The sequence below is a fragment of the Chiloscyllium punctatum genome, chromosome 15 (genome assembly GCF_047496795.1).
Source record: "Chiloscyllium punctatum isolate Juve2018m chromosome 15, sChiPun1.3, whole genome shotgun sequence".
Lineage (NCBI taxonomy): Eukaryota > Metazoa > Chordata > Chondrichthyes > Orectolobiformes > Hemiscylliidae > Chiloscyllium > Chiloscyllium punctatum.
In genome coordinates, this window is record NC_092753.1 from 22807666 (window position 1) to 22951844 (window position 144179).

Here is a 144179-nt window from a genome sequence, read left to right on the forward strand (position 1 = left end):
GGTAAAGCTGTATGAAGAGAAATCAGAGTTCACATTTCGGTCCGGTGAACCTTTCTGAGAACTTGACAAGTTTTAATTATGTGATCGTTCCAGGGTTGCCCTGGGATTTTCGTGCTATTTCTGTTATTGATTGATTTCAGATGATGAGAAATCCGAAATGCTGCTTTGTGTGTATTAAAAATTGAGGCGGGGCATCAGGAGACCGATCCACTCAGTAAAATTCGGTCTTTGATGACTTCTCAATTCTAATATTTCACTGCAAAATTTCCAACAAAACAACAACGAAATTTCGAGTCAAGAACTATTATGGCACATCAGCTGATTTCTAGATAGCTTCTGGCTGTAGCGTTGGTGGTGTAGTGGTGAGCATAGCTGCCTTCCAAGAAGTTGACCCGGGTTCGATTCCCCGCCGTCGCAAGCAGTGCATTTTAACACCACTCCACAACCAAAAGAGCCGATCGATTCAGTGGGAATGAAACACCTCCGTCTGCACATCACATTGAGTCTGCCAGACCTCTGGAGTGCAGACACAACTTTGAAGTTGAGGATGTCCCCAGGAGGATGAAGGAGTCAAGTCGAGCACGGTTCAAAGAAACACGAGTCATGGCAGAATTCCTTGGTTTTCCATCTTATTACGAAAGAAATGTTTTCGGATTTCACTCATTTCAACATTACTCTCATTTTGTTTTTTGTGAACTACAGCCGAATATCAAGTGAAATGTGGGTGGACAGTTCACAAATATCCAAACAACGTTATTTCTCATATCGAATCGGTAATGTTATTGTTTTAGGTGCAGGTCAGAAATAGGAGGAGTGGACACCAGCTGCTTTTATATTTCCAGTATGAGAAAATGATTCGATAAAACTCTGAGAGATGATAGAAATGACCACAGAGTGAGTGAAAGTTTAATCCAGGATAAAGTTAAAAATCACACAACACCAGATTACAGTCCAACAGCTTTACTTGGAAGCACTAGTTTTAGGAGTGCTCCGAAAGCTACTTGGACGATAACCTGGTATTGTGTGATTTTGAACTTTGTCCTCCCCAGTCCACCACAGGCTCCTCCACGTCATCATCCGATATAGTCATCATGGATTTGTTAAGGGAAGGTAGTGTCTGATGAAGGTGACTGATTTTCTTTGAAGGATAAAGAATGGATGGAGTGTATCCGATGTAGATCAACCTGATGATAAGAAGGACCATAAGACGCAGTATTTATAGCAAAAGGATTACAGTTTAATGCAGCTGAAATGATATATTAAACACATTTAGGTTAAGCCTTTCATCTTTTATAATGGGTTTACTAGTTTCCGTTCTTTAATATAAGAACCTCATAACCTTTTCTAAGTTACTTTGTCGAGATAACTTCAGGTTGTCTAACAAGAGATGCCATCTCAGCTCAGACAATGCATTAAAGGTGTGAGGTTAAAGTCTGTCTGTGTCCCAATCTTGAGTCAGACTGGTTCTAGCCTCCCAGTCGGAGAGCACGTCAGCGCTCTCTGCCTTTCGGTCTCGGACCCCTGGGTGACAATCCTCCAAGGCAGACTATGGGACAGCCAACAATGCAAAGTGGCCAAGCAGAGGCTGACAGTCAAGTTCGGTACCCATGCGGATGACTTTAACTGGGCACTTTGGTTCATGTCACACGACACGTGACAACACTGCACTATATACTATTTCACAGACACTCACAAGTACACGCACACACACAAAAGCACACTCCTACCGACCCACACACACATGCATACCCTCTCTCAAACACAAGCTCTCTCTCATAAACTCACTCAAACACTTCCACATTCACAGCAACTCACGCACCTTCTCACAAATTGATACCCCAGTACACTCACACACATGCACCTACACACACTCTCACAGACACGCATATCCCTACATGCACACACACACAGACACACACACACAGCCACACACACCCACACATGCACCCACACACACACACATGCATGCACCCACACATGCAGACACACACACACACAGGACACCCACCCACACATGCACCCACACACACACACATGCAGCCACACACACACGCATGCACCCACACACGCAGATACACACACACACACACACACACACACACACAGTCCCCCCCCCCCCACACACACACTGATTCCGGGTTCTCACGACTCTCAGCTGGAGACTATCATTGCCTGCAGACCCGACCTTCATCCCCCCACGACACCATGAAGGGTAACACTTGTTCATGCCCTTACACAGCCGTCTGTGCCCTCCCTTGTCCCCGTCCTTTCCATCTTGACCACCGCCCCTCCATGACGCTCTACCTCCTTCCTGCGCAGGGTTGCTCTGACAATGTCAATTTCACGTCCTTTGTCAATTTCACTTCCTATGTCAATTTCACCGCACTACGTTTTCTTTTTCCCCTCACGAACCGGGATCACGCTACGCTCTGCTTGCTGACCCCACCCCCTACGTTTGCCTTCCCGGATAGCGCTTTGTGTTTCGTTGGACCCGCGGGCGTAGCTGCGGACGTTCTGCTTAAACCTGAGCGGATAACACTGTTCTGCTCGGAGACAGGGAGATCTGCAGATGCTGCAGCCCGAAACATCGATTTCCCTGCTGTGCGTTTCCAGCAACACACTCTCGACACTGTTCTGCCACGACCCTGTCTCGGTTCCACACAATCCCATTCATCATTAAGGCGCCACGGCATCCCAAGGACTTGGGACCCTTGGGAACTAAATTATGACAGCGGCCTCAGCACTCTGCACCCCCTGACCTTGGAAAGCCCATCTTGGTTCAGGTTACCTATCTAGGGCAGGGAGGGTTTTGCGTGCACTGCCTTCCCACATCAGTGGAAGCGACCTTCACTAAACAGCTGCCCATGACTACCCCTTGCTGTGAAGTTAAACATCACACAACACCAGGTTATAGTCCAACAGATTTAATTGGAAGCTCTAGATTTCGGACAACCACCTGATGAAGGAGCAGCGCTCCGAAAGCTAGTGCTTCCAATTAAACCTGTTGGTCTATAACCTGGTGTTGTGTGATTTTTAACTTTCTATACCCCAGTCCAACACTGGCATCTCCAAATCATGCCCTCCTGTGAAAACCCCTTAATGCTGACTGACACCTCCCCCTCTTCTACAAAGTAAAAGAGAAACCTGCAAATCTATCAACGGGATCGAACTTCAAATTAATACATATTCCTCGAGAGGGTTCTGCTTCCCGAACTGTTACCCGGAATTCCCTCCTCTCCACAATTACTGCAGCGTGGCCTCAGTCTAATGGTTCCTCTGTTTTTGCCGTTTTTGTTTTCTAAGAAAACTCTTGAGAAGTTTTAGAAACTGAAAGAACTGCAGAATTATGTAGGGCATGGATAGGATAAATAGACAAAGTCTTTTCCCTGGGGTCGGGGGAGTCCAGAACCAGAGGGCATAGGTTTAGTGTGAGAGGCGAAAGATATAAAAGCGACCAAAGGGTCAACGCTTTCATCCAGAGGGTGGGATGTGTGTGGAATGAGCTGCCAGAGGAAGTGACGGAGGCTGGTACAATTGCAACATTTTCGAGGCATTTGGATGGGTATATGAATAGGAAGGGTTTGGAAGGATATGGGCCGGGTGCTGGCAGGTGGGAGTAGATTGGGTTGGGATATCTGGTCGGCATGGGCAGGTTGGACCGAAGGGTCTGTTTCCGAGCTGTACATCTCTATCTCGATGACTATGTCTACGCTGTAAATCAGAAACCAAACCCGAAGTCGGTGGTAAAGCTGTATGAAGAGAAATCAGAGTTCACGTTTCGGTCCGGTGAACCTTTCTGAGAACTTGACAAGTTTTAATTATGTGATCGTTCCAGGGTTGCCCTGGGATTTTCGTGCTATTTCTGTTATTGATTGATTTCAGATGATGAGAAATCCGAAATGCTGCTTTGTGTGTATTAAAAATTGAGGCGGGGCATCAGGAGACCGATCCACTCAGTAAAATTCGGTCTTTGATGACTTCTCAATTCTAATATTTCACTGCAAAATTTCCAACAAAACAACAACGAAATTTCGAGTCAAGAACTATTATGGCACATCAGCTGATTTCTAGATAGCTTCTGGCTGTAGCGTTGGTGGTGTAGTGGTGAGCATAGCTGCCTTCCAAGAAGTTGACCCGGGTTCGATTCCCCGCCGTCGCAAGCAGTGCATTTTAACACCACTCCACAACCAAAAGAGCCGATCGATTCAGTGGGAATGAAACACCTCCGTCTGCACATCACATTGAGTCTGCCAGACCTCTGGAGTGCAGACACAACTTTGAAGTTGAGGATGTCCCCAGGAGGATGAAGGAGTCAAGTCGAGCACGGTTCAAAGAAACACGAGTCATGGCAGAATTCCTTGGTTTTCCATCTTATTACGAAAGAAATGTTTTCGGATTTCACTCATTTCAACATTACTCTCATTTTGTTTTTTGTGAACTACAGCCGAATATCAAGTGAAATGTGGGTGGACAGTTCACAAATATCCAAACAACGTTATTTCTCATATCGAATCGGTAATGTTATTGTTTTAGGTGCAGGTCAGAAATAGGAGGAGTGGACACCAGCTGCTTTTATATTTCCAGTATGAGAAAATGATTCGATAAAACTCTGAGAGATGACAGAAATGACCACAGAGTGAGTGAAAGTTTAATCCAGGATAAAGTTAAAAATCACACAACACCAGATTACAGTCCAACAGCTTTACTTGGAAGCACTAGTTTTAGGAGTGCTCCGAAAGCTACTTGGACGATAACCTGGTATTGTGTGATTTTGAACTTTGTCCTCCCCAGTCCACCACAGGCTCCTCCACGTCATCATCCGATATAGTCATCATGGATTTGTTAAGGGAAGGTAGTGTCTGATGAAGGTGACTGATTTTCTTTGAAGGATAAAGAATGGATGGAGTGTATCCGATGTAGATCAACCTGATGATAAGAAGGACCATAAGACGCAGTATTTATAGCAAAAGGATTACAGTTTAATGCAGCTGAAATGATATATTAAACACATTTAGGTTAAGCCTTTCATCTTTTATAATGGGTTTACTAGTTTCCGTTCTTTAATATAAGAACCTCAGAACCTTTTCAAAGTTACGTTGTCGAGATAACTTCAGGTTGTCTAACAAGAGATGCCATCTCAGCTCAGACAATGCATTAAAGGTGTGAGGTTAAAGTCTGTCTGTGTCCCAATCTTGAGTCAGACTGGTTCTAGCCTCCCAGTCGGAGAGCACGTCAGCGCTCTCTGCCTTTCGGTCTCGGACCCCTGGGTGACAATCCTCCAAGGCAGACTATGGGACAGCCAACAATGCAAAGTGGCCAAGCAGAGGCTGACAGTCAAGTTCGGTACCCATGCGGATGACTTTAACTGGGCACTTTGGTTCATGTCACACGACACGTGACAACACTGCACTATATACTATTTCACAGACACTCACAAGTACACGCACACACACAAAAGCACACTCCTACCGACCCACACACACATGCATACCCTCTCTCAAACACAAGCTCTCTCTCATAAACTCACTCAAACACTTCCACATTCACAGCAACTCACGCACCTTCTCACAAATTGATACCCCAGTACACTCACACACATGCACCTACACACACTCTCACAGACACGCATATCCCTACATGCACACACACACAGACACACACACACAGCCACACACACCCACACATGCACCCACACACACACACATGCATGCACCCACACATGCAGACACACACACACACAGGACACCCACCCACACATGCACCCACACACACACACATGCAGCCACACACACACGCATGCACCCACACACGCAGATACACACACACACACACACACACACACACACACAGTCCCCCCCCCCCCCCCACACACACACTGATTCCGGGTTCTCACGACTCTCAGCTGGAGACTATCATTGCCTGCAGACCCGACCTTCATCCCCCCACGACACCATGAAGGGTAACACTTGTTCATGCCCTTACACAGCCGTCTGTGCCCTCCCTTGACCCCGTCCTTTCCATCTTGACCACCGCCCCTCCATGACGCTCTACCTCCTTCCTGCGCAGGGTTGCTCTGACAATGTCAATTTCACGTCCTTTGTCAATTTCACTTCCTATGTCAATTTCACCGCACTACGTTTTCTTTTTCCCCTCACGAACCGGGATCACGCTACGCTCTGCTTGCTGACCCCACCCCCTACGTTTGCCTTCCCAGATAGCGCTTTGTGTTTCGTTGGACCCGCGGGCGTAGCTGCGGACGTTCTGCTTAAACCTGAGCGGATAACACTGTTCTGCTCGGAGACAGGGAGATCTGCAGATGCTGCAGCCCGAAACATCGATTTCCCTGCTGTGCGTTTCCAGCAACACACTCTCGACACTGTTCTGCCACGACCCTGTCTCGGTTCCACACAATCCCATTCATTATTAAGGCGCCACGGCATCCCAAGGACTTGGGACCCTTGGGAACTAAATTATGACAGCGGCCTCAGCACTCTGCACCCCCTGACCTTGGAAAGCCCATCTTGGTTCAGGTTACCTATCTACGGCAGGGAGAGTTTTGCGTGCACTGCCTTCCCACATCAGTGGAAGCGACCTTCACTAAACAGCTGCCCATGACTACCCCTTGCTGTGAAGTTAAACATCACACAACACCAGGTTATAGTCCAACAGATTTAATTGGAAGCTCTAGATTTCGGACAACTACCTGATGAAGGAGCAGCGCTCCGAAAGCTAGTGCTTCCAATTAAACCTGTTGGTCTATAACCTGGTGTTGTGTGATTTTTAACTTTCTATACCCCAGTCCAACACTGGCATCTCCAAATCATGCCCTCCTGTGAAAACCCCTTACTGCTGACTGACACCTCCCCCTCTTCTACAAAGTCAAAGAGAAACCTGCAAATCTATCAACGGGATCGAACTTCAAATTAATACATATTCCTCGAGAGGGTTCTGCTTCCCGAACTGTTACCCGGAATTCCCTCCTCTCCACAATTACTGCAGCGTGGCCTCAGTCTAATGGTTCCTCTGTTTTTGCCGTTTTTGTTTTCTAAGAAAACTCTTGAGAAGTTTTAGAAACTGAAAGAACTGCAGAATTATGTAGGGCATGGATAGGATAAATAGACAAAGTCTTTTCCCTGGGGTCGGGGAGTCCAGAACCAGAGGGCATATGTTTAGTGTGAGAGGCGAAAGATATAAAAGCGACCAAAGGGTCAACGCTTTCATCCAGAGGGTGGGATGTGTGTGGAATGAGCTGCCAGAGGAAGTGACGGAGGCTGGTACAATTGCAACATTTTCGAGGCATTTGGATGGGTATATGAATAGGAAGGGTTTGGAAGGATATGGGCCGGGTGCTGGCAGGTGGGAGTAGATTGGGTTGGGATATCTGGTCGGCATGGGCAGGTTGGACCGAAGGGTCTGTTTCCGAGCTGTACATCTCTATCTCGATGACTATGTCTACGCTGTAAATCAGAAACCAAACCCGAAGTCGGTGGTAAAGCTGTATGAAGAGAAATCAGAGTTCACGTTTCGGTCCGGTGAACCTTTCTGAGAACTTGACAAGTTTTAATTATGTGATCGTTCCAGGGTTGCCCTGGGATTTTCGTGCTATTTCTGTTATTGATTGATTTCAGATGATGAGAAATCCGAAATGCTGCTTTGTGTGTATTAAAAAGTGAGGCGGGGCATCAGGAGACCGATCCACTCAGTAAAATTCGGTCTTTGATGACTTCTCAATTCTAATATTTCACTGCAAAATTTCCAACAAAACAACAACGAAATTTCGAGTCAAGAACTATTATGGCACATCAGCTGAATTCTAGAGCGCTGCTGGCTGTAGCGATGGTGGTATAGTGGTGGGCATAGCTGCCTTCCAAGACGTTGACCCCGGTTCGATTCCCGGCCATCACAAGCAGTGCATTTTAACACCACTCCACAACCAAAAGAGCCGATCGATTCAGTGGGAATGAAACACCTCCGTCTGCACATCACATTGAGTCTGCCAGACCTCTGGAGTGCAGACACAACTTTGAAGTTGAGGATGTCCCCAGGAGGATTTAGGAGTCAAGTCGAGCACGGTTCCAAGAAACACGAGTCATGGCAGAATTCCTTGGTTTTCCATCTTATTTCGAAAGAAATGTTTGCGGATTTCACTCATTTCAACATTACTCTCATTTTGTTTTTTGTGAACTACAGCCTAATATCAAGTGAAATGTGGGTGGACAGTTCACAAATATCCAAACAACGTTATTTCTCATATCGAATCGGTAATGTTATTGTTTTAGGTGCAGGTCAGAAATAGGAGGAGTGGACACCAGCTGCTTTTATATTTCCAGTTTGAGAAAATGATTCGATAAAACTCTGAGAGATGATAGAAGTGACCACACAGTGAGTGAAAGTTTAATCCAGGATAAAGTTAAAAATCACACAACACCAGATTACAGTCCAACGGCTTTACTTGGAAGCACTAGTTTTAGGAGTGCTCCGAAAGCTACTTGGACGATAACCTGGTATTGTGTGATTTTGAACTTTGTCCTCCCCAGTCCACCACAGGCTCCTCCACGTCATCATCCGATATAGTCATCATGGATTTGTTAAGGGAAGGTAGTGTCTGATGAAGGTGACTGATTTTCTTTGAAGGATAAAGAATGGATGGAGTGTATCCGATGTTGATCAACCTGATGATAAGAAGGACCATAAGACGCAGTATTTATAGCAAAAGGATTACAGTTTAATGCAGCTGAAAGGATATATTAAACACATTTAGGTTAAGCCTTTCATCTTTTATAATGGATTTACTAGTTTCCGTTCTTTAATATAAGAACCTCAGAACCTTTTCAAAGTTACGTTGTCGAGATAACTTCAGGTTGTCTAACAAGAGATGCCATCTCAGCTCAGACAATGCATTAAAGGTGTGAGGTTAAAGTCTGTCTGTGTCCCAATCTTGAGTCAGACTGGTTCTAGCCTCCCAGTCGGAGAGCACTTCAGCACACTGTGCCTTTCGGTCTCGGACCCCTGGGTGACAATCCTCCAAGGCAGACTATGGGACAGCCAACAATGCAAAGTGGCCAAGCAGAGGCTGATAGTCAAGTTCGGTACCCATGGGGATGACTTTAACTGGGCACTTTGGTTCACGTCACACGATACGTGACAACACTGCACTGTATACTATTTCACGGACACTCACAAGTACACGCACACACACAAAAGCACACTCCTACCGACCCACACACACATGCATACCCTCTCTCAAACACAAGCTCACTCTCATAAACTCACTCAAACACTTCCACATTCACAGCCACTCACGCACCTTCTCACAAACTGATACCCCAGTACACTCACACACATGCACCGACACACATTCTCACAGACCCTCATATCCCTACATGCACACACATACAGACACACACACAGACACACACACCCACACATGCACGCACACACACACACACACACGCGCCGCCACACACACACGCATGCACGCACACACTCACACACGCAGCCACACACACACGCATGCACCCACTCACACAGGACACACACCACACATGCACCTATGCACACACATGCAGCAACACACTCACACACGGCCACACACACCCAAACATGCACCCACACTCACACACAGTGATTCTGGGTTCTCATGACTCTCAGCTGGAGACTATCATTGCCTGCAGACCCGACCTTCATCCCCCCACCACACCATGAAGGTAAACTCTTGGTCATGCCCTTACACAGCCGTCTGTGCCCTCCCTTGACCCCGTCCTTTCCATCTTGTCCACCGCCCCTCCATACCCCTCTACCTCCTTCCTGCGCTGTGTTTCTCTGACAATGTCAATTTAACTTCCGATGTCAATTTCAATTCCTATGTCAATTTCACCGCACTGCGTTTTCTTTTTCCCCTCACGATCCGGGATCACCCTACTCTGTGCTTGCTGACCCCTTGTGTCGCACAGAATTCTCCGCTCAGACTAGTGGGGTCATTACACAAGTGAAAATGTACAAACTGATAGTGAGAATGCTACTGTTCTACATTGGTGAATGGTTTATCAACAAGTCACAAACATTCTGCGTTTCTGTTATCAACAGGAGGAGATAAACTGTTGTTATAATGGAAATTAAAGTCTATGTACTTGTTACAGATTTGAGCATTAAATAAAATCACTTCTGTGACCTCTAAATAGGAGTTAAAAATCACACAACATTAGGTTATAGTCCAACAGGTTTATTTAGAAGCACTAGGTTTCAGAACGCTGCATGTTCATCAGATGGTTGTGGAGAATAAGGTTGTAAGACACAGTTTAGAGCAAAAGTTTACAGTGTGATGTAACTGAAATTATATATTGAAAAAGACCCAGATGTTTGTTAAGTCTGTCATCTGTTAGAATGACCATGTTAGTTTCACTTATTTCATATGTAAATTGCAAAACCTGGTATGACATCCAGCTTTCTGATTCTTGTTGGAGGAGGATTCATCTGATGTAAGTGAAGTATTCCATCACTGTGTTGACTTACACCTTGTAGATGTGGGAAAGAGTTTGTGGATTTAAGAGGCAAATACTTACTCACACACAAATATCTGAAGGATTCTATCAAAAATAAGAAATCTACATACTAAAAATTAAAATTAAAAGCCTTATAATAAGATATTGAATCACAGATAAAAAGTAATGTCCCAGAATCCAGCATTTCTATTCTTGAGCATGTTGTTTCACAACAGCAGTGCGGGCAGTATTGTTCAATATGGAGATGTGAGGAAATGATGGTATATTGATATTCTCACCACATCAATACTCTCGAACCCTACATTAATGCTTTGGGGACATGGGTTCAAATCCCACCATGGTAGATGGCATAATATAAATTCAGTAAAAATCTGGAATAAAAAGCAAGTCCAAAATCAACCATGTAAATAATGCTGATTGTCATATAAATCAAACACGTCTGGTTCACTAATGTTTATTTAGTAATGATTTGGAAATGCCGGTGTTGGACTGGGGTGTATAAAGTTAAAAATCACACAACACCAGGTTATAGTCCAACAGGTTTAACTGGAAGCACTAGCTTTCGGAGCACTGCTCCTTCATCAGGTTTATTTCATAGTCATCCTTATCTAGCCTGGCCTACAAGTCACTAAAGACCCACTGCAACGTAGCTGACTCATAACTACTCTGTGGACCTAGTAAGTAACATTTACACTCCCTGTAAAGGAATATAAATCTTATACCTCCGAGCTTATGGAGTAGAGTCAATGAGGGGCCACTTGTATTTACGCCCTCACTACTCCAGAGCTATGTCATAACATTACATTACCTACAGGGTGGAAACTGGCTATTTGGCCCAACAAGTCCACACCGACCCTCTGAAGAGCAACCCACCCTGACTACTGCACCTAACCGATGGGTAATTAAGCATGACCAATTCACCTGACCTGCACATCTTTGGACTTTGGGAAGAAATCGGAGCCCCCAGAGGAAACCCACGCAGACATGGGGAGAAGGCACAAGCTCCACACAGTCACCCAAAGCAAGAATCAAATCCAGGTCTCTGGCACTGTGAGGCTAACCACTGAGCCACCGTGCCGCAACATCTCTGAAGAGGATGGTTAAGAAATATCTAATATTGATAAACTCCAGTCCCAAACAGAGATTTAGACTCATAGACATTTGCAGCCCATTATTTCTGTGATGTGACTCTTAATACCATTTTCCAATAGTTGCCCTGTATCTAAATATGACTTCATGATAAGGTAATGTCTCACTCAACCACCCTTTGAAGCAGAGCCAAAATGTGTGGTGCTGGAAAAGCACAGCAGGTCAGGCAGCATCCGAGAAGTAGGAGAGTCAAAATTACAGACATAGGCATTCAATCAGGACATTCCTGATGAAGAGCTTATGCCCAAAATGTCGACTCTCCTGCTCCTCGGATGCTGCCTGACCTGCTGTGCTTTTCCAGCATCATGGTTTTTGACTTTGACCTCTAGCATCTGCAGTCCTCACTTTCTCCCACCTTTTGAAGCAGTGACTCTTTAGACTCTCTCTGCTCTGAGTGAAAATAATTCTCATTCACTCTCCTCTCGGTCTTCGATCTTAAATCAATGCTCCCTGGTTATTGACCTATCTAGTAATGGGAAACATTCCCTCCCATCCTTATCTATGTCTCACACAACCTTGCATGTTTCTATAAGATCCTCTCCCAATCTTTACTGCTCCAAGAAAATCAACCACTGTCTCTCCAAACTTTTCTCATTGCTCAGACCCTGAGTCCAGGTGATATCCTGGTAAATTTCCCAATGCTGTCACATCCTTCTTATAATATCGTGACCAGACTGCAAAAAACATAAAGCTAGCACATAAAACATAAATTTAGGGGAGAGTGGGCTAGGTTTATTGGGCATATGGACAAAAAGCTATGGTGACAAATAGATGGTAAATATTCAGCATGGAGTCCAGTTACAAGTGGAGTTCCGCAGGGATCAGTTCTGGGCCCTCTGCTGTTTGTAATTTTTATTAATGACTTAGATGAGGGAGTCGAAGGGTGGGTCAGTAAATTTGCAGATGATACAAAGATAGGTGGAGTTGTGGACAGTGAGGAGGGCTGTTGTCGGCTGCAGAGGGACTTAGATATGATGCAGAGCTGGGCTGAGGAGTGGCAGATGGAGTTCAACCCTGCCAAGTGTGAAGTTGTCCATTTTGGAAGAACAAATAAGAATGCGGAATACAGGGTTAATGGTAGGGTTCTTGGTCAGGTGGAGGAACAGAGGGATCTTGGGGTCTATGTACATAGATCTTTGAAGGTTGCCACTCAGGTGGATAGAGTTTGTAAGAAGGCCTATGGAGTATTATCGTTCATTAGCAGAGGGATTGAATTCAAGAGTCGTGAGGTGATGTTGCAGCTGTACAGGACTTTGGTTAGGCCACATTTGGAGTACTGTGTGCAGTTCTGGTCGCCTCACTTTAGGAAAGATGTGGAAGCTTTGGAGAGGGTGCAGAGAAGATTTACCAGGATGTTGCCTGGAATGGAGAGTAGGTCATACGAGGATAGGTTGAGAGTTCTCGGCCTTTTCTCGTTGGAACGGCGAAGGATGAGGGGTGACTTGATCGAGGTTTATAAGATGATCAGAGGAATAGATAGAGTAGACAGTCAGAAACTTTTTCCCCGGGTACAACAGAGTGTTACAAGGGGACATAAATTTAAGGTGAAGGGTGGAAGGTATAGGGGAGATGTCAGGGGTGGGTTCTTCACCCAGAGAGTGGTGGGGGCATGGAATGCGCTGCCCGTGGGAGTGGTAGAGTCAGATTCATTGGCGACCTTTAAGCGGCATTTGGATAGGTACATGGATGGGTGCTTAATCTAGGATAGAAGTTCGGCACAACATCGTGGGCCGAAGGGCCTGTTCTGTGCTGTATTGTTCTATGTTCTATGTTCTATGTTCTAAAGCTGGAAACATTGAAAGCAACAATTGAAAAATATTCAACAACAAAAAAAAATCAATTTAAAAACAAAACCCCACTAGGAAAGGTCCACCATGGCCTTCTAAGGAAGACAAAGATAATATTTGAAAGAATGTGCAAAGAAATGTGGCCATAGAATCATACAGCACAGAAACTGACCCTTTGGTCCAACTCATCCAAGCTGACCAGGTTTCTTAAAGTGAACTCGTCCCATTTGCCTGCATTTGGCCCATTTCCCTCTGAACCTTTCCTAATCATGTACTGTCCAATGTCTTTGAAATGTTGTGAACTATACCTGCATCCACCACTTCCTATGGCAGTTTGTTCCACACATGGACCACCTTCTGTGTGAATAAGTTGTCATTCAGTTCCTTGTTAAATCTTTCTCTTCTCACCTTTAAAATATGCCCCAAGTTTTGAAGTCCCCCAACTGAGGAAAGAAGTTTTCTATTCACCTTTTCTATGCCCCTTTATAAGGTCATCCCTCAACCTCCTACATGCCAGCGAAAACCATTCCAGTCACCCCTTATAACTCAAATCCTTCAGTCACAACAACATCATGATAAATCTTTTCTAAACCCTCTCCAATTTAATAATATCCTTCCTATATCAGCGTGACCAGAAATGTGCACTGTCCTCCCAAGAGGACTTACCAATGTCTTGTACAAAATGATGTCCCAACTCCTATATTCAATGGTCTGAGCAATGATGGCAAGCAAGCCTTCTTAAACCTCTTGTCTACCTGTTACACAACTTTCAAAGAACTATGTACCTGAACCCCTAGGTCTCTCTGTTCTACAACAGTACTCGGGGTGCTACCATTAGTTATAAATCCTGTCCTGGTTCACTTTATCAAAATGCATTTATTCAAATTAAATTCCAACTGCCACTCAGCCTGTTGACCCAACCGATCAAAATTCTACTGTACTCTTGGCGAATTTCCACTATCGACTACACCACCAGTTTTGGTGTCATCCTACTAATCCTTCCTCCTAAACTCTCATCCAACTCGAAGTTCCTGAGAAGATTTGTAGCTCAGGTTGTAGACTTGTTCGCTGAACTGGTAGGTTTGATTGCAGGCATTTCGTCATGGGTAGCATCATCAGGGCGCCTCTAGTGAAGCATTGGTAGATTAGATTAGATTACTTACAGTGTGGTAACAGGCCCTTTGGCCCAACAAGTCCACACCGACCCGCCGAAGCGCAACCCACCCAGACCCATTCCCCTACATTTAACACTACGGGCAATTTAGCATGGCCAATTCACCGAACTGCACATTTTTGGATTGCGGGAAGAAACTGGAGCATCCGGAGGAAACCCACGCAGACACGGGGAGAATGTGCAAACTCCACACAGAGAGTCACCTGAGACGGGAATCGAACCCAGTTCTGCTGGCGCTGTGAGGCAGCAGTGCTCACCACTGTGCCACCCATTTCCTGTGTTCTTCCCACTTGATTTTGTGTGTTTGCTGAGGTAGGTGGTAACATTTCTAGTAATGTTTCTTAGTGGTTGGAATATGGGATCTGACTCAAAATGTTTGTTAATGGAATGCCAGGTTGAGTGCCAGACCTCCAGGAATTTCTGTGCATTTCTTTGCCATATGTCAAGGACATTTCTGAAACAAACACCAGACTACTCTGACCCCTAGGTATTATGGTAGCCCACAAATCAGCAATTACGCTACAACAGCTACTGATGAGCATAAAGGATCCCATACCTGCAACTAACAGAATCAACATTATATACAAAATACAATGGAAAGATTGCCACAAAAGGCACACTGGAAAAAAAACTAGCCAGCAGGATACATGAAAACCAACTAGCCACCAAGATATATGATCAACTATCACTTGTGTCCATACACATGGACAAAGAAGGAGACCAATTTGACTGGGACACACGTACCTATCCACGGACAAGCCAAAGACATGCATGGGAATCCCTGAAGGCCTGCCACTCAACCTTGAACTCCATTAACAAACATGTAGAATTATACCCCATACACTAACAACTAAGAAACAAAACCAGATATGAAACAACCCACCTCAGCAAACCGGAAGACATAAATAACAACCAGGACAGAACACCAACGCTTCACGGGAGATGGACTGATTATGTTACCTGATACGGTGTTGAAAAGTCTGCAAACAAACTTTCCAACAAGCAAGTCAACAACCTCTGATCCAAATCGTTTTGATGAACAGCAGTGGACCCAGCACCGAAACTTGCTGAACACCACTGGTTACCGGCCTCGAGTCTAAAAACAACTCTACAATCTTCCTCTGTTTTCTATTGTCAAGCTAATTTTGTATCCAATTGTATCCCATGTGATCTAACTATACTAATTAGTCTACCATGTAGAACATTATCAAAGATTTTACTAAAGTCTATGTCAACAACATCTAATGCTCTACTTTTATTAATCCTTTTAATTACGTCCTCAAAAACCTCAATCAATTTGATGGGACACAATTTCCTAATCACAAAGCTATGCTGACTAACCTTAATCTGTCTTTACCTCTCCAAATGCAATGTATTTTATAATTTTATTTTTATAAATATGATATTTTATAATCTCTTCAACAACTGGCTCGAGGGTAGAAGACAGTGTGCTGACGCATGATTGCCTTCAGATTGGGGGCGTGTGACCAGCAGTGTGCCACAAGGATCGGTGCTGGGTTCATTGCTTTGTGTCATTTATATAAATAATATGGATGTGAAGTGTTGTTCGTCAGTTTGCAGTTGACCGCAGAATTGGAGGTGTAGTGGACAGCGAAGAAGGTTACCTCAGATTACAACAGGATCTTGACTAGATGGGCCAATGGGCTTAGGAGTGGCAGATGGAGTTTAATTTAGATAAATATGAGGTGCAGCATTTAGGAAAGGCAAATCAGGGCAGGACTTGGAAACTTAACACTAAGGTCCTGGGGAGTGCTGCTGAACAAACAGACCTTGGAGTGCAGGTTCATAGTTCTTTGAAAGTGGAGTCACAGGTAGATAGGATAGGGAAGGTGGTGTTTGGTCAGAGCATTGAGTAAAGGAGTTGGGAGATCATGTTGCGGCTGTACAGGACCTTGGTTAGGCCACTTTTGGGATACGGTGTGCAATTTTGCTCTTCCTGCTATAAGATGGATGTTGTGAAACTTGAAAGGGTTCTGAAAAGACTTACAACGATTTTGCTAGGGTTAGAGAGTTTGAGCAAAAGGGAAAGGCTGAATGGGTGCGGCAATTTTCATTGGAGTATCTGAGGCTGAGGGGTGACGTTATAGAGGTTTATAAAATCATGCAGGGGCATGGATAGGACAAATAGACAATGTCTTTTCCCTGAGATGGGGGAACTCCAGAATTAGAGGGCATAGGTTGAGGGTGAGAGGGGAGATATTTAAAAGGGACCTAAGAGGCAACTTTTCCACATAGAGGGTGGTGCATGTATGGAAGACGCTGCCAGAGGAAGTGGTGGAAGCTGGTACAATTACGACATTAAAAGGCATCTGGATGAGCACATGAATTGGAGGCATTCAGATGGATCTGGGCCAAGTGCTGGCAAATAGAACTAGATTAGTTTAGGATATCTGGTCAGCATGGATGAGTTGGACTGGAAGGGTCTGTTTCTGTGCTGTACATCTCTATGACTCTATAACTCCATGTGGCACCGATGACAGATTCACTGGTCTATAGTTCCCTGGCTTCTCCTCAGAGCCTTTCTTTCAATAAAGGCACATCAGTCGACCTGCAGTCCTCTAGTGCCCCATAGATATCTATGGTAGGGGGCCCACAATTTCTTCTCTGTCTATCCACAACGTCCTGGGATACACTTGATCAGGTCCCAGAGATTTATCCACCTTTATGTGTTTTTAAGATCTCCAGTACCTCCTCTTCTGTAATGTGGATTGTTTTCAAAACATCAATATTTATTCTCAGTTCTCTCGCCTTCATGTTTCTCCACAGTAAAAACTGGCACAAAATTTAGTAAGCCTGCCATCATCTGTGGTTCCACACAAAGATAACCTCATCCATCTTTAAGGTGCCTTATTTTTTCCTTAGCTGCTCTTAACATATGTGTTGAATCTCTGGATTATTGTTAACCTTATCTGCCATGGCTATCTCATCTCCTTTTGTCCCCTGATTTCCCTCTTAATAATGGACCTATCTATCTCTCTTGAAATACTCTTCAAAGGATTCACTTGATCCCAGTTGTCTATACCTAACATATGCCTCCTTATACTTGTTCAAACAGAGCCTCAATGAAGGCGGCATTTGGTATACATGCCGTTATTGCATAGTGCATTGAGTATAGACTTTGGGAGGTCATGTTGCAGCTGTACAGGACATTTATTAGGCCATTATTAAAATACTGTGTGCAATTCTGGCCTCCCTGCTATGAGAAGGATGTTGTGAAATTTGTAAGGGTTTCGGAAAGTTTTACAAGGATGTTGCCAGGATTGGAGGATTTGAGCGAAAAGGAGAGGCGGAATACACTGGGGCAATTTTCCCTGGAGGCTGAGGGGTGACCTTACAGAGGTTTATAAAATCATGAGGGGCATGAATAGGGTAAATACACAAGGTACTTTCCTCGGGTTTGGCGAGTCAAAAGCTTGAGGCCACAGGTTTAGCATGAGAGGGGAAAGATTTAAAACGGGCAGTTTTTTCACGCAGAGGGTGGTGCATGTATGGAATGAGCTGCCTGAGAAATTGTTGGAGACTAGTACAATTACAACACTTAAAAGGCCTCTGGATGGGTATATGAATAAGAAGGGTTTAGAGGGATATGGGCCAAGTGCTGGTGAATGGGACTAGATTAATTTAGGATATCTGGTTGGCATAGACGAGTTGGATCGAAGTCTGTGCTGTATGTCTCTGCGACTTTATGTCTTCATCCACTGTACCTGCATTTACCAGCTTTACTCTAACAGGAACATAATGGTGTCCAGAAAGAAAAGCACTGCCAACATGCTGCAGGGATGAAAATCCCAAATTTGTGATGATTTTTGCATCCCCAGGATTAAGAGGCGATTGGTGAAATCTCTCATTTTCTGGAACAGTCTCAGTGGAATGGAATTATTTTTAGTCACTTGTGGGACATGAGCATCACTAGCTGGCCAGCATTTATCACCAGTGCCCAGTGGCTCTTGAGAAGTTGGTGATGAGCTGCCTTCCTGAATTGCTGCAGACCATGAGATATAGGTAGACCCCTCAGGGAGGGAATTCCATGATTTTGACCCAGCGACAGTGTAGGAATGGCAATATATTTCCAAGTCAGGATGGTGAGTGTCTTGGAGTGGAACTTGAGGGGTTGGGGTTCCATGTAACTGCTGCCCTTGTCCTTGTAAATGGAAATGGTCATGGATGCTTAGATATCTACTGATCTGTCTCTTCACCTTCAGGGATCTGTGGGCAAGACCCCTGTTCCTCTGAGTTTCCTAGTGTCCTATCATTCACTGAGTACTCCCCTTGTCTTGTCACACAAGAACAGGAGATCATTCAGTTCCTCAATCCTGTTACACCGGAATAGGAAGGAGACCAGTCAGTCCCCCAGCAGATAAGATCAGTGAGCTCAGAATAAACCTTGGCTGATGGTAGGGAGATGGAGCAATCTGGGGTCATCTTGCTGTGTGTGAAGCCTGCACCCTCACCCCGCATCCCTTATGACGACCCGTGAAATGAATGAGTTCTGAAGTCAGACAGAATCTTTTGCTTTATTTAGGAATCGAAAGGAACTTGTTGCAATGCCTTTGCCCCATCTCACCTTCGTTCCCAAATTCCCATGCGTCGACTGGTACACTCTCCGTGGTTCGCTGAGGATCAGCCAACTGTCTTTTAGCGCAGAGCGGAATCGCTGGACCTACAGAGCACAGAGAGATGGAGATGAGGTGAGTTTATTCGCTGATAGCCCCTTGCTGCCCTCCCTCTCTCTACCCCACAGGGTAGCTGTCCCTTCTCTGCCCAATCCTGAGGCAGTGATTCTTCTCCTCCAATCAAATCTACCCTCTTCTTCTTTTATACCTCTCCCAGACAACTATCCGTATGGGATTGTGATTCCTCCCTCAATCGATGAGCCTAAGAAAATTCTGATTGTTTCCTCCTCCCCCACAACATTTCTTTCATTATTCCAGGGTTTTGTGATTGCTATTTGAACTGACAAACTCCCATTTTTATCCCAGGTTAAAACTCAGTTTAGAAGATTGCGATACTGCAGACTTGAACTGTTTCCTGAGATGTAAGGGACAAGGAGAAATTGTTATGAAGGAATTAAAGGCAACATGCCAATTAACCATACCTGGGAGAAAAAGGAGTCAAAGCAACATAAATAACCCGTTTCCAGGGTTAGCAAAGTTAATTGTTTGACAACCAGCTGTCTTGTGACTAATAGGTAATTAATATTCCCTGCATGAGGGATATGCTGAAGTGAAGGGGTTACTGGCACAACATGCAATGTTTTGAATAGAAAGTTGGCATCAAGTGTAACAAGGAACAGAGAAGCTACTCCCAACAAGAAGGCAATCCAAAGACTTGAATACTCCAGAATCAATATTGTGGATGAACAAATCTAAAGGAGCATCAATCATGTCACATCACAAGGCAGAAAATTCTAGAAGATTTCAGATTCAGGATTCCTCAGCAGCAGAACTCTGAAGAACGGTATTGTACAAGGATGATACCCTGGACATCCAAAGCCAGACATCCTAGGTCGGAATCGTAGCTAAATTCCACCATGAATCAGGTAATACCCAAGCTGAGTTGTGAGGCCGAACTCGCTGACCTGAGGTCCTTATTTTGGCTGCCACGTGCAATAAAGATTAAGTACAGACTAACCTCAATTATCCGTATTTCGGATTATCCGAACAAGGTCTCAAGGTCTAATAAAAACATTACATCAAAGAGGTAGGTGAATTTGGATTGCCTGTACTGAAGAACATGTGAAAACACTGGCAAAATCAAAGAAACACAATCACCTCAAGCAACAATGAGTGGAGTTTTTTGTTTCACGTAAGGGTTGTTACACAGTCCTTTTCAAACGTAAGTGCTTTATTTCCGTCACTTTACTGGGCAGTTCTTGAAATAAATTGCCGAGAAAGTAAACACGTGCAAGGCAGTGCTTCTGATTTCTTACTGTGACACTGAGTTCACAGAAACTTGACAAATGCTCTTGTGATTGTAGAAGCTGTTCAGGACCTTGCTTAATGCAGGGATTTCATATATTTATGTGATGTTAAGGGTTTAAGTCCTTCTCAGTTTAACCTGCAATTTGCAGAATGCAAAGATTAGTTTGTTCAAATAGCAGACTCATCAAAATTATTGATTGAAACAAACTGTCTGGTAAAGCACTGCGATCCGAACAAGAAGGTGCTCGCCCAACTCATTCAGATAATAGAGGTTCCTCTGTTTTAACACTTGATTGTCTTGGAGATTCCTTAGTAAGTAGCCAAATTAAAGGTAGCTTGTGGTAATTCACCCACAAGATCTAATTGAAGTTTGTAAGATGCTAAAGGAGATTAACAAAGTAGACGCAGAGAAGATGTTTCCCCTTGTGGGGCAATGTAGGTTAAGAGGCTGAAAGATTTGGGAGGATGTACTGCAACATTGAGTCAAAGTTAAAATCAGATCGGCCATGATCTTATTGAACGGCAGAGTAAGCTGGAGGAGCTGAGTGGCTTCCTTACAGTCCTCGTTCATATGAGAGGTCATCGTTTTAGGCTTAACATGTGGCACGTTTAATAACAGACATGACGAGGGTTGGTACCTGGGACTTCGATGATGTGGCCATTACAGAGACGTGGGTAGAACAGGGACAGGAATGGCTGTTGCAGGTTCCAGGGTTTAAATGTTTGAGTAGGGTCAGAGATGGGGGTAAAAGAGGGGGAGGTGTGGCATTGCTTGCCAAGGATAGTATTACAGCAGTAGAAAGGGTGATGGAGGAAGACTTGCCATCTGAGGTAGTGTGCGCGGAGGTTAGAAATAGGAAAGGTGAGGTCACCCTGTTAGGAGTTTTCTCCAGGCCTCCTAATAGTCCGAGAGAAGTAGAGGAAAGTATTGCCAGGATGATTCAGGAGAAGAGTGAAAGTAGCAGGGTGGTTGTTATGGGGGACTTTAACTTCCCAGATATTGACTGGGAAAGCTATAGCTCGAGTTCGTTAGGTGGGTCGGTGTTTGTCCAATGTGTGCAGGAGGGTTTCCTGACACAATATGTAGACAGGCCAACAAGAGGTGAGGCTATACTGGATTTGGTTCAAGGTAATGAACCAGGCCAGGTGTTAGACTTGGAGGTCGGTGAGCACTTCGGCGGCAGTGACCACAACTCGGTGACTTTTGCTCTAGTGATGGAGAGGGATAAGTGTGCACTGCAGGCCAACAGTTATAGCTGGGGGCAGGGAAATTATGATGCGGTGAGGCATGACTTAGGATGCGTGGATTGGAAAAATAGGCTTCAAGGGAAGAACACAAATGATATGTGGAGATTGTTCAAGGAAGAGCTAATGGGTGTCCTTGATAAGTATGTACCAGTCAGGCAGGGAGTAAAGGGTCTTGTGAGGGAGCCGTGGTTTAATAAGGAATTGGAATCCCTTGTGAAAGGGAAGAGGGTGGCCTATGTAAAGATGAGGCGTGAAGGTTCAGTTGGGGCGATTTAGAGTTATAAGGTAGCCAGGAAGGATCTAAAGAGAGAGCTAAGAGCAGCGAGAAGGGGACATGAAATGTCCTTCGTTGGTAGGATTAGGGAAAACCCAAAGGCTTTCTATAGGTATGTCAGGAATAAAAGGATGACTAGGGTAGGTATTGGTCCAGTCAAGGATAGTAGTGGGAAATTGTGTGTGGCGGCGGAGGAGATTGGTGAGACACTAAATCAATACTTTTCGTCAGTATTCACTCAGGAACAGGACACTGTTGCTGATGTGAATATTGAGTCACAAGTGATTAGAATGGATGGCATTGAGGTACGTAGGGAAGAGGTCTGGGGAATACTGGAAAGGATGAAAATAGATAAGTCCCCTGGGCCTGATGGCATTTATCTTAGGATCCTCTGGGAAGCTAGGGAGGAGATAGCGGAGCCATTGGCCTTGATTTTTATGTCGTCGTTGTCTACGGGAATAGTGCCAGAAGACTGGAGGATAGCGAATGTGGTCCCCTTGTTCAAGAAGGGGAGCAGGGATAGCCCGAGTGACTATAGGCCAGTGAGTCTCACTTTTGTTGTGGGCAAAGTCTGAGAGAGAATTGTAAGGGATAGGATTTAATGAACATCTGGATAGGAATAATGTGATCAAGGATAGTCAGCAAGGTTTTGTGAAGGGCAGGTCGTGCCTCACAAACCTTACTGAATTCTTTGAGAAGGTGACCAAGGAAGTGGATGAGGGTAAAGCAGTAGATGTGGTGTATATGGATTTTAGCAAGGCGTTCGATAAGGTATCCCATGGCAGGCTAATGCAAAAACTACGGAGGTATGGCATTGAGGGTGCATTAGAGGTTTGGATTAGGAATTAGCTGGCTGGAAGGAGACAGAGGGTAGTAGTTGATGGTATAGTTCATCTTGGAGCGCAGTTACTCGCGGTGTTCCAGAAAGATCTGTTTTGGGACCATTGCTGTTTGTCATTTTTATAAATGACCTGGAGGAGGGGCTTGAAGGCTGCGTGAGCAAGTTTGCGGATGACACGAAAGTCTGTGGAGTTGTGGACAGCGAAGGCTGATGTGGCACTTTGGTAGGAGTAACAAGATGATGGATTACTGGGCTAATGGTAGACTACTTGGTAGTGTGGATAAGCAGAGGGATCTTGGCGTCCATGTACACAGATCTTTGAAAGTTGCCACCCAGGTAAATAGTGCAGTGAAGAAGGCATATGGTGCACTGGGCTTTGTTGGTAGAGGAATTGAGTTCCGGAGTCCTGAGGTCATGTTGCAGTGGTATAAGACTCTGGTGTGGCCTCATCTGGAGTATTGTGTGCAGTTTTGGTCGCCATACTATAGGAAGGATGTGGAGGCATTGGAAAGAGTGCAGAGGAGGTTTACCAGGATGTTGCCTGGCATGGTAGGAAGATCATATGAGGAAAGGCTGAGGCACTTGGGACTTTTCTCACTGGAGAAAAGAAGGTTTGGGGAGATTTGATAGAGGTGTACAAGATGATTAGGGGTTTAGATAGGGTTGACAGTGAGAACCTTTTTCCACGTATGGAGTCAGCTGTTACTAGGGGACACAGCTTTCAATTAAGGGGTGGTAGGTATAGGACAGATGTTAGGGGTAGATTTTTTATGCAGCGGGTTGTGAATTCATGAAATGCCCTGCCAGTAGCAGTGGTGGACTCTCCCTCTTTATGGTCATTTAAGCAGGCACTGGACAAGCATATGGAGGTTATTGGGCTAGTGTAGGTTAGGTAGGCTTCGGTCGGCGCAACATCGAGGGCCGAAGGGCCTGGACTGCGCTGTATTTTTCTATGTTCTATGTTCTCATAAGGGTATTTGCTTCTCCAGAGTGTGACAGTCACTGAATAAATTTGAGGTGGTAGACAATTTTTTAGTCAGTAATGGTTTCAAGACAGTGGGCAGGACTGTGGAGTTGAGGCCGGATGCAATCAGCCACAATCCTGTTTAAGTGAATCACCCATCTTTCCTCCTAAACTAATCAGGACCCTCATTCTCTTAAAGTTCTCGGGACTTTCCGACTCTGCCCGGTATTCCCAAGGGATAGCCCGGAATTGGAGGTAGCCGATCCCGGCCTCAAGGCAGCGTTGAGCTAGCACACGGCCCACAGTCTCGGCTGCAGTGACGTCCCGGGTGCTGTATAGGTGCTTCTTGATGGACCACTCTTGGGTCGAAGCTGAGATGACCACCTCGCCCTGACTGCTTTCTATCTCCACACAGGCTGTGACGTGCCTCTGGCTCTTCCTGAAACGCAACCTGGCATCAAGCAGTAGAGAGACAGAAAAATCAATGACAAAGGAAATGAGAGATATCAGCAGCAAATCATTCTGTGAGGCACCACTTACCACAACTGCACTCCCCTACTCCAGCTCCAACACACTGGTATGCTTCCAAAAAAAATGTGGAAAACTTGCCCGAACGTGTCGAAATCAAATCAATGGTACAATCAAGACAAGTTCAGCGAATGGGCAAATGCAATTTGGTTTAATATATTTCAACGAGAGGTCCGGTAGCAAAAACAGGAAAAAAAATGAATGTTGATCAACTGAGAAAGGAGACGTTACAAGAGCAGGGTGTCCCTCATACACGCAAGTCTTTGAAAGTCAGCGTTGCCGGAGCAGCAGGCAGTGAAGGTACGTTGGCTTTGATGGTGAGAGGATTGGATTACAGGAGCAGAGATGCCTTTCTACAATTGTACAGTGTGAGTCCATACCGTGGTGAATTGCGTGCAGTTTTGGGTTTCTTATCTGAGGAAGTACACAGGGTAGGACTAAGGAGGAATGCCTCCATCTACAGAGTGGAGAGCTTGTGGAAGTCTCTGCAGCAAAAAAAAACATTACATGAGGCTAAAACATCACATAGACAGAGTCAAAGGCATATACAGCACGGAAATAGACCCTTCGGTCCAACTCATCCAAGCCTATCAGATTAATCTAATCCCATTTGCCAGTCTTTAGCCCATATGCCTCTAACTCCTTCCTATTCATATACCTATCCAAATGCATTTTAAATGTTGTAATTGTACCAGCCTCCACCACTTCCTCTGGCAGCTCATTCGATACACATACCACCCTCTGCATGAAAAAAGTTGCCCCTTAGGTTCCTTTTAAATCTTTTCCCTTTCCTCTAGTTTTGGACTTCCCTACCCTGAGAAAACACCCAGGCTATTCACCCTATCCATACCCCTCTTGATTTTAGAAACCTCCATATGTGTCAACCCTCCGCTCCAGGGAAAAAACATTCCTAACTCTTGTAAATCTTTTCTGCACCCTTCAACTTGAACAGCATCTTCCCGACTGCAGGGGGACCAGAATTGAACGCAGTATTCCAGAACTGGCCGAACCAATATCCTGTCCAGTCACAGCATGACATCCCAATACTCAATGCACTGACCAATAAAGGCAAGTGTATTAAATGCCTTCTTCACTACTTTATCTACTTGTGACTCCACTTTCAAGGAACTGAGTGAATCTGCACCCCCAGAACTTTGTTCAGCAACACTGCAAAGACTCTATCCTTAAGTGTCCAAGTCCTGTCCTAATTTGCCTGACCAAAAATGTAGTACCTCACATTTATCTAAACTAAATTCCATCTACCACTATTCAGTTCATTTGCCCAACTGATCAAGGTCCTGTTGTACTCTGGAGAAAGTGAGGACGGCAGATGCTGGAGATCAGAGTCAAGAGTGTGGTGCTGGAAAAGCACAGCAGGTCAGGCAGCATCCGCGGAGCAGGAGAATCAACTTTTTGAGCATAAGCTCTTCATCAGGAATGAGGCTTGTGGGTCGGGGCTGAGAGATAAATGGGAGAGGGGCTGGGGTTGGGAGGAGGTAGCTGGAAAAACGATAGGTGGATGAAGTTGAGGGAGGTGATAGGTTAGAGGGGGCAGTGATGGACGGTCCGGAGGGTGGTGCTGAGTTAGAGCCTTGGGACTGGGACTGGGACTGGGACTGGGTTGGGCGTGGGGGGGTGGGGAGGGAGGCACGGATGAGGAAACTGTTGAAATCCATGTTTATCCCGTGTGGTTGCAGGGTCCCAAGGCAGAATGAGGCATTCCTCCTCTAGGCTCTTGAGTCGTGTTTGGACAAATAAGCAGAAAAATAGCCACTAGGATACATGAACAACTAGCCACAAAAAGACACGACTCATTCTCACTAGTATCCTTACATACAGATGAGGAAGGACACCACTTCGACTGGGACAACACATCCATCCTAGGACAAGCCAAACAGAGACACGCATGAGAATTCCTAGAAGCATGGCATTCCAACCGGAACTCTATCAACACACACATTGACTTGGACCCCATTTACCATCCCCTGAGGAAAAAAACAGGAAATTACATCACCACCCCAAGGAAACTTGAAGACATAAATAGAAAGCGGGACGTAACACCAGCACTTCACCAGACGCTCATTGATGATGTTACCCAGTATGGTGTCAGAATATCTGAAAACAAACCTTCCAGCTCAGCGAGCAAACTTACATCCAGAACCTCAACCTGAGCTACAAATATTCTCAAACTCACCTACTGACCATTCCTCCCCTACTTCCATCCAAATCATTTATATAAATGACAAAAAGCAATGGAGCCAGCTGATTCTTGCAGTACACTTCGGATCACAGGCCTCCAATCTGAATAACAACCCTCCAGCACCATCCTCTGTGTCTTCAAGCCAATTTTGTATCCAATTGGCTAGCTTTTCCTGGCTTCCATGTGATCTAACCATGCGAACCTGTCTACCATGCAGAACCTTGGCGAATGCCTTGCTTAAATCTGTATAGATAACATCTGCCTTCTTCAATCGTCTTTGTCACTTCATCAAAAACTCAATTAAGTTGGTGAGATACCATTTCTCATGCACAAAACCATGTTGACTATCCCTAATAAGTCCTTGGCTTTCCAAATGCACATAGATCCTATCCCTCACAATCCCCTCCAACAACTTACCCACCACTGACATCAGTTCCCTTGCTTTTGCTTACCACCTTTCTTAAATAAAGACACCACATTAGCCACCCTCCAATCTACTGGCACTTCATTCGTGGCTATCGATGATACAAATATATCAGCAAGGGACCCAAAAATCACTTCCCATACTTCTGAGGCGTTAGATAAAGTCCTTGGGATTACAGGAATGAAATGGGATCAGGGAACCGGGTTGGCTGATCAGCCATGATCACATGGATTGTTAAAAGGGGTAAACAGCCTCCTCCTTTGCTTATACTGTATGTTTCTATGAACCCTGTGTGACCTTATTTCTAAGTCAATGAATGTGAACATGGCGCGACAGCTAGCAATTTGGAAAACAAGTAGTCCTTTGACCTTTTTATGAGTAGTAGTGAGTCCAGCCGATAAACTGTCGTCCATTTTCTTCCACGCAATTTTGGTGAGATGGAATATTCCATCTAGTTTTGACATTCCTGATAAAGGGCTTACCCCCGGAACGTCGACTCTCCTGCTCCTCGGATGCTGCATGACCTGCCATGTTTTTCCAGCGCCACACTTTTCGACTCTAGTTTTGAGGCACAGTCTCAGAATAATAGGGAAGCATGAGGAGGAATTTCTTCTCTCAGAGGGGAGTGAATCTGCGGAACTCTTGACCACAGAGGGCGGTCGAGGCTGAGTCATTAATTATATTGAAGGCTGCGATGAGATTTTTAATCTGGAAGGGATCAAAGATTATAAAGAAAGACAGGAGAGTGGAGTTGATAATTGCCAAATCAGCCATGACCCCATCGGACAAAAGAGTACATTCAATTGGCTGACCTCTGTTCCAACATCATATGGACTGTCAGGTAGATACTGCGGTTACTCAGGGAACACAGCAACTAACGTGCAGACAGCAAGAACTGACTAACAGCACTGTGATATCGGGCTGATTGCCTGTTTTCACCAACTGGACACAAGTTTTAAAGATTCAGATTGGCATTCACAGTGCTTCTTCCAAGGACGTCACGAAATCTTTAATATGGACTTCAGACAGCAATCAGCCAGTTAGATGTCACAGAGGGACACAGTCTGGCACTCCCTCAGCACTGACCCTCCAACAGTGTGCTACTCCAGTACAACAGTTCTCACATCAGCCCAGATACCAGTGGTTAGATTTCTGCTCTCCCATCTAACCCAGAATCTCGGAAGTCTGAGACAAGAGGACTATTCACTGAAGAATTTTCACATTCACTCGGTCAGAGGCAGAACTCAGTGACAAAGAGCTGACAGCCACTGGCAATGGAAACGGGAAATTGGCAGAAACTGACACAGCAGTGAACCTGCACAGTTACTGCCTTTGCTGTTTGAATTCGTGAATCACTGGACATTGGAATACATCTGGGAAAACAAACAAGTGAAATTCACAACTAATCTTGGAGGAACCTGTTTGGGAGAGGGGACAGCACAGAAACAGGTACGTGGATATTTTAAGCATGGCCTTACAGTAAATCTGCAGTTGTGAGTAGAGTTGGTGTTTTATTATGTTTTTTTGAGATATGTCTCTTGATTAAACTTAAAATATAAGCCATAAGTATTAATTTAACCTGGTGCAGTGTTTTGTAGAGGAATAAGACAGTGCTATTTTCTGTGTCTGTCGACTAAAAGCAAAAATGGCCTTTAGTAGAGTGATATGCTCTTCTTGTCGGATGTAGGAGTTCAGGGAGAGTTTAAGGGTTACTGAGGACTATATCTGCAATATATGCCGTTGATTACGAATCCTTTCAAATTGAATGGATCGGTTGGAGAGACAGTTCGAGGCAATGAGGAATTTACAAGAGCAGGGAGACATGATGGATGGCAGTTATAGGAAGAGGGAAAAGATGCAGATACAGTCACATAGATTGGTTAACTCCAGGAAAGGTAAGAGAGGTAGACAGTTAGTGCAGGAGTCTTCTGTGGCTATCCCCATTTCAAATAAGTATGCTGTTTTGGAACATGTGGGGTTGATGGATTCTCAGGGAAACGTATCAAACAGCCAAGATTCTGGTATTGAGACCAGTTCTAATGCAATCACAGGTACATCAGGTTCCAAGAGATCGATTGAATTTGAGGACTGTCTAGAATTTGAGGACAGATGGTCCTGTGGCCAGCAGCATAAAATCAGAATGGTGTGTTGCATTCCTGGTGCCAGAGTCAAGGATGTCTCAGAGGGGATGCAGAATGTTCTCAAGTGGAAGAGGGGCCAGCAGGAGGTCATTGGAACCAATGACATAGGAAGGGAAAAGGTTGAGATTCTGAAAGGAGATTACAGGGAGTTAGGCAGGAATTTAAAAAGGAGGCCCATGAGAGTACTAATATCTGGATTACTCCTGGTGCTATGAGCTAGTGAGGGCAGGAATAGGAGGACAGAACAGATGAATGCATGGCTGAGGAGCAGGTGCACGGGAGAAGGATTCAAAATTTTGGATCATTGGAAGCTCTTTTGGGGTAGAGGTGACCTGCACAAGAAGGATGGATTGTACCTAAATTGGAAGAGGACTAATATACTGGCAGGGAGATTTGTTAGAGCTGCTTGGGAGGATTTAAACTAGTATGTTGGGGGTGTGGGACCCAGGGAGATAGTGAGGAAAGAGATCAATCTGAGACTGGTACAGTTGAGAACAAAGGTGAGTCAAACAGTAAGGGCAGGCAGGAACAAAGCAGAGAACAGAGTAGGACTGATAAATTAAACTGCATTTATTTCAATGCAAGAGGCCTAACAGGGAAGGCAGATGAACTGAGGGCATGGTTAGGAACGTGGGACTGGGATAAATTAACAATTAGATACACATAGCTCAGGGATGGACAGAACTGGCAGCTTAATGTTCCAGGATACAAATGCTAGGAAGGATAGAAAGGGAGGCAACAGAGGAGGGGGAGTGGCGTTTTTGATAAGGGATAGCATTACTGCTGTACTGAGGGAGGATATTCCCGAAAATACATCCAGGGAAGTTATTTGGGTGGAACTAAAATAAGAAAGGGCTTGTTGTGCTTGTATTAGAGACTCCCTCATAGCCAGAGGGAAATTGAGAAACAAATTTGTAAGGAGATCTCAGAACTAGAGCATCTAAGCTTAGGGTGAGAGGGGAAGACATAAAAGAGACCTAAGTGGCAACTTTTTCACACAGAGGGTGGTGCATGTATGAAATGAGCTGCCAGAGGAAGTGGTGGAGGCTGGTACAATTCCAACGCCTGTCCCGGATACCACACCCCGCCCGGAGACCGAGCCCCGTCGTCCCGTGACACCTTGAACTGGTCACTAGCCCCGCCCCTGACCGCTAAGCCGGAAGCTGGCCTTCACGGCAATGACGGAACCGTCGCAGTGGGCGGGGCTTCCATTCGTATCCTTCATTTGATTGGCGTTTGGATGAAGTCCCATCTCCAATCCACACACCATCCCCTTCCCTCACAACTATCCTCCAATCTGTCCCCATTCCACACATCATCCTCAATCTCTCATAACTGGCCTCATCCCCTGCTGTTATTAGACTGCTGCAAGGACCCCTCTCAGTTAAAATAATGTTGATATTGCTGTTGTTGAAACTGCTTTGTGCACCTTCTGTGCAGTGTAACGTGTATGCCTGGCTCTGCCCAGACACCCTCTGATCTATATGTCCTTGCTTGTTATGATCTGCTTGTTCTGCTCACAAAACAAAGCTGCACTTAGATTACGACAAAAAATACTGCAGGAGGCTGGAGGACACAGCAAGCAAGGCAGCATCAGGAGGTCTTGAAGAAGAGTTATACCCGAAACATCGACATCTCCACCTCCTGATGCTGCCTGGCTTGCTGTGTTCTTCGAGCCTCCTGCTTGTTTATTTCACTCTACTTGGGTACACGTGACTACAATAAATCAAGATGTGGAGGCACATTCTCTCCCAGTCAGGGAACACTTCAGCAGTCAGGGACATCCGGCCTCAGATCTTCAGGGGACTGTCCTCCAAGGCCGACTTCGGGATACACAACATTGCACTGTGGCCGGTCAGAGGCTCATATAAGTTTGGTACCCATGAAGATAGCTTCAACCAGGATTTTGGGTTCATGCCACACTACAGGGGACCGCACTACACAATACCCACACACTGTTACATACTCACATGGACCCTATCATACACACACATACACCACCCACACTCACACCCATGTACACACTCTCTCACAGGCTTATTCTCCGTCATACTCATGCACACACTCTACCAAGAATGCACACACGCAAACACACCTTCTCACAAGCATTAACACTTACATGCACACACTCACAGTCTTTACCCATATAAAATCATTCAGAGTCTCTGAGACTTACATGCACGCACACACTCATATAAGTCTATGGGGTGATTTTGCGTTTACAGTATTGTAATTGCAGATAGATTCTATTTTGTTCAAAAAGCACACAATTTGCAAGCAGTCAATGCAAGCAGTCAATCCATGTAACATTTTACAAATTGCTACTTTGGAAATAGAACCAGTCTGGCTCAAGATTAAGATACAGACAGGCTCTAACTTCACACAGTTAATGCATTGTCTGAGCTGAAATGTCATCTCTTTTCTAATAAAGCCTGAAGTTATCTCAAGCATGTGACTTGAAAGAAGTTCTGGGATTTATATATTAATGAACTGAAACCTGCAGCCCATTCTAAAAGATGAAAGACTTAACAGCAATCTAGGTTTGTTCAACATATCATTTCAGTTGCATGACACTGTGATCTTTTTCTATAAAGTCTGTGTCTTATAGTCCTGCTCCACAGCTCCCTCATGAAGGAGCAGTGCTGTGAATGCTGGTACTTCCAAATAAACCTGTTGGACTACGACCTGGTGCCGTGTGATTTTTAACAATCTCCATCCCCTGTCTTCATCCTCCACACTATCACATATTTCATATCGACCCCATCCCTACACTGTTCCAAACCTCCAACACCATCCTCATTCCACACACCATGTCCATCATTACTCTCACTTTCCCACACCATTTCTCTCATCCCATTGGACAATCTCCACGTCAAGCAACACATTCATCCCAACTATTAGCCCCCATCGAATTGGCCATTCCCCTCATCCAAGGTAACTGTCTATAATTTTCAGTGAGGCCCCACATCATCTATCTACTCAGCATTGTGTTCTGGCTCAGATTCCTCAACTTCTCCTCATATGACAACCCAGAACCATTCTTGTAGACCTTCTCTGGCACTTCCTTGGGTAACACATCCCTCCTTTGACACAGGGCTCATAGCTGCTCAGAATGTAGAAAATGCCGTCTGACCAGAACTTTGTACAGCCTCAACAGTTCACTTCTGCTCTTGTATTCTAGTCCATTCAAAACAAATGCAAACATTGCATTTGCCTTCCTAACTGTTCACTGAATCCACTTGATACCTCAAAAGATTTCTGAATTAAAACTCTGAAATACAGTATCCACATCCTTCATCCTGTGTCCTACTGCCCACCTCACCATCACTGCTATGTTATTGGCGAGTTTCCATGATCATCACCAAACCTCCTCTGCACTATCTCCCACATCCTATTGGCCATTCCCAGAATCCAACATTACTGGCATCCCAATGGTCAGTTACCATGGCCATCATAGCACTCCATACCTAACCCACCATCACTCTATTATTACTCTGACAGCTCACCATTGTTGCAAGCCCAGTCACTCATCTCCGGAGGCAGCATCATTCTGTCTTCTGTGATGATACTATGGCTTTATGCATTGTATTATGACATGGTGGTGAACTCCTCTGTTAATTAAACGAAACACCCAAAAAAGTTCACCTCACCTCATAATCTGTTAAAATATGAGTAATAGAGAACATCCAAATTCCACTATTTAGAGAAAATAACATTAATTTATTCCTTATCTCTAAAGGTGAACATTAAACAACAATTCACAACTCTAAGCTCCTTCCTCCCTCTCTTAACTGCTTATTGTCTGCCTACAATTCTGTAACAATGAACTCTTCCAATAAAAAAAATATTAATATTACATCAATTTAGTTTCAAAACCATATAGTGGCAGTCGTCTCCGGTGTCTGTTTTCTTTTGGCTGAAGATCTCTCTGGGTTGCTTTCTGCCTTTTAATGTGAAGATATTTCATGTGAAGAAGATACCTCTGACAGAGAGTGTTTTTGAATGGCAGTCTTTCTTGATAGCAGTTACTCTCTCAATAACAGTTGCTCTGTCAGACTTTCTAAAAGCCGGCTTTTTTTTAATACCCCAACATCAGATCGTCTCACTGGTTGTATGTTTGCAAAAACAATAAATACAAACGCGATTGGTTTTTAGTATCCTGGGGCATAATTCAAAATGATTGGTTAAGTTTGAATTCTTGTCAAAGCAGCAACCAACTCATGTATCCATTTCACAGCCAAATTATACATATTTTGAAATTTCCAATACTCTCTGAAACTGTCATCTAGTCACCACTGGTGCGTGTCAGCTCTCAGTTCAGAACAGCATTTACTCTGTCTTAAACTTCAACTTCATAACACCTCCCCCCCCGTTAAGAAAAAGATGGACCATCATAATGAAACAACTGCTTCATCTTTTTTCTAATTCTTAAATCCTATTACAATAAAATACATAAGACATTAATTTAAGATCATATTAAATTTCTGCACACATATACATAACATAAGGTATCTGTCCAATCTTAGTTGTAATTTATCTGTTGAATTCACAATAACACGTGCTGTCAGATGAAATTCCTTGATGGCCTTTGTCTTTGCGATCCTTGAGGTCAACCTTCCATGACAGATTTTATGCCCCAAAAGCATCACCTCGGTTTTCGCAAATACTGTTTTCTTAACATTTATTACGGTTTTATTTCTCTTAATTGTTCAAAGAGCTCTGCCAACTGTACCATGTGATCTTTCCATGACTCACTAAACATCAATATATCATCCAGATAAACTGCACAGTTTGTTAACTCAGCCACGACTCTGTTCATAAATCTTTGGGATGTGGCTGGTGTGTTCTTCATTCCACTTTGAATTGATATAGCCCATTTGGAATGACAAACGCAGAAACCTCTTTCACTTTCTCTGATAAAGGTACCTGTCAATAACCACACAGTAAGTCCAACTTTCTGATGTAACTAGTTTATCCAACCTTCACCCTACAGTCCTCCAATCTTGTATGATTGTTGTCTGATTTTGTTCCGGCATTGATCTTCCAATAGTCCACACAAAACCATTGAGTCTTGTCAGGTTTGGGAACTATCACGATCGGCGAACTCCACTTGCTCTGACTCAGTTCGAAGATATCTCCGTTAAGCATCACATCCACTTCCTTCTGGACCTGTGTGGCTTTGAAATGAAGAAGTCTGCAGGGGTGTTATTTTATGCATCAGCATTCCCGACTTCCAGCTCATGCACAACAGTATTAGTCCTCCTCATCTTATTCCTGTATATGTTGTCATGCTGCTGCACCAATCATTTCAACTGGATTCTTTGCTCCTGAGACAGAGAGTTCATTAACCTATCCCACTCCTCAAGGACTTCCTCACTGAGACAATGAAATGTCCCCCCTACCTCCACGTGGATTGGATTCCCAGAGGCGGAGTGTGAGGAGCGTTTAGAGACAGCCTGCAAAACCTCGCTCCTGTAGGAGCCCAAGGGTCTCGCGTGTTGGGGAAATGGCTCAATCATAATATAGGAGGCCTGCGGAGGCTCTCTCTGTGGATAGGCACCGTTTCGCTGAGTACCTGAGGGTAGTGCATGGGTGGACTGCTACAAGAGGGGCTGTGATCCAATAATCCCTTGTCCAATGTCCCTGCTCTCTGTGTCCCCTGCATTGATCGGTATTCCTGCCCCGACATTACTGTGCCTGGCTACGACTTCCTCCCAGTCTAATGGTTCCTCTGTTTTTGCCGTTTTTGTTTTCTAAGAAAACTCTTGAGGAGTTTTATAAACTGAAAGAACTGCAGAATTATGTGGGGTATGGATAGGATAAATAGACAAAGTCTTTTCCCTGGGGTCGGGGAGTCCAGAACTCGAGGGCATAGGTTTAGTGTGAGAGGCGAAAAATATAAAAGCGACCAAAGGGTCAACGCTTTCATCCAGAGGGTGGTACGTGTGTGGAATGAGCTGCCAGAGGAAGTGGCGGAGGCTGGTACAATTGCAACATTTTCGAGGCATTTGGATGGGTATATGAATAGGAAGGGTTTGGAAGGATATGGGCCGGGTGCTGGCAGGTGGGACTAGATTGGGTTGGGATATCAGGTCGGCATGGGCAGGTTGGACCGAAGGGTCAGTTTCCGAGCTGTACATCTCTATCTCGATGACTATGACAACGCTGTAAATCAGAAACCAAACCCAAAGTCGGTGGTAAAGCTGTATGAAGAGAAATCAGAGTTGACGTTTCGGTCCGGTGAACCTTTCTGAGAACTTCACAAGTTTTAATTGTGTGATCGTTCCAGGGTTGCCCAGGGATTTTCGTGCTATTTTTGTTATTGATTGATTTCAGATGATGACAAATCCGAAATGCTGCTTTGTGTGTATTAAAAAGTGAGGCGGGGCATCAGGAGACCGATCCACTCAGTAAAACTCGGTCTTTGATGACTTCTCAATTCTAATATTTCACTGCAAAATTTCCAACAAAACAACAACGAAATTTAGAGTCAAGAACTATTATGGCACTTCAGCTGATTTCTAGAACGCCTGTGGTTGTATCGGTGGTGCTATAGTGGTGAGCATAGCTGCCTTCCACGCAGTTAACTCGGGTGCGATTCCCGGCCGTCGCAAGCTGTGCATTTTAACACCACTCCACAACCAAAAGAGCCGATCGATTCAGTGGTAATGAAACACCTCCGTCTGCACATCACATTGAGTCTGCCAGACCTCTGGAGTGCAGACACAACTTTGAAGTTGAGGATGTCCCCAGGAGGATTAAGGAGTCAAGTCGATCACGGTTCAAAGACATTGGAGTCATGGCAGAATTCCTTCGTTATCCATCTTATTTCGAAAGAAATGTTTGCGGATTTCACTCATTTCAACATTACTCTCATTTTGTTTTTTGTCAACTACAGCATAATATCAAGTGAAATGTGGGTGGACAGTTCACAAATATCCAAACAACGTTATTTCTCATATCGAATCGGTAATGTTATTGTTTTAGGTGCAGGTCAGAAATAGGAGGAGTGGACACCAGCTGCTTTTATATTTCCAGTATGAGAAAATGATTCGATAAAACTCTGAGAGATGATAGAAGTGACCACACAGTGAGTGAAAGTTTAATCCAGGATAAAGATAAAAATCACACAACACCAGATTACAGTCCAACAGCTTTATTTGGAAGCACTAGTTTTAGGAGTGCTCCGAAAGCGACTTGGACGATAACCTGGTATTGTGTGATTTTGAACTTTGTCCTCCCCAGTCCACCACAGGCCTCTCCACGTCATCATCCGAGATAGTCATCATGGATTTGTTAAGGGAAGGTAGTGTCTGATGAAGGTGACTGATTTTCTTTGAAGGATAAAGAATGGATGGAGTGTTTCCGATGTAGATCAACCTGATGATAAGAAGGACCATAAGACGCAGTATTTATAGCAAAAGGATTACAGTTTCATGCAGCTGAAATGATATATTAAACACATTTAGGTTCAGCCTTTCATCTTTTATAATGGGTTTACTAGTTTCCGTTCTTTCATATAAGAACCTCAGAACCTTTTTAAAGTTACGTTGTCGAGATAACATCAGTTTTTCTAACAAGAGATGTCATCTCAGCTCAGCTGGGGTATCAGTTTGTGAGAAGGTGCGTGAGTGGTTGTGAATGTGGAAGTGTGTGAGTGAGTTTATGAGAGAGAGCTTGTGTTTGAGAGAGGTTATATACATGAGTGTGTGGGTTGGCAGGAGTGTGCTTTTGTGTGTGTGCGTGTACTTGTGAGTGTCGGTGAAATAGTATACAGTGCAGTGTTGTCACGTGTCGTGTGACATGAACCAAAGTGCCCAGTTAAGGTTATCCCCATGGGTACCGAACTTGACTATCAGCCTCTGCTTGGCTACTTTGCATTGTTGCCTGTCCCATAGTCTGCCTTGGAGGATGGTCACCCAGGGGTCCGAGACGGAAAGGCACAAAGCGCTGAAGTGCTCTCCGACTGGGAGGCTAGAACCAGTCTGACTCAAGATTGGGACACAGACAGACTTTAACCTCACACCTTTAATGCATTGTCTGAGCTGAGATGGCATCTCTTGTTGGACAACCTGAAGTGATCTCGACAATGTAACTTTAAAAAGGTTCTGAGGTTCTCATATTAAAGCACGGAAACTGGCAAACCCATTATCAAAGATGAAAGGCTTAAACTAAGTGTGTTTAATATATCATTTCAGCTGCATGAAACTGTAATCCTTTTGCGATAAATACTGTGTCTTATGCTCCTTATCATCAGGTTGATCTACATCGGAAAAACTCCATCCATTCTTTATCCTTCAAAGAAAATCAGTCACCTTCATTAGACACTACCTTCCCTTAACAAATCCATGATGACTATCTCGGATGATGACGTGGAGGAGCCTGTGGTGGACTGGGGAGGACAAAGTTCAAAATCACACAATACCAGGTTATCTTCCAAGTAGCTTTCGGAGCACTCCTAAAACTAGTGCTTCCAAATAAAGCTGTTGTACTGTAATCTAGTGTTGTGTGATTTTTAACTTTATCCTGGATTAAACGTTCACTCACTGTGTGGTCATTTCTATCATCTCTCAGAGTTTTATCGAGTCATTTACTCATACTGGAAATATGAAGCAGCTAGTCTCCACTCCTCCTATTTCTGACCTGCACCTAAAACAATAACATTACCGATTCGATATGATAAATAACGTTGTTTGGATATTTGTGAACTGTCCACCCACATTTCACTTGATATTATGCTGTAGTTGACAAAAATCAAAACGAGAGTAATGTTGAAATGAGTGAAATCCGGAAACATTTCTTTCGAAGTAAGATGGAAAACCAAGGAATTCTGCCATGCCTCGAGTTTATTTGAACCGTGATCGAATTGACTCCTTTATCCTCCTGGCAAATCCTCAACTTCAAAGTTGTGTCTGCACTCCAGAGGTCTGGCAGACTCAATGTGATGTGCAGACGGAGGTGTTTCATTCCCACTGAAATGATCGGCTCTTTTGGTTGTGGAGTGGTGTTAAAATGCACAGATTGCGATGTCGTGGAATTGAACCCGTGTCAACAGCTTGGAAGGAAGCTATGCTCACCACGACACTACCATCCCCACATCCAAGGGTGCCCTGGAAATCAGCTGATGTGCAATAATAGTTCTTGACTCTAAATTTCGTTGTTGTTTTGTTGGAAATTTTGCAGTGAAATATTAGAATTGAGAATTCATAAAAGACCGAGTTTTACTGAGTGGATCGGTCTCCTGATGCCCCGCCTCACTTTTTAATACACACAAAGGAGCATTTCGGATTTCTCATCATCTGAAATCAATCAATAACAAAAAGAGCACGAAAATCCCAGGGCAACCCTGGAACGATCACACAAATAAAACTTGTGAAGTTCTCACAAATGTTCACCGGACTGAAACGTGAACTCTGATTTCTCTTCATACAGCTTTACCACCGACTTCGGGTTTGGTTTCTGACTTACAGCGTCCGTAGTTCTTTCGGGTGTTAAAACTTGTGAAGGGTGTTTGGAAGACAAAAGGATCTGTCAGACTGAGGCCACGCTGCAGTAATTGTGGAGAGTAGGGGATTCCGGGTAACAGTTCCGGAAACAGAACCCTCTCGAGGAATATGTCTTAATTTGAAGTTCGATCCCGTTGATAGATTTGCAGGTTTCTCTTTTACTTTGTAGAAGAGGGGGAGGTGTCAGTCAGCAGTAAGGGGTTTTCACGGGAGGTGCATGATTTGGAGATTCCAGTGTTGGACTGGGGTATACAAAGTTAAAAATCACACAACACCAGGTTATAGTCCAATAGGTTTAATTGGAAGCACTAGCTTTCGGAGCGCTGCTCCTTCATCAGGTGGTTGTCCAAAATCTAGAGCTTCCAATTAAATCTGTTGGACGATAACCTGGTGTTGTGTGATGTTTAAGTTAGAGTCATAGAGTCGTAGAGATGTATTGAATGGAAACAGACCGTTTGGTCCAACATGTCCATGCCGACCAGATATCCCAACCCAATCTCGTCCCACTTGCCAGCACCCGGCCCATATCCCACCAAACCCTTCCTATTCATATACCCACCAAAATGCCTCTTAAATTTTGCAATTGTACTAGTGTCCACCACATCCTCTGGCAGTTCATTCCATACACGTACCACCCTCTGTGTAAAATGTTGCCCCTTCAGTCTCTTTTATATGTTTCCCCTGTCACCCTAAACCTATGCCTTCTACTTCTGGTCTCCTCGACCCCAGGGAGCAGACTTTGTCTATTTATCCTATCCATGCCCCTCATAATTTTATACACGTCAATAAGGTCACCCCTCAGCCTCCGATGCTCCAGGGAAAACAGCCCCAGCCTGTTCAGCCTTTCCCTGTAGCTCTGATCTTCCAACCCTGGCAACATCCTTGTAAATCTTTTCTGAACCCTTTCAAGTTTCACAAAATCTTTCTGAAAGGAAGGAGACCAGAATTGCACGCAATATTCCAACAGCCGCAACATGACCTCCCAACTCCTGTACTCAATACTCTGACCAATAAAGGAAAGCATACAAAACGCCTTTTTTGCTATCCTGTCTCCCTGCGACTCCACTTTTAAGGAGCTATGAACCTGCACTCCAAGGTCTCTTTGTTCAACAACACTCTCTAGGACCTTACATTTAAGTGTATAAGTCCTGCTAAGATTTGCTTTCCGAAAATGCCGCACCTCACATTTTTCTGAATTAAACTCTATCTGCCACTTCTCAGTCCATTGGCCCATCTGGTCCAGATCCTGTTGTAATCTGAGGTAACCCTCTTTGCTGTCAACTACATCTCCAATTTTGGTGTCATCCACAAACTTACTAATTGTCCCTCTTATGCTCACATCCAAATCATTTATGTAAATGACAAAAAGTCGTGGACCCAGCACCGATCCTTGAGGCACTCCACTGGTCACAGGCCTCCTGTCTAAAAAATAACCACCCAACGCCACCCTCTGTCTTCTACCCTTGAGCCAGTTCTGTATCCAAATGGCTAGTTCTCCCTGTATTCCATGTGAGCTAAAGTTGCTAACCTTTCTCCCATGTGGAACCTTGTCGAACTTAAACATCACACAATATAGATTACATCTCCCACTCTGTCCTCGTCAATCCTCTTTTTTACTGCTTCAAAAAAACTCAATCAAGTTTGCCTGACTTGATTTCTCACACACAAAGCCTTGTTGACTATCCCTAATCAGTCCTTGCCTTTCCAAATACATGTACATCCTGTCCCTCAGGATTCCCTCCAACAACTTGCCCACCACCGAGGTCAGGCTCACCGGTCTATAGTTCCCTGGCTTGTCTTCACCACCCTTCTTCAACAGTGACACCACGTTTGCCTATCTCCAGTCTTCCGGCATCTTACCTGTGACTATCGATGATACAACTATCTCGGCAAGAAACCCAGCAATCACTTCTCTAGCTTCCCACACAGTTCTCGTGTACACCTGATCAGGTCCTAGGGATGTATCCACCTTTAACCGTTTCAAGACATCCAGCACTTCCTCCTCTGTAATCTCAACATTTCGCAAGATGTCACCATTTATTTCCCTACAGTCTATGTTTGTTTTTATCTTATTAAACAATACGCAGTTTGCAAAAGAATTAACATAAACAGCTGCACACAGAGAAACAGCAATTTTACGAGGGAAAGGAGTAGCAAAGCCAGGCCCCAACCCTACCAGTTCAACCAGTTTTCAGGGAAATGAGGACAAACCTCAAATCCCACTTTCAATCATTACAAAACACTACCAATAATATTTGTGCATACAAGACAATCCAATTACGTTTTAAAAAATGTATACAATATAGACCACAAGCAGCCCACCACTCCCTCCCACCTTCTGGCCACTCGAAAGGCAGCCTGCCCCTACACCCCTTCCAGTTCTCGGCCTACCTCATGCCCCTTCCAGCTCTCAGTCCACCCTGACACCCTTTCCGGCCTCCTCTAGGACAGCGCACCCTGGTTTGTTCTCCTTGTATCGGACGGTTCAAGTTAGAAATAAGGAGTGGAGCCCACCTGCTATTATATTTCCTGTGGTGAGAAAATGATTGGAAAATCTCTGAGCTACAATAGAAATGATCAAATAGAGTGTGAAATTTTAATCCAGGAGAGTCAGCATGGACTCGTTAAGAGAAGATCGTGGCTGATGAACTTAACTGATTATCTTTGAAGGAACAAGATTATTAATTGAGATAGCATTTGTGATGTAGTTCAAACGGATCACAGAAATAGTGGTATATGTTCTTGCCTGAAATAGCTCAGATGTGAGAACGTTAGCCTGAAGATCTGACCTGGTGTTGGACAAGAGTTGATTTGGTTTTTACTGACACAATGACAATGCTTCTTTCTTTGCTATAAACTGTCTCTAGTTCCATGACCCCATGTAACAGTGTGGTAGCAAGGTAAAGTAACAGGTTAGATTGTTAATGACACCAAAGTGAACGGTAATGATGGACTCATATTTGCATGATTGGAAAGTTGGTTTCGAAACAGAGGAACAAGGACGGGCTGTTTTGCCCCTGGAGCATATTCCACCATTCAAAAGCCAGATCCATGGCCTAACTCCATATGCCTTGAGCCTATATTCCTTGAAACCCTTCCTTCTAAAAATGTTTATCTCAGATTTCAATTTAACAATTGAATGAGGAACAACCACCCATTTGAGGAAGAGAATTCAATTCTCCTGAAGTCTTGTGTGACTAAGTGCTTACCACCGTCCCTCGTGAATGGCCTGGCCCTAATTCTTACACTATGCCCCTGTTTCTAGAATCTATAACCAGTGGCAAAAATTATCTCTATCAACTCTGTCTTTCCCTGTTAATTTGCTGAAGAGCTCAATTAACTCACTCCTGAACCATCTAAATTCTGGAGAATAAAAGCCTAATTTGATTAAATTGATTGCATATCTTGACCCCTGAATCCCAAGTATCATCTTTGTAAATCTGTGTTGAGCTCCCACCAGAGCTAAAACAGTCTTCCTAATGTATGATGCCCAGCTCTGCTCACAGGACTCTAAGTGGGATCTAACTAGGATTTTACATACCATATGTATCCCCTTACTCCAGCTTTTTAGATTTGAAGGCCAGCATTCCATTAGCTGCCTTGATTATTTTCTGAAACGGAACCTCAAAATCTTGTTGGACGTTCACTGTATTAAACAAATTGCCTTCTAAAAATAATCCTAATCTATCCTTGTTCGAACCAAATGGGTAATTTCACATTTTTTGCATTGAAATCAATCAGTCTCAGCTTTGCCCATTCACCTCATGTATTAATATTATGCTGCAATTTGATTACACTTGCTCCAATTTTGCCCAATTTTGTGTCTTCAGCAACATTGGATATTTGATTTTTGGTACCATTACCAAAGTGTTAATGAAATGGCGAATAATTGAGGGCCCCACCACAGATCCCTTTGCGACATCACTAGCCACAACCTTCCAGTTTGATTACTTACCGAATATTCTGACTCCTTGTTTGCTGCGACAACATAGAGCAGACGAGCTGAGGCTGATAGCCAAGTTGGGTACCCATGGGGATGACCTCAACTCGGACCTGGGGTTCATGTCACACTGCAGGTGACCCCAGTGCGCTATAAATCCTTACACAAGCACACACACACACACGTACATACACACACTCACACAGATCCTCTCTCATACGTACGCTCTGTCTCATTCACACTCTCTCTGTCTCTCTCTCTTTCTCTCTCTTTCCCTCACCTGCTCGCACACACACATATAAGTCTCTGGTGTGAATTTGCATTTGTAAAATTGTATTTGGAAATACATTCTATTTTTGCTCAAAAAGCACACAGTCTGCAGGCAGTCAATCCATTTGACATTTTATAAATTCCTACTTTGAAAATAGAACCAGTCTGACTCAAGATTGGAATACAGACAAACTCTAACCTCACACCTTTAATGCATTATCTGAGCTGAGATATCACCTTTTTAAAAATAAAACCTTAGTCATCTCGAGAATGTGACTTAAATGAAGTTCTGGGATTTACATATTAATGAACCGAAATCTGCAAGATGAAAAATTTAACAGCAATCTAGGTTTGCTCAATATGTCGTATCAGTTGCATGATACGATGATCTTTTGCTATAAATTCTCAGTCTTATGATCCTGCCCCACTAGCTACCTGATGATGGAGCGGCGCTCCGAAAGCTAGTGCCTCCAAATAAACTTGTTGGACTATAACCTGGTGTGATGTAATTTTTAAACATTGTCTACCCTAGTCCAACACAGGCACCTCCTCATCAGTCTTAAAGTCATTATAGAAAAGGATAGAACAGATCTGAAAGTTAAAATTTTAAATTGGGGGAAGGCCAATTTTGATGGTATGAGGCAAGAACTTTCAAAAGTTGATTAGGTGGCGGATATTTGTTGATAGAGGGACGGCAGGAAAATGGGAAGACTTCAAAAATGAGATAATGATAGTCCAGAGACAGTGTGTACCTGTTAGAGTGAAAGACAAGGTTGGCAGGTGTCAGGAACACTGGACTGAGGTTTTAGTTCAGAAAAAGAAGGAAGCATATGGCCGGAGAAATCCAATGAATCCCTAGAAGGGTATAAAGGCAGTAGGAGTATACTTAAGAGGGAAATCAGGAGCGCAAAAAGGGGACATGGGATAGTTTTGTCAAATAGGGTTAAGGAGAATCAAAAAGGGATTCTACAAATACATTAAGGACAAAAGGGTAACTAGGGAGAGAATAGGGTCCCTTAAAGATCAGCAAGGCAGCCTTTGTGTGGAGCTGCAGGAGATGGGGAGATACTAAACACATACTTTGCATCAGAATGACAATCACGATCTAGTTCATATTAACTTCCAGCCCATTTTATTGATAAGTCGATTGTTGATTTTCTTTTGAAGCCTATACTGGAACTAAATATAAACAAATTGGTCTGTTACTGAATGAAAAACAAAAAAAAAAACCTGTTGGAGACCAGAACCAATCAGGATACACAATATTCTGCAGAAACTCATCATTTCTGGCAACATCTTTTGAGTGAGAGAAATGTGATAAATGTCACAAATGTGAGGAAGTTAGAAAGCCAGAAAAGAAGGAGTTCCATTTTTACTTCTTTTTCCTGACATTCTGGGAACTCAAGGGTTAAGCATTCCACTGCTGGCTGACTCCCGGAGGAACGAATCCTCTGGAGCCATACATGTGGATTTCACTTCCAGCCTCAGGCAAAGGTGTTTGTCTTCCCTGGATAAGACTGATAGCCTTGGCCATAACCTTATTAACTGCCTCCTGTTCCCATTATCATGTTTCGCCTACCTATTAACATAGGTGTGTGAATCCAACAATGAGAACAAAGCAAAATCCTTCTGTCTAAATCTCTTCCCATCAACATATGCTGATGAAGAATACAATAACCAGTCCCTGGAAACCATTCGCTCGTTATCACAGGAAATTGGCAATCACTGGACATTGTACTATTCCTATAAAATATCCTGCCTCCGTATGTGGAGCAGAGATTCGTTACAAAGTACCACCACAAGTAGCGACACGACTTCTTTTGTGTCACTGAGAATCTCTCACTGTCTGTCTGATAATAAAGCATCTCCCTTTGTATGGAAACTTGTGTCGTCCAGATTTGTAGAAAAACTGGATTACTTGCAGTGTGGAAACAGGCCCTTCGGCCCAATAAATCCACACCGACCATCGACCCACCCCCCTACATTTACCCCTTCACCATGGGCAGTTTAGCACAGCTCATTCACCTGACCTGCACATTTTTTTCGGGAGTGGGAGGAAACTGCTCCAAACCCACACAGACACAGGGAAAATGTGCAAACGATACACAGAGTCACCTGACACAGGAATTGAACCTGAGTCTCTAGCATTGTGAAGCAGCAGTGTTAAACACTGTGCCACCATGCCAGCCAACAAGCTTTCAACAAATACTTCAACAAATCCGACTGTTAACTCCGTTTCTCCACACTCAAACAAGTAAACAGACACAGACATGCAAACTCCCTCACACTCACAGAATCACACACACCCAAACTCTGTCACACACACCCATACACTCAGACACTCACAGACAATAATACACTCACACGTACTCATTCATGCTTAAGCAAACGCACATGTATACACACAAATTCAAGCTTGCATTCACGCAGGCAGATGCACTCCCGTGCTCGCTTGTGGCTCAGTGGTTCCGACTGCTGCCTCATAGCACCAGTGTTCCGCGTTCGATCCCAGGCTTGGACAACTGTCTGCGTGGAGTTTGCGCATTCTCCCTATGTCTGTGTGGGTTTGATCTGGTTTTCTCCCACAATCCAAAGATGTGGTGGTCAGGTGAATTGGCCGTGCTAAATTGACCATAGTGTTAGGTGAGTTTGTCAGAGGAGGGTGGGTTACTCTTCAGAGGGTTGGTGTGGACTTGTTGGGCCAAATCGCCTGTTTCCACACTGTAGGGAATCTAATCTAAACACGTGCATGGAGTTGCACAATCAAAAAAGCACACATGCTAACAAACTCACTCACATGTACAGTAGCACAAACGCGTAATCAAGAATTGGCACACAGCATGTCTCACACAGTTAAAAATCACACAACACCAGGTTATAGTCCAACCGCTTTAACTGGAAGGAGCGTGCTTCCAATTAAACCTGTTGGACTATAACCTGGTGTTGTGTGATTTTTAACTTTGTACACCCAAGTCCAACACCGACATCTCCAAACCATGTCTCACACAGAACACTGTCATTTTTGAAACAATGAGATCGGAAGCTGAGTGGCCCTGACTGAACTCTAACTGGGTGTCACTGAACAATAAAAGCAGGTGCTGCTTGATGGAAATATTGACTGGTGCTTTCCATCATTTTACTGATAATCAAGAGTAGACTAATGGTGCAGTAATTGCCTGGGTTAGATTTGTCTTGCATTTTGCGTTCGGGACATATATGCACAGTTTTCCACTTTGTTGTGTTAATACAGTGTTGCAATGGCACTGGATGAGTTTAGCCTTTGGAGCTGCAAGTTCTGGAGCACAGCTCTTCACTACTATTAGATTAGATTCACTACAACGTGGAAACAGGTCCTTCAACCCAACAAGTCCACACTGCCCCTCCCAAGATCAAACCCACCCAAATTCATTCCCCTACTCTATATTTACCCCCGACTCATATACATAACACTGTGGGCAATGTAACATGGCCAATTCACCTGATTGGCACATCTTTGGACTGTGGGAGGAAACTTACGCCGGCACAGGTAGAATACACAAACTCCACACAGATAGGCAAGAATTGAACCCAGGTCCCTGGTGCTGTGAGGCAACAATGCTAACCACTAAGCCACTATGCCACCACCCACCCATTGCTGCAATGTTGTCAGGGCTCATAGCCTGAGCACTATCCAGTGCCTTCAATCATTTCTTGATGTCACATAGAGTGAACTGACCTGCCAGAACATTTGTACATGTTATTCTGGAGATCACTAGATGAGCTGAAAATGTGTTGCTGGAAAAGCGCAGCAGGTCTGGCAGCATCCAAGGAGCAGGAGAATCGACGTTTCGGGGATGAGCCCTTCTTCAGGAATGAGGAGAGTGTGCCAAGCAAGCTAAGATAAAAGGTAGGGAGGAGGGACTTGGGGGAGAGGCGTTGGAAATGCGATCGGTGGAAGAGGGTTAAGGTGAGGGTGATAGGCCGGAATTGGGGGTGGTGGCGGAGAGGTCAGGAAGAAGATTGCAGGTTAGGAAGGTGGTGCTGAGTTCGAGGGATTTGACTGAGACAAGGTGGAGTGAGGGGAAATGAGGAAACTGGAGAAATCTGAGTTCTTCCCTTGTGGATGGAGGGTTCCTAGGTGGAAAATGAGGCACTCTTCCTCCAGCCGTCGTGTTGCTCTGGTCTGGTGATGGAGGAGTCCAAGGACCTGCATGTCCTTGGTGGAATAGGAGGGGAAGTTGAAGTGTTGAGCCACAGGGTGGTTAGCTTGGTTGGTCCGGGTGTCCCAGAGGTGTTCTCGTATAGAGGAGGCCACATCGGGTGCAGCGGATGCAGTAAATGATGTGTGCGGAGGTGCAGGTGAATTTGTAGCGGATATGGAAGGATCATACAGAGGAGGCCACATTGGAGAGACAGGCCGCCCACTTGCGGAACACAAGTCAGGTCAAGAGGGCAATGCCGAGTTGGAAGTTTGGATCTGGGATAACGTGGGGAGAGGGGAAATTAGGAAACTGGCGCAATCCACATTGCTCCCATGTGGTTGGAGGGTCCCTACCCTCCAAGATGAGGTATTCTCCTTCCAGGCGTCGGGTGGTTAGTGTTTGGTAGTGGAGGAGGCCCAGGGCCTACACGTGGAGTGGAAGGTGAGGTATCAAGTTTGGCCTGATCCTGACATGCTCCGCTGCAATCTTCATTGAGGAGAAAGTGAGGACTGCAGATGCTGGAGATCAGAGCTTAAAAATGTGTTGCTGGAAAAGCGCAGCAGGTCAGGCAGCATCCAAGGAGCAGGAGAATCAACGTTTCGGGCATAGGACCTTCTTCAGGAATGAGGAGGGTATGCCAAGCAGGCTAAGAAAAAAGGTAGGGAGGAGGGACTTGGGCATGGGTGTTGGGAATGCGATAGGTGGAAGGGGGTTAAGGTGAGGGTGATAGGCCGGAGAGGGGGTGGGGCAGAGAGGTCGGGAAGAAGATTGCAGGTCAAGAAGATGGTGCTGAGTCTGAGGGTTGGGACTGAGATAAGGTGGGGGGAGGGGAAATGAGAAAGCTGGAGAAATCTGCATTCAACCCTTGCAGTTGGAGGGTTCCTAGGCAGAAGATGAGGCGCTCTTCCTCCAGCCATCGTGTTGCCATGGTCTGGCGATGGAGGATGCCAAGAATCTGCAATAAGACTTCTGCCTATTTCCCACTGTCCATGACCAATAAGACTCCAGCCCTATTTCCTATTGTCAGTGATCAATCAGACTCCTGCCCTGTTTCCTACCATCCATGATCAATAAGAATCCTGCCCTATTTCCCACTGTCCATGACCAATAAGGCTCCTGCACTATTTCCCACTGTCTGTGGCCAATAGGGCTCTTGCTGTCTGGCTCCTTGTCTGATTCCCTCCTGTTGCACACTCCCGGGATTCCCGTTTTTCCTCTCCCCCTTCCCGCTCCTCAATACAGTTTGAGATGAATGCTTTGTGTCTTGTGATGCTCGCTCTCTCTTTCCCTTCATTCGCTGGCCTGAGACTGAGAGTCATGCTTCACCATTTCTCCTACATTTACGAAACCTGGAAAACAATTCTAATTTAACATTGTTTCCATCTGTTACTTAAATAGATCTGTCGTTTAAATTGAAAGAATGTGCGATATTGGATGGCGCAATATATTAGATCACTTACAGCGTGGAAACAGGCCCTTCAGCGCAACAAGTCCTCACCACCCGACCGAGGCGCAACTCACCCCTACATCTACCCCTTACCTAACACGACAGGCAATTTAGCATGGCCAATTCACCTGATCTGCACATATTTGGAGCACCCGGAGGAAACCCACACAGACACAGACACTCAACACATTCAATTGCCTGAGGCAGAAATTGAACCCGGGTCTCTGGTGCAGTGAGGCAGCAGTGCTAACCACTGTGCCACCATGCCACCCTAAAAATTCATGTAAAAATATGCGTTAAAAATTCATGGCTATATGTGTTCAGAGCACAATGCTGACTCAAAAATATGTTTGAGTCGGTCAGAGAGGAAGTGTTTTCAAAAAACAAGAGAATGCTCTGGCTGTTGTCTGCAGTGCTGATATTCTGTAAGTTCCAAATTACCAGACAACCCTTCTCAATCATTTACAAGCAACCTGGGCATTATTTCTTTGTGTTTATTTGTTATTGCAGAGGTGTCTTTATTCATCCCAAAGAGGTCACTGTCACTGGCTACTTCCATTGCTTTTCAGAGATTGGTGCAGAAATCAGTCTTGAATTGCTGCAGTCCATGGGGGTCAGGTGTACCCAGTGTGCAAACTCACTGCACCACTGCAATTTTGAGAGCTTGGGATTCCTTACCCCAGTCAGGGACTCGCCTTCCCTTTCAGAGAGGATCAGTCACTGAAGTTTGACACTATTCTGCCCCTTCTGATAACAATTGAATTGCTCATCTTAATCTATTTTTATATGATGATCATTTATTGGATTTTCAGACACCTTCACCTCACATTCTTTGAATGTTAACATGGAACATATTTCAGAAAGAAACATCAGAGAAACAGGGGGTACATTTAAGAGAGGTTCCATGCTTCAGCAAATAATTCCTAGCTGATCCTCTCTCTCAAAGGCTGAGTTAAACGGGATGTTGCAATAAATTGGAACAACATTATTAGTTTGCAATAGAGTCAACTGGGTTTTCAGATGGGTTGTCAGTCTGTGTTCTGTAATCTTTTGTTTGTGTTTCATTTGGTAGACTGTAAGTTAATTCTGTTTTGCTTAAAACTGATTGGTTTGAACCAGCAACATAATTCCTGGAATATCTACCTTACATCTGCATAAAACAAGTGACCATCTGGGCTACCTTCTTAAAAAGTTTGGAAGGGGTCTGGTCTGATCCATTACAGATTGGAGTCCCTTTGTAGGATTTATTCTATCGTTCCAATTTAGGACTAGGTTTGCTAGACTCAAAAGCAGAAAGTGGTAGTGTTAGTGTCTTTTGTTCCGCATGTTATATTTGGTTAGTTTAAACAGTGCTTGGTGTGGTAATCGATCTTTCAGTCACTAGGAATGTTCTGGGGGTGGAAAAAATGACATTGGGGCTTTCCAGAAGGTGAAAAATGCAAAGCTTCTGGAAATCACAGTCAATCTGGAGCTGAAATTGCTGCGTCTATGAAAAAGGATTTGGTTATTACCAAAATCGCTCAACATTTAAATGTAATGCAAATGCCATTAGAATATTTGGAAATGGCTCTTGACATTGCTAAGGACGTCCTGGGGTTTGCAGGTGTTTCCCAAATTTGCCAAGAAAGTTTAGAAAGACAGAGGAAGGACATACATTTAGAATTAACAAATACGTTAGGATTGGGTATGTCCCAAAACCAAAGCTGAAATGGTAATGGAGTTGGTCAAGTGCTTGGATATATCAAAGAAAGAGGCAAGTGCAGTGGAGTTAGAAAAATTCAAATTGCAAGTTAGGCAACAACAGTTAGAAGACAAAGAAGAGGACGAAGACATGAAACTGTTTGAATTCCAATTAAAAGCAGAGGAAAGAAAAAAAGAATGGATCGCCTGAGCAGAACAAAAGGAAAAGGAAAGAGAGGGGAAAGGGAGAAAAAGAGAGAGTTTGAACTTCAGAAATTGGTATTTACAAAGAAAAGTTGGCTTAAAAGGGTAGAGGTGAATGCAGAAGGTAAGCTGAATGAGGATGACCAAACCCATCATAACAAAAGGCCTGGTGAGGATCTGTTCAAATATATACAAACATTGTCTAAATTTGATGAGAAAGATGTAGAAGCCTTTTTCACCTCATTTGAGCAAGTGGCTAAACAAATGCAGTGGCCAGTGACCATGTGGGTTTTGTTGATCCAAACAAAGCTCGTAGGTAGAGCTAGTGAGGTATTTGAATCACTATCACAAGAGGCATCTGGGGAATATGAGGATGTGAAGAAAGACATCTTAAGTACATATGAGCTTGTGCCAGAACACTACAGATAACATTTCAGGAATCCTCAGGAGGGACCCTGGTCAAACATACTCTTCAGATTGAAAGGATCAAAGCATACTAGTACATTCTGCATTAACCACATAAATTCCACTCTTCCCACATAACGTCTGCTTTTTATCTGCAGCTACCTGCGAAGCAAAAGTGCAGCCCTGCAAGATTTTATAAATGGGCAAATCTAGCCTCTGGAATGTGCATTGACTCAAGATCTGAGAACAATAGCTTGTTATGTACAGTCGAAGATAAGGCCGACCTCAGACTCTGCCTGGTGTATTGTCATGTAGGCCCTTTAGTGACTGTCCTGTAGTTGGTGTCTGATTGAGCAACTGGCAGCTAGTTCTCTATTGTACTATATAAATCCACAGTAATCTGGAACGCTTTGAAGTAATACCGGACTGTACTAAGAAAAGGTGAGCTCCCTATGGTCTGAGTCAGGAGAATTTCTTCAGCAACTTCAAACGTTGATTTCTCCACCTCTTAATGTTGCCTGGCATGCTGTGTTCTTCCAGCCTCCTGCTTGTCTACCTTTGAATGGACATGACCACTCAAGACTGGGAACCCATGCGGCACTGTGGGCCATTGACAGCAGTCGATTTCTACTCCAAAATAATCTACAACCTCCTGGCCTCGATCTCTTCATAGCTGCCTCTTACCCGCCCTCAATCTCTTCATAGCGCCTCTTACCCGTTCTCGATCTCTCCATAGCCAACTGCCGCCGTGACATCAACTGCCTCAACTTCTCCGGCCCTCTTCCCCACTCCAACCTCTCAGCCTCGCAACGTGCAGCCCTCCACTCCCTCCGCTCCAAACCCAACCTCACTATCAAACCAGCAGACAAGGGAGGCGCGGTGGTAGTTTGGCACACTGATCTTTACATTGCTGAGGCTAAATGCCAGCTCGCGGACATGTCCTCCTATTGCCACCTTGACCATGACGCCACCTCCCACCACCAAACCATCATCTCCCAGACCATCCATAACCTCATCACCTCAGGGGATCTCCCATCCACCACCTCCAACCTCATAGTCCCACAACCCTGCACCGCCAGTTTCTCCCTCCTGCCCAAAATCCACAAACCTGAATGCGGGGGTCAACACATTGTCTCAGCCTGCTCCTGCCCCGCCGAACTTATCTCTGCATACCTTGACATCGTCCTGTCCCCCTTAGTCCAAGAACTCCCCACCTCCTTTCGGGACACCAACCATGCCCTCCACCTCCTCCAAGATTTTCGCTTCCCTGGCCCCCACCGCCTTGTCTTCACCATGGACATCCAGTCCCTAAACACCTCCATCCCCCATCACGAAGGCCTCAAAGCCCTCCATTTCTTCCTTTCCCGCCGAAACAACCAGTACCCTTCCACTGACACCCTCCTTCGACTGACTGAAATGGTCCTCACTCTGGACAACCTCTCTTTCCAATCCTCCCACTTCCTCCAAACCAAAGGAGTAGTCATGGGCACCCGCATGGGCCCCAGCTATGCCTGCCTCTTCATTGGATATGTGGAACAGTTCATCTTCCGAGGCTACACAGGCTCAACTTCCCCTCCCACTCCACCAAGGACATGCAGGTCCTTGGACTCCTCCATCACCAGTCCATAGCAACACGACAGCTGGAGGTAGAGTGCCTCATATTCCGTCTAGGAACCCTCCACCCACAAGGGATGAACTCAGATTTCTCCAGTTTCCACATTTCCCCTCCCCCACCTTGTCTCAGTCAAATACCTCGAATTCAGCACCGCCTTCGTAACCTGCAATCTTTTTCCTGACCTCTCCGCCCCCACCCCCCACTCCAGCCTATCACCCTCACCTTAACCTCCTTCCACCTATCACATTTCCAACACCCCTCCCCCAAGTCCCTCCTCCCTACCTTTTATCTGAGCTTGCTTGGCACACTCTCCTCATTCCTGAAGAAGGGCTCATGCATGAAACATTCTGCTCCTTGGATGCTGCCTGACCTGCTGCGCTTTTCCAGCAACACATTTTCAGCTCATCTAGTGATCCCCAGAATAACATGTACAAGTGTTCTGGCAGTTCAGTTCACTCTATGTGACATCAAGAAATGGTTGAAGGCATTGGATAGTGCTCAGGCTATGAGCCCTGACAGCATTGCAGCAATGGGTGGGTGGTGGCAGAGTGGCTTAGCAGTTCGCACTGCTGCCTCACAGCACCAGGGACATGGATTCAATTCCTGCCTATCTGTGTGGAGTTTGTGTATTCTCCCCGTGCCTGCGTGGGTTTCCACCTGGTGCTCCGGTTTCCTCCCACAGTCCAAAGATGTGCCCATCAGGTGAATTGGCCATGTTACATTGCCCACAGTGTTAGGTATGTTAGTCAGGGGTAAATATAGGGGAGGGGAATGGATTTGGGTGGGTTTGACCTTGGGAGGGGCAGTGTGGATTTGTTGGGCTAAAGGACCTCTTTCCACACTGTAGCGAATCTAATCTGATAGTAGTGAAGAGCTGTGCTCCAGAACTTGCAGCTCCAAAGGCTAAACTCATCCAGTGCCATTGCAACACTGTATTAACCCAACAAAGTGGAAAACTGTGCATATATGTCCCGAACGAAAAAAAGCAAGACAAATCTAACCCAGGCAATTACTGCACCATTAGTCTACTCTTGATTATCAGTAAAATGATGGAAAGCACCAGTCAATATTTCCATCAAGCAGCACCTGCTTTTATTGTTCAGTGACACCCAGTTAGAGTTCAGTCAGGGCCACTCAGCTTCCGATCTCATTGTTTCAAAAATGACAGTGTTCTGTGTGAGACATGGTTTGGAGATGTCGGTGTTGGACTGGGGTGTACAAAGTTAAAAATCACACAACACCAGGTTATAGTCCAACAGGTTTAATTGGAAGCACTCTCCTTCCAATTAAAGCTGTTGGACTATAACCTGGTGTTGTGTGATTTTTAACTGTGTGAGACAGGCTGTGTGCCAATTCTTGATTATGCGTTTGTGCTACTGTACATGTGAGTGAGTTTGTAAGCATGCGTGCTTTTTTGATTGTGCAACTCCATGCACGTGTTTAGATTAGATTCCCTGCAGTGTGGAAACAGGCGATTTGGCCCAACAAGTCCACACCGACCCTCTGAAGAGTAACCCACCCTCCACTGACAAACTCACCTAACATTCTGGTCAATTTAGCATGGCCAATTCACCTCACCGACATATCTTTGGATTGTGGGAGAAAACCGGGGCAAACCCGCACAGACACAGGGAGAATGTGCAAACTCCACACAGACAGTTGCCCAAGGCTGGGATCGAACCTGGTACGCTGGTGCTGTGAGGCAGCAATGTCAACCACTGAGCCACATGTGAGCACATGAATGCGTCTGTATGTGTGAATGCAAACCTGAATTTGTGTGTATACGTGTGTGTTTGCTTGAGCATGAATGAGTACATGCGAGTGTATTATTGTCTGTGAGTGTCTGAGTGTGTGACAGAGTTTGGGTGTGTGTGACTCTGTGATTGTGAGGGAGTTTGCATGTCTGTGTCTGTTTACTTGTTTGAGTGTGGAGAAACGGAGTTAATCGTCGGATTTGTTGAAGTATTTGTTGGAGCTCTGTTGGGTGGTATGGTGGCACAGTGGTTAGCACTGCTGTTTTACATTGCTCGAAACACAGGTTCAATCCCTGTGTCAGGTGACTCTGTGTGTGGCTTTTGCACATTCTCACTGTGTCTGTGTGGGTTTGTAGCAGTTTCCTCCCACGAGCTAAAAAAATGTGCAGGTCAGGTGAATTAGCTGTGCTAAATTGCCCATGGTGAAGGTCTAAATATATGGGGGTGGCTCGCAGGTCGGTGTGGACTTATTGGGCCGAAGGGCCTGTTTCTAAACTGCAAGTAATCCAGTTTTTCTACAAATCCGGACGACACAAGTTTCCATACAAAGGGAGATGCTTTATTATCAGACAGACAGTGAGAGATTCTCAGTGACACAAAAGAAGTCGTGTAGCTACTTGTGGTGGTACTTTGCAACGAATCTCTGCTCCACACACGGAGGCAGGATATATTATAGGAATAATACAGAGGTCGACAAGTCACATGGTTAATTGCCGTTACATTGTTTAAGACAGGTAATTACAATTTTACAATGTCCAGTGATTGCAAATTTCTTGTGATAACTAGCGAATGGTTTACAGGGACTAGTTATTGTATTCTTCATCAGCATATGTTGATGGGTAGAGATTTAGACAGAAGGATTTTGCTTTGTTCTCATTGTTGGATTCACACACCTATGTTAATAGGTAGGGGAAACATGATAATGTGAACAGGAGGCAGCTAAGAAGGTTATGGCCAAGGCTATCAGTCTTATCCAGGGAAGACAAACACCTTTGCCTGAGGCTGGAAGTGAAATCCACATGTATGGCTCCAGAGGATTCGGTTCTCCGGGAGTCAGCCAGCAGTGGAATGCTTAACCCTTGAGTTCCCAGAATGTCAGGAAAAAGAAGTAAAAATGGAACTCCTTCTTTTCTGGCTTTCTAACTTCCTCACATTTGTGACATTTATCACATTTCTCTCACTCAAAAGATGTTGCCAGAAATGATGGGTTTCTGCAGAATATTGTGTATCCTGATTGGTTCTGGTCTCAAACAGGTTTATTTTTGTTTTCATTCTGTGACAGACCAATTTGTTTACATTTAGTTCCAGCACAGGTTTCAAAAGAAAATCAACAATCGACTTATCAATAAAATGGGCTGAAAGTTAATATGAATTAGGTCATGATTGTCATTCTGATGCAAAGTATGTGTTTAGTATCTCCCCATCTCCTGCAGCTCCACACAAAGGCCGCATTGCTGATCTTTAAGGGACCCTATTCTCTCCCCAGTTACCCTTTTGTCCTTAATGTATTTGTAGAATCCCTTTGGATTCTCCTTAACCCTATTTGCCAAAACTATCCTGTGTCCCCTTTTTGCCCTCCTGATTTCCCTCTTAAGTATACTCCTACTGCCTTTATACACTTCTAGGGATTTATGGGATTTCTCCTGTCATATGCTTCCTTCTTTTTCTGAACGAAAACCTCAGTCCAGTGTTCCTGACACCTGCCAAACTTGCCTTTCACTCTAACAGGTACATACTGTCTCTGGACTACCATTATCTCATTTTTGAAGGCTTCCCATTTTCCAGCCGTCCCTCTACCAACGAACATCCACCCCCTAATCAACTTTTGAAAGTTCTTGCCTCATGCCATCAAAATTGGCCTTCCTCCAATTTAGAATTTTAACTTTCAGATCTGGTCTATCCTTTTCTATAATGACTTTAAGACTGATGAGGAGGTGCCTGTGTTGGACTAGGGTAGACAATGTTTAAAAATCACATAACACCAGGTTATAGTCCAACAAGTTTATTTGGAGGCACTAGCTTTCGGAGCACCGCTCCATCATCAGGTAGATAGTGGGGCAGGATCATAAGACTTAGAATTTATAGCAAAAGATCATCATATCATGCAACTGATACGACATATTGAGCAAACCTAGATTGCTGTTAAATTTTTCATCTGGCAGATTTCTGTTCATTAATTTGTAAATCCCAGAACTTCATTTAAGTCACATTCCTGAGATGACTAAGGTTTTATTTTAAAAAAGCTGATATCTCAGCTCAGATAATGCATTAAAGGTTGAGGTTAGAGCCTGACTGTATCCCAATCTTGAGTCAGACTGGTTCTATTTTCAAAGTTGGAATTTATAAAATGTCAGATGGATTGACTGCCTGCAGACTGTGTGCTTTTTGAGCAAAAATAGAATGTATTTCCAAATACAATTTTACAAATGCAAATTCACACCAGAGACTTATATGTGTGTGTGCGAGCAGGTGAGGGAAAGAGAGAGAAAGAGAGAGAGACAGAGAGAGAGTGAATGAGACAGAGCGTATGTATGAGAGAGGATCTGTGTGAGTGTGTGTATGTAAGTGTGTGTGTGTGTGTGTGTGCTTGTGTAAGAGTTTATAGCGCACTGGGGTCACCTGCAGTTTGACGTGAACCCCAGGTCCTAGTTGAGGTCATCCCCATGGGTACCCAACTTGGCTATCAGCCTCAGCTCGTCTGCTCTAAGTTGTCGCAGCAAACAGGGAGTCAGAATATTTGGTAAGTAATCAAACTGGAAGGTGGCTCGTGATGTCGCAAAGGGATCTGTGGTGGGGCCCTCAATTATTCGCCATTTCATGAACACTTTGGTAATGGTACCAAAAATCAAATATCCAAGGTTGCTGAAGACACAAAATTGGGCAAAATTGGAGCAAGTGTAATCAAATTGCAGCATAATATTAATAGATGAGGTGAATGGGCAAAGCTGAGACTGATTGATTTCAATGCAAAGAAATGAGAAATTACCCATTTGGTTCGAACAAGGATAGATTAGGATTATTTTTAGAAGACAATTTGTTAAATGCAGTGAACGTCCAACAAGATTTTGAAGTTCAGTTTCAGAAAATAATTCAGGCAGCTAATGGAATGTGGACTTCAAATCTAAAAAGCTGGAGTAAGGGGATGCATATGGTATGGAAAATCCTAGTTAGATCCCACTTAGAGTACTGTGAGCAGAGCTGGGCATCATATATTAGGAAGACTGTTTTAGCTCTGGTGGGAGTTCAACATAGGTTTACAAGGATGATACCTGGGATTCAGGAGTCCAGATATGCAATCAATTTAATCAAATTAGGCTTTTATTCTCCAGAATTTAGATGGTTCAGGAATGAGTTTATTGAGCTCTTCAGCAAATTAACAGGAAAAGACAGAGTTGATAGAGATAACATTTTCCACTGGATAAAGATTCTAGAAACAGGGGCATAGTGTAAGAATTAGGGCCAGGCCATTCACGAGGGACGGTGGTAAGCACTTAGTCACACAAGACTTCAGGAGAATTGAATTCTCTTCCTCAAATGGGTGGTTGTTCCTCATTCAATTGTTAAATTGAAATCTGAGATAAACATTTTTAGAAGGAAGGGTTTCAAGGAATATATGCCCAAGGCATATGGAGTTAGGCCATGGATCTGGCTTTTGAATGGTGGAATATGCTCCAGGGGCAAAACAGCCCGTCCTTGTTCCTCTGTTTCGAAACCAACTTTCCAATCATGCAAATATGAGTCCATCATTACCGTTCACTTTGGTGTCATTAACAATCTAACCTGTTACTTTACCTTGCTACCACACTGTTACATGGGGTCATGAAACTAGAGACAGTTTACAGCAAAGAAAGAAGCATTGTCATTGTGTCAGTAAAAACCAAATCAACTCTTGTCCAACTCCAGGTCAGATCTTCAGGCTAACGTTCTCACAACTGAGCTATTTCAGCCAAGAACATATACCACTATTCCTGTGATCGGTTTGACCTACATCACAAATGCTATCTCAATTAATAATCTTGTTCCTTCGAAGATAATCAGATAAGTTCATCAGTCACGATCTTCTCTTAATGAGTCCATGCTGACTCTCCTGGATTAAAATTTCACACTCTATTTGATCATTTCTATTGTAGCTCAGAGATTTTCCAATCATTTTCTCACCACAGGAAATATAATAGCAGTTGGTCTCCACTCATTATTTCTAACTTGAACCGTTCGATACAAGGGGAACAAACCAGGGTGGGCTGTCCAAGAGGAGGCCGGAAGGTGTGTCAGGGTGGACTGAGGGCTGGAAGGGGCATGAGGGAGGCCGAGAGCTAGAAGGGGTGTAGGGGCAGGTTGCCTTCGAGTGGCTGGAAGGTGGGAGGGACTGGTGGGTGGCTTGTGGTCTATATTGTATACATTTTTAAAAATGTAATTGGACTGTCTTATTTGTACAAATATTATTGGTCGTGTTTTGTAACGATTTAAAGTGGGATTTGAGGTTTGTCCTCATTTCCCTGAAAACTGGTTGAACTGGTAGGGTTGGGGCCTGGCTTTGCCACTCCTTTCCCTCATAAAATTGCTGTTTCTCTGTGTACAGCTGTTAATGTTAATTCTTTTGCAAACTGCGTATTGTTTAATAACATAAAAAAAAACATAGTCTGTAGGGAAATAGATGGTGACATCTTGCAAAATGTCGAGATTACAGAGGAGGAAGTGCTGGATGTCTTCAAATGGTTAAAGGTGGATAAATCCCGAGGACCTGATCAGGTGTACCCGAGAACTCTGTGGGAAGCTAGAGAAGTGATTGCTGGGCCTCTTGCTGAGATAGTTGTATCATCGATAGTCACAGGTAAGCTGCCGGAAGACTGGAGATTGGCAAACGTGGTGCCACTGTTTAAGAAGGGTGGTAAAGACAAGCCAGGGAACTATAGACCGGTGAGCCTGACCTCGCTGGTGGGCAAGTTGTTGGAGGGAATCCAGAGGGATAAAGTTAAAAATCACACAACACCAGATTACAGTCCAACAGCTTTATTTGGAAGCACTAGTTTTAGGAGTGCTCCGAAAGTTCGGTGGACGATAACCTGTTATTGTGTGATTTTGAACTTTGTCCTCCCCAGTCCACCACAGGCTCCTCCACGTCATCATCCGATATAGTCATCATGGATTTGTTAAGGGAAGGTAGTGTCTGATGAAGGTGACTGATTTTCTTTGAAGGATAAAGAATGGATGGAGTGTATCCAATGTAGATCAACCTGATGATAAGAAGGACCATAAGACGCAGTATTTATAGCAAAAGGATTACAGTTTCATGCAGCTGAAATGATATATTAAACACATTTAGGTTAAGCCTTTCATCTTTTATAATGGGTTTACTAGTTTCCGTTCTTTAATATAAGAACCTCAGAACCTTTTTAAAGTTACGTTGTCGAGATAACTTCAGGTTGTCTAACAAGAGATGCCATCTCAGCTCAGACAATGCATTAAAGGTGTGAGGTTAAAGTCTGTCTGTGTCCCAATCTTGAGTCAGACTGGTTCTAGCCTCCCAGTCGGAGAGCACTTCAGCGCTCTGTGCCTTTCGGTCTCGGACCCCTGGGTGACAATCCTCCAAGGCAGACTATGGGACAGCCAACAATGCAAAGTGGCCAAGCAGAGGCTGATAGTCAAGTTCGGTACCCATGGGGATGGCCTAAACTGGGCACTTTGGTTCATGTCATACGACACGTGACAACACTGCACTGTATACTATTTCACCGACACTCACAAGTACACGCACATACAAAAAAGCACACTCCTACCGACCCACACACACATGCATACCCTCTCTCAAACACAAGCTCTCTCTCATAAACTCACTCAAACACTTCCACATTCACAGCCACTCACGCACCTTCTCACAAACTGATACCCCAGTACACTCACACACATGCACCTACACACACTCTCACATACCCGCATATCCTACACGCACACACACACAGACACACACACAGCCACACACACCCACACATGCACCCACACACACACACGCATGCACCCACACACGCAGGCACACACACACCCACACATGCACCCACACACACACACATGCAGACACACACACACACGCATGCACCCACACACGCAGACACACACACACACACACACACACACACACACACACTGCTTCCGGGTTCTCATGACTCTCAGCTGGAGACTATCAGTGCCTGCAGACCCGACCTTCATCCCCCCACTACACCATGAAGGGTAACACTTGTTCATGCCCTTACACAGCCGTCTGTGCCCTCCCTTGACCCCGTCCTTTCCATCTTGCCCACCGCCCCTCCATGACGCTCTACCTCCTTCCTGCGCTGGGTTGCTCTGACAATGTCAATTTCACTCCCTATGTCAATTTCGCCGCACTACGTTTTCTTTTTCCCCTCACGAACCGGGATCACCCTACTCTGTGCTTGCTGACCCCACCCCCTACGTTTGCCCTCCCGGATAGCGCTTTGTGTTTCGTTGGACCTGCGGGAGTAGCTGCGGACGTTCTGCTTAAACCTGAGCGGATAACACTGTTCTGCTCGGAGACAGGGAGGTCTGCAGATGCTGGAGATCATCTTGTTTCAGGTTACCTATCTAGGGCAGGGAGGGCTTTGCGTGCACTTCCTTCCCACATCAGTGGAAGCGACCTTCACTAAACAGCTGCCCATGACTACTCCCTGCTGTGAAGTTAAACATCACGCAACACCAGGTTATAGTCCAACAGATTTAATTGGAAGCTCGAGATTTCGGACAACCACCTGATGAAGGAGCAGCGCTCCGAAAGCTAGTGCTTCCAATTAAACCTGTTGGGCTATAACCTGGTGTTGTGTGATTTTTAACTTTCTATACCCCAGTCCAACACTGACATCTCCAAATCATGCCCTCCTGTGAAAACCCCTTACTGCTGACTGACACCTCCCCCTCTTCGACAAAGTAAAAGAGAAACCTGCAAATCTATCAACGGGATCGAACTTCAAATTAATACATATTCCTCGAGAGGGTTCTGCTTCCCGAACTATCACCCGGAATTCCCGCCGCTCAACAATTACTGCAGCGTGGCCTCAGTCTCATGGATCCTCTGTTTTTGCCGTTTTTGTTTTCTAAGAAAACTCTTGAGAAGTTTTAGAAACTGAAAGAACTGCAGAATTATGTGGGGCATGGATAGGATAAATAGACAAAGTCTTTTCCCTGGGGTCGGGGAGTCCAGAACTAGAGGGCATAGGTTTAGTGTGAGAGGTGAAAGATATAAAAGCGACCAAAGGGGCAATGCTTTCATCCAGAGGGTGGTACGTGTGTGGAATAAGCTGCCAGAGGAAGTGGCGGAGGGTGGTACAATTGCAACATTTTCGAGGCATTTGGATGGGTATATGAATAGGAAGGGTTTGGAAGGATATGGGCCGGGCGCTGTCAGGTGGGACGAGATTGAGTTGGGATATCTGGTCGGCATGGGCAGGTTGGACCGAAGGGTCTGTTTCCGAGCTGTACATCTCTATCTCGATGACTATGTCTACGCTGTAAATCAGAAACCAAACCCGAAGTCGGTGGTAAAGCTGTATGAAGAGAAATCAGAGTTCACGTTTCGGTCCGGTGAACCTTTCTGAGAACTTGACAAGTTTTAATTGTGTGATCATTCCAGGGTTGCCCTGGGATTTTCGTACTAATTTTGTTATTGATTGATTTCAGATGATGAGAAATCCGAAATGCTGCTTTGTGTGTATTCAAAAGTGAGGCGGGGCATCAGGAGACCGATCCACTCAGTAAAACTCGGTCTTTGATGACTTCTCAATTCTAATATTTCACTGCAAAATTTCCAACAAAACAACAACGAAATTTAGAGTCAAGAACTATTATGGCACATCAGCTGATTTCGTCAGCGCTTCCGGCTATAGCGATGGTGGTATAGTGGTGAGCATAGCTGCCTTCTAATTAGTTGACCGCGTTCGATTCCCGGCCATCGCAAGCAGTGCGTTTTAACACCACTCCACAACCAAAAGAGCCGATCGATTCAGTGGGAATGAAACACCTCCGTCTGCACATCACATTGAGTCTGCCAGACCTCTGGAGTGCAGACACAACTTTGAAGTTGAGGATGTCCCCAGGAGGATTAAGGAGTCAAGTCGATCACGGTTCAAAGAAACTATAGTCATGGCAGAATTCCTTGATTTTCCATCTTATTTCGAAAGAACTGTTTCCGGATTTCACTCATTTCAACATTACTCTCATTTTGTTTTTTGTGAACTACAGCCTAATATCAAGTGAAATGTGGGTGGACAGTTCACAAATATCCAAACAGCTTTATTTCTCATATCAAATCGGTAATGTTATTGTTTTAGGTACAGGTCAGAAATAGGAGGAGTGGACACCAGCTGATTTTATATTTCCAGTATGAGAAAATGATTCGATTAAACTCTGAGAGATGATAGAAATGACCACACAGCGAGTGAAAGTTTAATCGAGGATAAAGTTAAAAATCACACAACACCAGATTACAGTCCAACAGCTTTATTTGGAAGCGCTAGTTTTAGGAGTGCTCCCAAAGCTACTTGGACGATAACCTGTTATTGTGTGATTTTGAACTTTGTCCTCCCCAGTCCACCACAGGCTCCTCCACGTCAATTTCCGAGATAGTCATCATGGATTTGTTAAGGGAAGGTAGTGTCTGATGAAGGTGACTGATTTTCTTTGAAGGATAAAGAATGGATGGAGTGTATCCGATGTAGATCAACCTGATGATAAGAAGGACCATAAGACGCAGTATTTATAGCAAAAGGATTACAGTTTCATGCAGCTGAAATGATATATTAAACACATTTAGGTTAAGCCTTTCATCTTTTATAATGGGTTTACTAGTTTCCGTTCTTTAATATAAGAACCTCAGAACCTTTTTAAAGTTACGTTGTCGAGATAACTTCAGGTTGTCTAACAAGAGATGCCATCTCAGCTCAGACAATGCATTAAAGGTGTGAGGTTAAAGTCTGTCTGTGTCCCAATCTTGAGTCAGACTGGTTCTAGCCTCCCAGTCGGAGAGCACTTCAGCGCTCTGTCCCTTTTGGTCTCGGACCCCTGGGTGACAATCCTCCAAGGCAGACTATGGGACAGCCAACAATGCAAAGTGGCCAAGCAGAGGCTGATAGTCAAGTTCGGTACCCATGGGGATGGCCTAAACTGGGCACTTTGGTTCATGTCATACGACACGTGACAACACTGCACTGTATACTTTTTCACGGACACTCACAAGTACACGCACACACACAAAAGCACACTCCTACCGACCCACACACACATGCATACCCTCTCTCAAACACAAGCTCTCTCTCATAAACTCACTCAAACACTTCCACATTCACAGCCACCAACGCACCTTCTCACAAACTGATACCCCAGTACACTCACACACATGCACCTACACACACTCTCACAGACCCGCATATCCCTACATGCACGCACACACAGACACACACACACACAGCCAGACACACCCACACATGCACCCACACACACACACGCATGCACCCACACATGCAGACACACACCCACACATGCACCCACAAACACACACATGCAGCCACACACACACGCATGCACCCACACACGCAGACACACACACACACACACACACACACACAGACAGACAAAGACACACACACACACAGTCCCCCCCCCCACACACACACACACTGATTCCGGGTTCTCATGACTCTCAGCTGGAGACTATCATTGCCTGCAGACCCGACCTTCTTCCCCCCACTACACCATGAAGGGTAACACTTGTTCATGCCCTTACACAGCCGTCTGTGCCCTCCCTTGACCCCGTCCTTTCCATCAGGCCCACGCCCCTCCATGCCCCTCTACCTCCTTCCTGCGCTGGGTTGCTCTAACAATGTCAATTTCACGTCCAATGTCAATTTCACTTCCTATGTCAATTTCACCGCACTACGTTTTCTTTTTCCCCTCACGAACCGGGATCACCCTACTCTGTGCTTGCTGACCCCACCCCCTACGTTTGCCCTCTCGGATAGCGCTTTGAGTTTCATTGAACCCGCGGGAGTAGCTGCGGACGTTCTGCTTAAACCTGAGCGGATAACACTGTTCTGCTTGCAGACAGGGAGGTCTGCAGATGCTGGAGCCCGAAACATCGATTTCCCTGCTGTGCGTTTCCAGCAGCACACTCTCGACACTGTTCTGCCACGACCCTGTCTCGGTTCCACACAATCCCATTCATCATTAAGGCGCCACGGCATCCCAAGGACTTGGGACCCATGGGAACTAAATGATGACAGCGGCCTCAGCACGCTGCACCCCCTGACCTTGGAAAGCCCATCTTGGTTCAGGTTACCTATCTAGGGCAGGGAGGGTTTTGCGTGTACTGCCTTCCCACATCAGTGGAAGCGACCTTCACTAAACAGCTGCCCATGACTACCCCTTGCTGTGAAGTTAAACATCACACAACACCAGGTTATAGTCCAACAGATTTAATTGGAAGCTCTAGATTTCGGACAACCACCTGATGAAGGAGCAGCGCTCCGAAAGCTAGTGCTTCCAATTAAACCTGTTGGACTATAACCTGGTGTTGTGTGATTTTTAACTTTCTATACCCCAGTCCAACACTGGCATCTCTAAATCATGCCCTCCTGTGAAAACCCCTTACAGCTGACTGACAACTCCCCATCTTTTACAAAGCAAAAGAGAAACCTGCAAATCTATCAACGGGATCGAACTTCAAATTAATACATATTCCTCGAGAGGGTTCTGCTTCCCGAACTGTTACCCGGAATTCCCTCCTCTCCACAATTACTGCAGCGTGGCCTCAGTCTAATGGTTCCTCTGTTTTTGCTGTTTTTGTTTTCTAAGAAAACTCTTGAGAAGTTTTCGAAACTGAAAGAACTGCAGAATTATGTGGGGCATGGATAGGATAAATAGACAAAGTCTTTTCCCTGGGGTCGGGGAGTCCAGAACTAGAGGGCATAGATTTATTGTGTGAGGCGAAAGATATAAAAACGACCAAATGGGGCAACGCTTTCATCCAGAGGGTGGTACGTGTGTGGAATGAGCTGCCAGAGGAAGTGGCGGAGGCTAGTACAATTGCAACATTTTCGAGGCATTTGGATGGGTATATGAATAGGAAGGGTTTGGAAGGATATGGGCCGGGTGCTGGCAGGTGGGACTAGATTGGGTTGGGATACCTGGTCGGCATGGGCAGGTTGGACCAAAGGGTCTGTTTCCGAGCTGTACATCTCTATCTCGACGACTATGACTACGCTGTAAATCAGAAACCAAACCCGAAGTCGGTGGTAAAGCTGTATGAAGAGAAATCAGTGTTCACGTTTCGGTCCGGTGAACCTTTCTGAGAACTTGACAAGTTTTAATTGTGTGATCGTTCCAGGGTTGCCCTGGGATTTTCGTGCTATTTTTGTTATTGATTGATTTCAGATGATGAGAAATCCGAAATGCTGCTTTGTGTGTATTGAAAAGTGAGGCGGGACATCAGAAGACCGATCCACTCAGTAAAACTCGGTCTTTTATGACTTCTCAATTCTAATATTTCACTGCAAAGTTTCCAACAAAACAACATCGAAATTTAGAGTCAAGAACTATTATGGCACATCAGCTGATTTCTAGAGTGCTGTCGGCTGTAGCGATGGTGGTATAGTGGTGAGCATAGCTGCTTTTCAAGCAGTTGATCCGTGTTCGATTTCGGCCATCGCAAGTTGTGCATTTTAACACCACTCCACAACCAAAAGACCCAATCGATTCAGTGGGAATGAAACACCTCCATCTGTACATCACATTGAGTCTGCCAGACCTCTGGAGTGCTTACACAACTTTGAAGTTGAGGATGTCCCCAGGAGGATGAAGGAGTCAAGTCGATCACGGTTCAAATAATCCAAAGTCATGGCAGAATTCCTTGGTTTTCCATCTTATTTCGAAAGAAATGTTTCCGGATTTCACTCATTTTACATTACTCTCATTTTGTTTTTTGTCAACTGCAGCCTAATATCAAGTGAAATGTGGGTGGACAGTTCACAAATATCCAAACAACGTTATTTCTCATATCGAATCGGTAATGTTATTGTTTTAGGTGCAGGTCAGAAATAGGAGGAGTGGACACCAGCTGCTTTTATAATTCCAGTATGAGAAAATTACTCGATAAATCTCTGAGAGATGATAGAAATGACCACACAGTGAGTGAAAGTTTAATCCAGGATAAAGTTAAAAATCACACAACACAAGATTGCAGTCCAACAGCTTTATTTGAAAGCACTAGTTTTAGGAGTGCTCCAAAAGCTACTTGGACGATAACCTGGTATTTTGTGATTTTGAACTTTGTCCTCCCCAGTCCACCACAGGCTCCTCCACTTTGTTACTGATTCAAAAAAACTCAATCAAGTTTGCCTGACTTGATTTCTCCCACACAAAGCCTTGTTGACTATCCCTAATCAGTCCTTGCCTTTCCAAATACATGTACATCCTGTCCCTCAGGATTCCTTCCGACAACGTGCCCACCACCGAGGTCGGGCTCACCAGTCTATAGTTCCCTGGCTTGTCTTTACCACCCTTCTTAAACAGTGACACCATGTTTGCCAATCTCCAGTCTTCCGGCATCTGACCTGTGACTATCGATGATACAACTATCTCAGCAAGAGGCCCAGCAAAGTGAACGGTAATGATGGACTCATATTTGCATCATTGGAAAGTTGGTTTCGAAACAGAGGAACAAGGACGGACTGTTTTGCCCCTGAAGCATATTCCACCATTCAAAAGCCAGATCCATGGCCTAACTCCATCTGCCTTGGGCCTATATTCCTTGATACCCTTGCTTCTAAAAATGTTTCTCTCAGATTTCAATTTAACAATTGAATGAGAAACAACCACCCATTTGAGGAAGAGAATTCAATTCTCCTGAAGTCTTGTGTGACTAAGTGCTTACCACCATCCTTCGTGAATGGCCTGGCCCTAATTCTTACACTATGCCCCTGTTTCTAGAATCTTTAACCAGTGGAAAAAGTTATCTCTATCAACTCTGTCTTTCCCTGTTAATTTGCTGAAGAGCTCAATTAACTCACTCCTGAACCATCTAAATTCTGGAGAATAAAAGCCTAATTTGATTAAATTGATTGCATATCTGGACCCCTGAATCCCAGGTATCATCTTTGTAAACCTATGTTGAGCTCCCACCAGAGCTAAAACAGTCTTCCTAATGTATGATGCCCAGCTCTGCTCACAGTACCTAAGTGGGATCTAACTAGGATTTTACATACCATATGCATCCCCTTACTCCAGCTTGTTAGATTTGAAGGCCAGCATTCCATTAGCTGCCTTGATTATTTTCTGAACCGGACCCTCAAAATCTTGTTGGACGTTCACTGTATTAAACAAATTGCCATCTAAAAATAATCCTAATCTATCCTTGTTCGAACCAAATGGGTAATTTCACATTTTTTTGCATTGAAATCAATCAGTCTCAGCTTTGGCCATTCACCTCATCTATTAATATTATGCTGCAATTTGATTAGACTTGCTCCAATTTTGCCAAAATTTGTGTCTTCAGCAACCTTGGATATTTGATTTTTGGTACCATTACCAAAGTGTTAATGAAATGGCGAATAATTGAGGGCCCCACCACAGATCCCTTTGCGACATCACTGGCCACAACCTTCCAGTTTGATTACATACCGAATATTCTGACTCCCTGTTTGCAGCGACAACATAGAGCAGACGAGCTGAGGCTGATAGCCAAGTTGGGTACCCATGGGCATGGCCTCAACTAGGAGCTGGGGTTCATGTTACACTGCAGGTGACCCCAGTGCGCTATAAATCCTTACACAAGCACACACACACACGTACATACACACACTCACACAGATCCTCTCTCATACGTACGCTCTGTCTCATTCACTCTCTCTCTGTCTCTCTCTCTTTCTCTCTCTTTCCCTCACCTGCTCGCACACACACATATAAGTCTCTGGTGTGAATTTGCATTTATAAAATTGTATTTAGAAATACATTCTATTTTTGCTCAAAAAGCACACCGACTGCAGGCAGTCAATCCATTTGACATTTTATAATTTCCAACTTTGAAAATAGAACCAGTCTGACTCAAGATTGGAATACAGACAGACTCTAACCTCACACCTTTAATGCATTATCTGAGCTGAGATATCAGCTTTTTTAAAATAAAACCTTAGTCATCTCAGGAATGTGACTTAAATGAAGTTCTGGGATTTACATATGAATGAACCGAAATCTGCAAGATGAAAAATTTAACAGCAATCTAGGTTTGCTCAATATGTCGTATCCGTTGCATGATACGATGATCTTTTGCTATAAATTCTAAGTCTTATGATCCTGCCCCACTATCTACCTGATGATGGAGCGGCGCTCCGAAAGCTAGTGCCTCCAAATAAACTTGTTGGACTATAACCTGGTGTTATGTGATTTTTAAACATTGTCTACCCTAGTCCAACACAGGCACCTCCTCATCAGTCTTAAAGTCATGATAGAAAAGGATAGACCAGATCTGAAAGTTAAAATTCTAAATTGGGGGAAGGCCAATTTTGATGGTATGAGGCAAGAACTTTCTAAAGTTGATTAGGTGGCGGATGTTCGTTGGTAGAGGGACGGCTGGAAAATGGGAAGACTTCAAAAATGAGGTAATGATAGTCCAGAGACAGTGTGTACCTGTTAGAGTGAAAGACAAGGTTGGCAGGTGTCAGGAACACTGGACTGAGGTTTTCGTTCAGAAAAAGAAGGAAGCATATGACAGGAGAAATCCAATGAATCCCTAGAAGGGTATAAAGGCAGTAGGAGTATACTTAAGAGGGAAATCAGGAGCGCAAAAAGGTGCACGGGATAGTTTTGGCAAATAGGGTTAAGGAGAATCAAAAAGGGATTCTACAAATACATGAAGGACAAAAGGGTAACTAGGGAGAGAATAGGGTCCCTTAAAGACCAGCAAGGCAGCCTTTGTGTGGAGCTGCAGGAGATGGGGAGATACTAAACACATACTTTGCATCAGAACGACAATCACGACCTAATTCATATTAACTTCCAGCCCATTTTATTGATAAGTCGATTGTTGATTTTCTTTTGAAGCCTATACTGGAACTAAATATAAACAAATTGGTCTGTTACTGAATGAAAAACAAAAAAAACCTGTTGGAGACCAGAAACAATCAGAATACACAATATTCTGCAGAAGCTCATCATTTCTGGCAACATCTTTTGAGTGAGAGAAATGTGATAAATGTCACAAATGTGAGGAAGTTAGAAAGCCAGAAAAGCAGAAGTTCCATTTTTACTTCTTTTTACTGACATTCTGGGAACTCAAGGGTTAAGCATTCCACTGCTGGCTGACTCCCGGAGGAACGAATTCTCTGGAGCCATACATGTGGATTTCACTTCCAGCCTCAGGCAAAGGTGTTTGTCTTCCCTGGATAAGACTGATAGCCTTGGCCATAACCTTATTAACTGCCTCCTGTTCCCATTATCATGTTTCCCCTACCTATTAACATAGGTGTGTGAATCCAACAATGAGAACAAAGCAAAATCCTTCTGTCTAAATCTCTTCCCATCAACATATGCTGATGAAGAATACAATAACCAGTCCCTGGAAACCATTCGCTAGTTATCACAGGAAATTGGCAATCACTGGACATTGTAAAATTGTAATTACCTGTCTTAAACAATGTAACAGCAATCAATCATGTGACTTGTTGACCTCTGTATTATTCCTATAAAATATCCTGCCTCCATGTGTGGAGCAGAGATTCGTTGCAAAGTACCACCACAAGGAGCTGCACGACTTCTTTTGTGTCACTGAGAATCTCTCACTGTCTGTCTGATAATAAAGCATCCCCCAATTGTATGGAAACTTGTGTCGTCCAGATTTGTAGAAAAACTGGATTACTTGCAGTGTGGAAACAGGCCCTTCGGCCCAATAAGTCCACACCGACCCACGACCCACGACCCACCCCCCTACATTTACCCCTTCACCATGGGCATTTTAGCACAGCTAATTCACCTGACCTGCTCATTTTTTTCGGTAGTGGGCGGAAACTGCTCCAAACCCACACAGACACAGGGAGAATGTGCAAAAGATACACACAGAGTCACCTGACACAGGGATTGAACCGGAGTCTTTTGCACTGTGAAGCAGCGGAGCTAACCACTGTGCCACCATGCCGCCCAACAAACGTTCAACAAATACTTCAACAAATCCGACTGTTAACTCCGTTTCTCCACACTCAAACAAGTAAACAGACACAGACATGCAAACTCCCTCACACTCACAGAATCACACACACCCAAACTCTGTCACACACACCCATACACTGAGACACTCACAAACAATAATACACTCACACGTACTCATTCATGCTCAAGCAAACGCACATGTATACACACAAATTCAAGCTTGCATTCACACATGCAGATGCACTCATGTGCTCGCGTGTGGCTCAATAGTTCACACTGCTGCCTCACAGCACCAGTATTCCAGGTTCGATCCCAGGCTTGGGCAACTGTCTGTGTGGTGTTTGTGCATTCTCCCTGTGTCTGTCTGGTTTTCTCCCACAATCCAAAGATGTGTCGGTCAGGTGAATTGGCCGTGTTAAATTGACCATAGTGTTCGGTGAGTTTGTCAGAGGAGGGTGGGTTACTCTTCAGAGGGTCGGTGTGGACTTGTTGGGCCAAATCGCCTGTTTCCACACTGCAGGGAATCTAATCTAAACACGTGCATGGAGTTGCACACTCAATAAAGCACACATGCTTACAAACTCACTCACATGTACAGAAGCACAAACGTGTAATCAAGAATTGGCACACAGCCTGTCTCAAACAGTTAAAAATCATACAACACCAGGTTATAGTCCAACAGCTTTAATTGGAAGGAGCGTGCGTCCAATTAAAACTGTTGGACTATAACCTGGTGTTGTGTGATTTTTAACTTTGTACACCCAAGTCCAACACCGACATCTCCAAACCATGTCTCACACAGAACACTGTCATTTTTGAAACAATGAGATCGGAAGCTGACTGGCCCTGACTGAACTCTAACTGGGTGTCACTGAACAATAAAAGCAGGTGCTGCCTGATGGAAATATTGACTGGTGCTTTCCATCATTTTACTGATAATCAAGAGTAGACTAATGGTGCAGTAATTGCCTGGGTTAGATTTGTCTTGCATTTTGCGTTCGGGACATATATGCACAGTTTTCCACTTTGTTGTGTTAATACAGTGTTGCAATGGCACTGGATGAGTTTAGCCTTTGGAGCTGCAAGTTCTGGAGCACAGCTCTTCACTACTATTAGATTAGATTCACTACAGTGTGGAAACAGGTCCTTCAGCCCAACAAGTCCACACTGCCCCTCCCAAGATCAAACCCACCCAAATCCATTCCCCTACCCTATATTTACCCCCGACTAATATACCTAACACTGTGGGCAAGGTAACATGGCCAATTCACCTGATGGGCACATCTTTGGACTGTGGGAGGAAACTTACGCCGGCACAGGTAGAATACACAAACTCCACACAGATAGGCAAGAATTGAACCCAGGTCCCTGGTGCTGTGAGGCAACAATGCTAACCACTAAGCCACTATGCCACCACCGACCCATTGCTGTAATGTAGTCAGGGCTCATAGCCTGATCACTATCCAGTGCCTTCAACCATTTCTTGATGTCACATCGAGTGAACTGAACTGCCAGAACACTTGTACATGTTATTCTGGAGATCACTAGATGAGCTGAAAATGTGTTGCTGGAAAAGCGCAGCAGGTCTGGCAGCAACCAAGGAGCAGGAGAATCGACGTTTCGGGCATGAGCCCTTCTTCAGGAATGAGGAGAGTGTGCCAAGCAAGCTAAGATAAAAGGTAGGGAGGAGGGACTTGGGGGAGAGGCGTTGGAAATGCGATAGGTGGAAGGAGGTTAAGGTGAGGGTGATAGGCCGGGATTGGGGGTGGTGGCGGAGAGGTCAGGAAGAAGATTGCAGGTTAGGAAGGTGGTGCTGAGTTCGAGGGATTTGACTGAGACAAGGTGGGGTGAGGGGAAATGAGGAAACTGGAGAAATCTGAGTTCATCCCTTCTGGGTGGAGGGTTCCTAGGTGGAAAATGAGGCACTCTTCCTCCAGCCGTCGTGTTGCTATGGTCTGGTGATGGAGGAGTCCAAGGACCTGCATGTCCTTGGTGGAATGGGAGGGGAAGTTGAAGTGTTGAGCCACAGGATGGTAAGGTTGGTTGGTCCGGGTGTCCCAGAGGTGTTCTCGTATAGAGGAGGCCACATCGGGTGCAGCGGATGCAGTAAATGATGTGTGCGGAGGTGCAGGTGAATTTGTAGCGGATATGGAAGGATCATATAGAGGAGGCCACATTGGAGAAACAGGCCGCCGAGTTGCAGAACACAAGTCAGGTCAAGAGGGCAATGCCGAGTTGGAAGTTTGGATCTGGGATAAGGTGGGGAGAGGGGAAATTAGGAAACTGGCGCAATCCACATTGCTCCCATGTGGTTGGAGGGTCCCTACCATCCAAGATGAGGCATTCTCCTTCCAGTCGTCGGGTGGTTAGGGTTTGGTAGTGGAGGAGGCCCAGGGCCTACACGTGGAGTGGAAGGGGAGGTATCAAGTCTGGCCTGATTCTGACATGCTCCGCTGCAATCTTCATTGAGGAGAAAGTGAGGACTGCAGATGCTGGAGATCAGAGCTTAAAAATGTGTTGCTGGAAAAGCGCAGCAGGTCAGGCAGCATCCAAGGAGCAGGAGAATCAACGTTTCGGGCATAGGCCCTTCTTCAGGAATGAGGAGGGTATGCCAAGCATGCTAAGATAAAAGGTAGGGAGGAGGGACTTGGGCAGGGGTGTTGGGAATGCGATAGGTGGAAGGGGGTTAAGGTGAGGGTGATAGGCCGGAGAGGGGGTGGGGCAGAGAGGTCGGGAAGAAGATTGCAGGTCAAGAAGACGGTGCTGAGTCTGAGGGTTGGGACTGAGATAAGGTGGGGGGAGGGGAAATGAGAAAGCTGGAGAAATCTGCATTCATCCCTTGCAGTTGGAGGGTTCCTAGGCAGAAGATGAGGCGCTCTTCCTCCAGCCATCGTGTTGCCATGGTCTGGCGATGGAGGATGCCAAGAATCTGCAATAAGACTTCTGCCTATTTCCCACTATCCATGACCAATAAGACTCCAGCCCTATTTCCTATTGTCAGTGATCAATAAGAATCCTGCCCTATTTCCCACTGTCCATCACCAATAAGGCTCCTGCACTATTTCCCACTGTCTGTGGCCAATAGGGCTCTTGCTGTCTGGCTCCTTGTCTGATTCCCTCCTGTTGCACACTCCCGGGATTCCCGTTTTTCCTCTCCCCCTTCCCGCTCCTCAATACAGTTTGAGATGAATGCTTTGTGTCTTGTGATGCTTGCTCTCTCTTTCCCTTCATTCGCTGGCCTGAGACTGAGAGTCATGCTTCACCATTTCTCCTACATTTACGAAACCTGGAAAACAATTCTAATTTAACATTGTTTCCATCTGTTACTTAAATAGATCTGTCGTTTAAATTGAAAGAATTTGCGATATTGGATGGCGCAATATATTAGATCACTTACAGCGTGGAAACAGGCCCTTCAGCCCAACAAGTCCTCACCACCCTACCGAAGCGCAACCCACCCCTACATCTACCCCTTACCTAACACGACAGGCAATTTAGCATGGCCAATTCACCTGATCTGCACATATTTGGTGCACCCGGAGGAAACCCACACAGACACAGACACTCAACACATTCAATCGCCTGAGGCAGGAATTGAACCCGGGTCTCTGACGCTGTGAGGCAGCAGTGCTAACCACTGTGCCACCATGCCACCCTAAAAATTCATGTAAAAATATGCGTTAAAAATTCATGGCTATATGTGTTCAGACCACAATGCTGACTCAAAAATATGTTTGAGTCGATCAGAGAGGAAGTGCTTTCAAAAAACAAGAGAATGCTCTGGCTGTTGTCTGCAGTGCTGATATTCTGTAAGTTCCAAATTACCAGACAACCCTTCTCAATCATTTACAAGCAACCTGGGCATTATTTCTTTGTGTTTATTTGTTATTGCAGAGGTGTCTTTATTCATCCCAAAGAGGTCACTGTCACTGGCTACTTCCATTGCTGTTCAGATATTGGTGCAGAAATCAGTCTTGAATTGCTGCAGTCCATGGGGGTCAGGTATACCCAGTTTGCAAACTCACTGCACCACTGCAACATTGAGAGCTTGGGATTCCTTACCCCAGTCAGGGACTCGCCTTCCCTTTCAGAGAGGATCAGTCACTGAAGTTTGACACTATTCTGCCCCTTCTGATAACAACTGAATTGCTCATCTTAATCTATTTTTATATGATGATCATTTATTGGATTTTCAGACACCTTCACCTCACATTCTTTGAATGTTAACATGGAACATATTTCAGAAAGAAACATCAGAGAAACAGGGGGTACATTTAAGAGAGGTTCCAAGCTTCAGCAAATAATTCCTAGCTGATCCTCTCTCTCAAAGGCTGAGTTAAACGGGATGTTGAAATAAATTGGAACAACATCATTAGTTTGCAATAGAGTCAACTGGGTTTTCAGATGGGTTGTCACTCTGTGTCCTGTACTCTTTTGTTTGTGTTTCATTTGGTAGACTGTAAGTTAATTCTGTTTTGCTTAAAACTGATTGGTTTGAACCAGCAACATAATTCCTGGAATATCTACCTTACATCTGCATAAAACAAGTGACCATCTGGGCTACCTTCTTAAAAAGTTTGGAAGGGGTCTGGTCTGATCCATTACAGATTGGAGTCCCTTTGTAGGATTTATTCTATCGTTCCGATTTAGGACTAGGGTTGCTAGACTCAAAAGCAGCAAGTGGTAGTGTTAGTGTCTTTTGTTCCGCATGTTACATTTAGTTAGTTTAAACAGTGCTTGGTGTGGTAATGGATCTTTCAGTCACTAGGAATGTTCTGGGGGTGGAAGAAATGACATTGGGGCTTTCCAGAAGGTGAAAAAGGCAAAGCTTCTGGAAATCACAGTCAAGCTGGAGCTGAAATTGCTGCGTCTATGAAAAAGGATTTGGTTATTACCAAAATCGCTCAACATTTAAATGTGCTGCAAATGCCATTAGAATCTTTGGAAATGGCTCTTGACATTGCTAAGGACGTCCTGGGGTTTGCAGGTGTTTCCCAAATTTGCCAAGAAAGTTTAGAAAGACAGAGGAAGGACATACTTTTAGAATTAACAAATACGTTAGGATTGGGTTTGTCCCAAAACCAAAGCTGAAATGGTAATGGAGTTGGTCAATTGCTTGGATATATCAAAGAAAGAGACAAGTGCAGTGGAGTTAGAAAAATTCAAATTGCAAGTTAGGCAACAACAGTTAGAAGACAAAGAAGAGGACGAAGACATGAAACTGTTTGAATTCCAATTAAAAGCAGAGGAAAGAAAAAAAGAATGGATCGCCTGAGCAGAACAAAAGGAAAATGAAAGAGAGGGGAAAGGGAGAAAGAGAGAGAGTTTGAACTTCAGAAATTGGTATTTACAAAGAAAAGTTGGCTTAAAAGGGTAGAGGTGAATGCAGAACGTAAGCTTAATGAGGATGACCAAACCCATCATAACAAAAGGCCTGGTGGGGATCTGTTCAAATATATACAAACATTGTCTAAATTTGATGAGAAAGATGTAGAAGCCTTTTTCACCTCATTTGAGCAAGTGGCTAAACAAATGCAGTGGCCAGTGACCATGTGGGTTTTGTTGATCCAAACAAAGCTGGTAGGTAGAGCTAGTGAGGTATTTGAATCACTATCACAAGAGGCATCTGGGGAATATGAGGATGTGAAGAAAGACATCTTAAGTACATATGAGCTTGTGCCAGAACACTACAGATAACATTTCAGGAATCCTAAGGAGGGACCCTGGTCAAACATACTCTTCAGTTTGAAAGGATCAAACAACTTTGATAGGTGGTTGAAGGCAATAAAAATCGAGCATACCCATGACATCCTTCCGAGGATGATTATTTTGGAGGAGTTCAGAAATGCACTTCCAGCAATAATGAGAACTCATGGAAGAACAGAGAGTTAAAACAACGAGTAGGTGAAATGGCTGATGATTGCGAGATGGTTCTTAAATCAAAGTTTGGTTTCCAACAATTTCAACCCATGAGGGATAGAAACTGGGGAAGAGAGAAATCCTCACATGACAATGGAACTGTAGACCTCAGTGAAGATTGTAAGGATAACCTACCACAGGGTAAAAAGAAAACCGTGACAGTGAAAGTAAAGTTAAAAATCTCTGGTGCTTTCACTGCAATAAAGGAGGCCACATGAACTCACAGTGTTGGTCAGTAAAGAAAAGCACTGGGAAAGTAGGATAAGCCAGTGAATTTTGTTGGAGTTGTAAAGGAAAGCACAATGGAGACCGGAATGTACAAGCTGTTCGGAGGTTGGTTCAGGAGGAAGTGCCAGATCTTCTAAAACCATATACTTGTGAAGGTAAAGTTTACTCACATATTCAGGGAGCAGCAGGATTTTGAATGATGAGATATATACCTCCGAAGGACCAGTGCCAGAAAATGTGCTCGTAAGTGGAACTCACGGTGAGACAAGAGGGCTCAAGTATGTAAAGTGAGGTTAGAGTGCAAAGTGAAGAAGTGACAGTCGAAGTACTGGAAAAACTCTCAGCTCCAGGAATACAATTTGTCCTTGCTAACGATATAGCTGGTTCACAGGTAGGAGTGCTGCCTACTGTGGTTGATAAGCCCAGTGGACAATCAGGCAACTGAGCTATTACAAGAAGCATGCCCTGGGATTCTTCCTGACTGTGTGGTAAGGAGGTCGCAATGTCAGTAGTTCAAACAGGAGAGATCAAAGAGAAGTAAGAAATAGGAAATGAAATTATCAGACACGCTGGTATGATCAGATGGTTGAGAACAAAACAGGAGCAGATGGATGACAAAGCAGACATCTTTAGTTTAGAGCAATACCCTTTGTTTGGAAGGGTATATGAGTTACAGCAGGAAGATGAAAAACTGAAGCAATTGTATCGAAAAGCATACACAGAAGAGAAACTGAATGTATCCCTGTGTACTACTATCTTAAAAATAATGTCTTAATGAGGAAATGGAGACCATCACGTATTCAGGAGGATGAGAAATGGGCAGAAGTTCGTCAAGTTGTATTGACAGTGGGTTATAGAAAGGAGGTGGTACTGGAGGTGCATGAAATACCAGTAGGAGGTCATTTAGAGTCATAGAGTCATAGAGATGTACAGCATGGAAACAGACCCTTCAGTCCAACCTGTGCTAAAATACAAATATATTATTACTGACCTGGACTGCACAAGGATGTAGGTGAATTTTTCCAGACGTGCCGTACATGTCAAGTATTTGGAAAAAAACACAGGCAATAATAAAATCTATACCTTTAATACCCATTCCTGCATTTGAGGAACTTTCCACAAGAGTCTTGACTGATTATGTAAGACCCCTACCTGAAACAAAAGGTGGGAATCAATATTTGGTAACATTGATGGATGTGTCCACTAGATTTCTGGAGACATTCCATGAGGCAATATTACAGCTAAAAGGATTGTAGAAGAGTTATTCAAAGTTTTCACAAGAATGGGCTGAGGAGTGGCAGATGGAGTTTAATTTAGATAAATAAGAGGTGCTGCATTTTGGGAAAGCAAATCTCAGCAGGACTACTGCACTTAATGGTAAGGTCCAAGGGAGTGTTGCTGAACAAAGAGACCTTGGAGTGCAGGTTCATAGCTTCTTGAAACTGGAGTTGCAGGTAGATAGGATAGTGAAGAAGGCGTTTGGTATGCTTTCCTTTATTGGTCAGAGTATTGAGTACAGGAGTTGGGACGTCATGTTGAGGCTGTACAGGACATTGGTTAGGCCACTTTTGGAATATTGCGTGCAATTCTGTGATTCAAAGATGTTGTGAAACTTGAAAGGACTCAGAAAAGATTTACAAGGATGTTGTCAAGGTTGGAGGATTAAGGTATAGGGCAAAGTTGAATAGGCTGGGGCTGTTTTCCCTGGAATGTCGGAGGCTGAGGGGTGACCATATAGAGGTTTGTAAAATCATGAGGGGCATGGGTACGGTAAATAGACAAGGTCTTTTCCCTGAGGTGGGGGAGTTCAGATCTAGAGGGCATAAGTTTAGGGTGAGAGGAGAAAGATATAAGACTCAAGGGGCAACTTTTTCATGCAGTGGGTGGTGCGTGTGTGGAATGAGCTGACAGAGGAAGTGATTGCGGCTGATACAATTATAACATTTAAAGGGCATCTGGAAGGGTATATGAATAGGAAGGGTTGGGAGGATATGGGCCAGGTGCTCCCAGGTGGAACTAGATTAGATTGGGATATCTGGTTGGCATGGACGAGTTGGACTGAAGGGTCTGATTCCATGCTGTACATCTTGATGACTCTATGACTCTGTATGGGCTACCCAAAAAGATACAATCAGATAAAGGGTTAAACTTCACATCAAAATTATTCAAGCAAGAAATGGACAGCTTAGGAATAAAACAATTCAAATCCAATGCATACCATCCAGAGTCACAGGGAGTGCTGGAAAGGTGGCATTAGATATCAAAGACCATGTTCAGGGCTTATAGTCAACACTACCCAGATGATTAGGGTAAAGGATTTCCATTTGTACTATCTGTAAATCGAACAAATTCAATCCATTTGAATTAGTTTTTGGGCATGAAGTGAGACGGCCACTAAAATTGATGAAGGAGAAATTGGTAAGCCAGAATTCAGAGACCACATGTTTGAACTATGTGTCAAATTTTATGGAATGACTAAATGGAGTGGGGGTGCTGGCTACATAGCTTTTAAAAAACATCACAACATACAATGAAACAGGAAGTAGCCAATGAGTTAAAAACTCACAATTTTGCTATTGGAGATAAAGTTACTTCCAATGGTAGGTGAACCTTTTAAACGAAGGTTTAATGGACCTTATTTCGTTAAAATGAGAGTGAGTGAGGTGACCCATTTGATAAAGACTCCTGACAGAAAGAAATCTCGTCGAGTATGTCATGTGAATATATTCAAAAGATATTTTGATCAGGAAGGAAAGCAAAAGGGGAATGTGAAACGAGTTACAACGCAGAGTTAAGAACGAGTTCAGAGGATTCTGAATTGGACATTCCTCAAATTAAATTGGACAATGAGGAAGTTGTCAAAAATTGAGGTAAATTATTGAGTTACCTTCAGGAAGTGAATCAAAATGACCTGCAAGAGTTATTACGATCAGCTGGGGAATTATGCGGAAATAAGCTGGAAAGTACTAAGCTGGGAAGGTAGTAACTAAAGCCTTTAAGAACATAAGAACTAGGAGCAAGAGTAGGCCCTTCGAGCCTGCTCCACCAATCAGTAAGATCAGCTGGTCTTTGAGTCGATTTGTAGCTCAGGTTGAGGTTCTGGATGGAGGTTTGCTCGCTCAGCTGGAATGTTCATTGTCAGACATTTCATCACCATACTTTAACCTCCGGTTGAAGCACTGGGGGTGCAGCCCACCTTCTATATACATGTTTAGGATTCCTTGGGTTAGTAGTGCCATTTCCGGTGGTGATGTCATTTCCTATGGTGATGTCATTTCCTGTTCTTTTTCTCAGAGGGTAGGTAAATATGATCCAAGTCAATGTGTTTGTTGATGGAGTTCTGGTTGGAATGCCATGCTTCTAGGAATTCTCCGGCATGTCTCTATTGGGCATGTCCTAGGATGGATGTGTTGTCCCAGTTAAAGTGGTGTCCTTCCTCTTGTAAGGATACTAGTGAAAGAGGGTCATGTCTTTTTGTGGCTAGTTGATGTTCATGTATCCGGATGGCTAGTTTTCTAGATAGAGTGTGATGGATTTCAGATTGGTTGCAACTCTACACTCTACATTCTGTTCTCTTTTCTGTTCATGTTTCATTCAGTAGGCTGTAAATAAATTCTGTTTTGTTTAAAACTGAGTGGTTTGACCAGCTGCATGAGTCTTGGAATATCCACCTTCCATCTGCCTAAGTTAACAAAAAATGTTAAGGTCTAGGCTACCTTCTTAAATGTTTTAACGGGGTCCATAACATAAGTCCAGTTCAGTTTCTTGTCCAGCCTAAATGTTTATCATGGGGAATTTAAATATGGTCATGTCGTTGAATGATAAGCAGAGATGGTGACATTCTGTGCTCCTTGTGACAGTAATCGCATGTCACCTGAGTGGCACAAAGCCACTCAGATCATGCTAGTCTGCTAAATTAGCTCATTGAGCACCATTCTATATGGAGTATTGGTCAAGTCACCTGATTTATAAGTATCTGCTGAGTGACTCACCTTTGAAGACACCTCTTTTACCTCCCTCCTTGTTCCTTTTGAAACACTTGAACCCTGGAACATCCAACAACCATTCCTGTCCCTGTGATATCCAAGCCTCTGTAATGGCCACAGGACTTCAGCTCCAAGTACAGATCCATGCTCTAAGTTCATCATCCTTATTCCTGACACGTCTTGCATTAAAATGGACATACTTCACCCCATCACACCGACTGCAACTTTGCCCTATCAACTGTCTGTCTTTCCTCACAGTCTCTCTGCACACTCTATCTGCCTGTACACATGTTACCCCATCCTCATATCTGTAACTCTGATTACCACAACCACTGCACTCCAAATTCTTTGTTGATGATGGAAGGACATTATCCTGCTTTCAAGCAGAAGAATCAGGGCTTTTTAAAAACTTCTGAGATGAAATCTTAATGACTTCATAGAATCCCTACAGTGTGGAAGGAGGCCATTTGGCCAATTTAGTCCAAACCAACCCTCAAAAGAGAGCCCTGCCCAGAAGTGGCACGGTGGCTCAGTGGTTAGCGCTGCTGCCTCACAGTGCCAGGGACCCGGCTTTGATTCCCACCTCAGGAGACTGCCTGTGTGGAGTATGCACATTCTCCCTGTGTCTGCGTGGGTTTCCTATGGGTTCTCCAGGTTCCACTCACAATCCAAAAGATGTGCCGGCTTGGTGAATTGGTTGTGCTAAATTGCCCATAATGCAAGGTGCATTAGTCAGGGGTAAATATAGGATAGGGGAATGAGTCTGGGTGGGTTACTCTTTGGAGGGTTGGTATGGACTTGTTGGGCCAAAGGACGTTTTGCCATTCAGTAGGAAATCTAACCTAATCTAATCAGACCCAACTCCCACCTTATCCCCGTAACCCTGCATTTCTCAATGTCAGTCTACTTAGCTTACAGTTACTTGGCGATTTAGCATGATCAATCCACCTAAGCTGTGCATCTTTGAACTGTGGGTGGAAACCGGACCACCTGGAAAAAACCCTGCAGATTCGGGGAAAATGTGGAAACTCCACACAATCGCTGGAGGATGGGATCAAGTCCATCTCCCTGGCAGTCCGAACCACTGAACCATCATGCTACCCACAAACCTTTCACTAAATCTTTTAATTTCACATCGCACACAACCTGGTTCTGCATGGATGTTGGAAGTGTTTACTCAAGAGTAAGGAGATTTCTCAGAATAGTTGAGAAACCCTCATTTGAAAGTAAGTAACATCAAATAACATTTAATAAAATCAGAATCTCTACAGTGTGGAAGCAAACTATTAAGCCCATTATGTCCACACCAACCTTATCCCTGTAATTTCCATAACTAATGGCAATTTAACATAGCCATTCCACTGAACCTGCACAACTTGGCACTGTGGGAGGAAACCAGAGTATGTGCAAACAAACTGAGGCTAGAATTGAACTTTGCCCCTGGCACTGTGAGGCAGTAGTGCTAACCACTAAGCCACTGTGCCGTCTTGTCACTTTGTTAAGGGCAGAAACTTGTGTTTCCATGGGATACCTGAGCTTCAAGTTAATTCTAGTTGTTGGACCCCTCACATTAATAGCCTGACTCGGCCAACTACAACTGCAAAGAGGGACAGGTTCCTGAAACATCGAGAGATACTTGCTTGCCGACATCCAGGTCAGACCAGACCAGAGTTGATTTCAGTGTCATCCATCATTTACTTTGGACAATCAATGGAAAATTATTGAAAATATAACTTTCAAATGTACCATTTCAGCTTTTATTAAAGAACATTCATGCCATTTCCAACATTTCCTATTGTCAGGTTGTCAGGACGATTGATATTCTCATACAGAAAACCAGATGAAATATTGTTTTAGTTATAAGATTTTTTTTGGTTTGAATTCACATGTTCGTTATTTTTAAGAAAGGATCAAGAAATTTATCCGAAGGAGACTTCAGAACATCTCTCAGCTCTTCCCTGAATTTCCTCTGGGTTGCTGCATAAATGCACGTGTTTGTCCACGAACTGAAATACACAAGCAGATCTCCTGTTTCCGTGGCGATATATCCAGGATTGGAGTAATCACTTTGATAGTAGACATTGCTTGATAGTCTAGTGGCTGCAAAACTTCCAACAGATGTTAACCACAACAGAATAAAGGTGCCTGACACAGTGAAGAGTAATATGATGGATTTCCTCCGACCTCTCACCTCTGGATCACTCTGACTCTCGGTGCTTTTAGCTCGGAGTCCCTTGCGTGTTCTGTTAGCCAATAAAATACGTCTGACAGTCAAAGAATTAAACAAGGTCATGAGAGCAAAAGGAAGCAAAACAAATGACAATGACTGCATCCATCTATACACTGACCATGCAGGTATTGTATAAACAGCTGCTTTTGTCCTGCACCCTCAGTGCACATTGTTACTTATTTGTTCAGCTTCATATGAAAACAACATAGGAATACCGTTTAAACAAGTCAAGACTGAAGATGTTGCTATAACTGTAGTTGCAATTCTCTTGGTGCAGTACTTTTCTTTCAAGTCATCACAACAGATCGCCACAAATCGATCAAATGTGAATGTGACTGTGAACCACACTGACATATCCAGCGTAGCAAAAGCTATGTACAAGACAAACTTAAAAACAGCAGTGTAAGACAGAAAGGAATATGGAAAGTGATAATTAAATATCAAGTAAACAATCACATTGAAGATCATGACAAATAGATCTGCTACTGCCATGCCCACCATGTCGACAGAGATACATTTCGAAAGGCCACAATTTCTTCTGGAGAGAATCATAATTGTCATAACATTTGCTGCAAGAAACGGACAGAGAAGTGGAAAATTATTGTGGGCTTCACATAGTAAGTTCATGTCTGTTATATCTTACTTAGGCTTTCAGGTGTACTGCTCAGTCACGTACATTAATGGGAAGGTGGAAACTGAAAGGGTTATCAGGATGAAAAGTGGCCTCATAATCTATGATTGTTCCAGTAGAGTTTGGCTGGAATTTGCCAAGGATGTGATAATGGATGGACAAATGGTGGCAGATCTCTGAAGTCAAAGGTAGTTGTCATATTTCTGCCTCTTCTCTTCATGCCTAAGCTTGTGGCCTTCTGTATAAGGGTGGTGATGGGGGAGTGGGATTCCTAATCAGGGATAGTATCACAGCTGCAGAAAGGGAGGTTGTTGAAGAGAGTTTGTCAACTGAATAATTATGGTGGAAGTCAGAAACAGGAAAGGAGCAGTCACTTTATTGGGAGTTTCCTATAGACCTCCTCACAGCAACAGAGACACGGAGGAGCACATTGGGAGGCAGAGTTTGGAACAGTGCAGAAGTAGCAGGGTTGTTACCATGGGTGACTTCAACTTCCTCAATATTGATTGGATCTGACTTAGTGCAAAGAGTTTGGATGGAGCAGATTTTGTCAGGTGTGTCCAGGATGTAGATAGGCTGACAAGAGAGGAGGCCATGTTGGATTTGGTGCTTGAAACAAACCAGGTCTGGTGTCAGATCTTTCAATGGGAGAGCATTTCAGTGATAGTGATCCTAACTCCCTGATCTTTACTACGGTCATGGAAAAGAATTGGAGCAGATAGTGTGGGGAGGTATTTAATTTGGGAAAGGGGCAATTACAAAGCTATTAGGCATGAACTGTGGAGCATAAATTGGGAACAGATGTTCTCAGTGAAATGAATGTCGATAATGTGGAAGGAGCACTTACTGCAAATGCTGGATAGGTTTGTCCCACTGAGGCAAGAAAAGGATGGTAGGGTGAAGGAATCTTGGGTGACAAGGGATATGGAACATCCAGTCAAGAGGAAGAAATAAGCTTACTTAAGGTTGAGGAGGCAAGGATCAGACAGGACTCTAGAGGGCTACAAGGCAGCCAGGAAGGAACTGAAGGATGGACTGAGGAGAGCTAGAAGGGGGCATGGAAAGCTTTAGCGCGTAGAATTAAGGAAAACCCTACGGCATTCTACACTTATGTGAGGAACAAGAGGATGGCCAGAGTGAGAGTAGGGCCAATCAGGAATAGTGTAGGGAATGTATGCTTCGAGTCGGAGGAGGTAGGGGACATCTTTAATGAATACTTTGCTTCAGTATTCACAACTGAGAGGGACCTTGTCGTTTGTGAGGAGAGTGTGAAGCAGGCGGATATTAGGTTGATGTTAAGTTGATATAAGGTTGAAACAGGTTGATGTTAAGAAGGAGGATGTGCTGGAAATTTTGAAAAACATGAGGACAGATATGTCCCCTGGGGCAGGCGGGATGTACTCAAGGTTTCAGGGAGAAGTGAGGGATGAGATCGCTGTGCGTTTGGCGATAATCTTTGCGTCCACACTGTCCAGTGGAGCATTACCAAATGATTGGAAGGTGGCAAATGTTATTGCCTTGTTCAAGAAAGGGAATAGGGATAATCCTGGGAATTACAGACCATTCAGTCTTATGTTGGTGGTGGGCAAAGTATTCGAGATGATTCTGAGAGACAGGAATTATGATTAGTTGGAGAGCATAGTTTGATTAGAGATAGTCAGCTTGGCTTTGTGAGGGGCACATCATGCCTCATTGAAATATTTGAGAGATCTTATTGAACTTTATTGAATTCTTTGAGGTTGTGACAAAATGTATTGATGAAAGTAGAGCAATGGATGTGGTTTATATGGATTCTAAGAAGGTGTTTAATAAGGTTCCCCATGGGAGGCTCATTCAGAAAGTAAGGAGGAATTGAATACAGGGAATTTGACTGTCTAGATACAGAATTGGCTGGCCCATAGAAGACAGAGGGTGATAGTAGATTGAAAGTATTCAGTGTGGAGCTTACTGACCAGTGGCTTTCCACTGGGATCTGTCTAGGAACTCTGCTTTTTGTGATTTTTATAAATGGCTTGGCTGAGGAAGTGGAAGTAAGTTTGCTGATGGCAGGAAGGTTGGTGGAGTTGTGGATAGTGTGGAGGTCTGTTGCAGGTTGCAACGGGACATTAACAGGATGCAGAAATGGACTAAGAAATGGCAGATTGAGTTCAACCTGGAAAAGTGCAAAGTGATTCATTTTGGAAGGTCAAATTTGAATGCAGAATATAGGGCGAAAGGCAGGATTCTTGGCAGTGTGGAGGAACAAGGGGATCTTGGGGTCCACAAGTCCCTCAAAATTGCCACCCAAGTTGATAGGGTTGTTAAGATGGCATATTGGTTTTCATTAGCAGGGGGATTGAGTTTAAGAGCCATGAGGTTATGCTGCAGCTCTATAATACCCGACTTAGACCACTCTTGGTTGCCTGATTATAGGAAGGATGTAGATGCTTTAGAGAGGGTGGATGGGAGGGTTACCAACATACTGCCTGGATTGGAGGGCTTGTCTAATGAAGAGACGTTGTGGGAGCTCAAGCTTTTCTCATTGGATCAAAGAAGGATGAGAGGTGATTTGATAGAGATGAACAAGATGTTGAGAGGGTTAGATGGAGTGGATAGCCAGAGACTTTTTCCCAGGGCAGAAATGGCTATCACAAGAGGGCATAATTTTAAGGTGATTGGAGGAAGGTAAAGGGGAGGTGTCAGAGGGAGGTTCTTTTCTCAGAGAGTGGTGGGTGTGTGGAATGCACCGCCAGGCGTGGTGGTAGAGTCAGAGACATTAGGGACATTTAACCAACTCTTGGATAGGCACATGGAAGATAATACAACGAGGGGCATGTAGGTTAGTTCGATCTTAAGTAGGATAAAAGGTCAGCACAACATCGAGGGCCGAAGGGCTTGTACTGTGCTGTACTGTTCTATGTTCTATAATGCTAAAGAAATTCCGTTGTTCTATCAACATTTGTGGACATAAAAGATTCTATCTGCTCTTCATTTTTTGGCCATCCTCTATCGTGCTCCCACATGTGTGGAGAGTTTGTTTCTTGTTTACTTAGCACTTAACAGAGAGCACAAAAGTCTCCCTTTCACATCCTAATTAACACCATATTTTACATGTTATTGTTGCTTTAACCTTCTTTAACAAGGTGTGGGGAGTTGGAGATGGGGGCAACAAAGATATCTTTCCTCCAGCAGACAAGAGTTAGAAGCATTTGGCATGTACACGTGCTCCTCACTGGCACAGAAACAGAGAGAGGGAGAGACACAAAATTAGACAAAAACAGAAACAAAGATCAGGACATAGACAGAAGCCATTTCATAGAGACAGAGAGAGATACAGGCAGAGATAGAGTGACAATTTTAAGAAATGAACCTGTGCAGACAAACCCTGAATCTTTCGAGCATTAATGTTGGAGATTTGGTGATAGGTACTATCTTGTTACAGGACAATGGGTGGGAGACAGTGGAACATTTCTCAAAGACACTGGACCAGTGTCATTCATTCAGATAGTGGCTGCTGTTGCCACTTCCTGGCCCCTTTTTCTTTCCTCATGATTCTGGTCCTCCAAGTGTCACCTCCTTGTAAATCCAACCATGTACATGGTGGCCATCTTGGAATGATGTCAACACACATGGACCATTCGAACTCTGAACATTTCTTTGACTCAACAGTGGCATTTGCTGTTACCATGGAGCATGCTCACCATGTGACGCCTTAAAACATGTACGCACGGACTTCAGGGGAACACAGCAGGGTGAGGGTTGATCAGGTCAAGGGCCAAAGAGACTGGGAGGTGTGGAGAAGTAAGGAAGAGATCTGGACGAGGGATAGAGAGACTGGAACAGCAGGGAGAACAGAGAGATCAGGACAAGGGCAAAGAGACTTGGACTAGATAGGGGTGAGCAAAGAAGTCAGTGGAGTGATCCTGAATGGGGAGGAAGAAATTGTGACAGGGGAAGAGGTCAGGACTGGGGAGCAATCGATCGGAATTCGGAAGCATGAGATAGGAACAGAAACAGAAATTGCTGAAAAATCAATTGTGGCAGCAACTGTGAGAATAAATCAGAGTTAACTTTTCAGGTCCAGTGGACCCTTCTTCAGAACTGAAGGTAGTTCGGATAAAGTTAGTTTTTATGCAGAAGATAGGCTGGGGTAGGAGGTAAGCAGTAAATGACAGGTGGAGGCAAAGCCCAAAAAGAGGAGCAGTTAGATAGTTGTTAAAAATCACCTTGGGAGAAAGAATGGCTGCTGATTAGATTAGATTACCTGCAGTGTGGAAACAGTCCTTCGGCCCAACAAGTCCACAGCAACCCCCCGAAGAGTAACCCACCCAGACACATTTCCCTCTGACTAATGTACCTAACACTATGGACTATTTAGCAAGGCCAATTCACCTGATCTGCACATCTTTGGACGGAAACCAGCACAGACACGGGGAGAATGTGCAAACTCCACAGAGACAGTCATCTGAGGCTGGAATCAAACCTGTGACCCTGGTGCTGTGAATCAGCAGTGCTAACCACTGAGCCACCATGCCAATCTATTAATGGCTACCAATGGGTTGTGTGTAATCGCAGAACATATGATCATAAAGCCTGATGTCTGAGAGTTGGGGGAAGGCGCCTCAAGCCCTGAAATTGTTGAACTTGGTATTGAGTCTAGAGGGCTGTCGAGCTCGCAAGCAGAAAATAAGGTACTGTTCATCCAGCTGAGCTTCAGTGGAACACAGCTGTAAGCCTGAGGCAGAGATGTTGGCCAGGAAGCAAGGGGATATGTTGACGTGGAAACCAAGAGGAAGGTCAAGGCCATTTTTATGGACAGAATAAGACCACAAAACCATAAGACATAGGAACAGAAATTAGGCCATTCACCCCATCGGGTCTGCTCCAATACATTTCTCAACCCCATTCTCCTGTTCTCTCCCTGTAACCCTTGATCCCCTTCATACTCAAAAACCTATCTCAGTCTTTTACTCACTGACCTGGCCTCCACAGCTTTCTGTGGTAATGAATTCCACAGAGGCACCACTCTCTGGCTGAAGACATTTCACCTTATTTCCATTCTAAAATCTATACTTGATTCTAAGGCTGTGCCCTCAGGCCTTAATCTCTCTTAGCAACGGAAACATTTTCCCAACACCCACTCTGTCCAGACCATTCAGTATTCCGTATGTTTCAATTAGATTCCCCCCCCCCGCCACCCCCACCCCGGATCTTTCTAAACACCATCTGTTATAAACCCAGAGACCTCAAACACTCCTCATATGTTAGGTTTTTCATTCCTGGGACCATTCTCGTGGACCTCCTCTGAACACACTCCACGGCCAGTACATCCTTCCTGAAATATGGGGCCCAAAACTGCACACAATACTCCACATATGGTCTGACCAGAGTTATAGAGCCTCAGAAGTATGACCCTGCTCTTATATTCAAGTCATCTCATACTAAAAGCCATAATTGCGTTTGCCTTCCTAACTACTGACTCAACCTGCAAGTTTACCTTGAGAGATTCCTGGACTAGAACTCCCAAGTCTCTTTGCACTTCAGGCTTCTGAATTTTCTCTTCCTTTAGAAAACAGCCCATGTCCCTATTCTTCCTACCAAAGTGCATGACATCACACTTTCCCATGTTGTACTCCATCTGCCACTTCTATGCCCACTCTCCTAAATTGTCCAAATCCTTCTGCAGCCTCCATGTCTCCTCAATGCTACCTGTCCCTCTACCTATCTTTATGTTGTCTGTAAGCTTAGTCAGAATCCACTCAGAGCTGAAAATGTGTTGCTGGAAAAGTGCAGCAGGTCAGGCAGCATCCATGGAGCAGGAGAATCGACGTTTCGGGCATAAGCCCTTCTTCAGGAATGATCGACGTTTCAGGCATGAACCCTTATTCAGGATTCCTGAAGAAGGGCTCATGCCCAAAATGTCGATTCTCCTGCTCCTTGGATGCTGCCTGACCTGCTGCACTTTTCCAGCAACACATTTTCAGCTTCCCTTGATTAAACCATGCTTCACCTAGAAGGTGTGTTTGGGCCATTGGATACTAAAGAGGGAGGAGGTAAACAGTCAGGTGTTATTCCTTCTGCAACTGCAAAAGTGCCATGGGGCTGTGAGTGTTTGGGGGTTGGGGTGGTGCAGAGGGTTGGGGAGCGAAGAGGAAGTGTCTTATAGGGAATGATTCCTGAAGAAGTCTGAGCGTGGAGGGAGGGAAAATATGTGTCTGATGGTGGCATCCCATTGGATGTGACAGAAATGGCAGCTAATGATCATCTGGGTGTGAATGCTGGTGGAATGATAGGTGAGGACAAGGGACACCCTATCGCCATTGTGGGAAGGAAGAGAGGTCTGAAGTGTAGGAGATGGGTCAGACCCTGTTGAGGGCCTTGACACAATGGTTTTGGGGAATCTTCAGTTCAGGATGAAGTGGATTTTTCGGAGGCCCCCTTGTTGAAGCTGGCATCATCAGAACAGATGTGACGAAGATGGAGGAACTGGAAGAATATATTAGAGTCTTTCCAGAAAGCAAGGTGTGAAGATGTATTGTCAAGGTAATTGTGGAAGTCAGTGGATTTTTCCTGGTGGCCAGCCTATCACCATAAATGGAAACAGAACTGTCGAGGAAGGGAAGGGCAGAGTCAGAGATGGACCACGTGAATGTGAGAAATTGGAAGTTAAATTGACAAGAGGGACAAGTAGCACCGAAGATATCATCGATATATATCGGAGAAAGAGTTGTGGTGGGGTTCAGAATAGGAGCTGAACAAGAACATTACTAGCTCACAAAGACATAACTGGGACTCATGCAGGTAATCATGGCCATGCATCTGGCCTGAAGAAAGGGATAGATATAAAAGAGAAGTTGTTCAGAGTGAGGATGAGCTTGGCCAGGCGCAGGAGGCCAGTGGTGGATAGGGAGAGTTCAGGCCGTTTTATCCAAGGGAGAAGTGGAGAGTCCTGAGACCATCCTAATGGGGAAAAAGATGAGGAAAGGGATTGCACATCCATAGTAAGGAGGGGGCAGCTGGAGTCTGCAAATTGGAAATTCTGAAATGGTATAAAGCTTGAAAGGGATTGTGGAATGTAAGTAGACAAGGAGAGAAAAAAAGGCATGAAATAGAGATTTGGGGTAAGAGGTTGTGATGGGGGTGGTGGGGTTGGGGAGGGAAGATGTCAGGTCTTGGACAGAAAGGAATCAGCTCAGGGATTTGGACCCCTAGCTTTTGTGCATACCAAACTGCATTCCCTCCCCACAGTCTCTGTCCAACTGCCTGACCTGCACCCTCTATAGTTCCTATGTTACCCATTCACCATATGTGGAAAATCCCTCTGTATCTCCATCAGTTTACAATTCCCTACCTCCTCACTGAGTTCCAGCTCCTGGGATGTAGGACACAGTGAGCAGGTGCAGAGACAAACTGGCCTGTTGACTGACACACAGCAAGATCCAAATTAGCAGGTATTCCTTGCAATCCCCTCACTGTGAGAATTGTTTTATCTTCCCCTCTCACCACTGTCTCCTTCAGATTAGATAGCATGGGAGTAAAGCAAAGGAGAGATGGGGAACAGAAAGAGGCATTGCATTAACTTTCCATACCATGTGGCACTGAGTCCAAATCTAACCCAGTCAGGGGTACACAGCAGAGAGAGATTCCAAGCAAAAGAGGCAGGACAGAGGGAGAGAACTCAATAGACTGACTCAACAGCAGCACTTCTGATCAAACTGATTGGGTCCTAAAGGACATAGTTGGATTGAGACTGCAGTGGGTGGTAAGTGAAACGGGAAAAACATGCTTGACCCCATGCTCACCAACCTGCCAACTGCAAATGTATCTGCCGATAGCAGTATCAGTAAGAGTGTCCACTATGTAGTTCTGAGAACAGTACAGCACAGGAACATGCTCACCATATTATGCTGAACATGAAACCAAATTTAACTAATCCCTTCTGTGTGCCCTTGGCCCATATCCCTCCATTTCCTGCATATTCATGTGCTCATCGAAAAGCCCCTTAAATGATCCTATCATAATTGGCTCCATCACTGCCAATTAATTGGACTTTTGCCTATCTCTTGAAGACCTTTTCAAATTCTTTATTAACCTCATTGCAGGTAATACAAAAGAATATTGATTTTTTGCAAGTTGGTACAATATTAGTTCCAACAAAGTTATGTGGTTACACTTAATGTTAGAATTCTTTAACTGACAAGTTGTGAGCAGTTTCTTTCTTGCCTTATTAATAAACAGCCCTACCTTTTCCATTGGGTGTCTTACAATGTTTTCATTCAACCCACATTCCAATGTCTGCCAGTTTCTGTACCTGTGATTCAATTCTCCCTGTAATAACATCGGGCCGCTTTTCCTATCTGAGACTGATTTGCTTGCATAATTTTATTTGAGTCCTTTCTCCTAATGCTTTTAGTGATTTTTGTTTTGTATCTAGGTAATGCTATAACTATTCCAGAAACTATATCTATGAATATTTGAAGGGTGTAAACTAAACCTTTTCTTAGTATTGTGACAGATCCTTAGGCCTTCAACATGCACCATCCTATGAAACCCAATCTGAAGCCCATCTAACCTACACTATTCCAATCTCGTGCATATGCCTATCCAACTCTAAATGCCCTTAGAGTTGGCGAGTCTACAAATGTTGCAGGCAGTGCATTCCACGTCCCGACTACTCTCTGAGTAAAGAAACAACCTCTGACATCTGCCCTTTATCTATCACCCCTCAATTTAAAGCTATGTCCCCTTGTACTAGCCAGCACCATCCGAGGAAAAAGGCTCTTGCTGTCCACCTGATCAAAACCTCCAATTATCTTATGTGTCTCAATTAAGTCACCTCTCAACCTTCTTCTCTCTAAAGAAAATAGTCACAACTTTTCCTCGTAAGACTTTCCCTCCATACCAGGAAACCTCCTAGTAAATCTCCTCTGAACCCTTTCCAAAGCTTCCACACCCTTCCGATAATGCGGTGACCAGAACGGCACACAATACTCCAAGTGGGGCTGCACCAGAGCTTTGTACAGTGACCAGAACTGTACGCAATATTACGAGTGTGGCCACTCCAGGGTTTTGTACAGCTGCAGCATGACCTGATGGCTCCACAACTCAATCCCTCTACTAATAAAAGCTAACACACCGTATGCCTTCTTAACAGCCCTGTCAACCTGGGTGGCAACTTTCAAGGATCTATGTACCTGGACACCGAGATCTCTCTGCTCACCTACACTGCCAAGAATCTTACCATTCGCCCAATACTTGGCATTCCTGTTACTCCTTCCAAAGTGAATCACCTCACACTTTTCTGCATTAAACTCCATTTGCTACTTCTCAGCCAAGTTCTGCAGCTTATCTATGTCTCTCTGTAACCCACAATATCCTTCGGCACTATCCACAACTCGACCGACCTTAGTGTCATCTGCAAATTTACTAACCCATCCTTCTACAACTATCCAGGTCATTTATAAAAATGACAAACAGCTGTGGACCCAAAACAGATCCTTGCAGTACACCACTAGTAACTGAACTCCAGGATAAACATTTCCCATCAACCGCCACCCTCTGTCTTCTTTCAGTTAGCCAATTTCTGATCCAAACAGCTAACTCACCCTCAATCCCATGCCTCTGTATTTTGTGCATTAGCCTACCATGGGGAAAGTTATCAAACATCTTACTGAATTCCATATACACCACATCAACCTCTTTACCTTCATCTACCTGTTTGGTCACCTTCTCAAAGAACTCATTTAGGTTTGTGAGGCATGACCTCCCTTCTCAAAACCGTGTTGACTACCCCTAACCAACTTATTTCTGTTGAGATGATTATAAATTCTATCTCTTATCACCCTTTTCAACACTTTATCCACAACTGAAGTAAGGCTCCCTGGTCTATAATTTCCAGGGTTGTCTCTACTCCCCTTTTTGAACAAGGGAACAACATTTGCTGTCCTCCAGTCTTCTGGCACCACTCTTATCAACAATGATGACATAAAGATCAAAGTCAAAGGCTCTGCAATCTCCTCGTTGGCTTCCCAGAGAATCCTAGGATAAATCCCATACAGTGCAGGGGACTTATCTATTCACACTTTCCAGAATTGCTAACATCTCCTCCTTCTGTACTGCAATCCCATCTAGTCTTGTAGCCTGCACTTTTGTATCCTCCACGATAACCTTTTTTTTCCCCAGTGTGAATACTGATGAAAAATGGTCATTTAGCACTTCCCCATATCCTCTGACTCCACGCACAACTTCTCACTGCTGTCCTTGATTGTCCCTAATCTTACTCTAGTTATTCTTTTGTTCCTGATATACCTATAGAAAGCTATAGGATTTTCCCTGATCCCACCCACCAATGACTTCTCATGTCCCCTCCTGGTTCTTCTTAGCTCTCTCTTTAGGTCTTTCCTGGCTAATGTGTAATTCTCACTCACCCTAACTGAGCCATAACATTTCATCCTGATGTAAGCCTTCTTCTTCTTCTCGACCAGAGATTCAACTTCCTTCATAAACCAGGGCTCCCTCGCTCAACCAACTCCTCCCTGCCTGACAGGTACATACTTATCTAAGACACGCAGGAGCTGTTCCCTAAATAAGTTCACATTTCTCGTGTGTCCATTTCCTGTAGTTTCCTTCCCCATCCAATGCATCCTAAATCTTGTCTAATCGCATCATAATTGCCTTTCCCCCCGATATAACTCTTGCCCTGCAGTATATACCTATCTCTTTCCATCGCTCAGGTAAACATAACTGAATTGTGGTCACTATCACCAAAATGCTAACCTACCTCCAAATCTAACACCTGGCTGGGTTCGTTACCCAATATCAAATCCTATGTGACCTCGCCCCTTGTTGCCCTGTCTACATATTGTGTCAGGAAACCCTCCTGCACACACTGGACAAAAACTGACCCATCCAAGCTACTTGAACTATAGTATTCCCAGTCAATATTTGGGAACTTAAAGTCCCCATAACAACTACCCTGTTACTCTCGCTCCAATCGAGAATCATCTTTGCTATCCTTTCCTCTACATCTCTGGATCTATTTGGAAGCCTACAGCAAACTCTCAACAGGGTAACCTCTCTTTTTCCTGTTTCTAACCTCAGCCCATACTACCTCAGGAGTTGAGTCCTCATCAAACGCCCTTTCTGCCACCGTAATACTGCCCTTGACTAACAATGCCACACCTTTCCCGCTTTTACCATCTTCTCTGTTCTTCCTGAAACATCTAAATCCCAGAACCTGCAAGAATCATTCCTGTCCCTGCTCTATCCATGTCTCTGAAATGGTCACAGCATTGAAATCCCAGGTACCAACCCATGATGCAAATTCACCCACCTTATTCTGGATGCTCCAGGCATTGAAATAGACACACTTCAAACAAATTCTTTGCTTGCCAGAACCCTCTTGTGACCCTGAAACCTTATTTCGGACTTCACTACTCTCAATTTCCATGTACTTGAACTATAATTTCAATTACCATCCTCTTGCTGAATTAGTTTAAATCCCCCCGAAGAGCATTAGCAAATGCCCCCAACCCCAGGATATTGGTATCCCTCTGGTTCAGGTGAAGACCATCCTGTTTGTACAGGTCCCACCTTCTCCAGAATGAACCCCAATTATCCAGGAAACCAAACCCTTCCTCCTGTACCACCCCTGTAGCCATGTGTTCAACTCCTCTCTCTCTCTCTCTCTCTCTCTCTCTATTCCTCGCCTCACTAGCACATGGCACACGCAACAAACCAGAGCTAACAACTTTGTCTGTTCTAGCTCTAAGTTTCCATCTTAGCTCCTGGAATTTATGCCTGAAATCCCCATTTCTCTGCCTACCTATGTCATTGGTGCCTATGTGGACTTGGGGCTGCTCCTCCTCCCCCTCAAAGATCCCAAAAACATGATCAGAGACATCACGAACCTGGGAGGCAACACACCAACCGTGAGTCCCTCCTGTGCCCACAGAACCTCCTTTCTGTCCCCCTAACTATGGACTTCCCAATGACTACTGCTCTGCTCCTCTTCCCCTTTCCCTTCTGAGCAACAGGGACAGACTCTGTGCCAGAGCCCTGTGCCACATTGCTCACCCCTGGTAAGTCGCTCCCTCCAAACAGTTTCCAATATGGTTTACTTGTTGTTGAGGGGAACGGCCACAGGGGATCCCTGCACTGCCTGTCAGTTCCCTTTCCGTCCCCTGACTGTAACCCATCTGCCTTCTTGTACCTGAAGTGTGACTACCTCCCTGTAACTCCTCTCAATAACCCCCTCCGCCTCCTGAATGATCCGAAGTTCATCCAGCTCCAGCTCCAGTTCCCTAACGCGGTTTTCGAGGAACTGGCGTTGGTTGCACTTCCCGCAGATGTAGTCAGCAGGGACACAAGTGGTGACCCTTACCTCCCACATTCTGCAGGAGGAACATTCAACTGCCCCAATCTCCATCCCCACTGTTCTCACCTCCCAACGAGATGACTGAAAACTGAAAAAAACGAAACCAGTCACCTTATCAATTGGTGCACAGAACCTTTTATTTTGGTTAGAGGAGGAGGTTGGGTGGGAGACACTACCCAAGGAATACTTTAGGTAAAGCAACCTCCCAATTAAAAAGCCTCACTTACTCAGCAGTCAAGTGACTGCTCTGGCTCGTGTGTGCTCTGCCTGTACATGAAGCAAGTTTCTAAACTTTACTCCCACCTTCCCATCGGGCCTCTGGTCCTCGCTGTCGCTCCTTCCACTGCAACTGATCTTGGTAAAGGCCCCAGCAATCTTTTCGCTTACCTCTTTCAATAACCTGGGGTAGATACCATTGGGCCCTGGGGACTTATTCACCTTAATATCCTTCTGAAAACTCAGACTCCTCTTCACAGAGAGAATATCCTCTATTGCATTGCGTGGCCCCACCACAGTGCTAGACGGGACAGAATTCGAAAATATCGACAAAAAACAGCAGATGCTGGAATTCAACACATTCAAGCAGCAAGTTGGAACAACACAGTGAGGCAGGCAGCACCAGGAGGGTGGAACAACACAACAAGACATACAGCACCAGGAGGCTGGAACAACATAGTGAGGCAGGCAGGACCAGGAGGCTGGAACAACACAGCAAGGCAGGCAGGACCAGGAGGCTCGAACAACACAGCAAGGCAGGCAGCACCAGGAGGGTGGAACAACACAGCAAGGCAGGCAGGACCAAGAGGCTGGAACAACACAGCAAGGCAGGCAGCACCAGGAGGCTGGAGCAACACAGTGAGGCAGGCAGCACCGGAGGCTGGAACAACACAGCAAGGCAGGCAGCACCAGGAGGGTGGAACAACACAGCGAGGCAGGCAGCACCAGGAGGCAATAACAACACAGCAAGGCAGGCAGGACCAGGAGGCTCGAACAACACAGCAAGGCAGGCAGCACCAAGAGGCTGGAACAACACAGCAAGGCAGGCAGCACCAGGAGGCTGGAGCAACACAGTGAGGCAGGCAGCACCGGAGGCTGGAACAACACAGCAAGGCAGGCAGCACCAGGAGGGTGGAGAAATCAACGTTTCATGTCTAGCCCTTCTTTAATCCTTTGATTCTGAGCGTCCACCATCGGCTAATCCGCCACACTCCAGGTACATTCCCCCTTTTGGCGGGGATCCTGACTTGTTGCTTTGATCTTTGGATCAACAAGGAGGGATGTGGAAGCTGTTTTTGCAAGCCTGCCTGTTTGCAGCCATTTTAGTCAGACATTATATTGTTCTCACCGGGCTTGGCCCCTTGCTCTGGGTGACCCCGAGCAGACTAGTACATTCTGCATTAACCACATAAATTCCACTCTTCCCACATAACTTCTGCTTTTTTATCTGCAGCTACCTGCTAAGCAAAAGCGCAGCCCAGCCAGATTTTATAAATGGGCAAATCTAGCCTCTGGAATGTGCATTGACTCAAGATCTGAGAACAATAGCTTGTTATGTCCAGTCTAAGATAAGGCCGACCTCAGACTCTGCCTGGTATATTGTCATGTAGGCCCTCTAGTGACTGTAGTTGGTGTCTGATTGAGCAACTGGCAGCTAGTTCTCTATTGTACTATATAAATCCACAGTGATCTGGAACGCTTTGAAGTAATACCGGACTGTACGAAGAAAAGGTGAGTTCCCGAAGGTCTGAGTCTGGAGAATTTCTTCAACAACTTGAAACGTTGATTTCTCCACCTCTTAATGCTGCCTGGCATGCTGTGTTCTTCCAGCCTCCTGCTTTTCTACCTTTGAATAGACATGGCCACTCAAGACTGGGCACCCATGAGGCACTGTGGGCCATCGACAGCAGTCGATTTCTACTCCAAAACAATCTACAACCTCATGGCTTGACATATCCCACACTCAACCACTTCCCATCACACCAGGACTTAAAGTCTGTTTCAATGAAAATTGCAGCTAAAAAATGTGTTGCTGGAAAAATGCAGCAGGTCAGGCAGCAACCAAGGAGCAGGAGAATCGATGTTTCGGGCATGAGCCCTACTTCAGGAATGAGGAGGGTTTGCCAAGCAGACTAAGATAAAAGGTGGCGAGGAGGGGCGTTGGGAATGTGATAGGTGTAAGGAGGTTAGATTAGATTACATACAGTGTGGAAACAGGCCCTTTGGCCCAACAAGTCTACACCGCCCCACCGAAGCACAACGCACCCATACTCCTACATCTACCCTGTTACCGAACACTACGGGCAATTTAGCATGGCCAATTCACCTGACCGGCACATCTTTGGACTGTGGGAGGAAACCAGAGCATCCGGAGGAAACCCACGCAGATTCGGGGAGAACGTGCAAACTCCACATAGTCAGTCGCCTGAGGCAGGAATTGAACCTGGGTCTCTGGCGCTGTGAGACAACAGTGCTAACCACTGTGCCACCGTACCACCCACAAGGTGAGGGCGCTAGGCCGGAGAGGGGGTTGGGGTGGAGAGGCCTCTTACCCGCCCTCAATCTCGTCATAGCTGCCTCTTACCCCGCCCTCGATCTCTTCATGGCTGCCTCTTACGCGACCTCGATCTCTTCATAGCGCCTCTTACCTGTTCTCGATTTCTCCATAGCCAAGTGCCGCCGCGACATCAACTGCCTCAACTTCTCCGGCCCTCTTACCCACTCTAACCTCTCAGCCTCGCAACGTGCAGCCCTCCACTCCAACCCCAACCTCACTATCAAACCGGCAGACAAGGGAGGAGCGGTGGTAGTTTGGCGCACTGATCTTTACATTGCTGAGGCTAAATGCCAGCTCGCGGACACGTCTTCCTATTGCCCCCTGGAACATGATGCCACCTCCCACCACCAAACCATCATCTCCCAGACCATCCATAACCTCATCACCTCAGGGGATCTCCCATCCACCGCCTCCAACCTCATCGTCCCACAACACTTCACCGCCAGTTTTTCCCTCCTGCCCAAAATCCACAAACCTGAATGCCCCGGCCGACCCATTGTCTCAGCCTGCTCCTGCCCCACCGAACTCATCTCTGCATACCTTGACATGGTCCTGTCCCCCTCAGTCCAAGAACTCCCCACCTCCGTTTGGGACACCACCCATGTCCTCCACCTCCTCCATGATTTTCGCTTCCCTGGCCCCCAGCGCCTTATCTTCACCATGGACATCCAGTCCCTAAACACCTCCATCCCCCATCACGAAGGCCTCAAAGACCTCCGCTTCTTCCTTTCCCGCCGAACCAACCAGTAACCTTCCACTGACACCCTCCTTCGACTGACTGAACTGGTCCTCACTCTGAGCAACTTCTCTTTCCAATCCTCCCACTTCCTCCAAACCAAAGGAGTAGCCATGGGCATCCGCATGGGCCCCAGCTATGCCGATCTCTTCATCGGATATGTGGAACATTTCATCTTCCGAGGCTACACTGGCTGAACTTCCCCTCCCACTCCACCAAGGACATGCAGGTCCTTGGACTCCTCCATCAGCAGACCATAGCAACACGACGGCTGGAGGAAGAGCGCCTCATTTTCCTCCTCGAAACCCTCCACCCACAAGGGATGAACTCAGATTTCTCCAGTTTCCTCATTTCCCCTACCCCACCTTGACTCAGTCAAATCCCTCGAACTCAGCACCGCCTTCCTAACCTGCAATCTTCTTCCTGAACTCTCCGCCCCCACCCCCCACTCCGGCCTATCACCCTCACCTTAACCTCCTTCCACCTATCACATTTCCAACACCCCTGCCCCAAGTCCCTCCTCCCGACCTTTTATCTTAGCCTGCTTGGCACACTCTCCTCATTCCTGAAGAAGGGCTCATGCCCGAAACATCCAGCTCCTTGGATGCTGCCTGACCTGCTGCGCTTTTCCAACAACACATTTTCAGCTCATCTAGTGATCCCCAGAATAACATGTACAAGTGTTCTGGCAGTTCAGTTCACTCAATGTGATATCAAGAAATGGTTGAACGCATTGGATAATGCTCAGGCTATGAGCCCTGACAACATTACAGCAATGGGTGGGTGGTGGCGTAATGGCTTAGTGGTTAGCACTGCTACCTCACAGCACCAGGAACCTGGGTTCAATTTCCCGCCAATCAGGTGAATTGGCCATGTTACATTGCCCACAGTATGTTAGTCGGGGGTAAATATAGGGTCGGGGAATGGATTTGGGTGGGTTTGACCTTGGGAGGGGCAGTGTGGATTTGTTGGGCTGAAGGACCTTTTTCCACACTGTTGTGAATCTAACCTAATAGTCGTGAAGAGCTGTGCTCCAGAACTTGCAGCTCCAAAGGCTAAACTCGTCCAGTCCTATTGCAGCATTGTATTAACCCAACAAAGTGGAAAACTGTGCATATATGTCCCAAACGCAAAAAGCAAGACAAATCTAACCCAGGCAATTACTGCACCATTAGTCTACTCATGATTATCAGTAAAATGATGGAAAGCACCAGTCAATATTTCCATCAGGCAGCACCTGCTTTTATTGTTCAGTGACACCCAGTTAGAGTTCAGTCAGGGCCACTCAGCTTCCGATCTCATTGTTTCAAAAATGACAGTGTTCTGTGTGAGACATGGTTGGAGATGTCGGTGTTGGACTGGGGTGTACAAAGTTAAAAATCACACAACACCAGGTTATAGTCCAAAAGGTTTAATTGGAAGCACGCTTCTTCCAATTAAGGCTGTTGGACTATAACTTAATGTTGTGTGATTTTGAACTTTGTCCTCCCCAGTCCACCACAGGCTCCTCCACGTCATCATCCGAGATAGTCATCATGAATTTGTTAAGGGAAGGTAGTGTCTGATGAAGGTGACTGATTTTCTTTGAAGGATAAAGAATGGATGGAGTGTATCCGATGTAGATCAACCTGATGATAAGAAGGACCATAAGACGCAGTATTTATAGCAAAAGGATTACAGTTTAATGCAGCTGAAATGATATATTAAACACATTTAGTTTAAGCCTTTCATCTTTTATAATGGGTTTACGAGTTTCCGTTCTTTAATACGAGAACCTCAGAAGCTTTTTAAAGTTACGTTGTCGAGATAACTTCAGGTTGTCTAACAAGAGATGCCATCTCAGCTCAGAACATTGCATTAAAGATGTGAGGTTAAAGTCTGTCTGTGTCCCAATCGTGAGTCAGACTGGTTCCAGCCTCCCAGTCGGAGAGGACTTCAGCGCTCTGGGACTTTCGGACTCGGACCCCTGAGTGACCATCCTCCAAGGCAGAATATGGGACAGGCAACAATGCAAAGTGGCCAAGCAGAGGCTGTTAGTCAAGTTCGGTACCCATGGGGATTACTTTAACTGGGCCCTTTGGTCCATGTCACACGACACGTGACAACACTGCACTGTATACTATTTCACGGACACTCACAAGGACACGCACACACACAAAAGCACACTCCTACCAACCCACACACACATGCATACCCTCTCTCAAACACAAGCTCTCTCTCATAAACTCACTCAAACACTTCCACATTCACAGCCACTCACGCACCTTCTCACAAACTGATACCCAGTACACTCACACACATGCACCGACACACACTCTCACAGACCTGCATATCCTTACATGCAGACACACACAGACACACACAGAGCCACACACACCCACGCATGCACCCACACACACATCACACACACACATGCAGCCACACGCACACAGAAACACACACACGAATGCACCCACACACGCAGACACACACACACAGGACACACACCCACACACGCACCCACACACACACATGCAGCCCCACACACACACGCACATGCACCCAAACACGCAGACACACACACACAGCCACACACACCCACACACAACCCCATACACACACAGTGATTCCGGGTTCTCATAAGTCTAAGCTGGACACAATCATTGCCTGCAGACCCGAACTTCATCCCCCCACCACACCATGAAGGTTAACACTTGGTCATGCCCTTACACTGGGTCATGCCCTTTCCATCTTGCCCACCGCCCCTCCATGCCCCTCTACCTCCTTCCTGCGCTGGGTTGCTCTGACAATGTCAATTTCTCTTCCTATATCAATTTCACCGCACTAGGTTTTCTTTTTCCCCTCACGAACCGGGATCACCCTACTCTGTGCTTGCTGACCCCACCCCCTACGTTTGCCCTTCAGGATAGCGCTTTGTGTTTCGTTGGACCCGCGGGAGTAGCTGCGGACGTTCTGCTTAAACCTGAGCGGATAACACTGTTCTGCTCGCAGACAGGGAGGTCTGCAGATGCTGGAGCCCGAAACATCGATTTCCCTGCTGTGCGATTCCAGCAACACACTCTCGACACTGTTTTGCCACGACCCTGTCTCGGTTCCACACAATCCCATTCATCATTAAGGCGCCACGGCATCCCAAGGACTTGGGACCCATGGGAACTAAATTATGACAGCGGCCTCAGCACTCTGCACCCCCTGACCTTGGAAAGCCCATCTTGGTTCAGGTTACCTATCTTGGGCAGGGAGGGTTTTGCGTGCACTGCCTTCCCAAATCAGTGGAAGCGACCTTCACTAAACAGCTGCCCATGACTACCCCTTGCTGTGAAGTTAAACATCACACAACACCAGGTTATGGTCCAACAGATTTAATTGGAAGCTCTAGATTTCGGACAACCAGCTGATGAAGGAGCAGCGCTCTGAAAGCTAGTGCATGCAATTAAACCAGTTGGACTATGAGCTGGTGTTGTGTGATTTTTAACTTTCTATACCCCAGTCCAACACTGGCATCTCCAAATCATGCCTTCCTGTGAAAAGCCCTTACTGCTGACTGACACCTCCCCCTCTTCAACAAAGTAAAAGAGAAAACTGCAAATCTATCAACGGGATCGAAAATCAAATTAATACATATTCCTCGAGAGGGTTCTGCTTCCCGAACTGTTACCCGGAATTCCCTCCTCTCCACAATTACTGCAGCGTGGCCTCAGTCTAATGGTTCCTCTGTTTTTGCCGTTTTTGTTTTCTAAGAAAACTCTTGAGAAGTTTTAGAAACTGAAAGAACTGCAGAATTATGTGGGGCATGGATAGGATAAATAGACAAAGTCTTTTCACTGGGGTCGGGGAGTCGAGAACTAGAGGGCAGAGGTTTAGTGTGAGAGGCGAAAGATATAAAAGCGACCAAAGGGGCAACGCTTTCATCCAGAGGGTGGTACGTGTGTGGAATGAGCTGCCAGAGGAAGTGGTGGAGGCTGGTACAATTGCAATATTTTCGAGGCATTTGGATGAGTATATGAATAGGAAGGATATGGGCCGGGTGCTGGCAGGTGGGACTAGATTGGGTTGGGATATCTTGTCGGCATGGGCAGGTTGGACCGAAGGGTCTGTTTCCGAGCTGTACATCTCCATCTCGATGACTATGACTACGCTGTAAATCAGAAACCAAACCCGAAGTCGGTGGTAAAGCTGTATTGAAGAGAAATCAGAGTTCACGTTTCGGTCCGGTGAACCTTTCTGAGAACTTCACAAGTTTTAATTGTTTGATCGTTCCTGGGATTTTCGTGCTATTTTTGTTGTTGATTGATTTCAGATGATGAGAAATCCGAAATGCTGCTTTGTGTGTATTAAAAGGTGAGGCGGGGCATCAGGAGACCGATCCACTCAGTAAAACTCCGTTTTTTATGACTTCTCAATTCTAATATTTCACTGTAAAATTTCCAACAAAATAACAACGAAATTTAGAGTCAAGAACTATTATGGCACATCAGCTGATTTCTAGAGTGCTCCCGGCTGTAGCGATGGTGGTGTAGTGGTGAGCATAGCTGCCTTCCCGGGAGTTGACCCGGGTTCAATTCCCGGCCATCGCAAGCAGGGCATTTTAACACCACTCCACAACCAAAAGAGCCGATCGATTCAGTGGAAATGAAACAACTCCGTCTGCACATCACATTGAGTCTGCCAGACCTCTGGAATGCAGACACAACTTTGAAGTTGAGGATGTCCCCAGGAGGATTAAGGAGACAAGTCGATCACGGTTCAAAGAAAGTAGAGTCATGGCAGAATTCCTTGGTTTTCCATCTTATTTCGAAAGAAATGTTTCCGGATTTCACTCATTTCAACATTACTCTCATTTTGTTTTTTGTGAACTACAGCCTAATATCAAGTGAAATGTGAGTGGACAGTTCACAAATCTCCAAACAACGTTATTTCTCATATCGAATCGGTAATGTTATTGTTTTAGGTGCAGGTCAGAAATAGGAGGAGTGGACACCAGCTGCTTTTATATTTCCAGTATGAGAAAATGATTCGATAAAACTCTGAGAGATGATAGAAATGACCACACAGTGAGTGAAAGTTTAATCCAGGATAAAGTTAAAAATCACACAACACCAGATTACAGTCCAACAGCTTTATTTGGAAGCACTAGTTTTAGGAGTGCTCCAAAAGCTACTTGGACGATAACCTGGTATTGTGTGATTTTGAACTTTGTCCTCCCCAGTCCACCACAGGCTCCTACACGTCATCATCCGATATAGTCATCATGGATTTGTTAAGGGAAGGTCGTGTCTGATGAAGGTGACTGATTTTCTTTGAAGGATAAAGAATGGATGGAATGTATCCGATGTAGATCAACCTGATGATAAGAAGGACCATAAGACGCAGTATTTATAGCAAAAGGATTACAGTTTCATGCAGCTGAAATGATATATTAAACACATTTAGGTTAAGCCTTTCATCTTTTATAATGGGTTTACTAGTTTCCGTTCTTTAATATAAGAACCTCAGAACCTTTTTAAAGTTACGTTGTCGAGATAACTTCAGGTTGTCTAACAAGAGATGCCATCTCAGCTCAGACAATGCATTAAAGGTGTGAGGTTAAAGTCTGTCTGTGTCCCAATCTTGAGTCAGACTGGTTCTAGCCTCCCGGTTGGAGAGCACTTCAGCGCTCTGTGCCTTTCGGTCTCGGACCCCTAGGTGACAATCCTCCAAGGCAGACTATGGGACAGCCGGCAATGCAAAGTGGCCAAGCAGAGGCTGATAGTCAAGTTCGGTACCCATGGGGATGACTTTAACTGGGTACTTTGGTTCATGTCACACGACACATGACAACACTGCACTGTATACTATTTCACGGACACTCACAAGCACACGCACACACACAAAAGCACACTCCTCCCGACCCACACACACATGCATACCCTCTCTCAAACACAAGCTCTCTCTCATAAACTCACTCTCACACTTCCACATTCACATCCACTCACGCACCTTCTCACAAACCGATACCCCAGTACACCCACACACATGCACCTACACACACTCTCACAGACCCGCATATGCACACACACACAGACACACACACACAGCCACACACACCCACACATTCACCCACACACACATGCAGCCACACACACACAGAAACACATTCACGCATGCACCCTCACATGCAGACTCACACACACACAGGACACACACCCACACATGCACCTACACACACGCGCATGCACCCACACACGCACACACACACAGCCACACACACCCAAGCATGCACACAAACACGCACACGCGCACACACGCTCTCACGCACACACACACACACACACACACAAACAAGCACCCACACCCACACACAGCCCCCCCCCCCCCCCCCCACACACAGTGATTCCGGGTTCTCATGACTCTCAGCTGGAGACTATCATTGCCTGCAGACCCGACCTTCATCCCCCCACTACACCATGAAGGGTAACACTTGTTCATGCGCTTGCACAGCCGTCTCTGCCCTCCCTTGACCCCGTCCTTTCCATCTTGCCCACCGTCCCTCCTTGCCCCTCTACCTCCTTCCTGCGCTGGGTTGCTCTGACCATGTCAATTTCACTTCCTGTGTTAATTTCACTTCCTATGTCAATTTCACCGCTCTGCGTTTTATTTTTCGCCTCACGAACCAGGATCACCCTACTCTGTGCTTGCTGACCCCACCCCCTACGTTTGCCCTCCCGGATAGCGCTTTGTGTGTCGTTGGACCCGCGGGAGTAGCTGCGGACGTTCTGCTTAAACCTGAGCGGATAACACTGTTCTGCTCGGAGACAGGGAGGTCTGCAGATGCTGGAGCCCGAAACATCGATTTCCCTGCTGTGCTTTTCCAGCAACACCCTGTCGACACTGTTCTGCCACGACCCTTTCTCGGTTCCACACAATCCCATTTATCGTTCAGGCGCTAGCGCTTTTTTTTATTTTAAAAATATACTTTATTCATAAAATAATTTGACGGTCTGTACAGTTGGACATGCCATATATATGTAAACATTCCATTTCCTTGCATTCCGAAACAGAGCAATCATTCCTGTTTACATGTCTGTACGATTACATTTTTAGCTGAGGCGCACGCAGAGCCCAAATGACTGTGTGGGACCCCTGTTCTTCTTTAGGCAGGCAGATATTACACGGTGGTCTTTCCCCATCGTGCCTTGGCGGCTGCTGCCCCAACCTTCAGCGCGTCCCTCAACACGTAGTCCTTGACCTTGGAACATGCCAGTGTGCAACACTCAGTCAGGGTCAACTCCTTCAACTGGAAGATCAACTGGTTTCGGACCGCCCAGAGAGCGTCCTTCACCGAGTTGATGATCCTCCAGGCACAGTTGATGTTCATCTCGATGTAAGTCCCGGGGAACAGGCAGTAGAGCACGGAGTCCTGCGTCACGGCACTGCTCGGGACGAACCTCGACAAACACCACTGCATTCCTCTCCAGACTTCTTCTGTGTAGGCACATTCCAGAAGGAGGTGTGTGACAGTCTCGTCCCCCACCCCGCACCCCCCGCAGCCGCTTCGAGGTCAGCATGCGATGCAGCAGAGAGTCTGGGTGTACATAAAGGATCTCACAGGCAGAGCCCTTCTCACCACCAGCCAAGCCATGTCTTGGTGCTTGTTGGAAAGTTCTGGCGATGACAGTCTGCTCAGGGAACCTCTCGATAGGATCCGCCCTCTCCTTCTCCGGAAGGGTCTCAAGGACACTACGTGCTGACCACTTCCTGATTTACTTGTGGTCAAAGGTGTTTTTCTTCACAAACTTCTCCACGAAGGACAGGTGATACGAAACGGTCCAACTAGTCGGAGCGTTCCGTGTCAGCGAGGCCAGGCCCATCCTTCGCAACACCGGGGATAGGTAGAACCTCAGGACGCAGTGACACTTGGTGTTTGCGTACCGGGGATCCACACACAGCTTGATGCAGCCACACACAAAGGTGGCCATCAGGGTGATGGTGGCATTGGGTGTATTTTTTCCCCCATTGCCCAGATCTTTGTACAACGAGTCCCTTCGGACCCGGTCCAACTTTGACCTCCATATAAACTGGAAGATGACTGCAGTGGCACATGTTCTGGGAATAGGCCAAACCTCTGCCACATATAATAGCAATGATAGTGCCTCACACCTGATGACCAGGTTTTTCCCGTGATGGAGAGCGACCGTAGCTTCCATCTGCCCAGTTTCTGCCTCACTTTGCTGATACGCTCCTCCCAAGACTTGGCTCATGCCCCAGCCCCTCCCGAACCAAATACCCAGCAACCTCAGGTGGTCAGACATGACGGTGAAGGGGATCGAGGATTGGTTGGCCAAGTTCCCGAAGAGCATGGCCTCGCTCTTGCCTCGGTTTACCTTGGCCCCAAGTCCCGTTCGAACTGGTCACATATGCACGTGAACCTGCGCACGGACAGTGGATCCGAGCAGAAAATGGCGACGTCATCCATGAACAGGGAGGCCTGAACCTGCAGGGCCCCCCTGCCAGGAATAGTCACCCCTCTCAGGCTCGCATCCTTCCTGATGGACTCAGCAAATGGCTCTATGCAGCACACAAACAAGGCAGGAGAGAGAGGTCAGCCCTGCCTGACTCCAGATCTGACTGGGAAGCTATCTGATTCCCACCCATTGATTGAGACTGCACTGACAATGTTGGTGTAGAGCAGTCTGATTCAAATGCAGATTCCCTCCCCAAAGCCCATTTTGGAGAGAACATCTCTCATATACCTGTGTGATATCCTGTCAAAGGCTTTCTCCTGGTACAGGCTGATCAGGCAGGTGTCCAACCCTCTGTCCTGCACACAGGCTATCGTATCCCTGAGGAGTGCGAGACTCTCAGCAATCTTCCTGCCCGGTACAGCACAGGTTTGGTCAGGGTGAATCACTGACCCCAGAGCAGAGCTGACCCAGTTGGCGATTACCTTTGACAGAATTTTGGAATCCGCATTCAACTGTGAGATTGGTCTCCAATTTTTGAGTTCCTCCCTCTCCCCCTTCCGCTTGTAGATGAGGGTGATGATGCTTTTCCTCATGGATTCACTCATGGTACCTGCCCGAATCATACTGCCATACACCTCCAGCAAGTCCTGGCCAATCAAGTGCCACAGAGCGGAATAGAGCTCGACCGGTAAACCGTCACTTCCGGGAGTTTTATTCTTTTCGAAGGACTTGAGGCCCTTAGTCAGCTCGTCCTGAGACAGCGGCTGGTCCAGCCTCTCGTGTGTTCTGTCATCTAAGACCTCCGTGACAGAGGAGAGCAACCACTGGGAGGCCGAGCTGTCGGTCAGCTTCGCGTCATACAGACTGGCATAGAAGGATTTACTGATCCTCATGATGTCAGCCTGAGATGACGTTATCGAGCCATCTTCATGGTTCAGGCTGCTGATCACAGAGCTCTCTTTGTACACCTTCTGGAAGAAGAAACGTGAGCACGTCTCATCCTGCTCCACGGAGTGGACCCTGGACCGGAAGATTATCTTGGTGGCCTCCAAGGCTATGAGCGAGGCTTGCTGGCCCTTCAACTCCTTAAGGTCCTGCGTGACATCGACCCCCATCGTCTGCAGCAGTAGCAGGTTCTGCATACTTTCCTGGAGCTGGGACCAGAGCGCCACAGCATCCCAAGGACTTGGGACCCATGGGAACTAAATTATGACAGCGGCCTCAGCACTCTGCACCCCTTGACCTTGGAAAGACCATCTTGGTTCAGATTACCTATCTAGGGCAGGGAGGGTTTTGCGTGCCCTGCCTTCCCACATCAGTGGAAGCGACCTTCACGAAACAGCTGCCCATGACTACCCCCTTCTGTGAAGTGAAACATCACACAACACCAGGTTATAGTCCAACAGATTTAATTGGAAGCTCTAGATTTCGGACAACCACCTGATGAAGGAGCAGCGCTCCGAAAGCTAGTGCTTCCAATTAAACCTGTTGGACTATAACCTGGTGTTGTGTGATTTTTAACTTTCTATACCCCAGTTCAACAATGGTATCTCCAAATCATGCCCTCCCGTGAAAACCCCATACTGCTGACTGATACCTCCCCCTCTTCAGCAAAGTAAAAGAGAAAACTGCAATTCTATCAACGAGATCGAACTTCAAATTAATACATATTCCTCGAGAGGGTTCTGCTTCCCGAAATGTTACCCGGAACTCCCTCCACTCCAGACTCACTGCAGCATGGCCTCAGTCTAACCGATTCTTTTTTTGCCCATTTGTCTTCCAAAAACCCTCCCCAAGTTTTAAAACCGGAAAGAACTGCGGATGCTGTAAATCAGAAACCAAATCCGAAGTCGGTGGAAAACCTGTATGAAGAGAAATCAGAGTTCACGTTTCGGACCGGTGACCCTTTCTGAGAACCTCACAAGTTTTTAATTGTGTGATCAGTCCAGGGTTGCCCTGGGATTTTCGTACTGTTTTTGTTACTGATTGGTTTCAGATGATGAGAAGTCCGAAATGCTACTTTGTGTGTATTAACAAGTGAGGCGGAGCATCATGAGACCGATCCACTCAATAAAACTCGATCTTTTATGATTTCTCAATTCTCATATTTCACTGCAAAATTTCCAACAAAACACCAACGAAATTTAGAGTCAAGAACTACTATTGCTGGTGGAATGCACTGCCATCGACGGTGGTATAGTGGTGAGCATAGCTGCCTTCCAAGCCATTGACCCGGCTTCGAACATTGCCAGACCTCTGGAGTGCAGACACAACTTTGAAGTTGAAGATGCGCCCAGGAGGATAAAGGAGTCAAGTCGATCATGGTTCAAAAAACCGAGAGTCATGGCAAAATTCCTTGGTTTTCCATCTTATTTCAAATGAAATGTTTCCGGATTTCACTCATTACAACATTACTCTCAGTTTTTTTTGGTAAAATAAACCTGGTGTTGTGTGATTTTTAACTTTGTATCGGAATGCTGTTGACAAACTGAGGGCAGAAGCTGGAAGAGGGGGAAGCGGACAGATACATTCAAGGACAAAGCGAAGGAAGATGGAGTGGATTTTTCTGATAGAGGTGTACAAGTTAATGAGAGGCTTAGCCAGAGTAGATAGGCAGAGACTTCCCCACCCCCCACCCCCGGGCAGAAATGGGTGTCACAAAAGGTCATAATTTTAAGGTGACTGCAGAAAGGTATAGGGGCAATGTGAGAGGTAGGTTCTTTATTCAGAGAGCGGTGGGTGTGTGGAATGCACTGCCAGCGGGGGTAGAAAAGTCAGTGACATTAGGGACATTTAAGCAACTGCTGGACAAGCACATGGACGGCAGTAATTTGCAGGGTGTGTAGATGTGGTTGATGTTAGATAAATGCTCAGCACAACATGGTGGGCCGAAGGGCCTGTACTGTTCTGTCCCATGTGGTGTCCGCTGCTCACCGGTGCCAGTAGCTGCCCCTCAGCCAGGTGCTCTGCCAGCCGTTGTCCTTCCTCGCCAGCGCCAGACGCTCCAGGTTCCGGGGGTTGCGGTTCACAAATCGCGGCGAGACCGTCTCGTTCTCTCGCGTGTCCGGAGCGATCGAGGATTCAGCCGAGGCCGACATCAACCGCCAACCTTCAGGCCCAGAGAGAGAGAGACGGGGTTAATGCAGGGGCACATGGGTCATCACTGCTGACAATGGCCGGGTGACAGGGGCATGACTCTGCCCACCCCGTACCTGCTCGAGCGGGAGCCGCCACCGCCGCTCGCTCCAGCTGCAACCCGAGAGCGACCACCACCACCTCCATTGCGCTGAGAACCCCGCCCCCTGACGTCACTACGGGACACGTAGCCCCGCCCCTGACGTCACTACGGGACACGTAGCCCCGCCCCTCGACTTCACTCCCAGATTCTCAGATCTGTCCCCTGAAGCCTCGCCCTCCGCCCATGGACACCAAGTCCCGCCCACTTATTACCCGCCCTGGCAACGAAGCCCCGACCCCGAACGCCTCACCCAGTTTCCAAGCCACGCCCCCGGGCAACCAAGCCACGCCCCCCGGACATCCTTCGAGGACACCTCGCCTGGCCTCCGACGCCTCTCCAGGATTTTGGGTTCATGCCACACTACAGGGGACCGCACTACACAATACCCACACACTGTTACATACTCACATGGACCCTATCATACACACACATACACCACCCACACTCACACCCATGTACACACTCTCTCACAGGCTTATTCTCCGTCATACTCATGCACACACTCTACTTAGAATGCACACACGCAAACACACCCTCTCACAAGCATTAACACTTACATGCACACACTCACAGTCTTTACGCATATAAAATCACTCAGAGTCTCTGAGACTTACGTACACGCACACACTCATATAAGTCTATGGGGTGATTTTGCGTTTACAGTATTGTAATTGCAGATAGATTCTATTTTGTTCAAAAAGCACACAAATTGCAAGCAGTCAATGCAGGCAGTCAATCCATGTAACATTTTACAAATTCCTACTTTGGAAATAGAACCAGTCTGGCTCAAGATTAAGATACAGACAGGCTCTAACTTCACACAGTTAATGCATTGTCTGACCTGAAATGTCATCTCTTTTCTAATAAAACCTGAAGTTATCTCAAGCATGTGACTTGAAAGAAGTTCTGGGATTTACATATTAATGAACTGAAACCTGCAGCCCATTCTAAAAGATGAAAGACTTAACAGCAATCTAGGTTTGTTCAACATATCATTTCAGTTGCATGACACTGTGATCTTTTTCTATAAAGTCTGTGTCTTATAGTCCTGCTCCACAGCTCCCTCATGAAGGAGCAGTGCTGCGAATGCTGGTACTTCCAAATAAACCTGTTGGACTACAACCTGGTGCCGTGTGATTTTTAACAATCTCCATCCCCTGTCATCATCCTCCACACTATCACATATCTCATATCATCCCCATCCCTACACTGTTCCAAACCTCCACACCATCGTCATTCCACACACCATGTCCATCATTACTCTCACTTTCCCACACCATTTCTCTCATCCCATTGGACAATCTCCACGTCAAGCAACACATTCATCCCAACTATTAGCCCCCATCGAATTGGCCACTCCCCTCATCCAAGGTAACTGTCTATAATTTTCAGTGAGGCCCCACATCATCTATCTACTCAGCATTGTGTTCTGGCTCAGATTCCTCAACTTCTCCTCATATGACAACCCAGAACCATTCTTGTAGACCTTCTCTGGCACTTCCTTGGGTAACACATCCCTCCTTTGACACAGGGCTCATAGCTGCTCACAATGTAGAAAATGCCGTCTGACCAGAACTTTGTACAGCCTCAACAGTTCACTTCTGCTCTTGTATTCTAGTCCATTCAAAACGAATGCAAACATTGCATTTGCCTTCCTAACTGTTCACTGAATCCACTTGATACCTCAAAAGATTTCTGAAATAAAACTCCGAAATACAGTATCCACATCCTTCATCCTGTGTCCCACTGCCCACCTCACCATCACTGCCATGTTATTGGCGAGTTTCCATGTTCATCACCAAACCTCCTCTGCACTATCTCCCACATCCTATTGGCCATTCCCAGAGTCCAACATTACTGGCATCCCATTGGTCAGTTACCATGGCCATCATAGCTCTCCATACCTAACCCACCATCACTCGAAACCCAGCATGCACATCTCCATGTCCAGTCTCCATGTACATTATCATTCTCTTTCTCATATATACCTCACCAACATTCCCATCCTATTGGCATTCATACCATAATTCCTCTGCCTGTCCGCCAACATCATCACACCAACACCAATGGCCAATCACCATGCCCATTATTACTCTGACAGCTCATCATTGCTGCGAGCCCAGTCACTCATCTCCTGAGGATGCATAATTCTGTCTTCTGTGATGATACTGTGGCTTTATGTATTGTATTATGACACGGTGGTGAACTCCTCTGTTAATTAAACGAAACACCCACAAAAGTTCACCTCACCTCATAATCTGTTAAAATATGAGTAATAGAGAACATCCAAATTCCACTATGTAGAGAAAATAACATTAATTTATTCCTTAACTCTAAAAGTGAAGATTAAACTACAATTCACAACTCTAAGCTCCTTCCTCCCTCTCTTAACTGCTTATTGTCTGCCTACAATTCTATGACAATGAAATCTTCCAATAAAAAACATATTAACATTACATCAATTTAGTTTCAAAACCATACAGTGGTTGTCGTCTCCGGTGCCTATCTTCTTTTGGCTGAAGATCTCTCTGGGTTGCTTTCTGCCTTTTACTGTGAAGATATTTCATATGAAGAAGATACCTCTGACAGAGAGTGTTTTTGAATGGCAGTCTTTCTTGATAGCAGTTACTCTCTCAATAACAGTTGCTCTGTCAGACTTTCTAAATGCCAGCTTTTTTTTAATACCCCAACATCAGATCGTCTCACTGGTTGTATGTTTGCAAAAACAATAAATACAAACGCGATTGGGTTTTAGTATCCTGGGGCATAATTCAAAATGATTGGTTAAGTTTGAATTCTTGTCAAAGCAGCAACCAACTCATGTGTCCATTTCACAGACAAATTATACATATTTTCAAATTTCCAATACTCTCTGAAACTGCCATCTAGTCACCACAGCTGCGTGACAGCTCTCAGTTCAGAACAGCATTTACTCTCTCTTAAACTTCAACTTCATAACACCTCCCCTCCGTTAAGAAAAAGATGGACCATCATAATGAAACAACTGCTTCATCTTTTTTTCTAATTCTTAAATCCCATTACAATAAAATACATAAGACATTAATTTAAGATCATATTAAATTTCTGCACACATATACATAACATAAGGTATCTGTCCAATCTTAGTTGTAATTTATCTGTTGAATTCACAATAACACGTGCTGTCAGATGAAATTCCTTGATGGCCTTTGTCTTTGCGATCCTTGAGGTCAACCTTCCATGACAGATTTTATGCCCCAAAACCATCACCTCGGTTTTCGCAAATTCAGTTTTCTTTACATTTATTACGGCTTTATTTCTCTTAATTGTTCAAAGAGCTCTGCCAACTGTACCATGTGATCTTTCCATGACTCGCTAAACATCAATATATCATCCAGATAAACTGCACAGTTTGTTGACTCAACCACAATTCTGTTCATAAATCTTTGGGATGCGGCTGGTGTGTTCTTCATTCGACTTTGAATTGATATAGCCCATTTGGGATGACAAACGCAGAAACCTCTTTCACTTTCTCTGATAAAGGTACCTGTCAAAAACCACACAGTAAGTCCAACTTTGTGATGTAACTAGTTTATCTAACCTTCACCCTACAGTCCTCCAATCTTGTATGAGTCTGATTTTGTTCCGGCATTGATCTTCCAATAGTCCACACAACACCATTGAGTCTTGTCAGGTTTGGGAACTATCACGATCGGCGAACTCCACTTGCTCTGACTCAGTTCGAAGATATCTCCGTTAAGCATCACATCCACTTCCTTCTGGACCTGTGTGGCTTTGAAATGAAGAGGTCTGCAGGGGTGTTATTTTATGCATCAGCATTCCCAACTTCCAACTCATGCATAACAGTATTAGTCCTCCTCATCTTATTCCTGCATATGTTGTCATGCTGCTGCACCAATCATTTCAACTGGATTCTTTGCTCCTGAGACAGAGAGTTCATTAACCTATCCCACTTCTCAAGGACTTCCTCACTGAGACAATGAAATGTCCCCCCTACCTCCACGTGGATTGGATTCTCAGACGGGGAGTGTGAGGAGCGTTTAGAGACAGCCTGCAAAACCTCGCTCCTGAAGAAGCCCAAGGGTCTCGCGTGTTGGGGAAATGGCTCATTCATAATTTAGGAGGCCTGCGGAGGCTCTCTCTGTGGATGGGCACCGTTTCGCTGAGTACCTGAGGGTAGTGCATGGGTGGACTGCTACAATAGGGGCTGTGATCCAATAATCCCTTGTCCAGTGACCCTACTCTCTGTGTCCCCTGCATTGATCGGTATTCCTGTCCCGACATCACTGTGCCTGGCTACGACTTCCTCCCAGTCTAATGGTTCCTCTGTTTTTGCCGTTTTTGTTTTCTAAGAAAACTCTTGAGAAGTTTTAGAAACTGAAAGAACTGCAGAATTATGTGGGGCATGGATAGGATAAATAGACAAAGTCTTTTCCCTGGGGTCGGGGAGTCCAGAACTAGAGGGCATAGGTTTAGTGTGAGAGGCGAAAGATTTCAAAGCGACCAAAGGGTCAACGCTTTCATCCAGAGGGTGGTACGTGTGTGGAATGAGCTGCCAGAGGAAGTGGCGGAGGCTGGTACAATTGCAACATTTTCGAGGCATTTGGATGGGTATATGAATAGGAAGGGTTTGGAAGGATATGGGCCGGGTGCTGGCAGGTGGGACTAGATTGGGTTGGGATATCTGGTCGGCATGGGCAGGTTGGACCGAAGGGTCTGTTTCCGAGCTGTACATCTCTATCTCGATGACTATGTCTACTCTGTAAATCAGAAACCAAACCCGAAGTCGGTGGTAAAGCTGTATGAAGAGAAATCAGAGTTCACGTTTCGGTCCGGTGAACCTTTCTGAGAACTTGACAAGTTTTAATTGTGTGATCGTTCCAGGGTTGCCCTGGGATTTTCGTGCTATTTCTGTTATTGATTGATTTCAGATGATGAGAAATCCGAAATGCTGCTTTGTGTGTATTAAAAAGTGAGGCGGGGCATCAGGAGACCGATCCACTCAGTAAAACTCGGTCTTTGATGACTTCTCAATTCTAATATTTCACTGCAAAATTTCCAACAAAACAACAACGAAATTTCGAGTCAAGAACTATCATGGCACATCAGCTGATTTCTAGAGCGCTTCTGGCTGTAGCGATGGTGGTATAGTGGTGAGCATAGCTGCCTTTCAAGCAGTTGACTCGGGTTCGATTCCCGGCCATCGCAAGCAGTGCATTTTAACACCACTCCACAACCAAAAGAGCCGATCGATTCAGTGGGAATGAAACACCTCCGTCTGCACATCACATTGAGTCTGCCAGACCTCTGGAGTGCAGACACAACTTTGAAGTTGAGGATGTCCCCAGGAGGATGAAGGAGTCAAGTCGAGCACGGTTCAAAGAAACACGAGTCATGGCCGAATTCCTTGGCTTTCCATCTTATTTCGAAAGAAATGTTTCCGGATTTCACTCATTTCAACATTACTCTCATTTTGTTTTTTGTGAACTACAGCCTAATATCAAGTGAAATGTGGGTGGACAGTTCACAAATATCCAAACAACGTTATTTCTCATATCGAATCGGTAATGTTATTGTTTTAGGTGCAGGTCAGATATAGGAGGAGTGGACACCAGCTGCTTTTATATTTCCAGTATGAGAAAATGATTCGATAAAACTCAGAGAGATGATAGAAATGACCACACAGTGAGTGAAAGCTTAATCCAGGATAAAGTTAAAAATCACACAACACCAGATTACAGTCCAACAGCTTTACTTGGAAGCATTAGTTTTAGGAGTGCTCCGAAAGCTACTTGGACGATAACCTGGTATTGTGTGATTTTGAACTTAGTCCTCCCCAGTCCACCACAGGCTCCTACACGTCATCATCCGATATAGTCATCATGGATTTGTTAAGGGAAGGTAGTGTCTGATGAAGGTGACTGATTTTCTTTGAAGGATAAAGAATGGATGGAGTGTATCCGATGTAGATCAACCTGATGATAAGAAGGACCATAAGACGCAGTATTTATAGCAAAAGGATTACAGTTTAATGCAGCTGAAATGATATATTAAACACATTTAGGTTAAGCCTTTCATCTTTTATAATGGGTTTACTAGTTTCCGTTCTTTAATATAAGAACCTCAGAACCTTTTCAAAGTTACGTTGTCGAGATAACTTCAGGTTGTCTAACAAGAGATGCCATCTCAGCTCAGACAATGCATTAAAGGTGTGAGGTTAAAGTCTGTCTGTGTCCCAATCTTGAGTCAGACTGGTTCTAGCCTCCCAGTCGGAGAGCACTTCAGCGCTCTGTGCCTTTCGGTCTCGGACCCCTGGGTGACAATCCTCCAAGGCAGACTATGGGACAGCCAACAATGCAAAGTGGCCAAGCAGAGGCTGATAGTCAAGTTCGGTACCCATGCGGATGACTTTAACTGGGCACTTTGGTTCATGTCACACGACACGTGACAACACTGCACTGTATACTATTTCACGGACACTCACAAGTACACGCACACACACAAAAACACACGCCTACCGACCCACACACACATGCATACCCTCTCTCAAACACAAGCTCTCTCTCATAAACTCACTCAAACACTTCCACATTCACAGCCACTCACGCACATTCTCACAAATTGATACCCCAGTACACTCACACACATGCACCTACACACACTCTCACAGACCCGCATATCCCTACATGCACACACACACACAGACACACACACACACAGCCACACACACCCACACATGCACCCACACACACACACATGCATGCACCCACACACGCAGACACCCACACATGCACCCACACACACACACACACACACACACACATGCAGCCACACACACACGCATGCACCCACACACACACACATGCATGCACCCACACACGCAGACACACACACACACAGGACACACACCCACACAGGCACCCACACACACACACATGCAGCCACACACACACGCATGCACCCACACACACAGACACACACACACACACACACACACACACACACGGTCCCCCCCCCCCACACACACACACTGATTCCGGGTTCTCACGACTCTCAGCTGGAGACTATCATTGCCTGCAGACCCGACCTTCATCCCCCCACGACACCATGAAGGGTAACACTTGTTCATGCCCTTACACAGCCGTCTGTGCCCTCCCTTGACCCCGTCCTTTCCATCTTGCCCACCGCCCCTCCATGACGCTCTACCTCCTTCCTGCGCAGGGTTGCTCTGACAATGTCAATTGCACGTCCTTTGTCAATTTCACTTCCTATGTCAATTTCACCGCACTACGTTTTCTTTTTCCCCTCACGAACCGGGATCACCCTACGCTGTGCTTGCTGACCCCACCCCCTACGTTTGCCTTCCCGGATAGCGCTTTGTGTTTCGTTGGACCCCCGGGAGTAGCTGCGGACGTTCTGCTTAAACCTGAGCGGATAACACTGTTCTGCTCGGAGACAGGGAGGTCTGCAGATGCTGGAGCCCGAAACATCGATTTCCCTGCTGTGCGTTTCCAGCAACACACTCTCGACACTGTTCTGCCACGACCCTGTCTCGGTTGCACACAATCCCACACATCATTAAGGCGCCACGGCATCCCAAGGACTTGGGACCCATGGGAACTAAATGATGACAGCGGCCTCAGCACTCTGCACCCCCTGACCTTGGAAAGCCCATCTTGGTTCAGGTTACCTATCTAGGGCAGGGAGGGTTTTGCGTGCACTGCCTTCCCACATCAGTGGAAGCGACCTTCACTAAACAGCTGCCCATGACTACCCCTTGCTGTGAAGTTAAACATCACACAACACCAGGTTATAGTCCAACAGATTTAATTGGAAGCTCTAGATTTCGGACAACCACCTGATGAAGGAGCAGCGCTCCGAAAGCTAGTGCTTCCAATTAAACCTGTTGGTCTATAACCTGGTGTTGTGTGATTTTTAACTTTCTATACCCCAGTCCAACACTGGCATCTCCAAATCATGCCCTCCTGTGAAAACCCCTTACTGCTGACTGACACCTCCCCCTCTTCTACAAATTAAAAGAGAAACCTGCAAATCTATCAACGGGATCGAACTTCAAATTAATACATATTCCTCGAGAGGGTTCTGCTTCCCGAATTGTTACCCGGAATTCCCTCCTCTCCACAATTACTGCAGCGTGGCCTCAGTCTAATGGTTCCTCTGTTTTTGCCGTTTTTGTTTTCTAAGAAAACTCTTGAGAAGTTTTAGAAACTGAAAGAACTGCAGAATTATGTGGGGCATGGATAGGATAAATAGACAAAGTCTTTTCCCTGGGGTCGGGGAGTCCAGAACTAGAGAGCATAGGTTTAGTGTGAGAGGCGAAAGATATAAAAGCGACCAAAGGGTCAACGCTTTCATCCAGAGGGTGGTACGTGTGTGGAATGAGCTGCCAGAGGAAGTGGCGGAGGCTGGTACAATTGCAACATTTTCGAGGCATTTGGATGAGTATATGAATAGGAAGGGTTTGGAAGGATATGGGCCGGGTGCTGGCAGGTGGGACTAGATTGGGTTGGGATATCTGGTCGGCATGGGCAGGTTGGACCGAAGGGTCTGTTTCCGAGCTGTACATCTCTATCTCGATGACTATGTCTGCGCTGTAAATCAGAAACCAAACCCGAAGTCGGTGGTAAAGCTGTATGAAGAGAAATCAGAGTTCACGTTTCGGTCCGGTGAACCTTTCTGAGAACTTGACAAGTTTTAATTGTGTGATCGTTCCAGGGTTGCCCTGGGATTTTCGTGCTATTTCTGTTATTGATTGATTTCAGATGATGAGAAATCCGAAATGCTGCTTTGTGTGTATTAAAAAGTGAGGCGGGGCATCAGGAGACCGATCCACTCAGTAAAACTCGGTCTTTGATGACTTCTCAATTCTAATATTTCACTGCAAAATTTCCAACAAAACAACAACGAAATTTAGAGTCAAGAACTATTATGGCACATCAGCTGATTTCTTGGGCGCTGCTGGCTGTCGCGATGATGGTATAGTGGTGAGCATAGCTGTTTTCCAAGCCGTTGATTTGGGTTCAATTCCCCGCTATCGCATGCTCTGAGCTTTGAACCACTCAACAATAATAAATAAAAAGAGCCAGTGCATTCAGTGGTAATTAAACACTTCCATCTCTACGTGACATTGAGGCTGCCTTCATCTTATGAGATAGACAATTTTGGCCAAGTACCTGCCGCGTACATGGTGGGTGTGTCCCCACGTGCAATGGTGGTATCTGTGTTGACACTCTGACACATCTTGCAGCAGCTGCCCTGATAGGGTTATATGGTGTCATGGTCAATGTGGTCCTGAAGGCTAGGCAGTTTGCTGTGAACAATGATCTGTTTCAGGTTTGGTGGCGATCTAAAGCTGAGCAGTGGAGGCAGAGGGAAGGTCTTGGCGAGGTGCGCATCCTCAGCGACAATGTGTTGCAGTCTGCGAAGAACATGGTGCAGTCTTTTGTTTCTGACCTGCACCATCCAACACAAGGGCAACAATTATTGTCTGTTCTCTCATTCTCTCTGATCAGGGAACTTCATTGTTCCACAAGTTAGTGACCACTACTGGCCACAAGTGGGAATTGCAACCAACCCGCAGAAATACTCAAGAGTCTGTCCGGGTGAATGAAGTGAGCAAAACAGATTCTGTCTGTGCACGACACAATCAGATTGGTGTACATTTCAATTAAAAAATAAAATTACCGATTCGATGTAATAAATAATGTTCTTTGGATATTTGTGAACTTCCCACCCTCATTTCACTTGATATTAAGCTGTATTTCACAAAAAAACCTGAGAGTTATGTTGAAAGGAGTGAAATCCGGAAACATTTCTTTTGAAATAAAATGAAAAACCAAGGAATGCTGCCCTGACTCCAGTCTATTTGAACCATGTATTGACCTGACTCCTGAATCCGCTAGGGCGCAACATCAACTTCAAAATTGTGGTTTCACTACAAAGGTCTGGCAGATGGAAGTGTTTAATTACCACTGAATGCACCGGCTCTTTTTGTGTTTTATTGTTGAGTGGTTTAAAGTTGGCAGCTTGCGATGGCTGGGAATTGAACCCAAGGCAACTTCTTAGAAGGCAATTCTGTTCACCACTATACCACCATCACAACAGCCCACAACGCCCGATAAATCAGCTGATGTACAATAATAGGTCTTGACTCTAAATTTTGTTGTAGTTTGGTTCGAAATTTTGCAGCGAAATGGTAGAATTGAGATTTACTGTGAGGGTTGGTCTCATGATGTCCCGCCTCACTTACACACAAAGCAGCATTTCGGATTTCTCATCATCTGAAATCAATCAATAACGAAATTAGCAAGAAAATCTAAGGGCAACCGTGAAACCATCACACAATTAAAACTTTTGAAATTCTCAGAAACTTGGCAGAACAGTGTTGAGAGTGTGCTGCTGGAAACGCACAGCAGGGAAATCGATGTTTCGGGCTCCAGCATCTGCAGACCTCACTGTCTCCGAGCAGAACAGTGTTATCCGCTCAGGTTTAAGCAGAACGTCCGCAGCTACTCCCGCGGGTCGAACGAAACACAAAGCGCTATCCGGGAGGGCACACGTAGGGGGTGGGGTCAGCAAGCACAGAGTAGGGTGATCCCGGTTCGTGAGGGGAAAAAGAAAACGTAGTGCGGTGAAATTGACATAGGAAGTGAAATTGACGTAGGACGTGAAATTGACAATGTCAGAGCAACCCAGCGCAGGAAGGAGGTAGAAGGGCATGGAGGGGCGGTGGGAAAGATGGAAATAAGGGGGTCAAGGGAGGGCACGGACGGCTGTGTAAGGGCATGACCAAGTGTTAACCTTCATGGTGTGGTGGGGGGATGAAGGTCGGGTCTGCAGGCAATGATAGTCTCCAGCTTAGAGTCATGAGAACCCGGAATCACTGTGTGTGTGTGTCGGTCTGTGTGTGGGTGTCGCTGCATGTGTGTGTGTGGGTGCATGTGTGGGTGTGTGTCCTGTCTGTGTGTCTGTGTGTGGGTGCATGTGTGGGTATGTGTGGCTGTGTGTGTGTGTCTGTCTATGTGTGTGGCTGCATGTGTTGGTGTCTGTGTGAGTGGGTGTCTGTGTGTGTGGGTGCATGTGTGGGTGTATGTGGCTGTGTGTGTGTGTCTGTGTATGTGTGTGCATGTAGGGATATGCGGGTCTGTGAGAGTGTGTGTAGGTGCATGTGTGTGAGTGTACTGGGGTATCAGTTTGTGAGAAGGTGCGTGAGTGGCTGTGAATGTGGAAGTGTTTGAGTGAGTTGATGAGAGAGAGCTTGTGTTTGAGAGAGGGTATGCATGTGTGTGTGGGTCGGTAGGAGTGTGCTTTTGTGTGTGTGTGTGTGCGTGTACTTGTGAGTGTCGGTGAAATAGTATACAGTGCAGTGTTGTCACGTGTCGTGTGACATGAACCAAAGTGCCCAGTTAAAGTCATCCCCATGGGTACCGAACTTGACTATCAGCCTCTGCTTGGCCACTTTGCATTGTTGGCTGTCCCATAGTCTGCCTTGGAGGATTGTCACCCAGGGGTCCGAGACCAAAAAGCCCAGAGCACTGAAGTGCTCTCCGACTGGGAGGCTAGAACCAGTCTGACTGAATATTGGGACACAGACAGACTTTAACCTCACACCTTTAATGCATTGTCGGAACTGAGATGGCATCTCTTGTTAGACAACCTGAAGTTATCACGACAACGTAGCTTTAAAGAGGTTCTGAGGTTCTTATATTAAAGAACGGAAACTGGCAAACCCATTATCCAAGATGAAAGGCTTAAACTAAATGTGTTTAATATATCATTTCAGCTGCATGAAACTGTAATCCTTTTGCTATAAATACTGCATCTTATGGTACTTCTTATCATCAGGTTGATCTACATCGGGTACACTCCATCCATTCTTTATCCTTCAAAGAAAATCAGTCACCTTCATCAGACACGACCTTCCCTTAAGAAATCCATGATGACTATCTCGGATGATGACGTGGAGGAGCCTGTGGTGGACTGGGAAGGACAAAGTTCAAAATCACACAATACCAGGTTATCGTCCAAGTAGCTTTCGGAGCTCTTCTAAAACTAGTGCTTCCAAATAAAGCTGTTGGACTGTAATCTGGTGTTGTGTGATTTTTAACTTTATCCTGGATTAAACTTTCACTCACTGTGTGGTCATTTCTATCATCTCTCAGAGTTTTTACGAATCATTTTCTCATACTGGAAATATAAAAGCAGCTGGTGTCCACTCCTCCTATTTCTGACCTGCACCTAAAACAATAACATTACCGATTCGATATGAGAAATAACGTTGTTTGGATATTTGTGAACTGTCCACCCACATTTCACTTGATATTAGGCTGTAGTTCACAAAAATCAAAATGAGAGTAATGTTGAAATCCGGAAACATTTCTTTCGAAATAAGATGGATAACCAAGGAATTCTGTGATGACTCTAGTTTATTTGAACCGGGAGCGACTTGACTCCTTAATCCTCCTGGGGACATCCTCAACTTCAAAGTTGTGTCTGCACTCCAGAGGTCTGGCAGACTCAATGTGATGTGCAGACGGAGTTGTTTCATTACCACTGAAGCGATCGGCTCTTTTGGTTGTGGAGTGGTTTAAATTTCACAGCATACGATGTCGAGGAATCGAACCCGGGTCAATTGCTTGGAAGGCAGCTATGCTCACCACTCTAACACCATCGCTACAGCCAGCGGCCCTCTAGAAATCAGCTGATGTGCAATAATAGTTCTTGACTCGAAATTTCGTTGTTGTTTTGTTGGAAATTTTGCAGTGAAATATTAGAATTGAAGAGTCATCAAAGACCGAGTTTTACTGAGTGGATCGGTCTCCTGATGCCCCGCCTCACTTTTTAATACACAAAAAGCAGCATTTTGGATTTCTCATCGTCTGAAATCAATCAATAAGAATAATAGCACAAAAATCCCAGGCAAACCTGGAACGATCACACAATTAAAACTTGCGAAGATCTCAGAAAGCTTCACCGGACTGGAACGTGAACTCTGATTTCTCTTCATACAGCTTTACCACCAACTTCGGGTTTGGTTTCTGACTTACAGCGTCCGTAGTTCTTTCGGGTGTTAAAACTTAGGAAGGGTTTTTGGAAGACAAAAGGATCTGTCAGAATAAGACCTCGCTGCAGTAATTGTGGAGAGGAGGGGATTCCGGGTAACAGTTCCAGAAGCAAAACCCTCTTGATGAATATATAATTTGAAGTTCGATCCTGATGATAGATTTGCAGTTTTCTCTTTTACTTTGTAAAAGAGGGGGAGGTGTCAGTCAGCAGTAAGGGGTTTTCACAGGAGGGCATGATTTGGAGATGCCAGTGTTGGACTGGGGCATAGAAAGTTAAAAATCACACAACACCAGGTTATAGTCCAACAGGTTTAATTGGAAGCACTAGCTTTCGGAGCGCTGCTCCTTCATCAGGTGGTTGTCCAAAATCTAGAGCTTCCAATTAAATCTGTTGGACTATAACCTGGTGTGTGATGTTTAAGTTAGAGTCATAGAGTCACAGAGATGCACTGAATGGAAACAGACCCTTTGGTCCAACCCGTCCATGCCGGCCAGATATCCAAACCCAATCTAGTCCCACTTGCCAGCACCCGGCCCATATCCCTCCGAACCCTTCCTATTCATATACCCACCCAAATGCCTCTTAAATGTTGCAATTGTACCAGTGTCCACCACATCCTCTGGCAGCTCATTCCATACACGTACCACCCTCTGCATAAAATGTTGCCCCTTCAGTCACTTTTATATCTTTCCCCTGTCACCCTAAACCTATGCCTTCTACTTCTGGTCTCCTCGACCCCAGGGAGCAGACTTTGTCTATTTATCCTATCCATGCCCCTCATACTTTTATACACGTCTATAAGGTCACCCCTCAGCCTCCGACGCTCCAGGGAAAACAGCCCCAGCCTGTTCAGCCTCTCCCTGTAGCTACGATCTTCCAACCCTGGCAACATCCTTGTAAATCTTTTCTGAACCCTTTCAAGTTTCACAAAATCTTTCTGATAGGAAGGAGACCAGAATTGCACGCAATATTCCAACAGCCGCAACATGACCTCCCAACTCCTGTACTCAATACTCTGACCAATAAAGGAAAGCGTACGAAACGCCTCCTTTGCTATCCTGTCTACCTGCGACTCCACTTTTAAGGAGCTATGAACCTGCACTCCAAGGTCTCTTTGTTCAACAACACTCTCTAGGACCTTACCATTAAGTGTATAAGTCCTGCTAAGATTTGCTTTCCGAAAATGCCGCACCTCACATTTTTCTGAATTAAACTCTATCTGCCACTTCTCAGTCCATTGGCCCATCTGGTCCAGATCCTGTTGTAATCTGAGGTAACGCTCTTTGCTGTCAACTACATCTCCAATTTTGGTGTCATCCGCAAACTTACTAATTGTCCCTCTTATGCTCACATCCAAATCATTTATGTAAATGACAAAAAGTCGTGGACCCAGCACCGATCCTTGAGGCACTCCACTGGTCACAGGCCTCCTGTCTAAAAAACAACCACCCAACGCCACCCTCTGTCTTCTACCCTTGAGCCAGTTCTGTATCCAAATGGCTCGTTCTCCCTGTATTCCTTGTGATCTAAAGTTGCTAACCAGTCTCCCATGGGGAACCTTGTCGAATGCCTTACTGAAGTCCATATAGATTACATCTACCACTCTGTCCTCGTCAATCCTCTTTGTTACTGCTTCAAAAAAACTCAATCAAGTTTGCCTGACAGATTTCTCTCACACAAAGCCATGTTGACTATCCCTAATCAGTCCTTGCCCTTCCAAATACATGTACATCCTGTCCCTCAGGATTCCCTCCAACAACTTGCCCACCACTGAGGTCAGGCTCACCAGTCTATAGTTCCCTGGCTTGTCTTTACCACCCTTCTTAAACAGTGACACCACGTTTGCCAATCTCCAGTCTTCTGGCATCTTACCTGTGACTATCGATGATACAACTATCTCAGCAAGAGGCCCAGCAATCACTTCTCCAGCTTCCCACAGAGTTCTCGTGTACACCTGATCAGGTCCTAGGGATTTATCCACCTTTAACCGTTTCAAGACATCCAGCACTTCCTCCTCTGTAATCTCAACATTTTGCAAGATGTCACCATTTATTTGCCTACAGTCTATGTTTGTTTTTGTCTTATTAAACAATACGCAGTTTGCAAAAGAATTAACATTAACAGCTGTACACAGAGAAACAGCAATTTTACGAGGGAAAGGAGTGGCAAAGCCAGGCCCCAACCCTCCCAGCTCAACCAGTTTTCAGGGAAAAGAGGACAAACCTCAAATCCCACTTTCAATCATTACAAAACACTACCAATAATATTTGTACATACAAGACAGTCCAATTACGTTTTAAAAAATGTATACAATATAGACCACAAGCAACCCACCAGTCCCTCCCACCTTCCGGCCACTCTAAGCAGCCTGCCCCTACACCCCTTCCAGCTCTCGGTCTACCTCATGCCCCTTCCAGCTCTCAGTCCACCCTGACACACCTTCCGGCCTCCTCTAGGACAGCCCACCCTGGTTTGTTCCCCTTGTATCGGACGGTTCAAGTTAGAAATAATGAGTGGAGACCAGCTGCTATTATATTTCCTGTGGTGAGAAAATGATTGGAAAATCTCTGAGCTACAATAGAAATGATCAAATAGAGTGTGAAATTTTAATCCAGGAGAGGCAGCATGGACTCGTTAAGAGAAGATCGTGACTGATGAACTGAACTGATTATCTTTGAAGGAACAAGATTATTAATTGAGATAGCATTTGTGATGTTAGTCAAACGGATCACAGGAATAGTGGATTTTTGGCTGAAATAGCTCAGTTGTGAGAACGTTAGCCTGAAGATCTGACCTGGTGTTGGACAAGAGTTGATTTGGTTTTTACTGACACAATGACAATGCTTCTTTCTTTGCTATAAACTGTCTCTAGTTCCATGACCCCATGTAACAGTGTGGTAGCAAGGTAAAGTAACAGGTTAGATTGATAATGACACCAACGTGAACGGTAATGATGGACTCATATTTGCATGATTGGAAAGTTGGTTTCGAAACAGAGGAACAAGGACGGGCTGTTTTGCCCCTGGAGCATATTCCACCATTCAAAAGCCAGATCCATGGCCTTACTGCATAAGCATTAGGCCTATATTCCTTGAAATCCTTGCTTTTAAAAATGTTTATCTCAGATTTCAATTTCACAATTGAATGAGGAACAACCACCAATTTGAGGAAGAGAATTCAATTCTCTTGAAGTCTTGTGTGAATAAGTGCTTACCACCATCCCTCGTGAATGGCCTGGCCCTAATTCTTACACAATGCCCCTGTTTCTAGAATCTTTAACCAGTAGAAAAAGTTATCTCTATCAACTCTGTCTTTCCCTGTTAATTTGCTGAAGAGCTCAATTAACTCACTCCTGAACCATCTAAATTCTGGAGAATAAAAGCCAAATTTGATTAAATTGATTGCATATCTTGACCCCTGAATCCCAGGTATCATCCTTGTAAACCTATGTTGAACTCCCATCAGAGCTAAAACAGTCTTCCTAATGTATGATGCCCAGCTCTGCTCACAGTACTCTAAGTGGGATCTAACTAGGATTTTCCATACCATATGCATCCCCTTACTCCAGCTTTTTAGATTTGAAGCCCAGCATTCCATTAGCTGTCTTGAGTATTTTCTGAAACTGAACCTCAAAATCTTGTTGGACGTTCACTGTATTAAACAAATTGCCTTCTAAAAATAATCCTAATCTATCCTTGTTCGAACCAATTGGGTAATTTCTCATTTGTTTGCATTGAAATCCATCAGTCTCAGCTTTGCCCATTCACCTCATCTATGCTGCAATTTGATTAGACTTGCTCCAATTTTGCCCAATTTTGTGTCTTGGATATTTGATTTTTGGTAACATTACCAAAGTGTTAATGAAATGGCGAATAATTGAGGGCCCCACCACAGATCTCTTTGGGACATCACTAGCCACAACCTTCCAGTTTGATTACTTACCAAATATTCTGACTCCCTGTTTGTTGCGACAACATAGAGCAGACGAGCTGAGGCTGATAGCCCAGTTGGGTACCCATGGGGATGACCTCAACTAGGACCTGGGGTTCATGTCACACTGCAGGTGACCCCAGTGCGCTATAAATTCTTACACAAGCACACACACACACACACACACTTACATACACAGACTCACACAGATCCTCTCACATACGTACACTCTGTCTCATTCACTCTCTCTCTGTCTCTCTCTCTTTCTCTCTCGTTCCCTCATCTGCTCACACACACACATATAAGTCTCTGGTGTGAATATGCATTTGTAAAATTCTATTTGGAAATACATTCTATTTTTGCTCAAAAAGCACACAGCCTGCAGGCAGTCAATCCCTCTGACATTTTATAAGTTCCAACTTTGAAAATAGAACCAGTCTGACTCAAGATTGGGATACAGACAGACTCTAACCTCACACCTTTAATACATTATCTGAGCTGAGATATCACCTTTTTTAAAATAAAACCTTAGTCATCTCGAGAATGTGACTTAAATGAAGTTCTGGGATTTACAAATTAATGAACCGAAATCTGCAAGATGAAAAATTTAACAGCAATCTAGGTTTGCTCAATATGTCGTATCAGTTGCATGATACGATGATCTTTTGCTATAAATTCTAAGTCTTCTGATCCTGCCCCACTATCTACCTTATGATGGAGCGGTGCTCCGAAAGATAGTGCCTCCAAATAAACTTGTTGGCCTATAACCTGGTGTTATGTGATTTTTAAACATTGTCTACCCTAGTCCAACACAGGCACCTCCTCATCAGTCTTAAAGTCATGATAGAAAAGGATAGAACAGATCTGAAAGTTAAAATTCTAAATTGGAGGAAGGCCAATTTTGATGGTATGAGGCAAGAACTTTCAAAAGTTGATTAGGGGGCGGATGTTCGTTGGTAGAGGGACGGCTGGAAAATGGGAAGCCTTCAAAAATGAGATAATGATAGTCCATAGACAGTATGTACATGTTAGAGTGAAAGACAAGGTTGGCAGGTGTCAGGAACACTGGACTGAGGTTTTAGTTCAGAAAAAGAAGGAAGCATATGACAGGTGAAATCCAATGAATCCCTAGAAGGGTATAAAGGCAGTAGGAGTATACTTAAGAGGGAAATCAGGAGGGCAAAAATGGGACATGGGATAGTTTTGGCAAATAGGGTTAAGGAGAATCAAAAAGGGATTCTACAAATACATTAAGGACAAAAGGGTAACTAGGGAGAGAATAGGGTCCCTTAAAGATCAGCAAGGCAGCCTTTGTGTGGAGCTGCAGGAGATGGGGAGATACCAAACACATACTTTGCATCAGAATGACAATCATGACCTAATTCATATTAACTTTCAGCCCATTTTATTGATAAGTCGATTGTTGATTTTCTTTTGAAGCCTGTGCTGGAATTAAATGTAAACAAATTGGTCTGTTACAGAATGAAAAACAAAAAAAAAACCTGTTGGAGACCAGAACCAATCAGGATACACAATATTCTGCAGAAACTCATCATTTCTGGCAACATCTTTTGAGTGAGAGAAATGTGATAAATGTCACAAATGTGAGGAAGTTAGAAAGCCAGAAAAGAAGGAGTTCCATTTTTACTTCTTTTTTCTGACATTCTGGGAACTCAAGGGTTAAGCATTCCACTGCTGGCTGACTCCCGGAGAAACGAATCCTCTGGAGCCATGCATGTGGATTTCACTTCCAGCCTCAGGCAAAGGTGTTTGTCTTCCCTGGATAAGACTGATAGCCTTGGCCATAACCTTATTAACTGCCTCCTGTTCCCATTATTATGTGTCCCCTACCTATAAACATAGGTGTGTGAATCCAACAATGAGAACAAAGCAAAATCTTTCTGTCTAAATCTCTACCCATCAACATATGCTGATAAAGAATACAATCACCAGTCCCTGTAAACCATTCGCTAGTTATCACAGGAAATTGGCAATCACTGGACATTGTAAAATTGTAATTACCTGTCTTAAACAATGTAACAGCAATCAACCATGTGACTTGTCGACCTCTGTATTATTCCTATAAAATATCCTGCCTCCGTGTGTGGAGCAGAGATTCGTTGCAAAGTACCACCACAAGTAGCTACACGACTTCTTTTGTGTCACTGAGAATCTCTCACTGTCTGTCTGATAATAAAGCATCTCCCTTTGTATGGAAACTTGTGTCGTCCGGATTTGTAGAAAAACTAGATTACTTGCAGTGTGAAAACAGGCCCTTCGGCCCAAGAAGTCCACACCGACCCACGACTCACCCCCCGTCCCTTCACCCCTTCACCCCTTCACCATGGGCAATTTAGCACAGCTAATTCACCTGACCTACACATTTTTTTAGGGAGTGGGAGGAAACTGCTATAAACCCACACAGACACAGGGAGAATGTGCAAAAGCCACACACAGAGTCTCCTGATACAGGGATTGAACCTGAGTCTCTAACACTGTGAAACAGCAGTGCTAACCACTGTGCCACCATGCCACCCAACCAAACTTCAACAAATACTTCACAAATCCGACTATTAACTCCGTTTCTCCACACACAAACAAGTAAATAGACACAGACATGCAAACTCCCTCACACTCACAGAGTCACTCACACCCAAACTCTGTCACACACACCCATACACTCAGACACTCACAGACAATAATACACTCACACATACTCATTCATGCTCAAGCAAAAGCACATGTATACACACAAATTCAAGCTTGCATTCACACATACAGACGCACTCGCGTGCTCGCATGTGGCTCAGTGGTTGACACTTCTGCCTCACAGCACCAGTGTACCAGGTTCGATCCCAACCCTGGGCAACTGTCTCTGTGGTGTTTGCGCATTCTCCCTGTGTCTGTGTGGGTTTGCTCTGGTTTTCTCCCACAATCCAAAGATGTGTCGGTCAGGTGAATTGACCATAGTGTTAGGTGAGTTTGTCAGAGGAGGGTGGGTTACTCTTCAGAGGGTCAGTGTGGACTTGTTAGGCCAAATCGCCTGTTTCCACACTGTAGGGAATCTAATCTAAACACGTGCATGGAGTTGCACAATCAAAAAAGCACACATGCTTACAAACTCACTCACATGTACAGAAGCACAAACGCGCAATCAAGAATTGGCACACAGCCTGTCTCACAGTTAAAAATCACACAACACCAGGTTATAGTCCAACAGCTTTAATTGGAAGGAGCGTGCTTCCAATTAAACCTTTTGGACTATAACCTGGTTGTTAGAAACGAAAATCGCTTCTTAATAATCGCTCCAGACAAATTCAGGAAAACAAAGGTTTATTTACAAGTCTGCAGAGTTGGGCACCCTTCTGAGAAAAAGGCGCCCAGAGGCTTACAAAGTTTATCATTACATACAGCACAAGTCCCTCCCCTCCTTGGCTCTAACGAGCCACGAGGTTCACATTCTTAAACCGTCATTATTCTCCATTTTGCACCCTTATCACAAAGTCTGCAACAAATGTCTCCAGAGTTGTTGTTTTTTTTACCCTGTAGTCTTATCAGTCAAAGACTTATTCTTCTCTGTCTGTGCTAGCGGTCTTATCAATCTGTAGTAGATGTCTCTCGAGTTGTTTTTCTATCCTGCAGTCTTATCAGTGAAGGACTCATTCTTCCCTGTCTGTGTTAATGGTTTCATCAATCAAGGACTTATTTTTACTCTGCTCACAAAATGTCAGCTTTTGCACAATTTAAATTATCCCACTATTGAGTATACAAAATGTTTTAGAAAAGAAGCAAAAGTCTTGTCTTTCATTATAGAGCAGCCTGTTGGGTCAGCCTGTCAGCCTGTTGTCCCATGTTGTGGAACCGCCACTGCCTGGAGTTGGGAAATATTTTTCTGAATTAAAAACTGAATACAGGGGGTTAGGCAGGGTAATATGAGGAGAAGCATCATGCCCCCCCCAACCACCAGCAACGCCGTGCGCCACCAACTGCCACCCAGGAGACCATCCCACTATCCGATGCCACTAAGAGGACGCCAGGATTGTACTGGCACATGGGCCAATTTCCGAATTTCATCGGAAATTTTCAAAACCGCTTTACCATTATCGTCAATTTCTAGACAGCAGTTAGTCAGGTTAAATTTCCCGCACACGCCCCCCTCCGAGGCCAACAGATAATCCAAGGCAAGTCGGTTTTGATATATAGCAGCCCTCATCTGATCCTGCTGCTTAGCCAGCAACTCCAGGGCCAGGGCAGTCCAGTTAGTAATAACCTCTACGACTGCTTGGAGCCTGATAATTCGATTTAACATATAGATAGGAGTACGGAATCCCCATGATCCGTCCTGTGCCCATGTAGCTGGCCCGTAGTATTCAATAATCCGGGCCGGTGGCCACTCATCCCCCCATTCACCGACTTGGATATCCCTTGGCGACCTACGGAGGGAGTCAAAGAGTTTAATTCCCAAATCGTCGCCTTCCTTCCGGGGTAATAGGAAGAACGCAGGTCGTATTAGACCCAGGAAGCATACCCCAGCCCATCCCATGGGCAGTTTGGAGTATGCCTGATTACCGCATATCCAAAATAGGCCATCTGGAGCACGCCCTCCCTGCCTCACAACGTCATCCCACAGTTCCTTCACCCCGGGGATACCCTCATAAGGACCAGGACCACTGCAATTCCAGTAATCAGCCCCCAGCTCGTCAGAGGAGGAATCAGTACGTAATGGAACGCAATTTCCATGACCTCGGTTTGCAATGTACCAAGTAATATCTTCAGGCCAACATACTCGCGTGGTCGCGTCCAATACATTCTGACAGGGACTAATCCCTACCTCCACGGTCCCCTTGCCTTCAACACAGAACTGGCCCTCAGGGCTGTTTGTCAGTCTCCACCCCTGGCTTTTCCTTTCGTTGACATGAGTCCAAGTGGTTTGCAGCAATTCCCATATGTCTAAGCTTTGACCAGTCCACGGCCATTGTTCTGACATATGCGGCCCCCCACAAACCCAGCAATTGCTAACATTTAAAACAGTGGCTATTCGAGAGGTGAGATCAATAAACAGCTTTTGTGTTACATCAGGGAGTTCAATCTTTTCTTCTACCTCTTCGTATACAGATGGCACTTTAGAGACCACGACCGTTCCTTGACGGTCTTGCTCTTTCCCCAACCCCCGATCAGTGTTCTGTATCTTGGCCTCCTTGACTCTGTCAACCTGCTCCCTGAGCAACACGGAGGATAGGCCCCACCTCCCAGTTTTGCTAACACACACCCAGCGGTCATTTATAGGGCATCCACGGATTTTGCCACCGTTTCCTTATTATACACCTGATAATAGGGTCTTCCACCCTCCCAACATTCGTGTCGTGCACTCACATCGTAACACCAATCGTCCACATGGGAGTGAGACACAAATGATCCCGAGTAGATTCGAATCCCGAGCCTTACTGTAGTCCGACATTTGTCACATCTCCCCTCGCCCTCCCCCACATACAGGAGTAAACTGATCAATATCCCCACCAATACAGTCCAAGTAGAGTTCATTATCGCTGTCTTTTCAGTTTTACCACCAACGGCTTGTCCCCTTGCTCGCATGTCCAAGTGCTTTCTCCTTCAGGCGGAACAGGCCCCTTTATCCTTGATGCGTGGACCCACCCCTTCTCTTTCGTCCGAACAGCTGCTTCAGTTGTTAACAGAACCAGGAACGGTCCTTCCCACCGCGGCTGGAGCTTTTCGGCCTTCCAGGTCTTAACAAGTACCCAATCTCCGGGCTCCACCTTATGCAAGAGGAAGTCGAGCGGCGGAGTCTGAGCCAGGAGACCCTTCCTCCGGAGTTCTGCAAAAGAACGGGATAAGGCCAGTAAATAGTTTCTGACAAATACATCTCCCCCTTGTAGAGTGGGACATCCATCAACCTTACTCCAATATGGTAATCCGAACAGCATTTCATAGGGGGAAACCCCGACATCCCGGCGAGGTGCCGTACGTATCCTCAATAGGGCAATGGGAAGGCACTTCGGCCAAGGTAACTTAGTTTCTAACACCAGCTTAGTCAATTGGGTCTTGAGCGTGCCATTCATTCTCTCAACCCGACCCGAACTCTGAGGATGCCAGGGTGCATGGAATTTCCATTGGATACCCAGGGCAGTACAGATCAAATGGTGTAGCTTAGAAATAAAATGTGTCCCGCAGTCGGAGTCGATAGATTCCATTATGCCATGTCTCGGGATTATGTTCTCTAACAACAGTCGGGCCACGGTTGGTGCATCGTCTTTGGCAGTTGGGAAAGCCTCTACCCAGTGAGTGAAATGGTCTACTATTACTAGCAGATATTTCCATCTCTGTACTGGGGGTAATTCTGTAAAGTCGACTTGGATCTTCTGGAATGGCCTAATTGCGAGGGGCTGACCACCGGCTGGCATAGAACGCATGGCTTTCTTGTTAATACGCCGGCAAGTGGGGCATCCGACTACCTCTTGTTGGGCTAAATGTGTATATACCCCTGCATACATAGTCTCTCAGGATCGTGTCACACATGGCTTGCACCCCCCAGTGGGTCTGATGGTGTAATCGGTGCAGAATACCCCGGGTGATCTGTTTGTTCAGTACTTGTCTCCCATCAGGAACCGTCCACTTCCCGTTAGTATCGAGCCGGGCACCCAATTGATCCATTTTATCAATCTCCCCCTGGGTGAAGACGGGTTGTTTAGCGAGCCCTTCCCTCAACGGTATTAACGTTAACAATTGGACGGATTTTTCGACCGCTGCCCGCTTGGCTTCCTCATCTGCCAGCCGGTTTCCCACCGCTTCCGGTGTCGACCCCTTCTGGTGACCGGGTACATGGACTACTGCGAGTTCCATAGGTAACGCCAGGGCCTCCAACGTTAGGCTGATTATTTGTTCGTGAGCCAATTCTTTTCCCCGGGAAGTTATCAATCCTCTCTCTTTCCAGATTTTTCCGAAAGTATGAACGATTCCGTATGCATACTTTGAGTCAGTATATATGGTCCCCACTTTCCCTTCCAACAACTTCAGGGCCCTCTGGAGGGCGTACAACTCACAGGATTGGGCTGACCAATTCCCGGGCAGTCGTCCGGACTCAATCGTCCATTTTGTTGTGCCGTCTACGACAGCATAGCCACTGTACCGGACCCCACTGACGCACCGGGAGGATCCGTCGATGTACAGTTCCTGTCCCTCACCCAGCGGGGCCTCTTGCAGGTCCTCTCGGCTTTTGGTCTGCAGGTCTACAAATTCCACACAATCATGCTCCTGTCCCCCATCTGCAGGACGTCCATACAGAAACTGGGCAGGGTTGCAACTGAGATCTTTTGCAAAAGTAAGATCGTCTCCGGTCATCAAAATTGTCTCATACTTCAGGATACGAGAGTCTGTTAACCAGCGGTGAGCCTTCTGAGCCAGTATGGTGCTAACTGAATGTGGGGAGTATGCTATGATTCTTCCTCCAAAGGTAAGTTTCCGGGCCTCTTCTACTAACATTGCCGTAGCTGCCACTGCCTGTATACAGGTCGGCCATCCACATGACACGGGGTCTAACATTTTTGACAAAAATGCAACCGGCTGACGCTTCCCTGAACGCAGCTGGGCAAGCACACCCTGGGCAATTCCGCCGGCGCTATTGACATATAACTGGAACGGTTCCTTCAGGGTGGGTAAGGCCAATACCGGAGCTCGGATCAGTTTATTTTTAATAATATTAAATCGCTGCTCCTCTTCATCTGACCAGTCCACCTGTTGTCCTTCTTGTCCGAGTTTGTCGTACAAAAATTTTACTAGAGTGGTGTAACTTTCAATCCATATCCGGCAATACCCCACCAGCCCCAGGAATTGTCTGATCTCCTTCTTCGTCCTGGGTATTTGCATACTCGTAATCCCCGATATTCGTTCCGGCGTGATACGGCGATGCCCCTTACTGACTCGATGGCCCAGATATCTTACTCTTGCTCCACAAACTGGAGTTTCGTCCTGGAGACACGTAGGCCCTGTTTCCCCAGGAAGTTCAGCAGGGCAACGGTGTCTGCTCGTACTTCCTCCTCTCTTAGTCCTGAGAGTAGGAGATCATCGACATATTGGAGCAATTGATTCCCCGCGTTACACTAAAATCCTCCTAAGATCTGCTCCAGTATTTGTCCAAACAAGTTGGGTGACTCCGTGAATCCCTGCGGCAAGACCGTCCATCTTAACTGTCGTTTTCGTCCTGTGAAGGGATTCTCCCATTCAAATGCGAAAAGGTTCCGACTTTCTTTGTCAAGGGGGCAACTCCAGAAGGCATCCTTCAGATCTATTACGCTGAACCATTCATGTTCGGGGGGAATTTTACTCATTAACGTGTAGGGATTGGGTACCACCGGGTATCTAGCCTGGACTACTTCATTCAACCCCCGCAAGTCTTGCACCAACCTATACGTCCCATCCGGCTTCCTCACAGGGAGTATTGGAGTATTGAAAGAGGACATACATTCCTCCAGCAGTCCATCTGTGATTAATCTTTCTATCACAGGTTGTAACCCTTCCCGTCCTTCCATAGCAATCGGGTACTGTTTCCTTCTTACCGGGCCTTTTCCTGGTAACATGGTGATTTGGAGAGGTTTGATGTTTAGACCCCCTCTGTTCCCCTCTCGGTACCATACATCTGGGTCTATTTGTTGATCATCTTCTTCGGTGAGGGTGAACAACCTTACCACCATTTCCCCGTTACTTGGTACCGTTCCAATCCCTAGTTTGACCTGCAAGTCTCTTCCTAACAAATTAAACCACGCTGATGGCAGTAGAAGGAGGTCTCGTTTAGTAGTTCTGTTTTCATACCCAATTTCCACGTCCTCCACTACTGGGACTTGCAATTTCTGTCCTCCAATTCCAGATACCCCCATAACTGTTCCTCCTGCTCGGGCGCCGGGGGGTATTTGGATTATACTTGATCTTTCGGCTCCCGAGTCCACCATAAATGTGATCTCCGACCCTTGGGGTCCTACTTTCAAGTTTACCAGGGGTTCCTGTCGATAGTCCTTTTGCCCCAAGGGTAGGAACCCCCGACCTCCCTAATCTTCCTCCATCAGGGTGTACGACTGCACCTCCCGCTTGTAGCGGGGGCACTCTCGTTTAAAATGTCCCTTTTCATTACAGTAGTAACATCTGAGTATCCTCCTCGTTTCCCTGTCGCGGTCTCGTGTTCCTCCACTCTTCCTTTGTTCCAGCCATGGTCCTCTTTTCCGCTGCTCTTGCCACGACTCTCCCCTTTCCTGTTCCTGCCACGGCTCTCCCTTTTCCCTTCTTCCAGCTGTCACTTGTTGCACCGTCTGCATCAGTATCTTTGTCGCCTTCTTTTGCTTCTCGTCGTCCCTTCTCACAAACACCTTTTGCGCCTCCCGTAGTAGTTCACTTAGAGGTTTACTATCCCACCATCCATTCTCTCTAACTTCTTTCGTATGTCCGGCCAGGCTTTTGATACAAATTCTACCCATATGAGTTGTTGTCCCACATCCGTCTCAGGGTCCACCCCAGCGAACTGCTGCAAGTTCTTCCTAATTCTGTCTAGGAAGTCCGTAGGGGTTTCCTCCGGGTTTTGATGATTACCAAAGGCCTTGGTAAAATTGTGCCCCTTCGGGGCTGCCTGTCTTATTCCTTTTATCCAATATTCCTGCATGTCTCTCATGTTGCACCGTCCTTCTTCCGTTTTCTTATCCCACTCGGGGTCGGTGAAGGGAAACTTCTGCTCCCCTCCTTCTCTCCCCTCTCTCTCCCAGACCAACAGCGCAGCTTGTCGTATCATCTGTCGCTCCTGGCTAGAGAACAATGTTCTCATGATGGAACACATCTCTTCCCACGTGTAAGCATTTGGACCCAGGAACTGATCCAATTGTTCATTTTTGAAACAATGAGATCGGAAGCTGAGTGACCCTGACTGAACTCTAACTGGGTATCACTGAACAATAAAAGCAGGTGCTGCTTGATGGAAATATTGACTGGTGCTTTCCATCATTTTACTGAAATTCAAGAGTAGACTAATGGTGCAGTAATTGCCTGGGTTAGATTTGTCTTGCATTTTGCGTTCTGGACATATATGCACAGTTTTCCACTTTGTTGTGTTAATACAGTGTTGCAATGGCACTGGATGAGTTTAGCCTTTGGAGCTGCAAGTTCTGGAGCACAGCTCTTCACTACTATTAGATTAGATTCGCTACAGTGTGGAAACAGTTCCTTCAGCCCAACAAGATCACACTGCCCCTCCCAAGATCAAACCCACCCAAATCCATTCCCCTACCCTATATTTACCCCCGACTAATATACCTAACACTGTGGGCAATGTAACATGGCCAATTCACCAGATCGGCACATCTTTGGACTTTGGGAGGAAACTCACACAGGCACAGGTAGAATGCACAAACTTCACACAGGTCGGCAAGAATTGAACCCAGGTCCATGGTGCTGTGAGGCAGCAGTGCTAACCACGAAGCCACTATGCCACCACCCACCCATTGCTGTAATGTTGTCAGGGCTCACAGCCTGATCACTATTCAGTGCCTTCAATCATTTCTTGATGTCACATAGAGTGAACTGAACTGCCAGAACATTTGTACATGTTATTCTGGAGATCACTAGATGAGCTGAAAATGTGTTGCTGGAAAGGCGCAGCAGGTCTGTCAGCATCCAAGGAGCAGGAGAATCGACATTTTGGGCATGAGCCCTTCTTCAGGAATGAGGAGAGTGTGCCAAGCAAGCTAAGATAAAAGGTAGGGAGGAGGGACTTGGGGGAGAGGCGTTGGAAATGCGATAGGTGGAAGGAGGTTAAGGTGAGGGTGATAGGCCAGAATTGGGGGTGGTGGCGGAGAGGTCAGGAAGAAGATTGCAGGTTAGGAAGGTGGTGCTGAGTTCGAGGGATTTGACTGAGACAAGGTGGGGGGAGGGGAAATGAGGAAACTGGAGAAATCTGAGTTCATCCCTTGTGGGTGGAGGGTTCCTAGGTGGAAAATGAGGCACTCTTCCTCCAGCCGTCGTGTTGCTATGGTCTGGCGATGGAGGAGTCCAAGGACATGCATGTCCTTGGTGGACTGGGAGGGGAAGTTGAAGTGTTGAGCCAAAGGGTGGTTAGGTTGGTTGGTCCGGGTGTCCCAGAGGTGTTCTCGTATAGAGGAGGCCACATCGGGTGCAGTAGATGCAGAAAATGATGTGTGCGGAGGTGCAGGTGAATTTGTCGCGGATATGGAAGGATCATATAGAGGAGGCCACATTGGAGAGACAGTCCGCCCACTTGCGGAACACAAGTCAGGTCAAGAGGGCAATGCCGAGTTGGAAGTTTGGATCTGGGATAAGGTGGGGAGAGGGGAAATTAGGAAACTGGCGCAATCCACATTGCTCCCATGTGGTTGGAGGGTCCCGACCCTCCAAGATGAGGCATTCTCCTTCCAGGCGTCGGGTGGTTAGGGTTTGGTAGTGGAGGAGGCCCAGGGCCTACACGTGGAGTGGAAGGGGAGGTATCAAGTTTGGCCTGATCCTGACATGCTCTGCTGCAATCTTCATTGAGGAGAAAGTGAGGACTGCAGATGCTGGAGATCAGAGCTTAAAAATGTGATGCTGGAAAAGCGCAGCAGGTCAGGCAGCATCCAAGGAGCAGGAGAATCAACGTTTCGGGCATAAGCCCTTCTTCAAGAATGAGGAGGGTATGCCAAGCAGGCTAAGATAAAAGGTAGGGAGGAGGGACTTGGGGAGGGGTGTTGGGAATGCGATAGGTGGAAGGGGGTTAAGGTGAGGGTGATAGGCCGGAGAGGGGGTGGGGCAGAGAGGTCGGGAAGAAGATTGCAGGTCAAGAAGGCGGTGCTGAGTCTGAGGGTTGGGACTGAGATAAGGTGGGGGGAGGGGAAATGAGAAAGCTGGAGAAATCTGCATTCATCCCTTGCACTTGGAGGGTTCCTAGGCAGAAGATGAGGCGCTCTTCCTCCAGCCATCGTGTTGCCATGGTCTGGTGATGGAGGAGGCCAAGAATCTGCAATAAGACTTCTGCCTATTTCCCACTGTCCATGACCAATAAGACTCCTGCCCTATTTCCTACCGTCCATGACCAATAAGGCTCCTGCCCTATTTCCCACTGTCTGTGGCCAATAGGTCTCTTGCTGTCTGGCTCCTTGTCTGTTGCACACTCCCGGCATTCCCGTTGTTCCTCTCCCCATCTTCCCGCTCCTCAATACAGTTTGAGATGAATGCTTTGTGTCTTGTGATGCTCGCTCTCTCTTTCCCTTCATTCGCTGGCCTGAGACTGAGAGTCATGCTTCACCATTTCTCCTACACTTGGGAAACCTGGAAAACAATTCGAATTTAACATTGTTTCCATCTGTTACTTAAATAGGTCTGTAGCTTAAATTGAAAGAAGGTATGATATTGGATGGCGCAACATATTAGATTACTTACAGCGTGGAAACAGGCCCTTCAGCCCAACAAGTCCGCACCACCCCACCGAAGTGCAACCCACCCCTACATCTACCCCTTACCTAACACTACAGGCAATTTAGCATGGCCAATTCACCTGATCTGCACATATTTGGAAACCCACACAGACACAGACACTCCACACAGTCTGTCACCTAAGGCAGAAATTGAACCCGGGTCTCTGGCGCTGTGAGGCAGCAGTGCTAACCACTGTGCCACTGTGCCACCATGCCACCCGAAAAATTCACGTAAAAATATGCGTTAAAAATTCATGGCTATATCTGTTCAGAGCACAATGCTGACTCAAAAATATGTTTGAGTCGATCAGAGAGGAAGTGCTTTCAAAAAACAAGAGAATGCTCTGGCTGTTGTCTGCAGTGCTGATATTCTGTAAGTTCCAAATTACCAGACAACCCTTCTCAATCATTTACAAGCAACCTGGGCATTATTTCTTTCTGTTTATTTGTTATTCATCCCAAAGAGGTCACTGTCACCGGCTACTTCCATTGCTGTTCAGAGATTGGTGCAGAAGTCAGTCTTGAATTGCTGCAGTCCATGGGGGTCAGGTATACCCAGTGTGCAAACTCACTGCACCACTGCAACATTGAGAGCTTGGGATTCCTTACCCCAGTCAGGGACTCGCCTTCCCTTTCAGAGAGGATCAGTCACTGAAGTTTGACACTATTCTGCCCCTTCTGATAACAATTGAATTGCTCATCTTAATCTATTTTTATATGATGATCATTTATTGGATTTTCAGACACCTTCACCTCACATTCTTCGAATGTTAACTTGGAACATATTTCAGAAAGAAACATCAGATAAACAGGGGGTACAGTTAAAAGAGTTTCCATGCTTCAGCAAATGATTCCGAGCTGATCCTCTCTCTCTGACATCTCACATGTCAGAACCTGTGTTTGAACTTACCCTTTTTAAAAAAGGCTGAGTTAAAGGGGAAGTTGCAATAAATTGGAACAACATCATTAGGTTGCAATAGAGTCAACTCGGTTTTCAGATGGGTTGTTACTCTGTGTTCTGTACTCTTTTGTTTGTGTTTCATTTGGTAGACTGTAAGTTAATTTTGTTTTGCTTAAAACTGATTGGTTTGAATCAGCAACATAATTCCTGGAATATCTACCTTACATCTGCATAAAACAAGTGACCATCTGGGCTACCTTATTAAAATGTTTGGAAGGGGTCTGGTCTGATCCATTACAGATTGGAGTCCCTTTGTAGGATTTATTCTATCGTTCCAATTTAGGATTAGGGTTGCTAGACTCAAAGGCAGCAAGTGGTCGTGTTAGTGTCTTTTGTTCCGCATGTTATATTTGGTTAGTTTAAACAGTGCTTGGTGTGGTAATGGATCTTTCAGTCACTAGGAATGTTCTGGGGGTGGAAGAAATGACATTGGGGCTTTCCAGAAGGTGAAAAAGGCAAACCCGCTGGAAATGACAGTCAAGCTGCAGCTGAAATTGCTGCATCAATGAAAAAGGATGTGGTTATTACGAAAATCGCTCAACATTTAAATGTGCTGCAAATGCCATTGGAATCTTTGGAAATGACTCTTGACATTACTATGGACATCTTGGGGTTTGAAGGTTTTCCCAAATTTGCCAAGAAAGTTTACAAAGACAGAGGAAGGACATACTTTTAGAATTAACAAATACGTTAGGATTGGGTTTGTCCCAAAACCTAAGCTGAAATGGTCATGGAGTTGGTCAAGTGCTTGGATATATCAAAGAAAGAGGCAAGTGCAGTGGAGTTAGAAAAATTCAAATTGCAAGTTAGGCAACAACAGTTAGAAGACAAAGAAGAGGAAGAAGACATGAAACTGAATTTCAATTAAAAGCAGAGGAAAGAAAAAAAGAATGGATCGCCTGAGCAGAACAAAAAGAAAAGGACAGAGAGAGGAAAGGGAGAAAGAGAGAGAGTTTGAACTTCAGAAATTGGTACTTACAAAGAAAAGTTGGCTTAAAAGGGTAGAGGTGAATGCAGAAGGTAAGCTTAATGAGGATGACCAAACCCATCATAACAAAAGGCCTGGTTGGGATCTGTTCAAATATATACAAACATTGTCTAAATTTGATGAGAATGATGTAGAAGCCTTTTTCACCTCATTTGAGCAAGTGGCTAAACAAATGAAGTGGCCAGTGACCATGTGGGTTTTGTTGATCCAAACAAAGCTGGTAGGTAGAGCTCGTGAGGTATTTGAATCACTATCCCAAGAGGCATCTGGGGAATATGAGGATGTGAAGAAAGACATCTTAAGTACATATGAGCTTGTGCCAGAACACGACAGATAGCATTTCAGGAATCCGAAGGAGGGACCTTGGTCAAAAATACTCTTCAGTTTGAAAGGATCAAACAACGTACATTTGATAGGTGGATAAAGGCACTAAAAATACAGCATACCCATGACATTCTTCCGGGGATGATTATTTCGTAGGAGTTCAGAAATGCACTTCCAGCAATAATGAGAACTCATGGAAGAACAGAGAGTTAAAACAACGAGCAGCTGAAATGGCTGATGATTGCGAGATGGTTCATAAATCAAAGTTTGGTTTCCAACAATTTCAACCCATGAGGGATAGAAACTGGGGGAAGAGAGAAATCCTCACATGATAAGGGAACTGTAGACCTCAGTGAAGATTGTAAGGATAACCTACCACAGGGTAAAAAGAAAACCGTGATGGGGAAAGAGAAGTTAAAAATCTCTGGTGCTTTCACTGCAATAAAGGAGGCCACACGAACTCACAGTGTTGGTCAGTAAAGAAAAGCACTGGGAAAGTAGGATAAGCCAGTGAATTTTGTTGGAGTTGTAAAGGAAAGCACAATGGAGACCGGAAAGTACAAGCTGATCGGAGGTTGATTCAGGAGGAAGTGCCAGATCTTCTAAAACCATCTACTTGTGAAGGTAAAGTTTACTCACATATTCAGGGAGCAGCAAGATTTTGAATGATGAGATATATACCTCCGAAGGACCAGTGCCAGAAAATGTGCTAGTCAGTGGAACTCACGGTGAGACAAGAGGGCTCAAGTATGTAAAGTGAGGTTAGAGTGCAAAGTGGAGAAGTGACAGTCGAAGTACTGGAAAAACTCTCAGCTCCAGGAATACAATTTGTCCTTGCTAACGATATAGCTGGTTCACAGGTAGGAGTGCTGCCTACTGTGGTTGATAAGCCCAGTGGACAATCAGGCAACTGAGCTGTTACAAGAAGCATGCCCTGGGATTGTTACTGACTGTGTGGGAAGGAGGTCACAATGTCAGTAGTTCAAACAGGAGAGATCAAAGAGAAGTAAGAAATATGAAATGAAATTATCAGACACGCTGGTTTGATCAGATGGTTGAGAACAAAACAGGAGCAGATGGATGACAAAGCAGACATCTTTAGCTCAGAGAAATTAACTGAGTTACAGCAGGAAGATAAAAAACTGAAGCACATGTATCGAAAAGCAGACACAGAAGAGAAACTGAATGTATCCCTGTGTACTACTATCTTAAAAATAATGTCTTAATGAGGAAATGGAGACCATCACGTATTCAGGAGGATGAGAAATGGGCAGAAGTTCGTCAAGTTGTATTGACAGTGGGTTATAGAAAGGAGGTGTTACTGGAGGTGCATGAACTACCAGTAGGAGGTCATTTAGAGTCATAGAGTCACAGAGATGTACAGCATGGAAACAGACCCTTCAGTCCAACCTGTGCTAAAATACAAAAATATTATTACTGACCTGGACTGCACAAGGATGTAGGTGAATTTTTCCAGACATGCCGTACATGTCAAGTATTTGGAAAAAAACACAGGCAATAATAAAATCTATACCTTTAATACCCATTCCTGCATTTGAGGAACTTTCCACAAGAGTCTTGATTGATTATGTAAGACCCCTACCTGAAACAAAAGGTGGGAATCAATATTTGGTAACATTGATGGATGTGTCCACTAGATTTCTGGAGACATTCCATGAGGCAATATCACAGCTAAAAGGATTGTAGAAGAGTTATTCAAAGTTTTCACAAGAATGGGCTG

General features: G+C 45.2%; 1 protein-coding gene and 1 non-coding gene across 2 annotated transcripts; one reads left to right on the forward strand and one right to left on the reverse strand.

The window, feature by feature from the left end:
* Positions 1 to 23961: 23961 nt before the first annotated feature.
* On the reverse strand, positions 23962 to 110692 carry LOC140485960 (large ribosomal subunit protein uL18m-like). Its single transcript, XM_072584402.1, has 2 exons — positions 110391 to 110692; positions 23962 to 24332 (listed from the first exon to the last, which is right to left on the reverse strand). Exons 1-2 carry the CDS (start codon positions 110552 to 110554, stop codon positions 24008 to 24010), a joined length of 489 nt encoding a protein of 162 aa, XP_072440503.1. The 5' UTR covers positions 110555 to 110692; the 3' UTR covers positions 23962 to 24007.
* Positions 110693 to 115830: 5138 nt separating this feature from the next.
* Positions 115831 to 115902, forward strand: trnae-uuc (transfer RNA glutamic acid (anticodon UUC)). Its single transcript has one exon. It is a non-coding gene; the product is annotated as a tRNA-Glu (tRNA).
* Positions 115903 to 144179: the final 28277 nt, after the last annotated feature.

Excerpts from the sequence above, each read along its gene's own strand:
- LOC140485960 (XM_072584402.1), bottom strand. The coding sequence starts at position 110,554 with ATGTCGGCCTCGGCTGAATCCTCGATCGCTCCGGACACGCGAGAGAAC. Across the intron at positions 24,333-110,390 it reads AGGGGCAGCTACTGGCACCG|GTTGCGTTTCAGGAAGAGCC; the intron begins GTGAGCAGCGGA and ends GCTTGATGCCAG.